The sequence below is a fragment of the Akebia trifoliata genome, chromosome 12 (genome assembly GCF_017979445.1).
Source record: "Akebia trifoliata isolate Shusen 1 chromosome 12, ASM1797944v1, whole genome shotgun sequence".
Taxonomy (NCBI): Eukaryota; Viridiplantae; Streptophyta; class Magnoliopsida; order Ranunculales; family Lardizabalaceae; genus Akebia; species Akebia trifoliata.
The window spans coordinates 33,093,749-33,219,463 of record NC_141386.1 but is presented as its reverse complement, the minus strand read 5'-3'; the positions used below and the strand labels follow the sequence as shown (position 1 = coordinate 33,219,463).

The 125,715-nt window shown below is 35.2% G+C and overlaps 11 protein-coding genes and 1 pseudogene across 15 annotated transcripts; 5 read left to right on the top strand and 7 right to left on the bottom strand.

Annotated features, from left to right (window-relative positions):
* Positions 1-2,627: 2,627 nt before the first annotated feature.
* Positions 2,628-11,057, bottom strand: LOC147389663 (shaggy-related protein kinase theta-like). Of its 2 annotated transcripts, none has more exons than XM_086417706.1 (13): positions 10,732-11,057; positions 8,848-9,102; positions 8,369-8,461; positions 7,654-7,713; positions 7,259-7,531; positions 7,042-7,116; positions 5,345-5,401; positions 5,127-5,267; positions 4,501-4,551; positions 4,314-4,409; positions 4,122-4,205; positions 3,186-3,288; positions 2,628-3,051 (listed from the first exon to the last, which is right to left on the bottom strand). In XM_086417706.1, exons 1-13 carry the CDS (start codon positions 10,789-10,791, stop codon positions 2,990-2,992), a joined length of 1,410 nt encoding a protein of 469 aa, XP_086273832.1. In that variant the 5' UTR covers positions 10,792-11,057; the 3' UTR covers positions 2,628-2,989. The 2 variants fall into 2 exon arrangements, with proteins under 2 accessions (XP_086273832.1, XP_086273833.1); XM_086417707.1 differs by having other exon boundaries at positions 8,848-9,097.
* Positions 11,058-14,559: 3,502 nt separating this feature from the next.
* On the bottom strand, positions 14,560-20,151 carry LOC147389662 (homeobox-leucine zipper protein ANTHOCYANINLESS 2-like). Its single transcript, XM_086419532.1, is given in 10 exon segments — positions 14,560-15,307; positions 15,310-15,451; positions 15,562-15,935; positions 16,021-16,198; positions 16,906-17,118; positions 17,207-17,308; positions 17,530-18,177; positions 18,284-18,401; positions 18,489-18,697; positions 18,807-20,151. Coding segments are annotated over 10 exon segments (2,301 nt in total). The 5' UTR covers positions 18,897-20,151; the 3' UTR covers positions 14,560-15,080.
* A 16,209-nt stretch (positions 20,152-36,360) lies between these two features.
* On the top strand, positions 36,361-38,687 carry LOC147389661 (large ribosomal subunit protein eL24-like). Its single transcript, XM_086419315.1, has 5 exons — positions 36,361-36,494; positions 37,751-37,826; positions 37,937-38,038; positions 38,136-38,284; positions 38,361-38,687. The coding sequence occupies exons 1-5, from the start codon at positions 36,484-36,486 to the stop codon at positions 38,515-38,517; spliced, it is 495 nt and encodes a 164-aa protein (XP_086275441.1). The 5' UTR covers positions 36,361-36,483; the 3' UTR covers positions 38,518-38,687.
* A 5,558-nt stretch (positions 38,688-44,245) lies between these two features.
* LOC147389660 (RHOMBOID-like protein 2) lies at positions 44,246-47,702 on the top strand. Its single transcript, XM_086419948.1, has 5 exons — positions 44,246-44,715; positions 46,204-46,367; positions 46,493-46,656; positions 46,978-47,228; positions 47,340-47,702. Exons 1-5 carry the CDS (start codon positions 44,429-44,431, stop codon positions 47,449-47,451), a joined length of 978 nt encoding a protein of 325 aa, XP_086276074.1. The 5' UTR covers positions 44,246-44,428; the 3' UTR covers positions 47,452-47,702.
* Positions 47,703-48,038: 336 nt separating this feature from the next.
* Positions 48,039-53,365, bottom strand: QUA3 (S-adenosyl-L-methionine-dependent methyltransferases superfamily protein). Its single transcript, XM_086419947.1, has 7 exons — positions 52,790-53,365; positions 50,179-50,382; positions 49,886-50,096; positions 49,520-49,781; positions 49,061-49,435; positions 48,764-48,859; positions 48,039-48,583 (listed from the first exon to the last, which is right to left on the bottom strand). The coding sequence occupies exons 1-7, from the start codon at positions 53,210-53,212 to the stop codon at positions 48,361-48,363; spliced, it is 1,794 nt and encodes a 597-aa protein (XP_086276073.1). The 5' UTR covers positions 53,213-53,365; the 3' UTR covers positions 48,039-48,360.
* A 1,026-nt stretch (positions 53,366-54,391) lies between these two features.
* Positions 54,392-60,434, bottom strand: LOC147389658 (PAS domain-containing protein tyrosine kinase family protein). 2 transcript variants are annotated; one of them, XR_015171060.1, is made up of 15 exons: positions 60,053-60,434; positions 58,255-58,669; positions 58,041-58,151; positions 57,846-57,950; positions 57,115-57,709; positions 56,775-56,815; positions 56,617-56,685; positions 56,432-56,532; positions 56,231-56,309; positions 56,024-56,122; positions 55,867-55,935; positions 55,460-55,509; positions 54,950-55,031; positions 54,777-54,855; positions 54,392-54,686 (listed from the first exon to the last, which is right to left on the bottom strand). XR_015171060.1 is itself a non-coding variant. In XM_086419945.1 (15 exons), the coding sequence occupies exons 1-15, from the start codon at positions 60,334-60,336 to the stop codon at positions 54,584-54,586; spliced, it is 2,298 nt and encodes a 765-aa protein (XP_086276071.1). In that variant the 5' UTR covers positions 60,337-60,434; the 3' UTR covers positions 54,392-54,583. The 2 variants fall into 2 exon arrangements, 1 of the variants encoding a protein (XP_086276071.1); XM_086419945.1 differs by having other exon boundaries at positions 54,777-54,871.
* Positions 60,435-63,405: 2,971 nt separating this feature from the next.
* Positions 63,406-66,373, bottom strand: LOC147389657 (cytochrome P450 87A3-like). The gene is made up of 9 exons (XM_086418547.1): positions 66,001-66,373; positions 65,231-65,555; positions 64,974-65,129; positions 64,610-64,861; positions 64,449-64,538; positions 64,263-64,341; positions 64,064-64,170; positions 63,861-63,988; positions 63,406-63,772 (listed from the first exon to the last, which is right to left on the bottom strand). The coding sequence occupies exons 1-9, from the start codon at positions 66,198-66,200 to the stop codon at positions 63,679-63,681; spliced, it is 1,431 nt and encodes a 476-aa protein (XP_086274673.1). The 5' UTR covers positions 66,201-66,373; the 3' UTR covers positions 63,406-63,678.
* A 6,323-nt stretch (positions 66,374-72,696) lies between these two features.
* Positions 72,697-80,097, bottom strand: LOC147389656 (GPI transamidase subunit PIG-U). Its single transcript, XM_086418548.1, has 14 exons — positions 79,769-80,097; positions 79,606-79,653; positions 79,414-79,474; positions 79,210-79,242; positions 78,891-79,015; positions 77,225-77,359; positions 76,416-76,492; positions 76,021-76,244; positions 75,201-75,257; positions 74,930-75,098; positions 74,163-74,220; positions 73,993-74,078; positions 73,795-73,851; positions 72,697-73,225 (listed from the first exon to the last, which is right to left on the bottom strand). The coding sequence occupies exons 1-14, from the start codon at positions 79,914-79,916 to the stop codon at positions 73,145-73,147; spliced, it is 1,359 nt and encodes a 452-aa protein (XP_086274674.1). The 5' UTR covers positions 79,917-80,097; the 3' UTR covers positions 72,697-73,144.
* A 7,727-nt stretch (positions 80,098-87,824) lies between these two features.
* On the top strand, positions 87,825-95,706 carry LOC147389655 (plant UBX domain-containing protein 8-like). Of its 2 annotated transcripts, none has more exons than XM_086418147.1 (11): positions 87,825-88,033; positions 90,820-90,881; positions 91,022-91,568; positions 91,661-91,744; positions 91,834-91,952; positions 92,059-92,299; positions 93,367-93,582; positions 93,664-93,828; positions 94,966-95,109; positions 95,213-95,269; positions 95,454-95,706. In XM_086418147.1, the coding sequence occupies exons 1-11, from the start codon at positions 87,950-87,952 to the stop codon at positions 95,559-95,561; spliced, it is 1,827 nt and encodes a 608-aa protein (XP_086274273.1). In that variant the 5' UTR covers positions 87,825-87,949; the 3' UTR covers positions 95,562-95,706. The 2 variants fall into 2 exon arrangements, with proteins under 2 accessions (XP_086274273.1, XP_086274272.1); XM_086418146.1 differs by having other exon boundaries at positions 87,826-88,033; positions 92,035-92,299.
* A 1,130-nt stretch (positions 95,707-96,836) lies between these two features.
* Positions 96,837-97,130, bottom strand: LOC147389654 (Bifunctional inhibitor/lipid-transfer protein/seed storage 2S albumin superfamily protein). The gene has a single exon (XM_086419784.1). It carries the CDS (start codon positions 97,128-97,130, stop codon positions 96,837-96,839), a length of 294 nt encoding a protein of 97 aa, XP_086275910.1.
* Positions 97,131-99,578: 2,448 nt separating this feature from the next.
* LOC147389653 (scarecrow-like protein 28) lies at positions 99,579-102,878 on the top strand. Its single transcript, XM_086419382.1, has 2 exons — positions 99,579-99,733; positions 100,151-102,878. The coding sequence occupies exon 2, from the start codon at positions 100,547-100,549 to the stop codon at positions 102,422-102,424; it is 1,878 nt and encodes a 625-aa protein (XP_086275508.1). The 5' UTR covers positions 99,579-99,733; positions 100,151-100,546; the 3' UTR covers positions 102,425-102,878.
* A 13,915-nt stretch (positions 102,879-116,793) lies between these two features.
* On the top strand, positions 116,794-122,445 carry LOC147389652 (E3 ubiquitin ligase BIG BROTHER-related-like; annotated as a pseudogene). The gene is made up of 8 exons (XR_015170658.1): positions 116,794-117,054; positions 117,954-118,197; positions 118,299-118,551; positions 120,187-120,224; positions 120,341-120,385; positions 120,730-120,854; positions 121,125-121,232; positions 122,164-122,445. The product of XR_015170658.1 is annotated as an E3 ubiquitin ligase BIG BROTHER-related-like (transcript).
* The last annotated feature ends 3,270 nt before the right edge of the window (positions 122,446-125,715 follow it).

The window sequence follows — 125,715 nt, the reverse complement described above, 5'->3', positions numbered from 1 at the left end:
TAAATAATTTCAAACTAAAAGAACCATCCTTGATTGATTTTCATCTAAAAATGAAGTAAAAAAATTAAAAAATTCTAACTTTTTACATACATTTTCAAAACCTTGAAAATGATTTCTTTTTCCTTCTCAAATTCTTTCTATCGGAATGAAGTCTCCTAAACTCGACTAGGATGCCGGGAATCCAATTATTTTGGATAAAAATGAAGAGTTCGAATGATTAGGAAAATTTTGACATTTCAATTATAAGAGACGTGTTGAGTGAGGTTCGAGGACTGATTAAAAATAAAAGTTTTATTAAATGGACTAGTAAGAGAACCCCTAAAACTTATGGACTAAATTAGAAGAAAAAAAAAATCCCTCCACCAGACTTCTTTAAGAAATTTTCCCAATAATTTATATACGAATTGGATTTAATTGACTCGAGAAATAATACATGATCTTATTCTTAACCGTGTAAACCCAAAATCCAATAATTGTTGTTTGTTATTTCTTGAGTTAATGGAGCCCGACTCTTTATGATTCGAGACAAACACCCCCTACTTATTGACCTAGATTGCTCATCCATCCATTGTTTTTTAACGATGATGAAGAAATATTTTCTTGACAAAAATTAATTTGATCCAAATGCGTACGAAAATAGATTTTCTTGCTTATTTCAAACTCAATTTTATTATGTTTTGCTTCTTCAAAGATGCTCACATAATTTTTAATTATGAATCTTATTAACAAATGAAATGGACAATTAATATGCATTTTTTCTTTTAAAAAGAAACCAAATATTTATTAATCAAGTTTGGGCACATTATTGTGTTATTTATATTATTTCACAATAGTGGATGTTATAATTGTTGCCCATAATAATAAAAATAACATAAGGTGTTGATAAAGATGTCCAAAGCTGATGTTGGATTAGTGGTCAACTATCACTTATGGTTGTAATCATGCATCATCCACAGTTCCCCCCCCCCCCCCCCCCCCCCCCCATTAGCATAGTGAGCTCCACATCAAAAGCTAGGTTTAAAACTTTTCAATCTACTTGATCTAAAACAGTTACCACCATCATCAACAAGTTTTGTTATTACCACACCAATTTTTCATTATCGTATATTGGTCTGATAATTAATTAAGAGAGCTTCTATTGCCACACCAACTTCTGGTCAAGGGAGTGGGAATAACCGCATTTGATTCACCCTCCACCCATTTTTTTCTTATTCAAACACAAAATCAACGAACGAAGAGAGAAAAAGAGACGTTGAGGGAGAGATAGGTGTGAGGGGAGGATGAAAAAACCATGCAAAACAACCATCTTACAAAATAAAGAATATCATTCTTCGAGATTGCATGGTATGAGGCCATCGATCCGAATCAATTTATCATCAATGTTGATTCTTACAAGACAAAACTTCTTATGGTATATAATACTCTATACAGCTCTTATTATATTTTTATAATCTCTTTAGATTATTATCATCAATTTTTCACTTTTTTTGATGTCTCAAGCTTATCCAAGACTTGTTGAAGGGAGAAACCTTGGGTCGAATCTTAAGATCATTCGTCTCCCACCTTATCATGTCAACATCCTCTCATTGCACCCCATTGGACCCTCCCTTGGCCTTTGCCTGGCTCGATGTACACGTCCACCTCGCTAAAGCCTTCTCTTTCAACCTCTCACGCATCAATAGAATCAAACATGAAAATCTCTCGTCCATGATCATCATCCTTTGAGACCCATCCACTATCATCTCATACTCATCTACAAGCACCATAGTGGAGTTGGTCGTGGTGGATCACCATCCGCACAAGCTTAGACATCTTTTTCCATCTTGTAAATGAACTCACCTCTGAGGTTGTAGTCTTAACCTTGTTTATTGAATTTTTAACCTCTCATCAACATTGTTGGACATGAAATTTTGCTGATAAAGTTTGCATCATCATCTTGTTTATAACAAAGTCCACGTTCATAAAGCCTAATGAGCTTAGATACAAGATCTTGTTAAGGAAGTCAGCCAAGTCAATTCATAGTTCTATAACTTGAAAATTCGACCGCGATATTCAACCACTCAAGCCAAGTCGAAAATTCATGAGTCAACTTAGATGAGTTAACTCGGGTGATACGTCTCAGTCTCGGACAAGTTTAAAACCATGTTTTCAGCTTAACAAGACAATTTGGTTACAACAAGTTTCACATCCGTCACCTTGAAATTCAACATTCAACCAAGTCAAGTTGACTTTGCCAAGTTTCAAATCGACTTCACCAGCTTTAAATATATGAGTTAATTGTCGTTAAGATAAAATAACCCTAACCCTTCTATTTAAACAGTCAATCATCGTTGGGATGTCATTGCATTTTATCACTAGGAAAATGTATATTTTTGACTGACTTAAATTTCTTTAAATCACTCTTACCATAAAAGTTTTCAATGAAAAGTATACTTTTGTGTTTTGGGCCAATCTAGAAATTATCTGAAAGAGAGACAAAAAGAAATTCATTATTTGGGTGACGTTTTCAGTTTCAACAAATCGAATCAAACAAACTGAACAACAAACCAAATGATACCAAAATTCATCCCTAGGTTTCCATTTATTCAATTTCCATCATAATGTGTACAAATTCTGATAAACAAGGGTGGAAGAAATGGAAAACTAAATACTCATAATAGAATATTAAAGGTGTATTACAACTATGAAAGTAAGGCGTAATAGATATAATGTCAGAACATCATACATCTATTGGAACAAATTACATTCCTTGTGTACCTTGTACTAGTGCTTGGAAATCCATCAGCAAAGTTCCACAGCAACCGGACTACTATCCAACATCGGCTATGAACTGTCCTTGTCACTCTTACCCAGCTTTATCAAATCCAATCTTCAAGGCTTGGCCGTGGGCTCTGGGGTATTGGGGAAAGCAAGCATTGCGTATAGAGAGGCTGTTTCACATCAGCTTTTTTTTTATTAACTAATGCCAGATTACAGACAGCTGATAAACTTATTTCTTGACAGGCTGAGGGATGAGACGCTGAAGCAGTTCGGGAGATGCGCCAGCCAGTTCTGTGAGAGGTTTGGCATGACCAAGTATCAAAATAATTGGGTTGGCTAACTTAAAACAAGAGAACTAGAATAAAAAATAAGAACAGAGATAGACTAAAAAAGATTGGGAAAAATAGGAGAGTAGATCACTTTACCTTGAGGCGTGAAATTGAATAGAGGGGGAAGGGGACGCCCATTAGGCAAGTGTGCATTTTGGTCTCTCAACTCATCAAAGAAGGGGTGCGTACATGCCTCCAACTGCAGGGGAACCAGAATGTTAGTTACAAAAATAAACACGACATCCATTTTTTTCTGAATGCTTCCTTGGCTTGTTTCAGCCACATAGAAAGATTTATATCAAGCAATTAGAGGCAAAATAATCTAATGGAACATTTGTTACGAAAGCATTACTAATGGAAGATTTGAAGAGAATACCCAAAGATGAGGTTTCTTCAACTGAATCAAATTTTATGAGATCAACTCAACTTTTTGACTTAGAATTGGGCTCAATTCCTGCATGCAAAACCTTGTGCATATATATTCTCTAAACCAAGTATTAGTAGATTTAACAATTGCAAGGCAGCATCTGAGACAGGTCAAAATATTATGTTGTGTTGTCGAACTTAAATTAAGAGCTGTTAAGGCAAACTCCCTGCATGGAAATCTCTTGGATTTTCCTTTTTTCCTATTTTTCTTAAAGAAGTGGAGATGCACCAGTTGTTAAGCAATTGATATAGCATACTGTTAATTGCTTTTTTACTTCTTCAATTTCCGGTTCTTCATAATATGTTTTTTAGTTATTGATTGCTTTTTAAGTTTTATAGTCACAAAACTTCCTTTTTAACTTTTACACCTTTACCTATATCCAGCATTCCATGCATGCACACACCCACAAGCCACACCAACACTCATGCTATCACCTTGAGACATGTTCACATGTGCGCACACACACATACATGTTCATACACACGCAGAAGGATAAAGTCTTAGCATTTTTATCAGAAGATAAACATGACAACAGCACTCTATCAAATACACGTATTCCTTAGACAGTACAAGAATTGAGAAAAGATAACTAGTTGAATTCTTACAGCGGTACAACGTAAATTTGGTGAATACTGGAGCAGTCTTGATACAAGATCAACAGCTTCAGGAGGCATTCTCTTGTTAAAAACCTGCAAAACTTGAAGGTTAATATTGTCTTCGACGGTTTATGAGATGATTGCAGTCAATATCAAGATAGATCAAATGAAAATAAACCCTCCGACAGATTTATTCCAGACCTTGTGCCATGGGTGACCTTTGATTTGAGGAAATTTGAACTCTGTGTTATTTGGATTCATGCACTTAATCTCTTCTCTGGTTGGAGTCCCCAAAATCTGATATGATGTTAGAAAAATCTCAATTAAGAGACAGCAGAATGTGAACTAAGAGCAGAAATAAAATGAACTATGCCAATTGCCAGTAAACCTTAATGACTTGCCCCAGCTGATCAACACCACTTTCTCCAGTAAATAGAGGCTGAACATCACACATCAAACATCAGAAGAACCCAAAGTTAGAATCCAATTGGTTTAGCGTCAATGATACTAAACCAAGCAAACCAAAACAAAGGTATAAAACTATATGTCGTGTATATTAATGCGAATATAGGTAGCTATTCTGCAATACTGCTTGATTCATCATCCAATCCATAATCTCAAAATGATTAAGGCATGAGCAAGGGAAAAAAAATGCTAACAATAGATAGCAGGAAAGAATGAACAAGAGGTAAATAGTACCCTTAAAACTACTAACTCTAGAGAATCAATAATGAAGTGAACAAAAGGTGCACACATAATACATTCCACATGCATATGGCATATGCTACCAAAATAAAACACTAAAGAAAAGCAAAAACATTATAATCAACATGTAACTCACAAAGATACAGTAAGAAGAAAATAAAGTGACCAATATCATGAATTGTGCATGCCATAACAGTACATGCCTTGTCCCCTGCATATCGGACTAAAAACTTCATGAAATTGTTTATCAACTGAAACTCGATAAATCCTTCACCCAATGTAATTTTGTAGTTCAGACAGCATATGTACCTGTCCTAGGAGCAGCTCAGCTAAGACACAACCAACGGACCACATATCGATCGCTGCTGTGTATTCCGTAGCATCAAAGATTAGTTCTGGAGCCCTATAAAACCTTGAGCAAATGTATGATATATTGGGTTCACCAGGCACCTACCATTAGGCAAATAAAATGTCAAACCTTAGCATATCATAGTAGCAGATTCAAAGTACAAGAAGAGATAACATACCAACATTTTTGCACTACCAAAATCACAAATCTTTAGCTGATGAGTGTGGGGATTGACCTGCAATATAAATCAAAAGCTTTCAACCAAAATTTCTTTGACCAAGATTCAGAAATAATGCCCAGAGGAAGTATTTGATGTAATGCCCATGCACAATTATTACCAGACATTAACTAAATGACCCTGCTTCAATCATTATCATGTTCACCTGAAACAATTGTCTGATAAAGATACTTTGGGATTGGGACCATTCATCTTCGAGGATTCAAATAACTGAGCCAAATGGAGTATCAAGGTGATATTTGTTAAGTTAAATCTTTGGAGAAATGTTTCAGTATTTGATATATTTTCAATAATTACTGAAAATAAATGTTTTCCAACAATCAATTGAATTCAATAATACCAAAAGAATCACAATAACTGTACTGGATGTAATATCAAGGTATGAAATTTTGACATAGAACTCTTCGAGATGTGTTTTGTTCAGAAAAATGTTTCTGTTAATGATATCTCTTTTTTAATGATCCATATAATCAAATCATAGCAAAAATATCAGAAGCATTTCAAAGCCAGCTCCGCGAATGTATCAAACACCACTGCAAACTGTCATAATAGAGCACAATAAAACAATACTTTCATTCTTTAAAACAGATTCAAAACAAAAGTACGGTGTACACACATCATCTGACATGCGACAGGGACAGACACATTGAGACCACCAAAAAAATTAAAAGAATAAAATGTTATAACATACCAAATAACATCTGCATTTGAAGATATGAAAAATAATATCAGGATCAAAGTAATCTGAAGTTGAGAGTAATATGAAGTTTCATTGTTCCAAGAATAGTTGCGGACCGTCATCAAATGTGTTTAGAGGTTAGTTATTTCAACAATGAAAATTGCTCACATTTATAATCTCTCTTTAAAACTCCATCCAACTTTGTGGGCCTAAAGTATTGTCTCTTCAAATCCACTGGTTTCCATCTCCATGAGTATTCCCAGGCATAATGGCTTCTCCCAGTTCAAAATCATGACAGCCATGATATCGATGACGAGGACACGTATAGATCCAGATGGTATCCAACATAATTATTCCAGCATTAAAGTGGAAGGCCATTCACAGCTCTGATTTGTAAGCCCCAATTAGAAGCTACATTGTCTTGAAAACAACTAGACCAGCAATCATAGAGGTTGAGCAAAATTCTAATGAGTATTGCTTCTGTTTAATTGTTGATTACTTATTACATTTTTTTTTATAAGTAAACAATTTCATTTTGATTACTTATTACTACTGAATGAAAAGTACAAAAAATAGCATTTTACTTGCTGAGAATGAAACCTAAACAAATTATGCCTATGTATAGTCTACATTCATTTAGAGTAGTGGAATAATCAACAAGAAGTGTCACTTAGCTAAGTGGTAAGACGTGCGGAGAGTTGTCCCCACGTCCTAGGTTCAAACCTCCTTGAACCCATACTTCTTATGCTAACCACTAACCATATTACTTGTCACTAACCACTAATCAAGCATTTACCTATCCAAAAGAGTAGTCGAATAATCAACTGAAAAAACTGGTCAAGAACATATGGTAAATCTAGCTTTTAAAATACTAACCCAGATAACTAAACAACCAATAATAACTTATTGAAGTACCAAAATATCAAAGACTGTGAACCAATATGGAACAACATCATACCAATAAATTTTGTGGTTTGATGTCACGATGGCATACACCAATAACACCATGTAAGTAAGCAAGAGCACGGCACATCTACAAAACAAAAACAAAATAACTTAGACCAATGTGGAAAAGCCCAGAAAATTGTACCTACAGTAAAATATAGTAAGCACTTTATAATCAGATTACAATAAAAAGAAAATAGTACAATCAAATGCATAATGTGACAGTTCACCTGGTAAGTATACAATTGTACATAGATAAGAGGCATATGTTGGTTCATCCTGCTATAGTGCCTCCCAACTCGGTAGACGGTCTCAGAGACATACTCCAGTACAAGGTTCAGGTACAGTTCATCTTTATCAGTAGTTGAAAAGAAAAAATGCTTTAGCTGAACGACATTAGGATGGTCAAGTAAACGCATAGTTTGGAGTTCTCTATTCTTGTATCTCTTATCCTGCAGAACCTTCTTTATAGCAACTGCTTCGCCTGTTTCTAGGCACTTGGCCTGCCATAAAAAATTAAAATTATTAAACAAATTTCCAAATGTCAAATGCAATGGCACGATATATAAAACATGTGATTGAACAAAAAGTTGTGTTGTACCACATACAAATGAGTTTTGTATACCTGAAATACAACACCAAATGAACCAGTGCCAACCACACGTTCTGCCATGTATGAGATTGTCTGCCATCAAATTAAAAATAATTGTGTTATTGGATAATTGAATTTTTACCCCTCAAAAATGAATTACAAAGAATCTTTTGGTTCAAGTTAACAGATTTGGAACCATAAACAAAAAATTCAGTCAGCAGGTTCAAATGGAAAGCCAATTAGCATGTGAAAAAAAATTTAAAGTTATGATTCCTGAAATTTTAAATTTAAGAGTGTGGGTGTGTGTGTGAAGGACGCCGAATCTTTCGGATAAGGCTTCAATGATGATGGTGGTGGTGGTGATGCGTGTGTGAGAGGGGGCCATATATATCAAGCAAAACGGACGGTTTACCAAAAGAAATATAACATGAGAACTAGCTGTCATGTCAAGTCACTATTTTTATTATCAGTATCATGTCAAGTTACTATGTAAAACTATATGAAACACAAGTTCAATGAGTTAAATCGAAGAAAGGAAATAGAACAAAATGAATTCTGCAACGTGATAATATGGCAAAAAGCAATCCATCACATTAACAATTCAGCAGCATGAGTGAGGTACAATGATGAAAGAATACAAGAACTATGCACTAAATTAGCTGTGGAAAGGAGAAAGACAAGGCAAATGACAGGCAACAGCAGCTATACCGCCAGTGAGAAACAAATTTAACCTAGAACAACAGATCACCTGCTTTGGCTGACCATTTAGACCACCTATTGTTGTTGCAATTATTTGACCCGTCTCTGTTCCATTACCGTTTACAATAGTCACTTCCATATCCTGTATGATCCAATATTACAATCAATTACACTATGATGGAGAAATGCTATAGGCAGTTATTGACCTTCAAATATCTACAAACCTAGTCCACCGCAACCAAAAAAGCACTTTTTTTCTTTTTTAAGTTTCTTAGGGAGGAAAAAAATTTAAAAACAAACCACCAAAATGTAGGTGTAATATAACTTTTCTTTGTGAAAAATGGTGTGGTTATATAAACTTTAAAAATAATAATTTCACTTGTGGTGGGGTTTTATAATAGGATGATCATTATCTGTAATCATTGAGTTTGGGGTCCAGTCATAATATAATAGTGTGCTAATATCACAGCCCTAAAATGAAAGGGAGCTTAAAGTAAATACATGATTAAATGGAAAACTAAATTGCACCTTATCATCATGGCTACCACCTTTATCATCTCTGATTTTCATTTCATGCATTTCTTTTGGAAGCTGATCATAACCAGGTTTTTCTGTTTTAGCAATCGAAGAAATACTGGATGTACTCGCATCAGTTTCCAGGGAGGTAGAATCCACGTGCTGCCCCAGGCCCCTAGTTGTTTTCTCCACAGAATGGGAGCCACCATTAACATCATGTTCTACTTCCTGATCAACCTTCACTCTTTTTGTGCCAGAATCCCTGCTCTGATACAAAACAAAACTAGAGCTTCTTTATAACACGTAAGGAAATCAAAGAGGTTAAATATATGTCATAGAAATTATCTAAAAAGAATTGTAGATTTGTAGTGTAGGTGCCTCTTGCTTATAAATCCTATCGGAAGATTTGTCGAATATTTCTTTGTTCAGAATGAAGTGTAAAGCAGTATTGTAGAAGGTGGGCCCAGACTAAGCACTCACCTTGCTATTAAACAGACAACCAAGTAAATAAGGAATAAGACTACGCATGCATGGAAGCTTGCAACTATACACATAACAATTAAGTTTGACAACATAAGCTTAAAAATTTTGTTAATTTATACTGAATTGGTCTTAAATCTAACAATTTCCTCTTGGTAATTATTATTTACTAGCATTGCAAACTGAAATATTAAGCTCGATACGGTCTTAATTAAATAAACTAAGTAAAATAGGAAAGAAAACACTCAAAAGTGTTCAAAACCCTGATAAAAAAATATATTCAAAACTCCAAATTAGGTTCTTATGGGCATCACACCAACTAGGTGCTTTAAAACTTTGATGGAAATTGTAAATAATATCGTGCAAGGACCTTAGAAATAAGGTTGGAAATCATATTGGCTAATGGTATTGAAGTAGACAACCAACACATAATTCAGTAAGTCTCTCACCATATAAGAGAACTGTTGTTCTATGTCTTTTATTCTGTCCTTTAGACAGGATCTAAATCTAACTACAGTTAGGATAAGTTCCCTATTAAGAACCCTATAAATAGAAAAATATGGGATGATTTTACATTAATTTGGTATTCATCTTCCAGGGTTTGAGAGAGAGAAGGATAGGGTATCAGAGCTTGGGTTTGGGATTAAAACTTGAATGTTTCTTCTTGTATAGTTCTCCTTGGATCTTATAGTGAAGAAGCATTGATCAACCCATCAATGTAGGCATCTTTGCTGAACCACATAAATCTTGGTGTCCTTTTGGTCTTGATTTACATTTCTTTTTTCTATCGTTGTTTTCACACCTATTTTTTCTACATGTATGTTAAAATGGGGCAATACAAGAAAAGTTCAAATAGACGTTATGATCATCTGAGAGGAACCTATGAGTAGCCATAATTGATGATGAAATATAAATATAATAATAATAATAATTAAATAAATAAAAGCAATTGCGATGAGTGAACCATGTGAAAGGGAGATCATCGACAATGAGAAGGAGCACTCTAAATTAAGGGCCTCGATCACCAGTTTTTATGCCAAATAAAGCAATCCAACATGCACTAAGATTTATGTTAAAAAAATGTTTCCTTTAATCCTTTTGCATGATCTTATAAGCTCAAAGTTATAAATATATATTATTCGAGATCCCAATTCTACTGTTTGCCATCTTAAGATATTTGTTTTAGGTTTCAAAGTGATCGACAAATGAAGATTTAGATAAACACATTCTAAGCTCAAAGTTACCTAGACCTCGATTTTAGGAGAAAATTTATCAAAGCCCTCATCAGATTAAAAGAAATTGAATATCAGTCAGAATCAGAAATCTCTCTCTAATAAGAAATCTAAAGCACAAAGATCAATATATATATTAAAGAATGAGATTTGGGGGAAAAAAAAAAGAAGAAGAAAAACTTACAGGATCAGAAACTGAAGATCGACCAGAGGCAATGCTCTTGAGCCGCCGCATCACATGCATGATGATCTACCTCCCACACAAACAACAAACCCTAATTCTTCTTCTTCTCTGCAACTCCAGAAAATTAGGAGCAAAAGAGAGGAATCTCTCTCTCTCTCTCTCACCCTTCGTTTGACAGAGAAACGAAAAGGGGAGAGAAATGGAATTTTAGAGAAACGCGAACCCTTTCCCGTCCACTACTGCTCTCTCTTTCTTTCTTTCTCTCTCTAACCCACCTATCTCTCTGTCAGGGCGCTCCCTTCTTTGTCCTCTCTCTTTCCTCTCGATTTTTTTTGGTCAAATCCCCCAATCATTCTTCTATTATCCGTACATCAGTCAAACACAAGGTTACAACCGTCGATTTATTATAATGTAAGATCTAACGGTATATAAATGAAATTACTTGGCATAAGAGAAGTGAAATTCCTAAATTACCCTTGTTTTAAAGAAGGTTTTCGGACAGAATTCAAATGGAACCGGAATATCCGTGAATTTGTCTGCTGGAGTTAGTTTTGCAGTTATTTAGCTCCGATTAGGCGCGTTGGAATCGGTCCTTTGATATCAAATCAAAGGCTTATTGTGTGTCTAATGAAGTAAGACCATAGGTTTAGTAACAAATCTCAGCCGTTAATTTGGGATACTAATACCATGATGTCATATGAGATGTGATAGAGACATCTTATCCTCTACTTAAATTAGGTAAAATGGTAGTAAGTCAACGAAAGCTCTATTTAGTAGACTAGGTAAGATTGGGTCGGGTTTAGCCCAAGTCCAAAACGACTTTCAATGAGTGGTTAGGGCCAGGTTTCAAGCCCAACCCTAATGGGCTTATATTGATTTTCAAATTCTTTAAAATATGAAATTCATTTTATGTTATTTCTATCAGAATAATGATTTAATCTTCATCCTAGTTGAAACATGATTTAGATGAAAGTAAATTTGTTATTTTCTTTTTCTTCACTATTTCGATAAGTTGGGGAAGCACATGGTGTAGGAATTTTACAATGATAGTGGAAGAAATTTCTTCGAGAAATTTTATTTTCAAATGGGATAATATTGTAAATACGAATTTGTAAATTGTTTGTGTGTGTTTTTTTTGTTCGGTAGGTTTTCGAGTTTTCGAATTTTCGAGACATCCATTCTTCTTTTTTTATTGTCAAAAAATGTGTCTAATATATATACATAATAAACAATTCAAGCTTAGAATAGAAGCAATTGTTGAGTGTATATTTTCTTTCACTCTCAAGTTTGCCATACCCCATTTAAGCCCCGTGAGCCTTTTATATTCATAGTTCTCCCCTTCTCCAACAAATCAATCTTTTGGAGTAGTTTGTTAATTAACATGATATCAGAGCACTAGGTTCTATAGGTCACGAATTCAAATTTTTGCACCCTTATGGGTGCGGGGAGTGTTGAGTGTACATTTTCCTCCACTCTCAAATATGTCATATCTCGCTTAAGCTAGTCTTTTGGAGTAGTTGGACTATTCATGTCATAACAATAGCAAGAAAAATGCAATCAAGCTATGGACATCAGACGATTGACAATTTAACCAAGCAATGGATTATAGGGGAGTCATGATATTTTTATTGAATAGCATTATAGATAATTAAAATATGTTCACCATTAAAAACAATGTCCGTTTTAAGTTGTCAAAGGAAATGGGATCACATCTTGGGTGAGTGATTGATTCATCCAATCAAACTCAGAATCGACGATTTTTATGGTATGAACTCAAATCTCAAAGATATTTCTATATAATTCTATGCAAATTCCAAGCAATATACCATCCTCTTTTATCTATTATAAGCCAAAACCTCAAAAGTGGAAAGTATACATTTTGACGGTTTCTCCAACCATTGGGATAGATACTTATGGTGTGGGAGGGGACAGAGATATTTTTCTTGATTTCATATAGCAAACAAAACCAATGATAGAGCCATCTTACCAAATAAAAATTGCCAAGAAGTCTACTAATATTGCAGCTTTTGTGGTACAATTAGCTGTAGTTGCATGGCCTTATGTCTCTCTTCCATATGGGGGTGTGGACCATCCTCACTATCACCCTCTGTTGGCATCTAAGGACAGTTGCATGTGAACCCTCCCAAGTACCTTGACTTCTTCGGGGTATAAGGAAAAAGGAAGAAACATAAATATTCAAAGTGATTTTACGGCTGAGTACTGTAGCCCCACGCACATATGATATGTCGTTTACTACAATATTTCGAAGAAGATAAATCACATTGTTGGCTCTAAGTTCTCTCTTTGATTCGTGTTGTTGTGCTGTGCTTGTCTGTTATCGAGGTGAAAGCGTGGATTTTAGTATGACTTTTCATTATAAGCCCCACAATTCTTACAGTTTGGTTTGATAACTTGGTAGGATATGGGTATGAGTATGAGAATGTAGAAAGATGTGATAGCATATCTTTGTATTACTCTTAAAAGTAATCAGAATAACACCCCCTTTATTCTTTGAGTTTAGAATAATGTTGAAGTGACCTCAAGATTGTACCTCATATCACATATCCCGATGTAAAAGTGTATGGGAACCATAGATGATTTCATTGAGATACGAATCAAAAAGCATCTATGATTACACACACTTTTATGTTAGAATGTGTGACATGAGGTACAATCTTGAGGTCACTCGAGCATGACTCTTACAAATATGAAAGGAACCTTATTTGTACCACATCGAGATAAATATTATATATACTATATAGCTGAGTTGAAAGAAATTAATATAAATATTAATAGAGCTCAAAGTTTAAAATCATCGTCGAAGACTGCGGAGGTGATTCTGAGTTACCTCTATCAATTCTACCCTACAACAGTGTTGAATGCTTCTTGCTCCCTCCGTCATCAAGTGGCACAGTGTGGTACTTGCCAAGAAGCCTCTGATTCTCTAGTTAGCTCATCAGAAGAAAAAATAGATAAATTCTCCAGCTTGCCCCAAGGGAAATAAGATAATTTTTCCTTCAATCTCTCTCCCCTTATAAGGTTTTCCCCATAATAGGAATTACCCTTCTTAATCCCTTCAAACTCGGGTTCTAGTCATGGAAAATCCATTATCCAAAAGAAAACTCCATTGAATTAGAATTACCTCGCGCTTGGATTCTTGGGATTTATCCTTTAAATTATTAACCCAGATGATAGACTGAGATATACTCATGCTTACCTTTACCCTACTCTATAGTTAGAACAGGAATCTAACTTTACCTTGACGTGAAACCGAGCAAGACAGGGCTGCTGATCTGATCTGAGTACCACTTACTTGGAGTAAAAGCCTTCATGATCTACTCTACTCTTTAACAGGATCTGGACACTTGTAAGGCTTAGATGTATTACGATTTTTATCCTCTACAAAGACTAATCTCATATTTTAGCTCAACAAAATTGTTTTTCCTCCATTATATTATATCAAAAGGTTAGCACATTATTTATTAGTGTGATTAGTACCTTCAATTTGTTGCGCGGGTCAGGCTATCAATAACTCTAGTCAGGATTTCATGTGAATGATTAATCATATATGAGTAACCAATAATTTCTAAATAGAACTAAGAATAAAATACTTGAGGGACCAATACTATAAAGATTGGATTGGATTTGGAAATCGGTGTCTTGATGCAATAAAATTTGGATCAAACCATCAATTGGGTTTTCTATTGGATTTCAATATTAAGATCCAGATCCAACCTCGCAAAAATTAGATGGATTTGGTTCAGACCAAATCTGACTTAGTATAGAATAAACTTTACATATTTAAATAAAATATATAATATCTTGAATAATTTCTCGCATTTTATAGTATTGGGACATGATTATCTAAAACCGAGATCCGATGGATTAGATTATCTATCAGATCATTGTTGTATCAGATCCATGACAAAAACTATATCTATCCCAATCCAGAGTCACGCAATTTTAAGTCTAATCTGATCCATTGACAGCTCCGAATTACAAGGGCTCGCAGCAGCAGCAGCAGCGGATCAACCCCTATGAAGCTACACCAAACAACACTACTGTATTTACAGAAATGCCACCCACTACAGCATTACAAACATCAAGTTTGAACCTAGCACAACAAAAGATTGACACTACTGGACCCTATGTAGAACCTCTTCTCATGACCTTGGAAGTCAATAACCGAACCACTGAACAAGGATTCTCCAAGCTCGGTTTGTTCTTGTCTTGGTCTGAACTGCTCCCGACCTAAAACCTTTTACGATTTATAAGTTAAATAAATAAAGAACGCCCATACATAACCAAAGAAAACCGGGCATTATTAACATATCCTGCACCCATAAAAACTAACTTTCATGGTGAAGGGCAGCTTTGATCTTCTGTATGGTGCATGATATGAGGTTGTTCACCGTCTCCACCGACTCCGCCGTGAGTTTGGCTGTAGGCATACTATTCATCAATATCTGAAACCCAACAGTCAACAAGGACCCACTACCAAACACCATCCCATTGCAATTGTTGTTGGGCCCACCAGATTGTGGACCATCGGGAAGAATAGCAAATCCAGAGGGAGAAGTGCCACACAAGCTGAATCACCACCACTCATAACAGTATCCAATGCTGCCATGTCAACTGGGGCGTACACCACGAGCGACCCTGATTCGTCGTTGAATGTCTCCTGCAGTATCAGTATGCTGCTCTCATTTGCGTTCATGTCCTGTGAGGCATTAACAAGGACATTTTACAAATTCTACATAAAACCAAATCTTAACACCAGCAACAAATACAGAAAATAAAGATAGGACATGACACAGGAATAGTACTCACGGTAGAGCGAAGAAGACAGACGCAGTTGCCCTGATCCTGGCCCTTATAAAAGTTGGCCATCTTCTGCATTGGCCCACCATTCGACAGTATGTCCCACTCACTTCTCAGTCGTTCATCTCGCAAGAAATCAAATAGCTTTTGTGGTGACACGGGCAGCCAGACAGATGTAGCAGCGCTCAACACCACACCGAGTGGCTCACCCGGGTCATCCACGCTCTCTCGACTCATCATCCTCACATCTTGATCCACATTTCTGGCACAAATCTTGTTCCATTTGTGCCCCTTAGAAGCACACACCCCAGCACAGAACTTAGCTGTCATGCGCTGCGCCAGCTTCAATACGCTCCGCCACCCTCCACTTGGGCCCATCGCCGCTATACCATATCATACCCCCCACAAATTAAACCCAATGCAAAAAAAAAATTTAATTAGAAAACCTGATTTAAAAATATGACATACCAGTTTGATCATCTGTGGGATTGGGAACAGTAGATATTAGAGTTGCAAGGCACTCACATTGCCTCTGAAGCGTAGCTACCCATCTTTGGGCTCCAAAACCCATACCGGCACTAATAAATGGCCGATAAATCTGGTGAATTGAGCTCTCATCATATTCTGCATGTTCAACCCATGTAACCTGCGTTTAAATCTTGTCGTTAGCGCACAAACAAGCATCCAAGTGTGCGTGTGTGAGGTGAACTTGGGTTGGAACCAGGTCATTCACAGTTAAGTGAGTTAAAAAAATATTGAAGAGACGGTCACATGTGGGAATAGAAGCATCAAATGTATATTTTATATAACCAAAGCAAAGATTATAAAAGGCCTATGTAATTGGAAATTGCTATGAAGTTAATGCCTTCGAGGTTCAGAAACAATAGTAGATGTGTCTATTAATGCTAAAAATGTTGGTAGAATAAAAAAAAAAAAATTGTGTTGGGAATTGAAGATTATTATAGTCGAAGTAGAGTTGAGGCACCATCAAAGGAAATAAAATAGTCTTTGTAATGATCACAACTGACAAAATTCTTAAAAGAATGAGCTTAAAGGCCTTGAAAGTACAAAAACCTGTGACCTTGACTTGATTTAGTTGAATTAAATACTCTCAATAAGCTCCAAAACTGTTGTTAAACTAAGCATACATGTATAAGAGTTAAAGGGGAGTGTTTTCTGCTAGACTTTGTATCTGGTTGGTCTTCTCAACATCCTTGTTTTTTTAATTAATGAAATTATACTTATCGAAAAAAAAGAGTGAAAAGGGGAGAATAGCAGAATACCCAATTCAAGAACGTTATCGATGTTTTGAAAGAAACACAAAATAAATTAAATAAAAGAGAAGCATATTACCTTGGAGTATCCATTAGGCATATCTTGCACTAAGCAGCCAGAAGGAAGCCTCCTATAACTCACAAATGGGGGTGTATTTAAAGTATCTCGATTGATGTTGATGGACACATCCACAACTGCCCACACCCCCTCGGCATGCTGTTTGCAGAAACGGATAAAATTGACGTCACGAATTGGGACCAGCGGAGAAAGAACTTGAAGCTCCGCATGCATCTGCAAATGAATTGGGGCTATGAATGCTAAGGTACTAACTGATAACACCAATGAGACTATCAATGTACAATTTTTTAAAAGAACTTACTGTCTGAAGTGCACCATTTCTTGTTCCATCTACACCGCTTGAGATCACTTCAGTTGTCAAGGATTGTGCAATCATACAAGGAAACATTTCCACCCATTGATTCTATTTGATTAACGAGGATGACAAACACATTCGGTTACTAGCAGAACAAATTCATTCAATTGTATAGACAAATTAGGTGGTAGAGGAACCCTAATAACTATATCACATTCCTCAAAATATCGATGCTTGTTTTATCTCCAAAATGGTACAAAATATATATTTTACCACTGAAACAAAATCCAAGTAACAAACATAAACAACTTCAGAGTTGAAAAGCTTACCGCATCCATTAATATCTCTACAAGAGCCAAGCTGTTGATAATTAACATGCCGGACTCCCTTGTTGCTTCTGTTACAAACCCATTCGGTTTCCTTCCAATGCAAGACGGAAACACCCGTATGTACTCTTCATGGTTCAATGTTTCCCTCCCTCCTTCCAAATTAGGGAGCCAAAGGGGCTCATCAGTTTGCGCAATCTTGACCAACTCGTCCATGGCAGCAAATGCAAGCTCCCAAAACATGGATCTCTCAAGGCCTTCCACACCAGTCGAGAATCGGCTTGGAGGCACCACGGGCAATGCACTCGAAACTCCACATCTGAAACCATTTCCGAGTGGTGGTGTTGCAGTCACATTGCTCAAATTACACAACCCATTGCTTCTGACTGCGGGTTCCATGGGCATCAGAGAGGGAATTGTGTTGGCCAAGGATGAGACCGGCATTCCCGAGAACTTCTCCGCGAGGGCACAGACTCGGTCTAACTCATCCTTCAAACGGGCATTCTCAATCCAAAGATTTCGCTCTTTTACAGGGCCACCACAATTGAAGCAAATAGGCCTTCTCATAGCCTCCCTCATCGACATATTCTCCACTCTAAGCTTCTCATTCTCATGTTTTAGTATTGAAATCTCTTGACGCCCCATTTGGGTCTGGTTTAAATAATCAAATTTTGAATTCTAATTACTTCAAGAAACAGACACCAAACATGAATAACAAACAAGTAAATTAACTAAAGAAGCTCAGATACCAATTTACCTTCATTTGAGTGCGTTTGTTCTGGAACCAGAACTTGATTTGTTTGTTCTCCAAGCAAAGCCTCCTACTCAGTTGCCGCCTTTGCTTCTCATCTGGGTGTGGGCAATCTTTGAAGAAGCTTTAGAACCCAATGAGCACAAAATCAGTAAGGTTGAACTGTTGAAGTCAAGAGAAAAAAAAATTGAATTATAAATTAAAAGCTTACCCTTCGAGTTCTTGGATTTGTCGTCGGGTGTGGCGATAATTTCTCTTCTTTCTTGGTGACCTATCGATGTCTTGATCGTCTCCTGATGGGTCGTCTCCCACCATGAAACCACTTGCAGTTCGGCTCTCATATTCGTCTTCATTAAGCCTACCAACTACTCCAGACTCGAAAATTTCCCCAATCTCGACTTGTCCATCCATGCTTGTTTGCTGCTTAAAATTTCGTTAAAAAACCAAAAATGAAGAGGATCCAAATTAGTTTAAGAAAAAAATACAACAACAAGAACATTGAAGAAATGAGAGAAAATAAGAGTCGAACAAGAGCAAGAGAAAGGGCTGAAGAGCTGAACATAGGTTTTGAGTGGGAGTGAGGGACGAGGCGTAGCTGAGAAATGGCTCCAGCAGACATGTTGTTGTCGAATAAACCCCTGACTCATACAAAAAAACTTCCTTTTAAACTCTCTCTCTCTCTCTCTCTCGCCTCTACAGACCCACGTAATGCAAAACCCATAGAACAAAGTCCCCAAAAGCACTAAAAAAGGATGAAAAAAAAACCAACTTTATTGTCTCCCTTGATGGAATCAACATAAAGCTTCCATGACCAAGAGTAGAAAAAGAAAGCTCAAACACGAGAAAACAGAGGTGGTCAACTCAACTCACCCTAACTTTTTCTTTGGTTTGGACGTTTGGTTTTGGAAAACTTCGAATCGAAAAGACCACATGACTTGTGCTTTTTTTAGGAAAAAAAATTGTACGACAGAAGTGAAAAAAGTAGACTTTTTAAAACCTTTTTGACTTTTTCTCTTTTAGAGATGTAGAGAAAAGTGTAGAAACAGAGCTGTAGATCCGTGGACCCCACTTTCTCTCTCATTGGACAAATGTCGGCGTTTGTACTGGAACGCAAAATTAAATTATTTACGAAAAAGGTCTCTGTACTGTGCAGATTTCACACTAAAGTCAACGGGGCACTCGCTTTTCGAACACTTTATTCAACAGGAAACCCTAATTCGTCTGCTGTTCCCACTTCCCATCACTCCAGTGATGCCGTGTAGACTCACCGTCACACGGTAGAGGATTCAAACCCTCATCCTCCTCCTCCCACGTCTCAACACGTGCCACGCAACTCGCAATCGATCCCGAGATTAAGGCCTAAAATATATCCTTTCTAAAATTTCTTTAAATTGTTGCTTGCGTTTCCCGAGTTGAGACGTGGGAGAAGAGTTTCTCCCAAATGCTCTTAACACATTTTCTGACGTGATAATATTAAAATCATAGATTTTTTTCTTTGAGATACATAAGGAAAATGATCTCTGATTCTATCATTGACACTTCAACAAACGTATAAAAAACGTTAAATTGTCATTAGTCAAAATAGAAATGAGATAAAACAAGAAAAAAATGACATATGTACACACACTATAGTTCGCATGTAACCGGTGCGAACATTCACTTTGGGGGTTAATGAGGTAAAAGAAAAAAAATAATAAAATTAGAGAGATATAATCAAATTCTAAGTTTAAAGGGATAAAAGAGAAAATATAATAAAATTAAAGTAATATTATTATAAATAAAAAAAAGAGGGGTGAAGGGAGAGAAGAAGAGTGGAAAGAAAAACTTTGAAGGGAAAGGTATAATTAGATGGGACATTTGTCCCTCACATAATTGTAACTGAATGAACGTTAATTCTTGTAAAATTGCAATAATGGTGGGTCCTACAATTGTGTTTTATCATATATATATATATATAAAAAATTATATTTGTAATCTGATATATAATAAATTAGACATTTATTCCATACATAATTATACATTGTATGCTGATGAGAAAAAAAAAAAAAAAGAGTCAGCTGATCAATGTATCTCCGTGAAAAAAATAACACATTATTAAAAAATAATCATTTTCATCAAATCCTACATTAAACAACTAATTGGAGCACAAACAACCATAAGGCCATAAAAATGAACTATAAGCCCAGGAAAAAAATGATTAATTTTTTATTTCCTTAAAAAAAAAGGTATTTAAAACATACAAAACATGTTTAAAATGAAAAAAGTCGTGTTTTAAAATTTAAAAAATGTTTTTTTTGTTAGATTGAACTTTTTTATTGTTTTAATCGTTAGAGGTACAAAATGCATTTTAAACAAAATTCTTTCAATTTCGAGAGAAAAAAATGAGTTTTTTTTGTTACTAAGGTCACAATGAATCTGTACGATACCAGATTAGTATCAAACCACTACCACCAAAATATTTACATTAAATTCTATGTTGGATTCGATCTGATTGGATCAATGAATCTTCAAATCGAATTTAATCTAATTAGAATTCCATACCATCTAGAATCGATCTAATCTAAGCATCATCAACTCTATTTTTTAATAAAATTGGATAAAAGGGTGATTTGAGGAGGAGGTGGAAGACATAGGATTTGAGGAAGAAACCCTGGGGCTGGGGCTGGGGCTGGGGGGGGGGGAGAGACAGAGAGAGATTCTTTTATTCCTGTTAAGCCCATTTAGAGGTTTGAGAGACGAGAGAAACTACAGAGGAGGAAAAAGATTCGTTTGGGGAGAACCTTTGAAGGAAATGAAAAGAATAAGAGGAGAAAGGAATTTAATCGATTTTGAAGGGAGAGACAAAATAGATATAAAGTTTTGGTGGTGAAGAGGATTTGATGAGTTGTAAGGCAACCATTCGACATAGATGTAGGTTTCAAGAAAGACGCAGTTGCAGAGGGTATGGCAATAGAGATGTAGTTGCAGAGAGCATGTGGATGGGTTGAGAGAAAGAGAAAAGCGTACCTGAGAGAGCAAGAATGAGGGTTTGATCTCTGGGAGAAGATGTTGAAGACGATGGCTTTCAGGGGAGAGAAGGGGGGGCATTTATAGAGAAAGACGAGGGGTTGAACCTTCAACTTCATAAATGTAGTGGGTCACACACCTGCGCTTTCTTTTAATTCGACTTAAATTACTCTCTACTCTTCTTTTAATTCTTCATAAATGTTGAACTCAAAAGGACGTTTTTATAAATCACCGGTTCGAATATTTATCGGATCAGTTTGAGGTTAATCCAAAATGGATTCGAAAATTTAACGGATCTTCAAACTTCGTTCCCAATCCGATCCAAAACACCAAATTCTAGATCGAACACTATTTTTTTGGATAGGATCGAATACCTAATAAAACCTAAGCCATTGTTAGCCATAATCTCGTCGATTTAAATGGTGCACGTGTACAATTCTCAAAACTCATGTCATGTCCCATTGACATTAGTCTACTCTAATAGGCTAATGAAAATTGAATTAAATGCCCTCGTATGCGATCTTGAAATTCTATCTACTTCATACTTCAAGTACAATATAAGATTATTGAAGAGGTAAAAGAAGTTTGAATTTTTGGATAGAAAAATCAAAGGTTTTTAAATTAAGGTTAAAGATGAAAGCCTTTATTTCATTTTCATTAATATATAATTTTGGATTAAAATTTTCATTGTAATGACAATTTTAATCTTGTTGTTATGTGCAAATTATAGAACCTTCTTGATTGTAAATATTAATATAAACAATTCTTTCTCACAAGAGCTAGTTAATGGGTGTTGCTAATATGTGCCATAAGAGCATCTCCAACAAAATCTTTAGAGACTTAAAAAGTGAAAGTGTGTGATAAGTTGCTCCAACATACTTCTTAAAGTGAAATTTTAATATAGTGTGTCCACTTTCACTCACTAAATGTGAGTATGCACACTAGATATTGTAATATATATAATTAAGAAATTAAGATTTTGAAAGTTTAAATTAAATGTAACTTTCTTTTCATCTGATCTTGTAAAATTAACATAATATAAAGAAGAAGGAAAGAAATCTAATGTGGTAAACATGTAATCTAGCTATTGTAAAAATAATATAAGATTTTGAAACTTTAAAAAGTAACTTTCTTTTCATCTCATGTTGGCAAACATAGAATAATATAAAAGATGGAGGATAAATAAAGAGATCTTGAGTTTATTAGAATTGATACCTAAAATCTTCATTAGCTAAAATAACTTTTGTTACTTTTTGACAAAAAATATTGTTTACTTTAGTTAGTATTTTTGGAGATACTCTAAGGAAATACAATAAGATGCGTACACCTTCAAGAAGTTTTTCACTTTCCAAAATGTCTTTAAAAAAAAAATTCCAATAAAAATACCCTCAAATTCTTATTTCCAAGGTGTATTTAATGCATCTTAACATGTGCTATAAGGGCACACGTTAAGATGTATTAAAGTGATTTGTATTTAAGGAACTGTACATGTTTAGGATTCAAATAAAGTTAAAACTGACTTGAGGATGAATCATAAATTATAAAAAATCCAAACCATAGTTGGATCCTAGTTTTGGCAATTCACATTTTTTTATAGAAATATGTATACTTGTTTCTTAAATTACCTTCCTTGTTATTATTGAAAATAACATTCACAAAAAATAGTGATCAACTAACCAAACTGATATTATTATCAAATTTGGATGAGTCATTGCGATGATGTACAGTGAAATCACTCTTTGATGTTTTTGAGACTGAGATAATCCGTTGGAGTTGTCTTGAACCTTGTTCGAAATACAACTTACAAGACAACAGCAATAGGCCAATAGCCTCATACTATTACAAAGTTGAGTGCTGATTTTATAACTCAACCTGACTGAGCGACTCAAAAACACATCAACATGGCATGGGCAAAGAACCATAGATTTTCCCCTCGAGATACACAATTGACCTGCCATCTGCAGCTATATATCCCGATAGTGCAAGTGTGTATCCCGAGCAAAAGAATCTACGGTTCTTTGCACATGACAGTCTACAAAAGTTATGGCGACATGCATGAAGCATGCTTGGTTTACTGGTTATATAGTTTATTTTAGATAAAGTAAGGCAACATTCAATGAAGAGTGGTAAATTTATCAAATTTACTATGCCCAATTATATATTAAATTATCTAAAACTAAATTTTGATTGTCTAGCACTTTCATACTGTAAAGGATTAATTCTGATAGTTGGGCTCTTTTTTGAATCAGGGTCATTGTGACTTTGCTCTGTCATGAGTAGTGGAGCAGATAGTTGGGTTATCTTGTGAGTCAGGGTCATTGTGACCTTGCTTTGTACTAACGGTAGAGTAGATAGTCGGGCTCTCTTGTGTGTCAGGGTCCACATGACCTTACTTTGTCCTAAGCGGCATAATAGATAGTTTGACTCAATTGTGAATCAAGTTCCTAATAACCTTGCTTTGTAGTAGAGTATGGTTATTCCTATCTATGAAAGGAAAATAGATGTTTTGTCATGCCATGGGTGGCAGAACACAAAAGTTTGAGATTTTATGACTAAGACAAGTCATGATAGGCAAAACATAGAATAGAATTTACTCATCATATAAGGCAATATAGACCTCACCTTTTCTTGAGAACAAAATCAAAGACTTCAAAGTTCAAAGTTAGAAGTTCTTCTATACAGAGTTAGCATAACATTTTGACACTTACATAATGTCAGTATATTGATTGTTTATGGTTAAAATGAGCAAATCATATATTGGGAGGGATTTCGATAAGTATTTCTTTTGCTCACCACAAGCAAAATAGATATTGAGAGGTGTTAGGTATGATAGAATAGATGTGATGCAGATTAAAACAAAGCAAATGAATTGAAGTAAGCACCTTGGTAAATGAAAAAAATACAAAAGGTTGCAAGCATCTTAGTAAATGAAAGAAAATACAGAAAGTGTTATAAAAAAAATTTCATTTCATTGGAATTACATGAGAAAGTCCTAATAAGGGTGTACAAAAAAAACTACGAGTTGTGTACAGGATCAGGATGGCTGGGATCTTAAAGGGGGAAAGCTGGTTTTTCTTGAGCAGGAAGACTGGAAGGGAGAGCTGATAAAACTGGTGCCAAAGTAGTAGCAGCAGGAGACCCCCCATCTACCTTTATCACTTCAACTATGGTAGCAACTTCTTCATTCTGCTCGGCAGGGACTAGAGGAAGGAGAATCCCAGAAGTGCAAGCATTCTACATCGCCAGCTGGAGCGGGTTGTTGTAAGGTAGGGGTAAGATATCCTCTTATTTTGAAGACGACACATCATATTGCTCCTCCTAGTACCTAGTCTTCTTTGCTTCATCTCGGATGAAGATGTATTTTTCCTTCAACTTTGCCAAAAGCTATTTGGTTTGCTTAGTGTCCTCAACAACCGGATTGCTCCTAGCTTGCTTGATGGCTCGACAGACTCTCTCCTCCTCCTTAGCTCGCAAGTCATATTTTTCTTGGAGAACAGTATATTGGCCATAGACGGTAGTAAGATCTTCTTGGTTGCCCCTCAGCTTTGCGTCCAGTCGGAGGATACGCTCTTTGAGCTCCAAAATTTTAAAATCTATCTGCTCGCATTTGACCTCCAAGTACTAATGCTCGACTGTCAAGTCTTGAAGACGTTTGAAGATTTGTTGGTTTATGTTTTGAAGTTCAATAGCCTAAGTCTAGGCAATGAGTCTTCTCATCTTTTCCTCTTGTAACCGAGCAACAAAAGCTTGCTCAGAAATAACATACTGCAATTTAAGGATCACTGCGACACCAAGAACAAGTGCTTGCATAAAAATATATGGAATATTAGCTCAATACATAAAAAAAGGAATATTAATATGGAGTAGGAAACAAAAGTTCATAACTGTACCTGAAATTGCCTTTGCGAAAATTTGGCAAGGAAAACTTCTAGGCTGACTTGCTCCATAGACTCCATATCCTTAGGGAGGATTATATTAGCGAACGGGGAACAACTTGGGGATCCCTGAGGGCAGCCATGTTGTTGACCATCATCCCAGATTCTAGAGGGAACGACGAGCGGAAAATCCCATTAGGGTTCCCCTATAGGACCCTATGTCGACCCTGCCAACGATGGTCAAGCCGTTCCAAAGGAATCTTGAGGTTGCAACCAATTGGTCCTGTGGGGAGCCCATCCTTATCGTCAAGAAGAATGACGAACCCCTTTGGGTCCCTCTTCCTCTTTTTCTTCTTCAACTGAGCAGACGAGGTTGTAGCCTGCTCAGAGGTTGACTTGTTGTCTCCTTCCACATTGTGTTGGGGGGAGGGGTTTGTTCGATAGTGTAGACACCCCATTTTTGCATCCACCTGACTTGGCGATTCGTCACCCGGTTTCCATGGATTCCTAATGATGAGTGCAAAGAACTCGAAAGCTTGTAACAAGCCTCCTTCCAATTTTCTCTGTCTTCTAATTTTATTTTCTTCTTTCTCCTTGTCACGCGACATAGAATTACGCATACTTAGGATTGATACACTTTCCACCCGAATTAGTAAGCACGTACGCTTAAGTTCGCTACACATTTAGATGACTTAGAGACCTCGTTATGTTAAGAAAATATGACATCGAGACTTAGAAACAATCACATTGGGACTGAAAGAAATCTAAAGTCAAAATTCGTAAAAATGGTCAAAATTTGATAAAATGATGAAAATACCTCTTATAAATTTCAAACTCCCGAAAAATCTCGAAAGTACCTCCATTGCATTCAGAACATAATTTCGAGTCTAACCAAACCCAAATCGATGAAATCGGAGAAATTTATGAAAAATTGTAAAATGACCGAAATACCCCTTGATGTCTAACTTGCACGTAAAGACCTTGACTCTTAGGAAAATCAAAATAAAACAACCAACTTGAAATTTTTTAAATCGAAACGTAAATTAAAATTCAAATGATCAACTTAAAAACGTTAAATCAATATTCAATCCAAAATTTAATCAACCCATCAACATTTAAATCAAAATCCAATCAATTGATCAACATTTAAATTAAAATCCAAATCAACCAATTAACATTCGAATTAAAATCCAATCGATCAACCTACCAAAAATAAAATCAACCAATCAAATTGAAATTAAAATTTAATTAACTCATTAAAATTCAAATTAAGGTTCAATCGACCAACCACAAGTAAATTAAAATTTAACTGAATAATCAAATAACTAATCGGATCAAAATTCCAACTCTTCAACCAATTGACGAATCTAACCAACATTGAGCTATGGGAGCGACATGAGTCACGAAGCATGGGAACATACTCTCATTCTCTTGTTATTTTTAAATCAATTAGAAAGAGAATGGTCTTTCTTTGGTTCAATCAAAGAAACAAACAAAAAAGTAAAAAAGAAATAAATAAATAAAAGACAGAGAAAGAATAAAAAAAATTTAAAGATTATGCTATAAAGGGAGAGAGCTCTCTCTCTTTTCTTTAGAAAAAGACTGACATCTTGTAAAAAAAAAAGAAAAAAAAGAAGAAAAATCTGACGTTTTGAAACAACCAAAGAAGAGAGAGTCTCACATTTTGGACAACAAGGAAAATATTAGAAAATAGTAAGAAAAGAGAAAGGAAAAAGACCCCATTAACTTCATCTTCTTCAGCCAAGGTATTAAGCCCATTTATTCTCTTTTTCTTCTCCATTAAATCTGCAACCCCACAACCCCTTTGTTGTCCCTTCTTCTTCTTCATTAAACCTGCAACCCCACAGTCCACAACAGCCCCTTTTGCTGTCCCCTCTTCTTCTCCATCAAACCTGTAACCCCATAGTCTACAACAGTCCCTTTGTTGTCATCTCTTCTTCTCCATTAAACTTGCAATCCCACAGTCCACAACAACCCCTTTGTTGTCCCAATTTACCTTTAGTTGTAACATTTACGAACAACCATCCTAACCTTCGTTTAGTAGTCCCTACAATTGCCCCAAACGCCCCCATTTACCTTTAGTTTTAGTATCTACAAACAACCATCCTAACCTTCGTTTAGCAGCCCTTACAACAGTCCCAAACGCCCCCATTTACCTTTAGTTTTAGCATCTACAAACAGCCCATTCTAACCTTCGAGTGGTAGCCCCTACAATAACCCCAAACTACACCCATTCACATTCATTTAGCAGCCCCTTTCATACCTCACACGTTCATCTTTTTCTTAGTCACGTTTTTCTACCCATTAGACCATTCCTTTGCTCTCCACGTCCTAGAATAACAGCCTTCTCAATCCCTTTCGTACTCATCATCTCAGCAAAAAATTGTCCACTTGGTCCAATAACTCACGTGCCTGAAGGAATGCATCGTAGCCACCGTTCAATAATAGAGGTAAGTTGGATTTTATTTTGTTCATCTTCTTATTATGGTTTCTCCTTCTTGCCTTGTTTTTATTTTGTGGATGATCATTCGACTTTCATTAGAGTGTTTCTAATGTTTTTTGTATATTCTATATTTTTGGATTAAAAAATAAAATTACATTTATGTGCGAATAGTTGACTTACTGATTTTTGTGCACATAAAAAGTTTTAAATCGAAATTTTTCAATAAAATTAGCACGTGAGTTGACTCACTGATTTTTGTGCGTATAAAAAACTTAAAATCAAACATTTTCAATAAAATGGGCATGTGAGTTGACTCCTTGATTTTTGTGTACATTGAAAGTTTAAAGTAAAATTTTCAATAAAATGGGCATGTGAGTTGACTCACTGATTTTATGTACATTGAAAACTTAAAGTCAAATTTTTCTATAAAATAGGCATATGAGTTAACCCACTGATTTTGTAGACATAAGGAGGTGAAAATTTACTTTTATTTTTTAAAATGTCATCAATGAGCCGACTCACTGATTTGTATGCACTTGGCATTACAATTGATCTCATTTTTTTCAAAGTGTGACCGAATCAATACACATTTTTTTGTGCCATGTAAGTCTTATCAATCGTGGGATTCTACTATGCGAAATTCGAAGAATTCGTGTAGCAAAAATACATTTTTTATAAAATCAAAGTTTGTTAATTTTGAGGATTTAAGTAACTTTGAATTTTTCATTGATTTGGTAACTTTCTTAAAATCATGATTTTCTATTTTTGAAAATTAATATTTGTAAATTGTTAATTTGGAAAATCCAATATTCATAACTTTCTATTTTGGAAAATCATTATTACAAATTTCTAATTTTGGACTTCTCAGATTTGGAAATTTTCTATTTTGGAAAGTTTTTTTTTAGTTTCCAACTTGGGAGCTTATCATATTTTCATAAACTTCCAATTTAGGAATTTCAAATTCTTAGTTTAGAAACTTCATGAATTACCAAATTAGAAATTCTATATTCACAATTTTCTAACTTAGAAACTAGGGGTGCACATTGGATTGGGTAAATCCGAGAACCGAACCAATCCGAAGCCTTTTGGATTGGATTGGTTCGGATTGAGCATGGTTTGGTTCGGGTGCATATTGTAAAAAAAAAATCTGATTGTTTTGGTTCGGTTCTGGATTAGGGGTATAATATAACCGAACCAATCCGAAAACCGAACTAATCCGAAGTATCTATTATAATATATAAATAAATATATATAGAGAGAGAGTTAACTCATCAAAATCTTCAATTTCATCTCCTCTCTTTTTTCTAACAAAAACTCATAAAAAAAATGTACACAAATATCTCTTTCAACACTCAAATGGATCTATCCATTTATGGAAAAACTTTCTCAAAGAGTTTGATTCCTTATTTTTTTACGAAAACCTTTATGCCGTGTTTGTTAGATGAAATATACTATACGAACTTAGACTTGGATTTGTTAATCTACCATTTATGAATTAGTTTCCTCACTAATCCATCCAAAATACCAATTTTAAAATTGTAATTTTTTTAGGCTCATTGAACTTCCTCTAATTTTCAAATTATAAAGATTTCAATCAAAATTTAATCATAAAATCATTTTCATTTTAAAAATATGTATTATTTATGATCTAATCGAAAGAGTTCATCTTTTGAAAGAAAAAATACTAATTTTTCTATTTTGAAAGTATGAGAACCGAGAACCGATCGGAACCAAGGTTGGTTTGGATTGGTACGGTTCTATAAGGTAATTGGATTGGTTCGGTTCCAAATTTGTAGAACCGATCATGTTTGGTTCGGTTCCAATTTTGCTAAAATCCGAACCAATCCGAACCATGTGCACCCCTATTAGAAACCTTCATAAATTCCTATTTCATAAATTCTCATTGACCATAGGATAGTTTTAGATCGTAGTAGAGATGGGTAGGTTTAGTGCCTGACCTCTTCCAAAACCTATCATCTGACCCCTTACCCATTTCTTTTATTCATAGACCAACCTGATCCATTTTGGAGTTATCTATAGTTCATAAACCTAAATTAGATGGCAACTCCTTATTCCTTAAAAATCCCCAATTTACCAATTGAACCCATATTCACTAGTTAGTGAAAAAAGCGTCGAGGCGATTTTAGATAAGTGCAAGCGTTGCCCCAACAATAGAGGCATATGTGGGAAGAGTGTTGGGGGATGCCTGTTCAGTGGGAACAACCTCGATCGAGTGAAGGCGCTTCTTTCTATTCTGCCATAATACTCCAAAAATAAGTTGGGAGGATGGTAAAGTCATCTAGGTTGATGTCCATATCAGTAGGAAGGGAATAAAAGGGAAGAAAATGTAGTCACGTGCAGAATAGTAGAAGAAGTTGATGTGTGAGGAAGGGAAGAAGAGGCAAACATGCCTGGAAGGAAAAATGAAGTTGACACATGAGAAAGGGAATAAGAGGTAGATACGTGTAGAAGGGAAGAAGAGACGAACACATGTGGGAAGAAAAAGAACCCAAGAGGGGAGGCTGGATGGGTGTAGGAGAATTACCTGATAGGGTTAGGTCAGAGAAGGTGTCAGAGGGCAGAACATAGTACTTTGAGCCCTTATCGATCAAATGGAGAGGAGGTTTGGTGAATTGAACGAGGGAGGCTTTTTCAACTTTTCTTTTCTTCTTGATCTCCTTGAATCTCTCCTCTGCACGTGAGCCTTCCTGGACTTGGTAGTAGCAAGGGCAAAGTGCTCTGAAATACACAAATAATGATTAGATAACCTTTTTAGAAATGATCTCTTAGCTAGTATGAAGATGTCATTACCTTGGAAGGTCTCAAGCACCCTGTACCCCTCCATTGGCACCCCTGCACCAAACTCCCACTCCCAAGAAATGATTAGGGGGTCAATGAACCAACCCTTCTCAGACCTAGGGAGATTCATCTGAGCATTACCCCCTGGCTTCGAAGACATGGAGTAATATTCTACACGACAGGAGACAGATTTTGGGTTGTACTTGGAGAGGAATTTGGAGGGTGAGATACCCATCCTCTGCACCACCTTCACCAATTTGTAGAAGTTACCAGGCATTTGCCCTCGAGTCCTATTGATGCTGTGGCGCCCCGCCGAACACTAACACAAATCCCCATGTCAGATCTCGAGGTACTAGGTGGCACCTCGAAATTTCGGCATGGTCTCCTCTTTTTATGTTAGCATTCCAAGGCGTTCAACCTACACCTGATAAACGACATACAATCCTGCATATAAGCAAACAAAATATAATACTAGCGGAAACCTATATACGTCTAATAACGTACGATAAATCAGAGTGTGGAAGGATAACAAAATACGTAATTATACAACTATTTCCTCACTCTAACAAAAGTCCTAACGCTCGATATAAAAAACTATAATACTCTTAGACGAATCTGACACCATTAGGGGCTATAACCCCAAAACTCACCAAGTGATGAACTCTGACTGTTTATCTAACCCACCAGATGATTCTCACTCGTGCTCTATACTTGCCTCGCCAAGCTTCGGATCTGAAATAAAAAATGAAGAAGGAAAGGGTGAGTAACAATGGTTACCCAGAAGGGAAACAAACAATTTCTGTCAATAACCTCTCCTAACATGAACGAATAAACATACTGAATCATTTAAAAATATGTAAAATTTTACATAAGAAACTACGATTAACTGGTACATATAGCTAGGGATGAGCAACTAACCATTTTAAAACCCACATTACATCGATCATCATTACTCGCTATAACATTCTCTTTTTATATAAATCTAATTGATCAAATGGAAATAGTAAACATGGATTTCATTTTATATATCAAAATAAGCAACAAATACATAATACACAATGGTGGAGTATTGGAATTAGAGAGTTGGGATTCACGACTAGATCGCTCCCAGTTGGAACATGATGTTACAATTCTTCTCTGGATTTTAGTTCTTGATTTTGTGGCTGGTCGCTGTTTACCACGCTTGGTTGATCATTTATCCAGCTCAGACTGGCCATTTGACGTGACCGTAAGCAATGGGTCTCTTTTCGATGTGTCAGAACGTTCGACTACTATAGATTGTTAGTGATCACTGACTAATCATCTTCGTTTATGCCTATCAGGCGTGCATGTGATTCCCAAATATACAAACCATTCGTATATAACCACATTTACATTACAAGTTCACTGATAAAGATAGAGAGGAATAACCTGGATTCCAGTTGTGACTCCACTCTCATACGCGTCCCATACCACGTATGAGCTTGGTGGTCTCTACCGTACATCATAGGATAGTACACCACTCCGGATGATACGACGCACTATCCCTTCAGGCATTCATAGACTCTTTAACAGCTTACAAAATAACTACATATATATATTATTTTCATTTTAAAACAAAAGAGAAATTAACAATACAAGGTTGAGAATGGATATCCAGTTTCCTACCATGCAAGTGTGCCCACCCGGCCTAAAATAAATAACATAACGGAAACGTAAACAGCGCCTCGCGTTAATAGAAATTTAAATAAACATGCAACCAACAATATTATCCCTTGATATCTGTTCACCAACCTACACACAACACAACAATGTAAAATGCAGACATCACCCCTCGAGTGTGACTCTGACATTTTATCGTTTCATACCATTTTTCCCTTTTTTCGATTTTTACAGTTTTCAATCTCTTCAATAAAATATTCATTTTCTACTATTCATCAACTCAATATGAGTTCATTGAATATTAAATCACATTTTCCAACTATAGAATTTATTTTTATAAATAATATTGAAAAAGAATACAAATTTTATATCAAAACGGGGTCCAAGCAGTGCACAAGACCCAATTGATGGAAATAACCCGTTAAAATGCCCTGCCCACATGTAATTTGTTAAAAATACAATTAAACATATCAAACATGCAATTTCTTACGTGAATTTTGAAATAATAAAATAATTCTATATTTTAGAAATATATCAAAATTTTTCCGATAAAATCCTAAATGCAATTTTCACAATCTACGATTACTAATAGAAATTGAGAATTCCTTACAATGTCTAAACAAAAGGATCGAAGCGTGTGCGCGAAAATCGAGGCGATTGACGTAGAAATCGAGACAGACCAAACTTCGAAAGCGATTGATTTTTGAAACAGGCTTGGTGGTTTCGAAGATCGCGATGTGGTCGTCCTTTCTCCCTTCTGCGGCGGAGGACGGTTTGACCCCGAAACGGATGAAATCCGAAGTCGAAGTTACGAAATCTTCGTATAAGAATACGGTTGATTTTTGACGATATCGGGTGAAATAGAAAGTGAAACGAAAAAAGGTTGGATGAATTTTGTAGATGTCGAGACTGCGGATATTTCTTCCTTCTGCGTCAGAAGTCAACGGTGAGCCGTTTGTGAGAGATCCGGAGATTTAAATTCTAAGAAAAACGAATTTTTTTTTAACGCGTTGGCTGGTTTTGAACGGCTGGGGAAGACAATGAATAAAAAAAATATTAAAAAATTTATTTATATAAAGTTTGGACGAAATCGGTATTTCGCCTATTATTTCGATCGACGATAACTTGATCATCCGGACTCCAAAACTGACAAATGAATACTCTATTTCGCCTAATTTTTCGTTCCGGATCTAATGGTATGGTCAATTTCTACAAATTATGTCTCTATCAAAAGTTTACATTTTTGGCCTGAGGTGACCCCTAAACTTGATGTCGTTTTCGTTTTTGACGATAATTCGACTTCCTGATCTCCAAAAATGAAAAATAAATAGTCTATGTTCAATAATTTTTGTTATAAACCCAATGGTATGATCGAATTTTAAAAATTCTTGCTCTAACAAAAAGTCACTATATTAGCCTGGTCCAACCCGATAATCGAGGATTTTGCAACTTTTATATTCGGACTCGCATTTAAGCATACTTACAGGTTAAAGTATGTTTTTTGATCATTTTGAATCCAATGGTGAGGTTAGATTCTATTAAAAATGATCAGAAACATCCTAAAATTTTACCCCTAAGTCCCACTTTCAAGATTTTATCAAAATTCCACTATTTATTTTTCTTCGAGATACGAATTGAAAATTCGGGGTTTTACAGATGCAGCTCAGGACCTCCCTGAGATAGGCAGACACTATAAAACATAGGCCAGCCACGATCTGACCTGCATATACCACTATCTTCCCAAGACGACGGTCGTTGAAGTCCTCACAGAATCTGATTTTACCTTCTTAGGGATGGAATAAGTTTTGCGAAGGGTGGCGATGGTGCAAACAATATTAGACATTGTAGAAAAGAAAGATTGAAGAAAGGATTGTTACCTCTAGAAAAATAAAAAATAAAAAGATTGTGTTGTAGACAAAAAAAGTTTGAGGGCTTCAAGATTCGAGAACAACAAAAACTAGATGATGAAATTAAGAAAATGACATTCAAATCCCTAAATTCCCTGTATTTATAGCAAAAAATTGTGAATAGTGAGGCACAATTAATTGGGACATGCGTCAAATCAGATGAGGGGTGGAGCCCAATCGATTGCATCATTCGAAAGATGAAATGGTAGTTTGTAATTATGAGGGGATTAGAAGCGAAATGATGCAACGATGGTAAGATAAGGATTTATTAACATTTAATGATGTTTGAATACTTGTTTTTCGAGACGACGATTGAAGATTAAAGTCATTTCTCAAGGGGTTAATTGTAGAGGGTTAATTCAGTAACACATCTGGACCCTACACGTGTCTATATATTAAACTAGTAGGAGGCCAAAACCAATTGATTTCCTCCCAAGTGGTACCTAGGGCACCCAGCTCATCAAATGGCATAACTCGAAAGTCAGCTCTATCGAGTACAAAAATCGAGCAGGGTAGACTTCTAAGTGAACTTCGAATCAACTCAGATTGCATATTTTCATGGAAGATCCCAAGAATCAAAAGAGTCGATAACGGAGTGTAGAGAATCTTTCGGTTCTCACTATCCTCTCCTAAAAGTAAGGAATCTCTACTGGAGATCCCTGAAGATCAGGGATCTCGAGGAGATTTCTCATTCGAAAAGATCTCTCAAAGATAGCTATAAATAAAAGATGAGACTCAGAAGATAGGAGTTCGAAAAATTAAAGAACCCATTACTGATTGACTAAACTATGGAACTGACTTTATCATCGGAGAGTTTTTGACAGGTACCACATCAATATCACCATTGCAGGTCAGAGGAGACATGAGATGAACAGAAGGAGGTAAGATGAAATCACCTCTACACATACCATGCTAACATACCAACTACTACAAAAGATCAAACTACGAATATAAGGTCACAAGGCTTAACTAGAGTAAGACATACTCGAGCGTGGAAGAAAATGAACATTCAACAAATACACTTGTAAAGATATGAAAAGTAGAAAAATTTACTCGATAGACCTAACTGTTGTCTTTTTATTACAAAAACTCCTTTGGAAGCAACTCCAAGGGAACTTACTTTATGAAGTTTGTTACCCATCAAACCTTACTTTATCACGTTTGTTATCCATCAAACCCTGGAGTAGGGATCCATGTCATAAATTCAAATGAATGAGATTAATTTGTTAATTAACATACCTTTGGAGTGGATCCTAGCCACATCAATTTGTGCTTCCAAAAACAAGATTTGATGCTATAAGGTTAGAAAGGAAAAAAAAAACCGTTTAATTTTAGTTTTTTAGCTTGGAGTTCGGTAGCCATTCATTTTCAACACCTTTGATCAAGTTCAAAAAAGGATTTTTTTTTTTTTTTTTTTTGAATATGAGTTTTTCCATGAAATCTAGACTGTTTTAGTGCTGGATTGCCAATTTGATAATCCATGTGGGCGCAACGACCCTTACTAAGATTGAAATCTTACTAAGTTAGTCATGCTAACTTGATTCATAAAGTATAAGTAAGGTTTGTTCAGTAAAAAAAAAAACTTGATAAAGTGAGGGAATTTTTGAAATTTTTTTGCAACAAATAAGTTTGTCAGGTAAATATCTCTAAAAACTAAATGTAATGTCCCCATTTTAAATAAAGATATAAAAGAGAATGTGTCAAGGGACACGTGGGGGATATATAATAGACTAATGATAAAATGACACGATAAATTGTAAGTAGTCTATACATGGTTGATCTGGCAAGTGCACAGAACTGTGGATTTTTTTCCTTGAGTATCCCGAAAGAAAAGATCTATGGTTCGGTGCAGTTGCCATGTTAACCGCATACATTTTAACGCATCATTTTATCACGATTCTATATAATAAGTTATTTATAGACGCAAACAATAGAGTTTCAACATGGTGGAAGCCATTTCTTAAAGAATAAAATGAATTTGGGTAAGAATTGTGAATTTCTACGCTCATCTATATCATGAGACTGGGACTCTTTAAAATTAGAGCAAGTGTAGGCACCCATGTTGCACTTAAATGATTTTTGCGTGTATATTGTATGGTTTCGGTTCAAAATTTTATTGATCGGTTCGGATCGGATGTGAATCATAAGGTAACGATTTCAGATTGGTAGCTATCCGGAACAGTGGTACTGAGCCAATCCATTGCCAGCCCTACACGCTATGTCCTTCCGTGGAATTTCCAAACACAACCCAAGTGGGCCTCTTTTAATTAAAAGGGTTTGGGCCGTCCATAGCCCGAAAATAGCCGGGTCTAGCTTTGATACCCAATCCCAGTCCATGGGAGCTGGTTAAGGCCTAGATGGACTTTTTTGGGAGCCCAATAGCAGAGGCGTGTTAGTGTCTGTGGGCTTGGCAATTCGCATGTATAACTCGGACTCCATAAATGGTTGTGAGATCTAGGGTTTCCAAGTAAGGATCAGAGACGGCGGAGCAGAGCAGCAGCAGCAACAACAACAATGGTTCTAAAGTGAGATTTTCTTGTTGCATCCTTACCGTTCTTGATTTAGATCTGGAAATATCCAATTCTGTTTATGTTACGTTCTGATTGAGTTTTAGGTTAGATTCTTATTAGGGTTGATGTTAGATGTGGTGTTGTACAGCTTGAAGTCACGATTGATTAATCTAGGGTTTGTTTCTTTGCTAATTATTTGGGGATCCATAGATCCGATTGGGTCTCACTATCTCTGTGAACTGTGAAGAAGTTTCCTGTGAGTTGTAAAAATATCATCTTTTAGATCTCAAAATCTCTGAACCACAAATATTGTGTCTCTTCTTTAGTTCAATGGGTCTCGATCATTCTATGATAGGTAAGGCCCTGTTTGGTAGAACTGCAAATCGCTTCAATTTGTTGTGCACCTCACAAATTCCCTCGAGTAATGCTGCACAAAATATATCTGCAAAAGAGTCTCATAGTTTTGCAGTAAAAAAAAATTGTGGTGCAATTCTTTGCTAATTTACTACAATTTACAAGGGCACTAAGCAGTGTAAAATAGTAATAAAAAAAAGGAAGGATTTATAGATAAAATTTATAGCTCTAAATAGAGTGAGATAGTGAAATAGGATTGATTTTGTCGACCCCAATATTTGGGATAAGCCATAGATGATGATAACAATGGTAAAAATGAACCCCGAGGGGGGTAGCTCAATGGAAATTTTGAATCCAATAAGCAGTGAGAGTCCGTAGGTTGTGTGTTCGATACCAATATGAGCAATATTTCCTCAGGGCCACCCGTGAGGGTGTTCCCTCACTTACCTGTGTGTGTGTGATGTGTGGGCATTGCACATGCCCAAGGGAGGGGTCCGTATGCCTTGGTTCCAGCCCTGGCTCATCCAGTCCCCCCCTAGTCGGATGTAAGTACGGACAACCCCCGTTATCAAAAAAATAAAAATAAAAATAAAAATGGTTAAAGTGACATCTTTGATATATGAGTATGAGTACAATTGGATTGTTATATAATGCTCTTGTAGCGTGTTGAATATTTATAATAAAAAAAAAAATGCCCATTTTTTAATGGGTAAGTTGGACTTGAACCCACAATGTCAAAGTTGGAAGCTAATCTCTGGATTTGATTTCATGAGCAGTGGTAAGTGATTAGATCAATGTACTTGCCATGTAATATACTTGCTACTGCCCATTGCACTTAGTATTAGATTAGTTTTTGTTGTAATTACAACTTCAATGGCTAAATCTTTGGATTCAGTATTGAATTGTTTACGTTTCAGGACTGAACTCTGCCGCTTCAGTGGTGCCAAGATATACCCTGGCAGGGGTATTAGATTTGTTCGAGCAGATTCTCAGGTACGATCATTGATTGTGTTTCGACACAATTCATTTGCTTGAGCCCCCCACCCCCACGCCATGCCACCCAACCATAGAAATTGAATAAATTTCTCTTTTGATTCATTTAGGTGTTCCTCTTCGCCAATTCAAAGTGCAAGAGGTACTTCCACAACCGACTGAAGCCATCAAAGCTTACATGGACAGCCATGTACAGGAAGCAACATAAGAAGGTTTTTTGTTTTCTCTATTGAAGTAGTAATGTTTGCTCTTGTTGGACTCGTGACTTGTTCGTGAATCATATTGTTGTATTTTGGTTGCATTTTGCAGGACATTGCAGCAGAGGCTGTAAAGAAGAGGCGTCGTGCAACTAAGAAGCCTTATTCGAGGTCCATAGTGGGTGCCACCTTGGAAGTGATCCAGAAGAAAAGAACTGAGAAGGCAGAAGTTCGAGATGCTGCCCGAGAGGCTGCACTCCGGTATGGTCCTTTCCATTTATAAAAGCACCCTCATCGTGTGTTATATTTGTTGACTAAATATCCTTGTGTTATGCAGTGAAATCAAGGAGAGGATAAAGAAAACAAAGGATGAAAAGAAGGCAAAGAAAGCAGAGGTAATGGCCAAGTCCCAAAAGAGTCAGAGTAAGGGTGGTATGTCCAAGGGTGCTGCACCAAAGGGCCCCAAACTTGGAGGTGGTGGTGGGAAGCGTTGATCCGCCTGCATGCTTCGTTTTTTCTTCCTGGTTTGAAAATATTAGACACTGAAAAATTTGGAGGATTATATTTTTGTAGGTTTTGTTGGGATTAATTTGCTTTGTTGGCTATGCTTGTGCTTTCGGTTGGATCTTTTGTTCTCACTATGAATGATAATAGTTTTCAGTCATGTTATGAGTTTTTAATTGATGTTATAAGTTAAAACAATAAGCAAAACTGGTCACCTTTTTACTGGCTTTGTTCGGTTAGGGCTGTCAATGAATCAGACACATTCCAAATTGGTAACTTTATATCTGGATTTTCATCCGATAAGAATCCGATTTAACAATCTATTGGAGCAGTTTTGGATCAATCCCTTATCTTCTTATATAGTATGTGAGAAAGTATGAAATTATATTATATATTTTGTTAAATATTTGTATTTTGCATGTCGATAACAGGGGTAAATTCTGCATCCTAATATGTGAGAAAGTATGAAAAATATTATATATGTTGAGGAAAATTACTTAAAAGGATCCTGGCAGAGGGATTTATTTATAAATAGCTCCTAAGTTTTGTGCTGTAGCTGAGTTGGACATTTATTAAATTTTTTATTTCTTAATGGTCCCTCGTTATTGTGCGAACTCACTGCCTTCTTATTTTCTGTAGAATGGTGAGTTTTTTTTTTTTTTATTTAGTGTCGAGTTCACCATTTTTATTGTTGAATTCACCACTATTTATTATCAAACTTGATTTTTTATTTATTGTCGAGTTCACCATTTTTTATTTAAAAAGTGGTGAATTCGACATTAGTAAAATCCTTCCATTTTTAATTTTTGAGTTTTTACTACTAAAATACATGGAAAGATTGATTAAAAACTTGAGATAACGACCTATTTAGATGATTTCAACCTAAAAAAACTATTCTTGATCCATTTTCATTCAAAAATTAAGAAAAAAAAATGTGAAAAACCCTTAGTTTTTACATGTCTCTTCAAAATATTTGAAAAATGCCTTCTTCCCTTTGAAATCCTTTCCGACAGAATGGGGTCTCCAAAACTCGATTAAGGTGTCAAAAATCTAATTTTATTCGTTTATTATAAAAACGATGAATTTGAACAGTTAAGACATTCAATCATTAAGAAAAAAAAAAATTTACTAAATGAACTATAAAGAGAATGTCCCAAACTTAGGGATTATTTAGAAAAAAATCCCTCCACCAATGTCCTTTAAGTAATTTTCCCTATTTTCTTACATATATGTATTCAAGGCTGCTCCTAGGAGCGTGGTAGTTACTTTCAGGGGCGGAGCCAGGATTTAACTCATGTAGGCGCAATGTAAGAGTGGAAGTTTTTTCGTGGGGGCAATGTAAGAGTGAAAACTGTTTTGTTAGGACAACTAAGAGTGTAAAACAAATTGGGAGAGTAATAGTTCATTACTCACCATTATTATCTATTGCAATAGTTCATTACTTTAAAGAAGGTTTGAAAATTCTTATGGGGGCAAGTGCCCCCTTGCCCCCACTCTAAATCTGCCCCTAGTTACTTTACTACCCTCCAAGTAGTGACACATGAGATTTTGTTTCTATCGTACCAAATAAGTTAAGGGTATTGTGAGAATTTTAGATTTAATTATTTTACTCTAATCTCTTTAAAATTTTATCCAAATCCTTTTCCATCCATTCAAGAATTTAAAAAACATGGTTATCTATCTCCCCGCACAACTACCAAGTTGACTAACTCGTGTGAATCATCCCGTATCAAACGAAACCTATTATTTTTATACAAAAAATTATAACAAATCATTGAACTTGGACGATTTTAAAAACAATATTTCTTTTTTATTTTCTTTTGAAACTCAGCATTTCATCTTCGATCCCTACTAATGTCGAGTTGACTAACCTACATTATCGCTTCTTGAATGAGATAAATTGTTTAACTCAATTTAAAATTATTCATTGAAAAATATTTATATTTAAGTAATTTAATTTTATGTGCGAGATTCAGGTAATAGCTAAGTTATAAAAATAAAAATAAAAAAATTACTAAAAAAAGATTAAATATTTTAATATTTTTTAAAAAAATACTATTTTTTCAAAAATTACCAAAAATAATTTAAGTTGATGGAGTCCAATGTTTTAATGTGGTTTTTTTTTTAAACATTATTTTACCTAAAATGCCCCTTGAAGGATTAAAACGCTGGTCTATATAATATTTTAATAACTTGCTTTAACACCCCATATGAGAATATCACATTAAAATGTTAGACAGTCCAATGCTTTAATAACTTTCTTTAATACCCTAAAGAATAATATTACATTAAAACGTCGGGCAGTCCAGCTAGTTACTAAAATGATGGACGGTCTAGCGACTTAAATTATTTTTGGTAATTTTTAAAAATTAGTTTTTTATATAAATATTTAATTCACTTTTTTATATAAATATTTTTCTCTCGGGATACATAATTGTACATCCCTATAAATATGTGCAGTTGTGTATCCCAAGGAAAAGAATCAATGATTTTAGCACATGTCACATTAGAGGGCGTGTGTTAGAGGGGGTGTCAGAAAATCATTATTCTTTTCTTAATGGGGGGGAGTTTTCTATTTAGGGATCTCTTTTTGTAATTCCAACCGGTCTTTAAAATAGAGAAAGCCTCTCTAAAATATTGTTCACCTCGAGTCATCATTCGCCATATTTTAATACCAATTTTATCCCTCTTTTTTTTTTTTTTTATTAATGTAAAAAAATGATCTTCTCTTTATCACGAATATATTTTAAATATAAATTTTGTCTCTTTCACTTTTCAACTTTTTCAAGTAAATTGATTTACAGAAAGAACCGTTTGGAGACCAAATTTGTTTGGTATCAATTTTAAAAAAAATTTAGAGACGTGGATTGGACGACGATTTTAAACTGACATTTTCCTTGCCAAAATTTTCAATTAAGAAGAATTTCACTTTGACAAGCGTAAACCAAACACCATGTATTATGAAGGAGTTTTAGTCAAAGGTTGATCGAATTAAGTAGGACACGTGGGCCATGATCTGACTATTTTAGGTGTGATGATCATATAAATGTAGGGAAAGTCTGTGATTGTTAGGTAGCGAACTGAAAGAGTAACTTGTAAGCAACACAAGTGTTTCAAGTTTCAACCAACCAAATCCACCTTCGCACAGCTTTCTTATTCCTCACCTACTCCACGTGTAACCACTGCAACGTCACACTATGAGTCCAATTGGTCCGTCTTAGTTGCTAAATAACACATTTTGCTTATAATAATTGACGTACAAATGAGTCAAATGAAATGTCGAATATTTTATGCAATGCTACAAAGACTACGTCGTGGTTTTGATTTAATATTCCACATTTTTAAACAAAATCAAACAGAGACTAGGAAAGTGGGAGCAAAGACAACCTGTTGTTTCCTTAAAAGAAAGCATTTCAAGTGAAGAAAAAAACGCCAATAATTCAGACTTGGGTTATAAATTAGTTCAAACGATAGGATTTGAAGATTGAACATTAAATGATTAAATAGATTTGGTAGCGCCGACAATGATCCAAAATATATCCAATGGCCGAATCAATCCAAACCAGTCTAATCTAGAAAAACATGAAAAATTGGATTTGGCTGTATCGCAATCTGCTCTAAAAAAAAATTCAACCCGAACATATTTTAATATTTTTTATTATTCATAATTTCATATAAATTCATGTAGATAACATGTTTTAGCCTTTTAGATTTCCCTCTATTTTTGTAGTTGAAAAGTGGATGTTTAAAATAATAAAAAAATTTATATCATCTTTTAATTTTTTAAATATTGATAATTTGAAAATAAGGCATGTGTTCGGATTAAATTAGGCCGGTTTAAACTTAAGCATGAAATGAAACAGGTTCGATTCAATTCACATATTCATTAATCCAAATGGACTAGGGACATGATTAAATTTTTTTGGACCTATATTGGAGTGATACTGATTCGATAACGAACCGATCCATTGGCAGACCACCAAAAGATTTTACTAACTAAGCTAGTTTTGTTGATCATATTATGGGACTTTCTCTAAGATTAAATTCAAAAACCAAATAAGACCCACATCTTACCTTTATATGATTTCTCAAAAAAGAAGCAATTAAGTACCATTTGTATGGAAGTCCCAAAAGAACAAAACATCAAATAAAAACAACCAAAAACTACCATTGAGTTTTGACTACTCTAAAGAGAATAATGTGAGGTGTTGATCACTAATACTTGTCTGCTATGTTCATCACGCCTATTTCGCCACATGGAAGCTTATGCTCGCCCAACAATGCATTGAATATGTGGCCCACTACTTGGTGAATTTGCTGATCATCAACCTTATAATGATCTCTAACCGTTCAAATTTGAGCATTTGTCATCATGGGTTTTGTCCAAAATCCTTTTCAAGGTTTATTATTTATTAATGAAGTAAGAAATATTCAACTTCAACAGCTAAGTAACACCCATGAGCCTAATTTCAAGTGCCAAGTGGTAATAATAGGTTTGGTCAATGCTAGAGCTGGACACCTCTAGTTTCTTCTTAATTTAAAATTTTTGATTATTAATTATTTGATTTGAAGCCGTGTGGATCTAACATACCTAAAACAAATCTTCCTACCTTTATTACACAACATCAAAACTAGATGTTTTGTTGTGAGGGGCTCTTACCTTAAAATGAAAAATTCCAAACTCAGATAAATTTGCAATTACACATACAACCTTAAATCCTTCACAAGTTAGGTTCAATCAATGGATAATGATTCTACGAAATTTTTTTATTAAATAATTGCAATTGTTTGATACATATATCATATTTCACATTTTTTTTTATTATTAATAATTTTTTTTTTTTTTTTCTTTTAAAACGAGATATCCAGATCTCTTAAAACACCTGACTAATCCTCAGGACATGTGCAGTTCCCTCCTCTTCCCCAAGAAACTATTAGTAATTTTTAAGATAAATCCACGAGGATAATCCTTAAAAGGGGATTTGAAACATTCACTTCTTAAGGCATTGTCATCTCGTACCCTTAGATGGCTAATAAATCTAATTTTAATGACATCAATAACTTGATAAAGTCAAATCGAAGTACAGTTTATGATATCATCATAGGTATACTATGATAATTCTTTTAATATCAAAAGAATTAAATTTGAATATAATGGTATACATCAAATCTTGACTTGCATATTTAAAGTAAATTTTTTTTTTTTTGAAGGTATTACATCTATGGGAGTGGATCCTTTGTAGTACTTTTCCTCTATAGTTCCTTGTAGTGAATTTTAAAGGTTGAAGGAGCACCACATCATAAAGATGCAAAAATTCAATCGTTAAGAATTGAAGTTCAAGGATCGTTCATTTTCAAAATCTTAGATCAGATTTGAAAAAATTATTCATGATCCTCAGATGCCTGAAGAGTTTGATTTTTCATTTTAACCTTTAATTTTTGTAGTATTTAATGCTCACTACAGAGGATCCCCTCCCTACATCTGCACCTTTGATAGCTTTATGAAAGACAAAAAAACAAATCCGAGGGTTGTTATTATCCAAGGAATGGGTTGCCTTAGTAATACTGAAAATGATAATAATAAGAATAATAACAATAAAATATCATATATTAAGGGTATAATGGTCATTTAACTTACTTTTATTTTTTGTCCGTTATGACTAGTTAAGTTTGAGGCAAACAAGCAACAAGGGACAAACTCTTCAATCGTTCTGAATTCTTCTCTTTCATCCGTTATATATATATTTAACTCCGTAAAGACTTCACCAATTACCTTACAAGCTACTCTTCTTCTTCTTCTCTAAATCATCACAAATCTATCAATCTTTGATTGTTTCTTGAAACATCAAAGTTCAGACAAACAGACAGACAGAGAGAAAGAGAAAGAGAGAGAGAGAGACTATGGCGGGTAATGATCTTGAGAATAGAGGAGGAGAAGCCAAGAACAGAGGGAATGGAAAGTACCCATCTTATGTTCATTATGAGGACAATTCGGAGAAAGGATGGACTTCATGGTTGATCCCCATGTTTGTGGTGGCCAACGTGGCTGTGTTTGTAACGGCTATGTACATCAATAACTGCCCCAAGAACATAGACAGATACCAAGACAAGTGTGTTGCCAAGTTCCTTCGCAGGTTTTCGTTTCAGCCCCTCAAAGAGAATCCCCTCTTTGGTCCATCTTCTTCCACGTAATGTTTCTTACCCATATCTCTGTTTCTCTTATTTCTTCTTGTTTTGATTTTTTTTTTTAAACTTAATTTATTGGTTTGTGTTCTTCTGTGTTAATTTGGCTTATTGGGTTTTGGTTTCTAAGATGTTTGGTGACATGGGTTTGTCTTAGTTGGGGATGTTCTTTCTTGTGAAATAGTTTCTATGCGATTTCCTGATGTAACTCTGTCTGATTTGATCTTCATTTTTTCGATCGGTGAGCGTGTTTTTTTTTAATAAGATCAGTAACTCGATGATGGCGGGAATTAGACCCATAGACTTTTCCAACTAAGCCATCTTCTCTGGTTTGATCTTATTTGGTCATGAAAATTGTATTTGATTGATGTTCTAGTTCCTATTAGGCCTATTTCTTTGAAGAAACATTGTGAAGTGAGGCTGAATTCATCCTGACCAGCCAAAATCGCCACGTAATTTAAGTTATTGGGACTCAAGTGATGATCTGAGGTTTTGATCTTTCAGTTTTGGAAGGAAAGAAGTCTCTTTCTTTTATTCTGATTGCATATGAACATAAAAGGCAACTCTAGTCTCTAGACAGCAAACATGGATGTGTTGTTAGCTTGAGAGGATATTCAATTTATTAGATTGTCTTTGCTGGTTCAATTGGGATACCCAAAGGTCAGAGGCCGATCTTCCTCTATGCTGTGTCCCAGCTATTTGGTTATATTTCGTCATTCAAATCTATCTCTAGTTATATTATCCGTTAAGGCATGTATAGCGTAAGTGGATTATCCTTCTTAGGTCTCTTCATGTTTTGTAAAGTGACGGAAATCCTTGGATCGATATAGTTGGTGGGTCAAAAGGTTCTTGGATTATTTGGTACGGGTCATGGATCGATAAAAAGCTTGTTTGTTGTAATAGAACCTTAAAACATATATGGTTCTCGTAAGTCATTTATGCAGAATCATGGTTTCTCAGAGTTAGAGGCCATTTAGGGATGTGTGATAAGATGTTTGGCTTGACAGAAAATGTGAATTACTGGTCTATGTACATATTGTGTCTATAAAGTATAGGATAAATGTTGCCTTTTACACACATTGGAGCATAGTTTGGTAAATTGGGGTTCTTTTTGTGGCTGGTCTCTAGTTGTCTCAAGCACATAGGTTTGTTGAACCTAGTCTAGATTCAGATTAGTCAAGCGTACACATGTGAAAAAAGAAAAAAAGAAAAGGTTTTGATTGACACCAGATCAATACAAATACATGGAGAGTCTCGAGCTTCTAAACTGCTACTCTAGGTGCTTGAATCAAGTTATTTGTTTATGAGAACTGTGAAGTTTTTTGTTGCATAATTTATTTTCTTTATGTGGAAAAAAGAACGAAAGAAAAGAATTCTGTTACTGAATATGTACTTTCTCTCATATCAACAAAATGGATTCTTTTGTTTCAATAAAAAATTAAATTAAATAAAACTCTTTTTTTTTTTTAATAGTTTTATTCCTATGTTCACAGATTGGAGAAATTGGGAGCTCTAGAGTGGAACAAAGTGGTCCATAGGGATCAAGGATGGAGGCTTATCACTAGTATGTGGTTACATGCCGGTGTTATTCATCTGCTAGTGAACATGTTGTGTCTGGTATTTGTTGGAATTCGCCTTGAACAACAATTTGGTTTTGGTAAGCCTAATTTTCATAATCTGCTTATCATTGTAGTTGGTTTGGGATTCATTCTTTTCTCTTCCGTCACTTATGCCATTAATATTTTAAGCGATTGTAATATTTTTCATGGTATGATGTTTCAGTGCTGATTGGGACAATCTACCTCTTGTCTGGATTTGGTGGGAGTGTCCTATCCACTCTTTTTATTAGACAAAATATCTCCGTTGGTGCCTCTGGTGCTCTGTTTGGACTTCTTGGAGCGATGCTCTCAGAGCTTTTTACAAACTGGACTATTTATACCAACAAGGCGAGTATTGCGTTTATGACATTTGTTTTCTTGCAAAATTTATGTACTTTTTTTTAGTAATACTAGTCTATTATTATGGTCATTATTGATATATTTAATGAAAGACGGCTTTTTCGGACATAATTGAATGAAGGAACACGATACGTTCACCTGACCCATAATTCTTTGGACAAGGTTTGATGATGATCATAAGCTTGTATATTTGTAAAAGTTGTTAAATGAAATACTGTTAATGACTTCTATAGAAGCCGTGATAATAGGGTGATTTGCATATATTCATGTGTTTTATTAACATCTTACCTTCCTTTCTTTCCCTTACAGGCTGCAGCACTAGTGACACTCTTGTTCATCACTGCCATCAACTTAGCCATTGGTATATTACCTCATGTCGATAATTTTGCCCATATTGGAGGATTCTTGACCGGTTTTCTTCTCGGCTTTATTTTGCTTCTCCGTCCCCAATTTGGGTGGATAGAGCGACATAATATTCCATCCAATGTTCGTGTCAAATCCAAATACACGTCACACCAATACATATTATGGGTTATTGCATTGATTTTACTGATTGCAGGGTAAGCTTTACCATCCCAAACATATATTACTAAGGTCATGTGTTATATGGTATACTAGTATATTCTAGCTTTGTGGAAATTTACGTCCATTACTTCTTGCAAACTTTGCAGATTTGCAGTGGGACTAGTGATGTTGTTTCGAGGAGAAAATGGGAATAAGCATTGCCATTGGTGTCATTACCTGAACTGTGTTCCCTCCTCAAGGTGGAAGTGTGAGAGTTGATTGATGTTTGTTGCTCCCATTTCTCTTCTTAAGTCTTCACGCCATCTGATCCTTTTTTTCCCGTTTGTTCAATTACTTTCACCTGTATACATGCATAGCTTTAAGAATTGATTTCTTTATTTATTCTATTTGGATCTCAAGAGTGTTGTTAAATTACTTCATACCAGATTTTTTCTTTATGTATTTGTTCAGAATTGGTCAGAACTCAACAGTGTTGTATTTGATGTGCTTTTTTTTCTTTGGTTACTAAATATGATGGAAATGGATATCCAATGTTCTAAACTAAAAGGTCTAAAATTCTGAATAAGAAAAAAGGTGAAGTCACACCTCCTTCATTTCTGTGGTAAATAAGAGATTCCTCCTTGGCTTCATAAATTTACAACCACCACCAATTTATTATCATTTAATAATTAACATGGATGAAGACTTTTCATTTAATTTTGACCAAAATATTGATAAGGACCTTCAAAAAAAAAAAAAGACTTAGATAATAAAGGGGTACTTTTGAACTTCAAGACAATGCGTTATCATATTTTCTCAAAGTCAAATATCAAGAGGGGCGAATCAAAATATATTGGATCATGAGAGGCATATCTAATTATCCATATAATAAAAGAGGTGAGTCAAGAAACAAATTGGATCCTTTGGATCTCCCTAGACCCTAGTGATCTTAGGAATGTTATTTGTAAGGATGCCCACTATGACAGGGTGTAATTTCTTCTCTAGAAATAAGAATAAATAAATATTAAGGAAAAGCAGCTCCTATACTAGGAAATAAAAACAAAACAAAACAAAAAAAAAAAGAAAGGCATGGGGGGAAAAAAACTGATGTTGTGGACAGTTTTTTCTTTAGCTTTGAAAAAAAGGGAAAAATCTTAAATCTATATTGTAAAGAACAGAAGTGCCAAGTTAATGGGAAGCTGATTCTAGCTTCCAAAAATTCTTGGTTGCTACAATAATTCTTTCATTCCCATTTGATTTTGATTCTTTTTCATGCACGATGGCCGTCCACCTTATTGCATGAGCAATCCGTCCCACTTTCTCAATGACTTCAGGAGAATCTCGAATGACAACTGTTCCTTCTGGACGCAACATACGATCAATCTCCACCATCAAATCAACGAGATTACATCTGCAACCGAAGTTCCAAAACTCTCAATAAATCATAACTTAATCAAAAGATTCATTAGAAATGAAATGAAATAATCCACATCTTTGAAATGTATTTCATCATGGCATTGTACATGGTTCAATACTTAATTGAAACACAAATGAGCAGTTTGTAAAGGTGGATGGTCATAAGTTAGATTACCTCCTCTTGCTCGAGCCAGGATATTTTATGAGCGAGTCGATGCTGGAAACATGAATGAGATCATAGGTTCGAGGATACGTGGAGAAAGGCTCGCACCTATCACAAGCAACCAAACCATTAGTGAACTGTTTTCTAGTTCTACGTGAATGGGTCTGAACATTAATCCATTTTATTAAATATAACAACATGGCTATAGCAAGAATGAAAAAGGTAATAGAAATGGCTCAAAAGTCAGCACATAAACATATTATATTTTTTGATAGGTCATAATCAGAATATATTGCAACAATAACTTACCAATCATGGGAGACACCAATAAGGCCTCTGTCATAAATCACACCAAGTGTTGATGGCTTGCGAGGAGGAACAACGTTCATCACCCAGACAGGATCAGACAACAATGCTGCTGCAAAGCCCCCAAAAAATGCGTTCATGTCCATAACGTTGCGTATAGCTGGAGTTCCAAGCTTCAAGTTGAGAAACTTCTTGTAGTATGCAACCCTTCTTTCCCAACGACGAGTGTCGGCTTCAAACACGTCAATCCCATTTTTCAAGAGTGTGGCTCTTGGAGGAGGTTTAGTTAGCCGCTCTGGCCAGTTTGGAATGGTTCCAACCGCATGTTCTCCCTTGAGAGCTGGAATCTTACTGATACAGTTCTTCAACTTGAAGTACCTGTAAAATGGTTGAATTAGACATACATTTCTAGGCACGAGGTTTGAGCCTTGGAGAAAAAGAATGGATTATCCAGAAGCTTACCATGCATGGCTTGGGTCATCTGATTCAGCGCACAATTCAAGCCCAAATTCATTTTGGTTGGGGAGACATGAATCTGTTGAGGGCTTTTTCCAGATGACAGTGTTCCCATCCACAACTATCAGCTCATAACACAAGGCTCTTGCAATAGCCTGAAGATCGGCCCATTCCTTGTCTTGTTTAGGCCACTGTACAGGGGGACCAGAGATAACAAGGTAACCCCCAGGTCGAAGTAACCGATCAACTTCAACAAAATATGTTCCATCTGCAAAGGTAAACTTTCTTATTGATCAGATAAAATGCCGCAAAGTTGAATATCAGAAGTGCATAATATTGCATAGAAAAACTTCTAAGAAAGAGGTAACTCACTGTAGGCAGTAAAGGGGATCAAACATCGAGAACAGTGCACCATGTCAAAGGCATGTGCAGGAAATGGCAGACGGCGAGTGCCAAGCATGGCAACAAATGCTGGTATTCCCCTTTCTAATGCAAACTGTATTTGTGCTTTGTGAGAATCTCTTGGAGCAAACGATAGGGTTAAGATGTCCTCCTTAAGAAGGTAACCCCCAAAGCTGGCAACCTGCATGAGAACAGATATATGTGATTTTTCAAGAAATTAATCACTAGTATAATCTCGAAGTTACACAGCAATACACTCATACCCCACATCCCATATCCAGAGCCGTCCTCAGAACCCCTCCACTTATAGGAATATACTGTCCAAGTTTTTCAATATATGATATGGCTCCTTCAGGAAACATTGTACCACCACCTGGGAAAATAAAATATGGGCCTTCTTCTTTCATCCAGCCCTGATGGCCTTTCCTTTCAGCAATTTTGTTGTGTGGCATGTTGCTGTGCCATATCTGCATACAAAAGGCCAAAACTTTAAGAATTAGTGATAAATTCGGTGTCGTATCAAATCTCAACATGGAGCATGTGTCATCATTCAAAAAATATGAAGAGGGAACAATTGTCTTCAACTTTTCGTTTTAGTTATTCATTTTGATAGATGAAAATTTAAGTGAAGGAGAAGCATGGGTACTCATGATACAGTGTCAGAGACACTGACACACAAAACTATACGCCTACACATCTGGACAGTTTAATCCATGTTTCAAGAAATAAACATATTAAAAAAAAAGAATAGTTCACGAAAAGTTTGTAATGTAGAAAGAATATTTAAATAAGCTTTGCATAAATGAAAAGCCTGATAACTATTGCATAAAAATATCAGAAAACAAAATGTTTGAATAAATTAAAATCTATTTTAAAAGGTGTTAGCATTTGTCTTCCATGTGGCTACAACATAGTGTCCAAGTCCAACACAGCGAACTCTTAACATGTGAGTGTCCTTGTTACATAGATGAAAATTATATGCAACTCCTGTAATAGATTGGGGAAAATTTTATGTTTGCACTTTTAATTAATAGCATAAAAACCCATAATTGTTGCATAATCACTTTTTCCTACTTAACAAAACTTCAAATCCATCACAAGCAACTCAATACCACTTACGTTGAAAATCAATGAACTGCCATGTATAAACTAGGCTAGGAGAGGTTTGATCAACCTAGTTATAGATGAAGTAATTCTTCATATTCAAGAACATGTACCTTAGAGCATGTTATTTGCAAATGGTGTAGCATTAGTTCATAAGACTAGAGGAAGTCGACACAAAACTAAAATCATGGAGAGGCGTTGGAGACCGAGAGCTTTAGAATAAACAGAACCAGTCCCGACTCCCGAGTACTTAAGAGTATAAATTTTTGTAAAACAATTGATAGTCTGGAACTAGCTTGAGGCGTCCACTTTCGTTATATGAGTCTATTATACATAAGGATGAAGAAAACGAGGAAGATGTTATCAATAGGATTAGAGTTGGATGGTTGAAGTGGAGTTGTGCTCTTGAAATGCTATGTGATTGGTGCATACTAATCAAATCAAAATGAAATTTTTATACAACAGTGGTAAGATCAACTATGCTTTATGGAACTGAACATTGGATGGACAAGAAGCATCATGTTGGTAATTGAAGGTAGCAAGGATGACAATGCTCAGATGGATGAATGAAAAGGCTAAAAAGATAAAACACTAATGAATTAATTCAAGAAAAAGTACCAGTAGCTCCAATAGACAATAAACTAAGAGTAAGTCGATTGACATGGTTTGGGCATGATCAATGAAGGCCAATTACATCTCATATTTTGAAAAATAGTCAAGTTGAATATTCTAAAAGAGTGAGAGAAAGAAAAAAAAGAAAAAGACGTGGATTGAGAGTGGTTATGAGCACACTTTCGATGACATAAGACATGGCACTGGATATAGCGGAATGTAGGAATATAATTTGTTTCTGCAGAATCTACATAAAAAATTTAGATAACTAAATAATGATTTTTTTTTTTTTAATAAAAGAATGTTCTATATTTATGCAAAATTATAATTAAATACCATTTTTCGATAACTTTCTCTACATAATATTAAGAGTAATGATAATCTGACACCCCCACGTGGCATACTCAAAATACTCTCCTGACGTGGGATGTGCCAAAACCATAGATTTTCTTTCATCGGGATACACTACTGCACAGATTTACAGGGATGTGCAGTTGTGTATCCCAAGGTATAAAGTATATGGATCTAGTACATGCCACGTTAGGAGAGTATGCCATGTGAGGGAGTTAGATTATCACGACTCTAATATTAAATGCTATAAAAAATTATTTATGAAACAAATCAATTCAACAATTTCTTTGCATATTTTAGTTATACAGACTCCAATATCTTGCATGCCCAACAATAGCAAAGAAATATATGCCTTTGGGTCTGATACATAATAAACCCCAGCGGTTTTTATATTTCTTCCTTGTGCCCAAGCATGTTTTCAATGAACCTCACCTTAAAGTGTGCCTCATGGCACAAGCTTCACAAGCCTTTAAAAACAGTGTCTTGGAGTATGCCACTATCAAAGCCATTGTTGTCTAGCATCTAAAAACTATTCCAACTTAAAAAAGGAAACCTCACACAACATTTCTCTGTCTTCAAGAGAAGTATTACTCCAATCATGGAGATCTGAATTCTGAAGTACAAAAATTGATAGATTCAGAACATATAAGCACACCAAGTTCGTAAAGTTAAAGAGCTATTGGTGTAATTTCAACAATTGAACACATAACATTAATCTGTAACTAAAATTCTGGATCAAAACTTCTAATCAGGAAATTGAGACACATCGATGCACGATCTTAAAGATCATGAACATCATAGAAATACCTTGTGCAAGCTCTCCGGCCACTGAACCGGGATCCGGTACCCACTTGGAGGCGGGATCAAGCACAGAGGCGTCTCCTCCGGTACCGGACAGTGCCGTTCCCGGTAAAAATTCATCTCTCGGCTGAGCTGACTGTTCTTTTGGGGATTCTCACAAGGCATGTGATCCACCGCTTCGGCAGGGCACGCTTCAATGGTCAGCTGTTGCCCGATCTCCACCATCGCCACCATTATCTGTCTCTGCCGCGGATCGGAGTTCGAGAGGACGAGGGCTTGGCGACCTCGGGCGGCTAGAGAGTCACCGAGTGGAGTGAAGACGAGGAGGAAGAAGAGGAGTACGGCACCGAAGAACGCAGCAGAGACGAGATCGAGGAGTCTCCATTGGCGATAACTTCGTTTCGAAGATGGGAGATTCAAGTGCCCCATTTTCTAGTTTTCAGATCGGATCAATTTCCCATTTTAGGTTAAAAATTCTAGGGTTTTTGGTTGGTGTAGATTCGAGATTCGAGAATCGAAATCTCTCTCACTCGAACAGTAGAGAAGGGAAGAAAAGAAGATGAAAGAGAGGGAGACTTGTTGAGTGAACGCAGACGTGGTGGGCAACAGAAGAAGTAAGGATTTGCTGTTAAAAATATAGGATGTTAAGCTGTTTAATGAATCAAAAAGGCCAACACGTGTCCCCCCAAAACGTGAAACTGGAGATGCTTGACTGCCTCACCATGTTTTCTTGGCACGTTAGAATTTTATCGATCACTTCATATTTGCTACATATCTACCCAGCCAATAATGAATTAACACCTGTCGATATGTCTTTGACTTATGGGGTTCTGTGACCACCGTCAAGTTAACTTTTTTTTTTATTATTTTATTTTATTTTATTGGGTGCGTTAGTTACAGACTTACAGTTTGAACAAATATCTTGGATTTGGTGGACTATGATGCCAAGAGTTAGGGCATCTTCCATTCTGATTTTGGGAATTTCTAAGTCAATCCAAGAATAATTGTATTCTGATGTGCTGTTCCATGGTAGGTAATCATGTTTATCTTAAGGGATGTAAAGGAAGTTGTGATAGCATAAGCAATCAAAATACATAAAATATTATATTTTCAATGTCATATTTTGATTATGTTACAAAATTTGATATTGGTTCATTGGAACCATATAAATCATAAGAATAATGATGATTACACGCAGTAAATCGCATACGGTCTGTACGCGGCAGATGTAGCAAGGGTTCTATAGATCCATTGATCTCTTTCTTTGTGTATCCCAAAAAAAAAAGATATATGATTCTCTACCCTTGCCATGCACAAACCGCGCATGATTTTCCACGTGCATTCATCATGACTCAGACCCTAATGAATTTATTTTTAAAGAAAATCCCAATTTTTTTGAAATACGTTTTCTTTAATAATTAGAGTGCCATGAACTAGGTGTGTCAATGTTCCAGTTCTGATTCCTTTGATTTTCCTCGATTTTGGTTCTCAAATCAATGAAACCAGAGTTGAACAGGGTCAAAATTCTTGGTTTCTATGGGTTTCTATCAATTTTGGTTCTCAATTGATTATATTCAAAATGTATTGGTACTAACCGATTCCCTTAAATAAAGGATAGAGAATTGTCTTTCAATTTGATTCCAATTAAATGGATACTAAGATCGATGTACAAACGTCAAAAGTTTCACAAATTTGTTTTTTAGTTTATGTTTTGCTCTAAAACCTTCTGCAAAAGCCATCTATTCTTCGATGTATTACTGAGGAACAATAAACTTTCTGCAAAAACAAGTCTACACACTCCTACGGCTCGGAGCTCCCGTGGGCTGGCGCTGCTCGGAGTTCTTGGATCAAATCAGTCATTCTCTGGATTAAGTCTTGGAATGAAGGCCGACTTTCGGGCACACTGCTTGTTTTCACCGTCACAACAGTTTAGTTTCAATTAGTTATTATAGTTTCACTGGATAACTGTGAGAAATTATTGGGATCTCATTACCTTTCCCAGCAATCCTGGATGATGTTTGAGAGACGAGGATCCATGCCTTCCGGTATATCTAACCTCCGATCCATGAATCCTACAATGCCAACAACCTAAATCAGGAAAGAAGAATGGTTAAGCCCAGCAATCTCGAAAGTTCATCTGAAACTTATGTGTTTGATTATGCATACCTGTAGGGAATTTAGGTTGGCCCATGGGATCGATTCGGTCACTAGTTCCCATAGTATTACACCAAAACTGAACACATCAGACCTATTTGAATAACAAGAAACATTGATATATTAGCAAATAATTGTGAACCCCTCCCCTCTATCCGAGATATGTGGTCTTCTGAATCAATCCTGATCATTCAACAGATGACCTCTAAAATGCTGACATAGGTTACACACCCGATAAATCATATGGGCAGTAAGACATCGACATCCTGATCTAGAGCCGTAGTTTTTCAAACAAGGTACAAAAATGAATCCAAATGATCTGGATTTTTGGGTTCTCAGGCTTTAGCCATACATGAGAAATCTCACCAATTGAACGGTCTGAACTGAGGAATTTGTGCATTACTCACATAGTAGGGTTGTTTAGGCTTAATAGAGACCAATTTAATTGGGGTGGTCCATCATATATTTCGCATAAAAGAAACCCATTTAGCTATTTATAGAAAATTCAGTTTAGGTGATCACTTTTCATTTGAAGGTTCGTTTCGGAGAACTTCGGGTGCCATCCATTGTGGCTGCATTAAAAAACATAAATCTTCCATGAGCACATATGGATAAAAGAACTTGCTCATTTACATAAACATCAAGATACATGTCAACATGGTAATAAATTGAACAGTTGTAATCAAGCAATTGAGACCATCTCAACCGAGACAGATCAAAACATTCAATGTTTTGGTCAATTAAATACCAAAGCAACTTTGGGTACTTTAGTCTGTTTATTGCCAAAAGAGAGGGTCTAATTAAGAGTAGTTGATAAAATCAATTTTTGTGATTTAGACAAAATCAAGACTATCTCGACCGAAACAATTCAAAACATTGGATGTTTTGGGTCAATATTTTGTTCTAGTCAGCAAAAAACAGATCCTTACTGTTCCTCTTCCAGATTTTGCCGTCAAGAAGGTTGCATTCTTCCATTTTGACAAGCCAAAGTCTCCAACCTGACAAAGAAGAAGCAGATGACTTATCTAAACCACAACTCATACTCCAATTACACAGTTTAAACAAATAATAAACCTCGCATTATACCTTGACAGTCCAGTTTCTGTCAACAAGTAGATTAGAAGATTTCAAATCTCTATGTACTATTGGTGGTTTTCTGAGATGCAAATAGTTCACACCTCTAGCCTGCAACACAAAGGTTTAAGAACTTTACCCAGACTTCTTTTGAGAGATTTCAAGAAGAAAATTGAATTCAGAAAGGAAAAGAAAACAAGAATTTGCAGAGATACGTACAACGTCAAGGGCCATCCTCAAACGGCGTCTGATGTCCAATGACTGACCATTTCGGTGTAGTGTTTTGAACAGACTACCCCTGCTCAATGTAAACAAAGTGGGACTACTGAGACACCAAATCCAGGAACCATTAAGAAGCATATATGTTATTTGTTCCATACTTCTAAGGTTATTTGAAAAAAAAAAACGCACTTATATTACCTAGGTAAGAACTCTGTCACCATAGCAAGTCGTTCGGGAGAATATACTGCTCCCATGAACAGTAATACATTTGGATGCCTCAATCTTTTCATTATAGTAATCTGAAAATGAAATTATGAAGTCAGATCACTTTTTAACTTTACAAAAACAATACAATTTAAGAGTTCAGCATTGGGTTTCTATACCTCCTTTTTGTAGTCCAGTAAAGTCTCTTCATGATAATCACTCGCAAAATAAACTTTTATGGCAACATCCTTATAATCAAGAAAAAATAATAATTATTAAATCATGAATTTTATGCATCCATATGGTTTTCTTCTATATATATGAAATTAACATGTACCGATCCATTCCAAACTCCTCGATGTACAACAGCATATGAACCTGACCAGTAGGAAAAAGAAAGAACCACCCAGTTAGAAACTGAACTGTCCTGCCTAGTTTTTCCTTCTCTAACCTTTGTGTAAGCCCTTCAATTTCCCCCCACGCCCAAATATTTAAAAGATAAATAAATGAACCATCATTATTTTGGAGAGATTCTACTGCCACCAATTTTTTCTAAGAGCATCCCAATTCATATGTAAATCACAAGAAATTAGCACACATCTTGGGGTGCCGTTAGTAAAAGTTGGTGGGGCAATAGAAGCACTCTTATTTTATATAGTTTTACCAAAGATTTTTACCTCGTCCAATCTCCTCCCCTACATATAGATCTTCCCATTGAATCTCAGTGTCATCAATTGGAATAGACTCATCATCCCCTTTTGATGATGAATATCCGTGGCTACTACCAGTGCTCTCGATTGAACTCAACAATGTTGGAGACATAGTAATCTTTGGACTTTTATGTACCGTAGCCTCCGCTTCTAAAGCTTCTTCTAAGTTCTCGGGATTAGCTAGTGGTTCCTCAACAACCTCTTCCAAAGTTAACCTCGTTTGTGGAATTCCAATTTTAGGAATTTCATAACACTTGTCACACTCCAGCCAAGAGGTGACAAATGGATTTCTGTTTGTCACAGAAGAATCCCCCTCCAACTTATGCTGATTCCTTGTCCCCTTTCCGTCCAAATTTTCATGTTTGACGACACCCATTTTCTCGATACCAACATAGTGGTGTTCCAAAGACATTCCCCTTGAGACTCTAGGGGGGTTCAAAGCACTCCCCATAGCATTGTTTGGGGAAATTCCAGCAAAACTGTGTGATTGAACACTTCTACTCTCTTCTTGGACTTGATTAACTCTTCCCCTGATATTTAACTTCCCTAATACCTTTTCTGCCTGCAATGAGATGGTTTATGAGATTAGACATGCATGATATTGGGCAGAAATTAAATGCACAATATGCTTAAAAACAAAAATACACTCTCCAGAGAATTAATATCCTCAGATAGTGTAAAGAGTAAGACCGCATTACAATTTTGGAGGGATGAACAAATCCAAGAATGGGTTCCGCTTTCTTGTGGTTGTTCCCTTCAGTAGTATTCTTTCCAATAGGAAATCTGAAAGTGGGCTTCAATCCCTGGAAAGATTTGCATATTTTGTTAAGAGGTCCCTCATTACTGAGAACAGGAAATTAAGTACAGAAACAACCAAAGAGACTTTAGCTTACCTTTTCTGCTTTGGCATCTTCGGTATCTGGTGATGGCTCTCCATTTCTTGAACTTGCACATGCACCACAAGAATCATCACCACCACGTCGACGTGAGAAAGCTTTGAGAGCCTGTTTTTTATAACCCCCAAAAGCATAACACTCATAAGTACTTCGATGTAGAGGAAAACACGAGAAAAAAAAAAAAAGAAAAAAAAAGTTAAGTAATAAGCACCAGATTGGAAACAGAAGATGAAATCTGTGGGACCGATACAATTTGGGGCTGTGGGTGCCATTGGATCCTTGTCATGTTAAGCTTTGGTTCTTTAGGCGGGACATCAGCATGAGAATGATACGTTCTTAGGTTTTCTGAGTTTGTAATACCAAAAGCAGCAGCCTCACTTGAGACAGTAATAACACCAACAAAGTCACCGTCCTCATACAATGGGCTTTTTGTTATTAACGCCATAAACAACTCACCGGACCTTTTCTTACAAGGAAACTGACCTGACCATGATTCACCAATACTCAACCTTTCCATGATTTTCTCAACGGAAGCACAGTTATGTTCCTCAATAAACAGATCTTCAAGTCGTCGTCCATATACTTCATGGTGCTTCCAACCATAGAGAGTTTCGGCTGAACGGTTCCTGAAACAGGGAAGACATCATTAGATATATAATCAATTTTGGAAGTCACCTAACTATTAGAAACTAGCCTTGGTATGAGTTCTGCCCAGTATTATACATATTTACAAGAACCTTTTAAAATTAATCTAAGATCTCAGGAAATGAGATGACCAAATGTAGGTATCAAGTCCCTCTAGTCTTGGCCATCCTGTTATATTTTTTTGCCTTTTATTCTGTTACCCGAATTTTTGAGGTAACGTTTTTTACCCAATTTGGTAATTATTTGTCCTAAGGACTAGTAGTGAAAAATTCTCAACTCTCATCCATGGATGTAGGCATTGTGAGCGATAGTCCCACATTGCCTGGGTATCATGACCTTGGGCTATATATAAACCTAAGGCAATCTTCACCTTACAAGCTGGTTATGTGAGGAAGAGTTAGGCCCATGGGCTTCTACATGGTATCAGAGCAGGTAACCACAAGGATGTAAGAGACACGTTACACGTGAGGGGGAGTGTGAGCAATAGTCCCACACTGCTTGGGTATCATGACCTTGGGCTATATATAAACCTAGGGAAATCCTCACCTTACAAGCTGGTTTTGTGAGGATGAGTTAGACCTATGGGCTTCGAAAGGCATAGTTTAACCTCATAAATATTTGCTTCTTGTGTTTCTTGTTTATTTCATCATTTACATCACTATATCTAGGGATCCACACTCATACATCCAAGTAAGCTAAGACGTCTGGAAATTAGATGACCACCTGTAATGATTTTGTCCCACATGACCAGCCAACCCACCATGGCCACAAATTGGAATCCTCATCATTAAATTTGGTGGAAATTAAGTTGATCACACATGAAATCAATTCGAAGAAATCAATCTCCACTTCATATTATGGTATAATTTACAACATGGAGTTTTCTCTTCATAGTGGAATCAGTGTCGATCTGTGGATGTACCGAACAACGTAAATCTCTTTTGTTCTTTCTGTGCTTGCATATTTGTTTATTTTTCTATATTATTTTCAGATAAATTTCTTTACACGTTAAACCGGTTCTTGAAATCTTAGATAAACCCCTGTACTTTTTTTCCATATAAATATACAGACAAGACAAGCAATAAATCCTAACTACTACAAATAAGCAAATTAAAACTTCAGTCTTGCTTATTACACTAACAAATATGATTTTTTTATTATTTTAAAGTTCTATCTTTTATGAAAATTAAACATTTTTGAGCTTTGTTTACTTATAACTGTTTCATTAAAAACCACTAAGATCATATCTCTATCTCTGTCTCTTATTATGATTATATATTAAAAGCAAAACAAGATCAATAGGTAATCAAGAAAATCACAAAAAAAGAAATAAATAAATAAAATGGATCATGTTGGTTACAAACCAGTAAACGATCTCTCCATCAGAAGCTCTGCAAACATAAACTGCGTTTCCCATCAATTGCAAAACTCTTCCGTAAGGACTCCTCGACGAGAAAACCCCAGGTAATCTTCCCCAACTTGAATTCAAACACTCCTCTCCTCCTCTCCTTCTCTGTTCTTCCTCTCTCTCCTTCACCATCATCTCGAACTGCTCTGTAAGCTTCGCGTGACTCGCCTCCAAGTCTTGAAACCGATTCAGTAGAACTGTGAACAGGTTCGTTCTCAACTCGTCTTCCTCTGCGGCCATTGAGTTGGTCTTCGTGTCGGATTTCGATCATCGATTGGGTGAGGTGCGTAATGCGCATTTCTTACGGGATGATCGTCTGCCCTCTCTCTCTCTTATGTTTTTTTCTTTCTAAAAAATTTGGACTTATCCTGAGTTCGTCAGGAAACTGCCACGTGTCGTATTGCCGCACCAAGAAGCCTTTTATGACCCACCACGTGTCCTAATCGAAATCCAGGAAGTTTGTGACCTGACGCACTTTAGTTCCGACTCTTGAGATTAGACTACAGACACCACGGTTGGTCCTCAATTCCGTAAAACTAGAAAGTAGGATTTGTTTATTTACATAAATGACCCTGACTTGATTAGATAGTTGCGACACAATATGTCTGGATTACACGTGTACTTTGTGATAGATATTTATGACCTTATAATACCTCTAGATTACATGTGTACTCTAATGGTTAACTATCTCGTGCGGCGGTGTTGTGCTGTAATCATACAACACCACTCAAGTTTTTCTTTTTCTTCACATCCACTGGCGGTCCTGACTCTCTTAGTCAACATTACTATCAAATGATATTTGTGAGAGATTTTTCGAGTCGGATACTTGATTTTTTGAAAATGGTTGGTTGGAGGACGTTAAACCAAAAAAAGCATTCTCAATTAAAATGCCAATCTATAAAGCGCTGATAAGAAGATGAAACAAATCCCAAGGATAAAAAGCTAGTTGGATCAATTGTGACAGGGATCACTCGCTCGAGTACAATACTACCTATGGAAGGAGATAAAACGCTTTCATTTAATATCACAATTGAAACTCCAATTCAAGAGCTTTATCGATATATTTTCAAGATAACTATGGAAGAGTTGTTGAACATTATTCGGACTCGTAGCTCTAAGATGACTGGCATGAATGTGTCGAAATGCTACTTCGTGTCAATACTTTTGCCCATATTGGAGGATTTTTTATTGGTTTCCTTCTTTGCTTTCGTGTGCCATACTCCGCCACTCAGTTTGGTGGTTGTCGATCGTACCCAACAAAAAACCACCAAAAATCTATTTTTGGCATCAACAAAAATCAGGATGCCAAACTCTCGGCTATTTTGTTTTAGAAAAATAGGGGAAAGTTTTTTTTTTTTTCTTCAAATAGTCTATAAATGCAAGATTCGTTAAATATAGGTTTTCTCTTCGATATAAACTAAAAAGAACTAACCATGATAAAGCTTAAAGACTTGATGATTCATCATACGATGAAACCAAAACAATAAGAGAAAAAACTTATAACTGCTATTAAGTTTGGACTTAATTTTTTCATTATTAATACATTAAGATTCTTCGACATCAAGCAAAGATGTGAGTTATATAATATAACTCTTAATCAAAAGTGACAATTAATCATCATCATTACTAAAGCATCATCTCAAGATTTGGGTTCGCTAAAATCAAATTTGTTCCTCCATTCCACTTGTCTAGAACCGAGTCTTCTTAAAAATGACAACTAATGATCAAATAAACTCCATAATTACAAATATAACACGTGGGAACCTGTAGATTTACTTGAAGGTATAGTTGTAGAAAACATTTTCAAAAGGAAAACGAATTCCTTGGGAAAGTTAAACAGATCACATTTTCAAAATTTTCTATATATGTATGAATGAATAATGAGATTATTATCAAACATTCAAGTAAGGAAAACATTTTTAAGATTGTAATACTGTTTTGTCAGAACAATTCCTTTTAATGTAACCGTAAGAAGTGCATCTATGACTGATTCATGTCATGTTATGCAATATGGCAGAAAACATATTTTGTTGTTTAAATGTTTGTGCTTGAATGAAGCCTTGAAACGAAAATGTGCAGTTTTCTTGTGAACTTAAACTAAAGAGTACTTTAGTTCCTCAATGTACTAGGCATAAACATTCACAATGAAAACATATACCAAAATATATTTTATAATTAACCAATGGCCCATGTCATAGGCATCCCAGCTGATCAAAGCACCCCCACCCCCCTTTTTTTGTCGCATGTTCATGTCGTCATTGACCAATTAGTCAACATGAACATGTCAACATAGACCAAAAAAATTATTTTGGAGGCTTGTCGACAAGCCAAAGTGTTGACATAGGTGGGGTGCTCTAATCATTGTAAAACTTAAGTTTTCAATAGTTCGTGGGAGCCCTTATTAATACGGTGGGCGCCCCTAACAGCAGTCATAACCAATTTTGTGTTACTGAAACATGTTCGCACTTGTCTTTTCTTGTGTCAACACGTTTGAGAAACGAATCGGGGTTTTCTTATTCCATTGAATTTGGCATTGATAGGACCACGTAAGTCTAATATGCTAATTATAGATTCAGTGTGTGAGCATATACATTAATTCTTTCATTCAATCATAGCATCTCGAGAGTTGACGATAACAAAAGAACATGGATAAAACTTGCAATTTGACTCTTTTAGGAGAAAATTAGTCTTGAGTTTCATGCCAGTGAATTATAGAAATTACATGTGAAATGACAGATTTATATTATCTGTTCCATTGTTTGTGTAAGGTTACCATTGAACGAGATACATTATATTTAGATTACTCTGTTGAACGTCCAACGAACAATTAAATGATTCTTTTAAATCAATTCAAAGCAACTTGTTCATTAACGACGACTAATTCTTTGCACTTGTTAGTTAGCCAAGGTCAGTCTTGAATTTTTGGTTTATAGGATTGAACAATAACTTGAAATTCATGGCACATTACAGATTAAATTTGAACCACTAAACATCAGCATAAATGGTTTGTGTGAATCTATTCAAAGAACTTAAATCGTGCAGCAACGCTACTTAGAGAGTATCAGTCGACCCTACACTAAAGGGAAAAAAAACATAAGTTTACGAAAATGGTGATCTTGGAGGATCACCTCCTTTATAATGTGGAGTTTTTGGAATCAGTAGCTGCACGGGTCATGATATTTTCAAGTAATAATGATTCAAGTTTCCTTCCGTATATTACAACAATCCCAAAAAGAAGTTCACACAAAATTCTGATATTCAAAACATTTACAGATTGTTACATGTAGATTATCATATTGATATGTTTGTTACATTGTCTGGATGTCATTGTTATCTTAGCTTTTTTCCCAAAACTCTCACATATCAAAAACAAAATGCACAAAACTTTGTATTCAACCCAGAGCGACAAACAACATGAACCTGGTTTTGATTTGAGAAGAAAAGTTTGTAATTGTTTCTCCCTTTTTTTTCTAAACTATCCATAGGTCCTGACAACTCTGAATGTTTTCTTTGTGTAGCTTGAGATTAGCATTCCTGTTTGTTGAAAGGTTTTAAGTATGAAATATGTTTCCATAACCTTCTTTATCTATGCTTCTTTGAAACCTTAATGTGAAAACCATTCGGAAACGACAAACCAGGAGTTCGGACTATATTTCCTCCCTTGATTGCTGTCCACCTGAAAAATTCAAATACAGTAAATATCAGTCTTTTTTTCTCTTTATTTCACTCTCCACCAATCTATCTATTTTAGGATGCTTTCTTACTTGTACTTTGTAACCAAACAATGGAGAAAGACTGATATCTGCACTTTGGTGAATTCTGTTCCGACGCAAAATCTCATGCCACCACCAAAAGCCATGAAATGTTTAGAGGCACCATTCAATTCCTTGCCCTGTAAGATACGCTCGTTTTTATAAGAAATTCAAACTTAGAAACCCGGAAGAACAGTAAATTATGGATCACCCACCTCCCATCTCCGTGGATTGAACGTAAGGGGATCTTCATACTTGGAAGGATTCAAGTGGACAGCCGGAGGACACACCATAATCCCCCAGTCTGCTGGAATTGTATATCCTGCATAAATCATGAATCATGCAAATTATTTATTAAATGTTGGAAGAACCAAATGCTATTGTTCTTAAAATCTAATTCAATCGAGAGTTTACCCTTTATTTGTACATCTCTTAATGCTTTTCTAAAAATGCACGGGACAATATTCGCCAGCCTAACTGTTTCATTAATAACCTGCAGTTTCAATGAAAATGGCAAGACTTTGTAAGATTGAACCAATCGAAGATAAGCTTAAGGTTCATTTTAGTGTCTAAAATGACATGTTAGATTGATTTAAGCACCTGAGATGTAAAAGTCATTGATTTGTATTCTTTCCATGTGAGTTTAGAATCCGCATTTTCCCTGTTTTTGAGAATTGCCTCGTGTTCTTCCTGATAAATGATGTCCATGTCAATTGGAATACAAGTGAAGAGAGTGAAAGAGAGAGGCAATCATCACGCACCGTTAATTCCTTTAGCACGTGAGGGTGGTCTGTGAGAAGCTTAATGGCCATAGTTATCGCCAATGAAGTCGTCTCAAAGCTGGCAAAGAGAAGCACAAACATTAAGTCTAGAGCGATACCCTCTGTAAGGATTGTTCCTTCTTTGTTTAGTTCTTCAAGGACGTAATCAAAGAAATCCCCTTGGTGCTTCTCGGGCATAGTCCGTCTCTCCTGTAGCATATCTTTCAACATTTTCATCGCTTTCTTCCGTCCCTAACCAATTTCAAGCAAGTCAAGACCAGTAATTCACATAAACCATTTAAACTAAGATCGAAAAATATGCACATTTGAGACATCGAAGACTAGAATAATAAATTTATATTACCTGTAAACATTTATGGTACGCAGTACCAGGAATGTCAAAGGGGAAAGAAATTAGTCCTTGTATGAATGCAACAAAATTCACTCTTAGATTCTCCGAGGACTTGGTTGGATCGTATTCGTAACTTATTAGCTTCTTTGCAGTCAAATCAAATATCATCTGTAAAGGTCAAAGAATCATAATAGTAAAAAAAAAAAAAAAACAGAACATTTTCTCGGAATTTTCAATTATGAGAACTAAGAGAGTCTGATTGAAATTACAGTTGCTGTGGCTTCTTTCAATTCAACAGTGTCTTGGCTTGCCCATAAGCCTAAATTCATGCTTGCTTTCTGTTCAACTTCAGGTAGAAGCTTTTCTTTCAGGCTTTCGGGACCGAAGAGATTCAAAACCAAGTTCTTTAGGTACTTGTACATGAAACCATGTAAGGAGCCCACGTTTTGTTGCCCGAAGATCTCCGTAAAAGTATCGGGGTACCAGCTTTGGAACAACTGTCCTTCTTGTTGGAAGACAAAATGATTAATTTCTGGATCGGTAGATATTATTATAGGCCGTCCAACTAAGCTTGTTCGAAACACTGGCCCATATCTGAAATCAATAGCTCACCATGTAAGAGACAAGAGATATCACTTGACATACTAGCAAACATCAAACCCAAGGTAAAACCACAAAATCAATAAAAATAAAAGAGCACACAAGATTTTTTTACACGGTTCAACAATGCCTACGTCACCATATGAGATGAGAGCGACTTGTTGACTTCAAGAAAGAAATTACAACCCAAGGTTTCTCCCTTATAAACCCTGAAACTTTAGTTTCCCCATTCGAATTCATTCTCCCTTAATCCTAAAACAAGTTACATTACATCTATACATATATTTCTCGAAAATCGAAACACTAAAATTTGCCCTTGCCCCAATTTGGTTATATCACCTTTACAACAATACTTTTATGAACCAATTAGATTCAAGATATCTATCACAACAATTCTTTTATGAATGAAAAAAAAATGCCTAGGCTATCACTATCTTACTTTTTCATTCGCGCTTTGATAAATGGAGGAATGTCTGACGATGTGTTGGGAGCGAAGAATTGAAGGCTTTCTCCGAGAAGAGGAAAGCCCATTGAACCAGGTGGGAGTTTTCCATTGCATTTGGGATTCCTCCACCTATAGACCCCATGTGTAATACATATGACAACTAATGCACCAATACATAAACCAAGTGACAACATCTCTGTCGCCTATATGTGTAACTACACCAAAAAAAAAAGGTTACTTAAAATGAATCAAGGATGGGAATGCTGAAAATGGAGTTTATATATAAGAGACAAGAAGAATTCGAAATATGGGGTTCAAATGGAGGAGGGGAAGGAAGAGAAGAATTGCTGGCATGAATCTCAAACAATAAAGAAAACTACTTAAATAGACAAACTTGGGTTTGTGCTTACATCTAGAATGAAAATATTATAAGTATGTTTCTTTGTTTTTATGTGGTTGGTTGCTCAAAAAGTTAGAAGTAGTTGAAGATAATAATAGAATAGAATAGCTAGAACACCCATTATCCTTGTCAACTGTTTGTATTAAAATGTGGGTAAGGTTTTATTAAGCTTAGCATGACCAAAGCCAATGAAGCTTACAAGATGCTTCTTGATTCTTTTAGTTGCTAGCCAGCTTTTTTGTTCTACATTACACATACCCCACTTTCTATGTATTTGTTAATTAATTCCAATATGCCTCTCTCTCTCTCTCTTGTCGGTTGTCTGTCTTTAAGATTAGAGTACACTAGAGGTCTTGAATGGCATTGCAGGGTCTGTAGTTCACAGAAGCAAATGTGGCCTTTTTTTAAGGGTAGGCAACACCTCTTCCCTAGATTTGAGCAGATAGAGGTTCCAAAGGATCTGACTAACCTAACTACATCAGGATCCAATCTTCAAAAACATCATTAAAAACTAGAATCTAATAAGTTTCACCAACTACTTGAGATCTTCCCAAATCTATGCTAAATACTCTAGTATCTATTTGATGGTCTTGACATTAGGAAATAATTAGACCCCTTCATAGATCCTTCTTATTTGTACCACATATCTAGTTATTTCATGTGGGTTCTTTTAGATATGCTTGCAACTACTGTATTTTTTTTTCTATTTTTCTGAGAGTAGGTACGGTAAGCTAGCTTTGGGTTAACCCATTTCGACGCATAGAGCACCACCCCCATCGAGCCACGGACTTGACCCCATGCAATGTAAGTAGGTTTGCTATCCATTATTATAAATCTTATTAGTAGTTTCATGGAAGGAGCTAAGAGAATGGAATTTATAGAGGGAATCCTAATCCCTAGCGCTTTGTCTGATTGTGGGATTTGTGCTTATTTTGACATTTTGTTAAGAAATGTAGGTTAGGCTTAAATATAGCTTTGGGATCCAAAAACTTAGAAGAAATAGCACTGCTTAACTAGTTTGACATTGTTTCCTGTTTGGTGAGTCTATCTGTTTCTTCATTTAGGTTCTATCAGACTTGTAGAGTTGTAGTAGTTAAACTTTAATAGGGCATATATATATATATATATATATATATAGAGAGAGAGAGAGAGAGTCCTAATGAATAAACAGGGTTGAGTACGCGGCTGATGTGTAAGGGCATAGAATCATACATCTTTTTCATTGAGATACATAAGAAAAAGATGTGCGGTTCTATGCCCTTACCATGTCAGCTGCATAACCAATCACATCCATTCATCATTATTTATATATATGACACGGATTGCTTAATTGACACGGATTGATTGACTGACTGGCAAGGACATGGGAAAGGTCTCCTTCAGGGGTGCACAACGAGGACAACTCATATTGGAAATCGAAGTTTATAATATATCAAACCTATTATATAATGTAGTTGTAAAGTCAAGGGTCTCTAGAAAGGTGTGAACTTATAAAGAAAAGAAGGGTGATTTGGACATACCACTCCACGTTTCTTGGTGAATATTTGAGATACCTTTTACATTTTCAAATTGATGACACACCCCTTGATGTTGGTCTTCTCTTGAAAAAATACAAATTGACCTAAATATCCTTATCTTTTATATCTAATCAAGTACCCATTATTTTTCCCCCAAATACAGTCATAGTCTATTTCTATTATAAACTAGTTTTAATCTAATTTAATCTTATTGTTTATCCATCGATTTCAATCTTGTCCTAACCCTTTGATAGAAATCCCTCAATTTTTTTTTATCGATTTTTTTTTGGAATCATAATATTTGAATCTCTTAGAGTACCTGATTAATCCTCGGAGCATGTGCAATCCCCTCCTCCAGCATGCACCAAGTAATTTCTATTATAAATTCTTGAGAGTGGCCCCTATGGGGGGAGTTGAACTCAAGACCTCCACTTCTTAAGGTGTGGTCTTGGCCATCTCACCAACCCTCGATGGGTTTTCATTATCTTCTATTTCTTCAAAAATTATATGTTAGTCTTGAGACTTAAGGTTAAAGTAGATACAATATTAGCATTGAAGATGAGGGTAAAAAGTGTTACTCAAGAGATTGAAGATAGAAGGTTATGGGAAGAAAGACCAAAAGCTTTTTTTTCCACTAAAGGTTGAAGACTAGTTCATTTAAATTATTTTCACTAATCAATTAGAGAGAGACTAAGGTCAAGGACTCAAGGGGCATCTCATAAATTTGAAAATATATGAGGTATATCAAATATTCACCAAAGTGGAGGGGTATGTTTAAATAACCCAAGAAAAGAAAAAAAGAAAGGGCATGAAGGCCTGTCATACATTTAGATCGATCGAGACTCGCTGTTAGAAGGTCCCATCAAGGAGATTTGCTAGGTAGAAATTGATCAAGGATGTGATGATCCTAGAAATCTTTTATTTTTCTTTTATTAACTAAAAGTTTATCCAAATCAAAAAAAAATATTCAAATTGAATTTTTTTTTTTTCCCCACTCTTTTGGGAAGGGATTGGTCCTTAGTGTGGCACGTCCTATCTCAATTTAGAACACACAATCAGAGGGAACAACCCATGTCGCTAGTTTTAGCGTTGAATCAACTCACTAAGGGCAAAGGAGATTGGTAATCTGATTGCAACATAACTTGCTGGAGTACACGATCCCAATTCGTATCATCAATCATATATTATAAGCTTTATTAACCATCTCTTTTAATATTAAGAGGATGATGAAATCTTGTGTTCGTGGGACCAAAGGTTCCTTTTGATGCAAAAACAACTTAATAAGGACAATTATGTGATCAAGCTCTATAGGTCAACAACACTTAACCTATAATCCTTATTCAACTACAAACTTTTGGTTGGACTCACACCGACCTTATATAATAATAATTTCTAAGAAAATTAAATTAATATAAAATGTACCTTTTAGACAAATCATACATCAACTATAGGCTTTTAATTTAATCCAATGAGCTTCTAAATTTAGTAAGACAGGTCAATATGCACTATTTAATGTACATTGAATTTTAGCTTACTTGAACATCACTTGATGACCCTCCCATAATATAAATTAATCCCAACAATTTAGGTAAGTTTTTAATAGATAAAATTACTTCTCTATGAAAGATTTAAAATAAAAAAATCCATAAACAACCTTTCTTTCTTCTTATGGTCATTTTCTTGGGTCCTTTCCAATTCTCGAGATTGGAGACCCTGAAGATGGGATTACATCCGTTTGATCTTTTTCTAAACTATGCCTTCTTGTTGATACAAGTGAAAATCATCAACGTGATATAGCATAAATCTTATTTTCAATTTTTATCTTTATTCAAATTGTATTAATCATCAAATGATATCCATGCTTATGTTGAAATTAGTAGTTGTCTTTCTCTTGATTTGCGGAAAGTCGTATTTTTTCTCTTATATATATAAGGTGGCGTACGGAGGTCCTAAAGAGAGCCAAACATTTTTTCAATGCATGGGTTAGAGATTTTGGAATGGGCTTATTTTTTATGACCTCACCAAAAATCAACCCATTCTGAAATTTCTAACCCTTATTTTGCAAAATGTTTAGCACAATGTTTGGCTCTCTTTAGGGTCTTCGAACGCTTCTCATATATATGGGTAGTGTTCAGCAAATGACGTTAGTGAGACAACGTCAGAAGACAAAATTTATTCTATATGACTTAAAAGTTTTGAATTGAACTGATTTTTTTGTGAGGGTAATCTCTATGGTAAGGAGATCATCTTCTGAAAAATAAAAATTCAATCTAAAACTTTTAACCCTATCAAATGTGATTTACAAATTAACAATAAAAAATAGACAGTCCACAATTCTAAATAACTTTTGACGGGGTTAGAAGTTCCAAATTGGGTTGATTTTTTGTGATCATCCTCATAGAAAATCAGCCAATTCCAAAACTTATAACCTTTATAGGACAAACTTTATCTATCGAACGGGGCCTATATCTATAGTGTGTGTGTAAAAATGTTTTATGGACCAAAGGATCATATAGAGCAAGATTCTTTTTTCACATTAGCCTAAATGACATCTCAGTCCTCTTAGATTAATGCCTAAGATTAGGCATTTTATTATAGGAAAAAAAAAATAGATAATCATAGAACTCACAAATTTGAAAGGAAAATTTGTGCACATAACCATAGATGTTTTTTCTTGAGATACGAGTGAAAAGCATCTATGATTATTTGCACACATCCACATCAACTCAATGTCTTACACAATGTCCTACACAGTCCCTCTAGGATGATTAAATTTAAAATGTATCTAATAATGGTGGACATTTTATTTTAATTTTTTTAGATATCTTAAAATTTGTGCTTCACATCCACGTAACACCCGATCATGTTTTTAGGTATCATGTGACATACTGTCCATATAATATGTGTTAGTGATTCTTAAATGAGAGAATAACTTAAAACTTAACTGCCACCAACTTGAAGAAAAAACTATATAGAAATTTTGAGTGATGCAAGTGATGTGGTCATCACTACTACTTGACTATGGAAAACAGGACCAAAGGTACCCACTTGCAAGAGCTCAGAAACCACCTTTTGCTGAAAAATTGTTTTCTCCAAAAATTGATTTTCCATAGAATGCACACTCCTACTCTGATAAATCACATTGTTCTAGAAAGCCATTTTCTTGCTGATTTCCCCACAAAATCATACAAACCCTAAGTGTTAAAAGATAAGGAAAAAAAAGGTTTAAGCGTAGATATTATGTTTGGTAGTGTGTGCATGTCCATGCAAGGTCAGACGATTTGGTTACGTTAAGCTCGAGCCCAATTAGAAAATTTGATTTTCCCTTTACATGGACCAATTACAAAACTTCAAGGTGTCATGGACTTACATCAGCTACATGTGTAAGATGTTAACGGGCAATTGGGATTAAGACATTAAAAACTAGGGTTTTAAATGTTGAAATAGTTCATTGTACTACTAAAAACCATCTTAAAATAAGATTTGATCTACTTTTAATTTGACTTAAGGCTATGTTTGAGTTGAGAGAAGTGGACAGAAGAGAAACTCATTAAGAGAAGAGAAGAAAAAAGAAGTCAATTTCTCTCCACCATGTTTGGATTGTAGGAGAGAACTAAGGATAATTTTGAAAATTTAAAATATCTTAAAAAAGATTTAGGGGTAGAGTTGAAATTATAAAATATTTTAGAAGACTTTCTCTCCATTTTTGGAGAGAAAGAAAACTCACCAAATTTTCTCTCTTCTGTCCAATTTTTTTCTCAAACAAGAGAAATGGAGAGAAACTCATTTATTTTCTCTTCTCTTCTCTCCATTTCTCTCAATCCAAACACTGCGTAAAAAGTTATACATTATTGGCTTAAACAACTTCCATCCACAGAAAGGACATGGAATCCATGAAGCTCAAGAGTTGACCAAGACCAAACAAGATAACTACCTACCCGTGACATGTTGTCTTTCTTCATCTAGGGCAAGTTGTGATAAACAAATAAATTGAATGGTGGTGTTGGCACCACTAAACAAGGAGAGAAGTGTTGTCTCGACAAAGCGGAATGGAGGAACAAGATTCGGATAAGATTTTGATGATGATAGATGTAAGCCCAAACCATCGATAACCCCAACTATGGGCAATTCTTTGGCGATTCACATAAGAATTGGTGTGGCATTAGCAAAAGTTGGTGTGGCTATAGCAGCTCTAATAAAATAATAGGAACTAAAAGAACAAAAACCAGGGGGGTAATTTTGGAATAAAAAGAGGGACAGATTTGAAAAATAAAATTTTCAGCAAATTATAATACATTTTTGGTGGTCTACCAAACAAGAAGTGGGCACCAAACACTTCCTATTGTCGGGCAGCCTAGGAAGTAATACTCTTAAACCCTTCCGGTCCCACAAACCCTGATACAAATGGGATCAGCCAATTGATTGGAACTTCAGATAGGATCGCTCAGATCAATCTGCGTACATACACAAAGGATTATGCAAAGAGTTGTGATTTTCTGACGCCCCACAACGGGGCATGGGCTAGAACTGTAGATCTTTTTCCTCATGATACACAACTGCGCATCTCCATTAGAGCAGTTGTGCATCCTGAGAAAAAAGATCAATGGTTCTAGCCCATGGCACATGAGGGGGCGCAGCGTATGTCAGAGGGGGTGTCAAAAAATTATTATTCTCATGCAAAATAGGGTGTCATTACCCTTTCAAATGTATATAAAAATTGGAGTAAAATGAAATGATAATTCAATTTAAAATGTTCATTCTACTAACAGAAAATTACGTTGGTAAAATCCTATCCAAAAGTGTCTTCGTATTCATGATCAACTTCACGCCCCTACTTACAAAGCACAAGACGTCCTTGGATTGAATTTCCTTGATTACAAAGCAACTGTTTCTCAAACTTGTCAGAAAATGAACAAATTCCAGAGCTCTATACCTATGGTTTCCTTCAACTAAGCCAAGCAAACAATGGAAAAACTCCCGTAAACCTTCAACTCTTTAACAAAATAGTGAATAATCGTGCAACACTCAGCCAAAAAAGACCATCTAATGGTTTGACAAACAATCACCACCCCAAAGTAGACCACAATAAAGTTTTCGTAGATGGTCGAAGATAGAATTACTCCATCGCCTTTGGTGTTTTGGGTTGTTATGTAGAATCCCAACAGAAGTGGAATGATGCTACCACAAAGGTTAATAAATGTGCCCCCCAAAATTGGCCACTTCAAGGTTGTGCAGTAGATTGTTTTCTTACCATTCTGTCATGATGCAGCATAGCACTCACACTCTCGACCACCAAAATAATCTGCACAAGAAACCAATTATGGGTTAAGTGGGTGAAGCATGTAAACACTTATCAAGCAATTCATATACATTAGCAAATAAAGCAAAAAAAACTGTTTTCATAATATTTTTCCAGATTCTAGATGTCCTACTTCTGAGTCTTCTGGCTTGTTGACTACGGGTAAAGTGGAGATATAATGAACTATAGATCCTTCCCTTCATGCCAAAGTACAAAATTTCTCATTCAATTTGTCACGTTGTATGCTTACTAATCTTCTTAATTGTTTCCAACTATAACAATTCCTTAGCTTCAATACTTACACATTTCTTTCCATGGTTGTCAACTATACTTGTCTCTACAATACATTTTGGTTTAAAATGATCCATCTCCAAAGATGGCCCTCTGTGGATTGTCATTCTTATTCAGAAAATGGGTATCATTCCTTGTCCAAAAAGCTCCAAGAAATATTTTCTTTTTCAGAACAAAAATCACAGTTCAAACAGGCTTGAAACCAAGAAAAGAAAATAAGAGGAAAGGTCACAAAATTAATTTTTAGCTATAAATTTTACAAATAAGAAAACGAGCCATACCTGCAAGCAAGCATAAGCCATGGCAGTTGCGTAGTAGAAGTTTGCATTGCCAGTACCCTGTGAATTTTATGAAGAAATATAGTTTAGGGCAATGTCCATCCATGTGGCGTTGTAGATGCATAAATGCCAACACTAGTGTGTTTGTGTGTGTGTGCGTGTGTATGTGAGAGAGAGAGAGAGAGAGAAAGAGAGAGGTACCCTCCATATCCACAAGTTGTGCATCACAGGGCTAAGGAGTGTGACTCCAACATATCCACAGAATAGAAAGAAAGAGAATTGCATATCTGCATGACATTATAAGTAGATGTGAAAAGATGTCAACCCATGTCAAAAAACAACAGAAACTACAGGCTTTACTGAAGCTTTACCTGCTAGTTCATTAACAAACCAGCCCAACAAAGCCAAGTATAAAGCAGAGTCACCAACCTAATCAAATTTGAATAAAACAAAGAGACGGAGTAAAAAAAGGATTACGCCCCACATTATTTAAGTGAATTTGGTTTAACAACAACAAAAGGGCAGCAGATCCCTAACAATAAGTAGAAAGAAGACAAATGCATGCAGTCATCTTTAGAACACACTTAGGGATGAGATTCCAGTTTAGGGTTGGCTTTTAAATTCTTTTTTATTTTCTTCTTTTAGGTAGCCCTGCTAACAGTGAAAAAGGGTTTCCCGGACCCAATATATGGCTCAAAATAGACTTGAATGGCAAGAAAGGATATTCTCCTGGACCCAATATTTGGGATAAGAAATAAAAGATGGTCAGATGGATTTTCCAAAAGATTGTACTTGTAAGGCTGGTTTTCAAATTAGAAAGTTCAATGTGGGTTAGTAGGAAGCTGTGCAACAAGGACACGGACATATGATACCAGTTGTCTGGCACTACACCTTTGAGAAGCCTGATACACTGTCTGGTTCATAGATAAGTATCATGATATTATATAAGCCATATCATATATACTAATCAGTATAGACTGTAAAAGAATGGTTAACTTGGTATAACATACATCTTAGTCTCTCACCAAACTTTTTAATTGGATATAGAAAGATATGGGCAATCTCTAATGAAACAAGTGCCGAACTCAATCCTCATAAAAGTGGAACATATATGCAAAAATAAACAGGGGAAACTTACCGAAGGATAAGATTTAAGCATTGATGAGATTGCCAAGTAAACAAAGGCAAGAAAGCATGGCCGGTGGTTCAGGCGTATGGCTAGTGGCGATATCATGAATATAATATTCACATGGAAAACTATTAGAAAGAAATCTCTGAAAAAGTCGAAAACTTCTGCAAAGAAGTACCTGCACTCAATCACCACATGGTTAAGAGCATAATTGCAACATTTAGAATGTCATACGAAATCTAAAATTTTCGACAAAATACAGATTTTATTCCCAGCATACCATAAGACGCCAATATTTGGGGACAGGTCTTCAACAGTAAGAATAAATCCATATGTTCTGCAAGAGAAGGCCGAGAAAAGAAAATAATCAAGACATCGTTAGATTACTGATCTATTTATAATAACTTCTAAAAGGGACCATCTCACTTGAAAGAAAGACATTCGTCCATAATCAAGACTTATAGAGTAGAGTGAATGAAAGAGTTGATTGGATGATGTGCACATTGGTCCCAGACACCGTACAGGTTGAAGCAAGGACTAAGTCAACACAACTTCAAGAAAGGTGTATGTTGTGCAAAATGATGAAAAATAAAGTAATTATCATTTTAGATTTAAGCAAACAATTGAGCACCTGTACTTTCGAGACATGTTATTTGTGCAACAAATTGAAAAAAATGAAACCATTAAAATCTTAAATGTGTTGACATCTATGGCAATGCGAAATGCAAGTTCAAGACATGCAATAAGGATAATAGGGAACAAGAATACCTACAGATATTGAGAATCAAAGGTGTGTTTTTCATAGTTATAGAAAAGTAGGAGAAATGTATAGAAGAAAGAATTTGAATTGTGGTTTTCCAGAAGTGAAGAATAATCGTAACTAACCCTAAATGATCTTAGTCAAGTAAGGATTCATGAAGCTATGAATCACTATAAAAATGCGTACTGTCCTAGGAACGATCATGCAACAAAACCCCCATAACAAAAGTTAATCCAGCAAGCCTTTGAAACATGCAATGGTAAATTTGACAGAAGGTGGCCTACACTGTCTATACTGCACTAACAAATGTTAAAAAGCACGTAATGCAAGATAAACTTACTTTTTAAACATTTCCGACAGGCCACCATACTGTTTAAGGGAGATGCTACATAGAACTAACACATATAATGACCAGATAAATGCCCACAACATGAAATGCACAACCGGTCTCCATGAGAAACGGTGAACTGCGGGGATTGGGTTGTTTCCATTTGAACTTGAATTTCTTTGCAGGAACAATTTCCCTGGAGGAACATCTGGACCATATCCTAATAAAAGAATCACCTGGAAACAAATAAAGCCAAAATTCCCAAACCAACAGAGAGATAAATATGAGGGAGCTGAGAAGGAAAAAGAAAAAAAAGAAATCATGGCAAATATTTGCTTGGAAGTTAGGTCCATATCTTACATAAAAAGACTTCTGAGTCCAAACAACTGAAAGAAAATGATGCATACCGGTATGATTAAGATAACAGGATAAAGAGACAAATGTGTTGCAATGACCCATCCAAAAGCTGCCAAAGGAGCTAAACCTGTAATACAGCAAAACATGAATATTCATAATCTCCAATATTTTTTTGCCAGTTTAAAATCAATTGTTTTTAGTAGGCGTAACAGTGGCATTTCTGTCGTAAATGCCAAATGAAGGTGCATAAGCATCTTCATAAAAAGATCCATTGTCAAATACAAAGTTGTCATGTATAACACTTCAAATAATATTTTTGCCAGTTTAAAATCAATTGTTTTTAGTAGGCACAACAGTGGCATTTCTGTCGTAAAGCTAATCCCCACGATCTACCTCAAGTCAGCCTTTCACAACATGCTTAAACTCTTGGAAGCTTTGCTCACTCAGGCTAATGTACAAATGAAGCACCATCCCTTATATAGGCTTGGGGAGGTGTAATGGACAGTATATATCGAATCACATGGTGTCAACCTAACGATTACAGAACACTCTATAATACCCTACAACTCTTTACACTCTAGAGCGTCCTAAAATATTTAGCTCCCTAAGTCTAGAATTCCCCTTAGAAACATCTAGATACATTGAAAGTCTTTCCTACCACATACACAATCAAACACTACCAGACCCCTTAGACTCTTATCCAAGTAGCCCGCAACATTTTAGCACTCCTTGGGCCTTTCTAGAAGATTCCAACTTCTCCACAACAAAATGGAAACATAACCTTTTAAATTGACCTATAACAATCACAAAACCAATATAGTACCATAGACATGCTAGAAAAAGGTTGCCAGCTTCTTACCCGAACATGCTCCATAGAGGGACAAAGCAACCATAAGGTTTTCAATGGGGGATGTGGACAGGCCCATACATGTCACTATTGTAAGAGGATTCCATAAGTATGTAAGAGCAGCAATATCTCCAGCAGAGAGTATGTCTGAAAAATTACATGAAAAGTACAATTCATCAGTTAATGAATAGAAAGAATAAATGCCGCAAACTTCAATGTAAGAAAATAAAATTAGCTCATTTGGGTGTAATGCGATTACTCATAAGAATAAGTTTACTGTAGAAAATAACATTGGAGTTAGGAAAGTAGGTGAGGTACAAAGTGTCAAATTAGCTAAGTTGGTAAGATGTGTGGAGTGTGTTCCCACGTCCAAGGTTCAAACCCCCCTGAACCCAACTTCACCATGTTAACTATTAACCCTTTACCTATTTATGAAAAGAAAAAATGTAGGTGAGGTATGATTAACTTCAAAATTTTCCATTTTCCAGCATGAAATTGTAGGATGTATACCTGTGGTAAAGGAAAAGTAGCAACCTTGTCCATAATGACCATAAAAGAGAAAAAGAAAAAAAAAACAAAAAAGACAAGATATGTGTTTGGATGCAACATAAATAGGCAATGCCTAACTCAGTAACTCCTTATTGTTACCTGTCAGTAGTGGTGAGAAATGAAAGTTAGTCATCCCAACTAACTTCAAATTTAGTTTTTTTTTTTTTTTTTTTTTTTTTTTTTCAATACGGTCGTTGTATTAGATATTTCACCAGCCATTTCAACAACCATAAATTTCAGGGTCCAATTCAAACAAGCTCCAAAATTAGCAATGAAAGTCAATAATTCCAACATCTACTCGCACCATTCATCATCCATTATCAAGGACAGATGGCACCACAGCATCCCAAAGGCTTTTCCTTTTTATGATTGCATTGATTACAAGGCCAACTGAGAGCATAGGAAAATTTATCTACTGGTCCACAATTCCTTGGATTTTCCACTACCAGAAAAGGCTAATGCCCCTCAGCCAATCCCAGCCTAAAATACCCTTTAGCCCATGGAAAAACCTGTTATTTCCCATGCCTCTCTATTTACAAAATGCCTCAAAATTGGAATAATGAACACCTACCCTAGAAACCAACTACCTAGACATGTCTCAATCACTTCCAATGTACCATAAAATGGTTCAGTTGCTAAGTATATTCTGGATAAGGGACTCGTAGATACAATTTAATCATTTTTGTTTCCTTGGACCAAATTAGAAACATAAGCCTATATTCCACTGGAACCATTTTTATATTATAGGTTTTTGGATATGAGTACTTAGCAATCCAAATGGAATTGGAACTGGAACTGATAGAACCCCTGAACTAGCACCTAAATATAGTACCAAGGACGTCAAGTTTCTTTAGAAACAGCTTTTCTTGTTATTGTTATTTTTCTTTTTTACATTACATATTTCAATTCAACAGACAGTTGTCGGATATTCTACTAAAACCGGAACCCATATAACAGTTGTAGAACAACCAAAAATTTAGTATATAATACGTTTGGTTTTGGGATCATTGATAACTAAACACCCTTATCTAACATGTGTCATAGATGGTGTATAGACACAAATATTTCAGAAATGGGTCACCCTTGAAACATAGCTTAGTGGAGAATTTTAAAGTAATTCGAAATTTACCTGAAGTTTCTAAAAGTTTTGCACGGTTTAGTGATTTCATGCTCTGGGTGTATGCGAACTGAAGCTTATGACCAGTTGCACGGATTAGCATTGCAGTGACAAAATCTGCAATCACAAACAACACACTGTGTACAAGAGGTGTTGACATTAACAATGTAACTAAACAAATTGTGATCGATAAGGTGAGTAAACACTAAGATGAAATGTGTGTTCAAGTCCGGCTTACCCATCAAATATAAATAGATATCGAAGGAAAGAAAAAAAAAAAAAAAAGATGAAATATAACAACAGAAAACAATAATTTAGATAAATTCGATACCTGAGTACAAGATGATTAGGTTGCACTTCAGCTCTGCATCACCAGTAAAAAGTAAAATGTTAAATTGATCGCATACTTACAATAAGTTAAATCAGATTTTAAAAAATAAATAAAGCAAACAACAAGACTCTCGATAAAATCAATCACATCGACTTCTATGGATTCTATACTTAAATGGGCATGAAAGTTAAGTTCATTTGCTACCTTTTAACCGTCAGGGGCCCGAGAAGAGACAGTAATAAAGGAGAACCATGGTACATAGATCCTGAACAAGATAAACCCAATCTCAATTTAATCCAAAACCAACAAAAAAAAAAGGAGAAATAACAGAGAATTGGACATAATTAGTTCAAACTACATTGGATTCCATAATGCCATTAAATCGAAGAGACGAACCTGCGTAAGGAGACATAGATGACTGCTTTAACCAATAACCTTCAGCCACTACAGAATAATGAAACAAGAAACCTTAAATCAAACCAAATTACAATTAACACATGAATGAAACACTGGAGATTGACAAAACCCTAAGATGGTTAATGTGAATGAGAAAAATTACAGCGACGAAGACTAGTGAGAGGTGTGGCTACTTCTGGGCGAGAACCCAGATTGAGATTCTTGGGGAAATATATGAGAACCAGTCTGAAGAAGAGAGATGTAATCGCCCAAACCCAGAACGATCTCATCTTCGCCATTTTTGTACCCATAAGAGAACAGCAAGAGCTCCAGAGAAGCTTGAAATTAAACAGTTAAAAGGGTTCCTTGATTGGGGATTAAGAGAAGGAATTAATCCAAAAGATGGATCAGATTAGAAACCCATTAACAGGAACTATTCGACGCCATTCTTGAGGAGATCGAGTTTGAAGTCTTGAACTTCCAAGTACCTACAGCTACACGTATCTCGAAATTTGAATTGTAGATAGTTTTATAGCCGTTGATTAATTCCCTCGTTTTTATTAGAGATTTGCTATTGACACTCCAACTTTTACTTGTTAGATCCAATTAAAATGGATTTTTCTAAAACGTGGGCAACTTATGTCCACATTCCAGTTTCGATACACTGTTCATTTTAATTTCCAAAACATGCATTTGGGGATGAATTCGTCACTTTATAATCAATGAATTGGCTGGTATATTTACAAAGCCGTAGATATTAAAAGTGACAAACTCATAAATTCGTAAATTTTAAAAATGACGGATGCGTGTTTTGCAAATTGAAATGAACAATGTACCCTAACTCGAAATTTTGTCATATTCAACGCATGAAATGGAGATTCACTTAAATTAAAAAGGAAATGATCGAATAAGTAAAAGTTGGGATGCCAATAGAGTCTCTCTCTCTCTCTCTCTCTCTCTCTCTCTCTCTCTCTCTCTCTCTCTCTCTCTCTCTCTCTATGATATTTATCTATTATATTTAAGAGTTTATACGAGCCTAAGAATGTGTTATAATGCTTTGTAATGTTGAGGTAATAACTTGAACAAAATTTATATAATGTTTGAATGGTGTATTTTAATCTTTAATTAGAGTGATAAATAATTTAAGAACTTGAGAGTGTAATGAGTAAAAGTTGTGATGCCAATTGCAACTCTCTTTTCTTATAAGTTGTGTTGTATGGAATCGGGATTTTGCATAACCTGGGCCTAGTGGTAAGCCAAGCGTTGATAAGCTTGTCAGGAAGGATAAGTCAAGTGTTTGAAACCTCACGAAGCAATGAATTTCTTGGGGCCACCCTCTAAGGTCCGGTTGACCTTGCACTCAACCAGTTGTACATAGGACTTTCTAAGGGGATGGATTGTGTGATTGTCAGATTAGTCTTAGGTGGTGTTTGTTTGCGTTATTTTGCAGTGTTTCTTACTGGAAAAAAAAAAATTCAACACTTTTTGTCAAAATAACGTGTTTGTTTACTCTATATTTTTAGCGCTTATCGTTGAAAATAAGAAAAAAATTCAGCACTATTTTGATGTTAAAAAAAAAAAGCGCTAAAGCGATAAGCACTTTACTTTTTTCGGCACGAACAAGTATGCCTTTTGTTTTTTGGGTACAGACAAGTATGTCCTTATACTTAGAAAGATATTACCTCTTATATCCCATGGATAGGTATATAAGCATCCCACAAATTAATAAACCCACCCATGGTCAAATTATTTTGTCTTATATGAGTTAAAAGTTTTGGAATGAGTTATCACCAAAAATCAGTCCATCCCGAAACTTCTAACCTTATCAAAACAAGTTCAAGAACTGTAAAATCGTCCAATTTTTTTTTTTTAACCATTTTTGACGTGGTTAGAAGTTTCGGAATGGGCTCATTTTTTGTGAGGATGGTCTCTAGACCATATAGATCATTCTCAACAAAAATTTGCTTATTCCAAAAACTTTAACTCGTATAAGATAAAAAAAAAAAAATTGGCTATGGTGTGGGTTGCCCTTAATACTGATAAAAAGCCCTCCCCTCCCCTCCCCTCCCCTTACACACACGCTTTTTGTAGAATATTAGAGATACCCCTATGTTTTAAAATTGATGACATGCCTCCATTGACCTCAATATTCTAAATAGAATAATAAGAAAAAAATTCAAATACCCTCATCTTCAACCTCATTAAGTTAAAAACCCATCTTTTTTAAGCTTTTCCAACCTCCATGGTCTATCCACTCAACTTTATCTTCAAATTGGTCAATTTCAAACTATAATCAACCATTTTTTAGAAAATTCTATATTTTTTCTACCCATAATCTTATTGTTTCCAATTTACCCAAAAATCATATTTTGTTTTTTTTATTCTCAGAATCAGACATCTTCAACCTATATGATGAAATCTATTCAACCTTATCTTCATCAATCATTTTCTACTTTGCCTTTTTCGTAGAAAACATAGATTTTTCTATCCAAAATTTTAATTTTATATACTTCCTCACAAATCGTATCTTGGTGTGAGATTTTAAGGTGGAAGAGTTCAAGTCAAAAGAATCTTAAAATTGATGATGAAGGTTAAAAAGTTTATCCATTGAGGTTAAAAGATACCTGGTTTTGAGAAGAAAATTTTGAAATTTTGACTAGATATTGAAGATAAGGGCATTTGAGTTTTTTTTTTTTTTTTCTTTTCTTTCTGTTAGTCTATTTAAAAGACTGAGGTCAAAGGAGGCATGTCATTAGCTTCAAAGCATAGGGGGTATCTCTAATATTTAGAAAAAAAAATAAGGGGGCATATCTAAATCACCTATATATATGAGATGGGGTTATATGGACTGAAGGACCATCCATCTCTATGGACCATATGTCAACATGGCACCCAAATACACCATCTGGTGCCACATGCATGAAGAGCATAAAATTTTATGAATTCTGAAAAAAAAAAAAAAAAATTGGAAAAAAAGATTTTTTTCACCATTGGATTTAAATTTTAAATCTAGAAGTTCAATGATCGTCAATTTTTAAACTCAAGATCCAACGTAAAATATACTTTTTTTGGAAGGATTTTTTCTTTTGCAAGCCTAATCCAAATGACAAACAAGAGGCTGAGTTGTAATTTGAATAAAAATGGTAGTCCACGTGACCCAAATGTGGACCTCAGTCCATGCAGCATTTTCCATGTATATATATATATAGGGTCCCGTTCAGCAACAAACATTTTGGCAAAACATTTTTCAAAACATGGGTTAGAGGTTTTGGAATGGGCTGATTTTTTGTGAGGATGATCTCTACGGTAAGGAGATCATCCTCACCAAAAACCAGCTCATTCCAAAACTTCTAGCCCCAGTTTACAAGTTGAAAAATCATGGACCGTCCATTTTTTGTAAATCATTTTCTATGGGGTTAGAAGTTTTGGAATGGGCTGATTTTTGGTGATGATGATCTCCTCACCGTAGAGATCATCCTCACCAAAAATCAGCCCATTCCAAAACCTCTAACTCATGTTTAGAAAAATGTTTTGCCAAAATGTTTGTTGCTGAACATTTCCCTATATATATATATATATATATTGGCAAAATATATATATATATATAGGGACCGGTTCGACGGACGTCTCAAAAAACGTTGAGAAACTGATGTTTCTCGGCCGTCAGATTTCAGTCAATCAACGGCGCGCATACTTCCGCACGTCATTTCATTTATTAAAAATGAAGTTTTCGAAATTTGCAAACACATCCCTCTGTTTTTACAAATTTCGAACGAACTCTCCTTCTCCCTTTCTACTCGGCAGAACGAGAGAGTTCAGTCGTTCTCTCTCTCTGTCTCCATCGAAATCTTGAGAGCCACCGAGAGCTCGCTCACTCACTTTCTCGATCGATCGATCGAGTCTCGATAGAAAACCAACCAAACCCCGAAAACCCTGTTTTCATCTTCGTCTCCACTGAACTCCCTCTCTCTCTCTCTCTCGCTCACTCTCTCTCGACTCGACAGAAAACCAATATTGTTATCTGAAATTTGATGTCCGCAGTTGGTGGTTGCTTCGCCTTTGTTATGTACTCTTCCACTACCTTTCCGTCAATTGGACTAATGGCCACAAAGGGCATAGAGAAGTTTTCTGGTTCCAAGAACCGAGCCAAGTAAGTTGCAAAGATTGCTCCTGTAGCACCTGTTCTCTTTACTTCATCAAATTGTTGTGATGTATCCGATTTTTTGCTTGATTTGCAAAAAACAATCTTTTTTGAAACATCTTTGGGATTTAAAGAATGAAAATCACATTTCTCCTTGCTTTTGTTACCATGTCCATAATAGAGGGGAACACCGGATACTAACAAGTTCTCAGGAAATATTGATTTTCCTTTAATGGTTGCAACACCTTCACCGAGAGTCACATAAGCAAAAAAATCTCTATCAATAGTGCCAGCACCGACGGTTGTGATCCAAGGAGCACCATTATTGATAGTATAAGCATCAGGGTCACTATTTCCAGCAGAACACGTCCCTTTCTCCATGGCTGCAAATGCTCCCATTGCAATTGGGTTCTTGTAAAATGGGGTTTCGGTCAATGCCAATGACAACGACATGAGATCCACACCGTCTTCTATGGCCTGATCCATTCCGGCTAATGTGTCAGTTGCTCTCAAGAGAGAGAGAGAGAGAGAGTGAGCGAGCTCTCGGTGGCTCTCAAGATTTCGATGGAGACAGAGAGAGAGAACGACTGAACTCTCTCGTTCTGTCGAGTAGAAAGGGAGAAGGAGAGTTCGTTCGAAATTTGTAAAAACAGAGGGATGTGTTTGCAAACTTCGAAAAATTTCGTTTTTAATAAATGAAATGACTTGTGGAAGTATGCGCGCCGTTGATTGACTGAAATCTGACGGCCGAGAAACATCAGTTTCTCAGACGTTTTTTAAGACGTCCGTCGAACCGGCCCCATATATATATATATAGGGAAATGTTTAGCAACAAACATTTTGGCAAAACATTTTTCAAAACATGAGTTAGAGATTTTGGAATGGGCTGATTTTTGGTGAGGATGATCTCTACGGTGAAGAGATCATCATCACCAAAAATCAGCCCATTCCAAAACCTCTAACCCCATAAATAATGGTTTACAAAAAATGGACGGTCCACGATTTTTCAACTTGTAACATGGGGCTAAAAGTTTTGGAATGGGCTGATTTTTTATGAGGATGATCTCCTCACCGTAGAGATCATCCTCACCAAATATCAGCCCATTCCAAAACCTCTAACCCATGTTTTGAAAAATATTTTGCTAAAATGTTTGTTGCTGAACGGGACCCATATATATATATGGGAAATGTTCAGCACCCTAAGTTTTACCACACACTTTAACAAACGTTTTTTGTCCTACATGGGTTAGAAGTTTTGTAATGAGCTGATTTTTGGTGAGGATGATCTCTATGATTAGAAGATCATCCTCCCCAAAAATCAGCCCATTCCGAAATGTTTAGCCCCATGTTTACACGTTAAAAAATCGTGGACCGTCCATTTTTTGTAAATCAATTTTGATGGGATTAGAAGTTTTGGAATGAGCTGATTTTTGGTGAGGATGATCTCCTCACCATAGAGATCATCCTCACCAAAAATCAGCTCATTCCGAAACTTCTAACCCATGTAAGACAAAACGCGTTTGTTAAAGTGTGTGGTAAAACTAAGGGTGGCGAACGGGACCCTATATATATATATATATATATATATATATATATATATATATATATATATATGGGTAGCGATCCATGGCCAACAGTTTGGCAAACATTTTGGCAAACACATTTCTCAAAACATGGGTTAGAGGTCTTGGAATGGGCTGATTTTTGGTGAGGATGATCTCTACGGTGAGGAGATCATCCTCACCAAAAATCAGCTCATTCCAAAACTTCTAACCTCATCAAAAATGGTTTACAAAAAATGGACGGTTCACGATTTTTCAACTTGTAAAATGGGGCTAGAAGTTTTGGAATGAGCTGATTTTTGGTGAGGATGATCTCCTCACCGTAGAGATCATCCTCACCAAAAATCAGCCCATTCCAAGACCTCTAACCCATGTTTTGAAAAAGTGTTTGCCAAAATGTTTGCCAAACTGTTGGCCACGGATAGGGACCCTATATATATATATATATATATATATATATATATATATTTTATGATATAATTAAGAGCTTTAATTTACATTGTATTTTTTTTTTTTGTAATGACGAGGGTGTTTGAACCTGTAGGCCCAACTAGCAATAGCCAGAGGCAAGACAACTAGCCTCTTAAAGTACCATATCTCACCCAAATCCCCCTAGATACACACAATACACCAATCTACACGTACCAGGTAAGTCGAGATAAATCTATGAGGGTGGCCAATAAGGGGGTTTGGACTCAAGACTATTAGGGAAATTAATGCGATCATATTATCAATGCATCTCATCACAAAAGGAAAGTAGTGATGGAAAATATATACATATAGAAATATCAATTGGGATATTTTATATTAGGAAGTATCAATAAATTAGAATAAGTATATTAGGCTAGTTTTCTTATCTTCATTAATGTAATCTTGATAAATATTATCTTGGGATTTATGTAATTATTCATCCAATAATTCTCAATAAAATTCAATTTTTTTCAAAAACCTTTCCCTTTTTGGAGGGAGACCCTGACCACCATGCAATTTAAATTGACATATTTTCAATGATAATATAACAATCAATGTAGTTGAGTTCGATACCCAGTATGAGTAGTATTTCCTTTGGGCCACCTATGAGGGCACACCCTCACTTACTTGGTGTGTGTGATGTGTGTGCGTTGCTCGTTCCCGGGGGAGGGACACATATGCCTTGGCTCTTTCGGCCCCAATAGTCGGACATAAGTTCAGACACCCACGTCATTAAAAATAAAAATAGAGTTATCCAACTATCCTTAACATTTTTAATAAAATATTTAGTATTATAACGATAATTTATTTATGAAAATTACATTAATTAAATCTTCAAATGGTTGAAGTATCCTTGTACCCTACATCTCAGGCTAAGAAATGCATGTTTTAACTAAAATAAACTTATATTATAACATAACAAAATAATCTCACGTCTAGGTTTTCTAAAACAAAAAAAAAAATGAGAACTTTACCATTATCCAACTCCCTTATTTCAAAATCTAAATTTCTTTTTTCATCTCTCTCTCTCTCTCTCTCTCTCTCTCTCTCTCTCTCTCTCTCTCTCTCTCGTGTTAAACCCTTATTCCCTCTTGTGAGGATAATTTTTTGTCCTTATAGCTTCGAGAATTGTTCTCCGATTTCACTTAGAGTTGACTTGTCTAAGTTGTTGAGTGAGATATTAGTCTTTGCAAAACAACATCTCCGATATTCAAATCAGAATCATATAAATAAAATTCATACCTGTCTTCTTTCCTTGTTATTGTTTTTATACTATAATTCCCTTGAGATCGTAATCATTGCAATTCTCTCAATTATTTTGCAGTTGCTAATTTCTTCCACCATTTGAACTCGTTTTAGTTGTTAACCTCTTCAACGAGACTCTAGATTTTAGATCATGCACATGCATACTTGCACGTGCCTTACCAGATTCTTTCGATTATTAATTCCTCTTTTGAGAATTTCTAATCCATGTGGCCTAATCTCATTGGATGAGAATTCTCCGTACTCACACCTCTCTCATTTCTCCCATTTTGAATTTCATCAAACTCATTCAACTCTCACCTCCCCTATCATATATGACGAGTATTGTCGTAGTTCTATTGAATTGCTTTCTCCCACCTTGAACATATTAAGCCTTCTCAACTTCATCACTTTTCACTATGAAAAGTATTTATGTAATTTTATCGAATCAAATCAAGAAATCAATCTTTTAAGTTGATTGAAAAAAAATAAAAGACAAACCAATAAGATTTGTCAAATCTTTTAATATTTATTTTCATTTTCCATCCACTTGCATCACACACATTTTGCTACTTCACATTAATCAAGGAAGAACAAACAATCTCATTCTCAATAGATAACAATGAAATTACTTAGCAATACTTCTTTTGGGATTTCATCAGCCTAAATGATTAAAATTACCTAAAGGCCCTCTAATTGCCTTACTCTCTTGATGTGTACATGACACGTGTGAGTCTGCTACTCACTATTCCTCAATTTCAATTCAAGCTATCTTATTTTCCAAGTTACGAAAGTATATATATATGTGTAACCTCTTCTATCAACCCAGAGTTCATCCAATCTACCTATCCGAGTTCGCTTGCAGAAGGGTTTCTAATAATATTCCGAAACCCAAAACCCAAAACCATAATCTGTAAGATTCGAAACAATGGCGAGACCTAATCAAGATGCAATCGAGACTTTCATCAGCATCACTGGCGCCTCTGAAGCGGTAGCTTTGCAGAAGCTTGAAGTACGTTTTCGAACCCAATTATGGGATTATCTTTCTTTGTTATTTCAACTCAATTAGGGTTTATTGATCTTCTGTTTGTTTATTTTTATTCTATTACCAGAAAATACAGTGATCGGTTTGTTATTATTATTATTTGTTTTGATCGGTAGTTTTTTATTATTATTATTATTTTGATCGGTAGTTTGGCTATTAGGGTTATGTTTTATTATATTTAGTCCTTCAATGGGATGCTTTTAGTTTGTTTGATAATTTCTGATTGATGGTCAATTATTGTTCAGCGTTTGGTGAAAGACCAATAATTGCGACTTTTATCTGAAATTGTCAAATTTTTTAATTTTTCATTCCTTAAATTTGTGTTATTTCTGGTTTGTTACGTTTATCTCGCATTTTTCACGGAATATCTGTAAATAAGTGGGAATTCTCTTGCTATAAACGGAGCAAAGACCAATTTTGGTTAATGTGGACGATATCCGTGTTTGGAATTTGAGGGTCTGAAATGGGTTTGTTTGTTGAGGGTCTGGTGGAAATTGAGTTAATTAATTTTGAGATTTTCGTTTAAAGCTATTGTTTTTAAAAATGGCTATTTGACGACAACAAGATTCTCGTGGGTAGGGCTGCAACTCGAACTGGTTGGGGACTTGCCCAAACCGCACTTGACAAATACCATGTGCCCATGCCCAACCCGACCTCGGGCATGTAATGCTCAACCTGTAAAGAAATATGGTATGGAAAAAATATAACTAAAGTTTGAAATGTGAATTGGTGAATGAGAAAGAAACAAAGATACTTAAAAATATTTTTAAATTATAATCATATTAAGTTTGGGTTCGAGCAATCCGATGTCTATGCCCTAACCAACCCGATTTGATTCGCTCAACATTTTTTTTGCCCAAACCCTAGCTAACTGTGCCCAAGGTCGGGTTGAACCCATCGAGTTCGGGTTTGGCCTGCCCAAGTTGCAGGCGTGCAGCCCTACTCGTGGCTGATAATTGAATGAATCCAACAATAATTTATTGGATAAGTTGTTACTTGTTAGAGCTATTCAAAATCAAGAGAAATGGAATATCATTGTGCGATGAAGTATATGCATGTGGGGTTTTGTTAACATCTTCCCTAAGGGCACATGTTAAGCTGCATTAAATACGCTTTGGAAATTGAATTTCCTACCAAAAATGTCCTTCAAAGTTTTTTTTATACCAAAAATACCCTAAAATGCGGAGTTCGACTTTGAAGAAACACTCTTCCTTACAAGACACGTGACATTTTGAATTTATTTCACGCCTACATTTCCACCAAAATTGGAAACACCTCCTTAAAAGTGCCACGTGTAATCCAAAGAAGATGGTCCCTTTGAAATTTTGAAGTGGGCTGGCTGCGTCAAAGTTTTTTCCCTCAAATGTGCAGCTTAATGTGTTCCCTTGGGGCACATGTTAACAAAAACCATACATGTGATACATCTATTAGGAATAATATTTCCTCTTTGAATTTAATAGTTGTTATTGTTGATATCATTTGGAGCACTACTGATGTCGGCCATACAATCATGGTTGCCCTGGGTTTCTTCACAAGGAAAGAGCATAAATGTATAAATTCTCTTCCAAAATTAAAAAAAATCTACTAATTCTTAGTTCTCTAATAACACAAAATATTTGTTCCCATGTAAGATTGGAATTCAATATGACATTTGTCTTCTGCATAGAGATCCTAGAGTGAACTGACCTTAATTATCGGAAGGGCTTGGAAATGGTTCTATGTTGAGAGTGGTGTCATCATCAAAAGCTAGAAATTGAACTATTTTATGAATGGAAGTGGAAGAGGGTGATTTTGAGGTGGGAGCAACATGTTGGGGAGAAGATTCCTGCTGTGAGGGAACTAACAAACAAGACCGTCGTAAGACTGTGAGACTACCAAGTAGGATACTCACTTAAAGCATTTTGACTGTCGTTATAAGTTAGAGAATTGTGTCCGAAAAGTAAAAATTGTACTTTAAGGCCTATTTAATGTGGAGAGCTGCTATTGGCTCCCCAACTTTTACTTATTAGACCCCAATTAAAAATAAAATAACAAAGTGAATGGTTGAGAATAAGTATAAGTTGGGTTGCCAATTGTAGCTCTCTATCTTTTTTTGTTAGATTTCTATCTTTAGGCTTATGATTTTATATGAGCCTAATCCTAATTGTAAACAACTGCTGAAATTGTTTGGATGAGTGTTGTAATGTTTTATTATCATGATTACTTACTTGAGCCAAATCTTTGTAATGTTTGAATAGTGTGTTTTTAATCTTTAATTGGGGTGTGGTAAATAATTTAAGAAATTGGAGTGTAATATGTAAGTTGGGGTGCTAATAAGTAAGTTGCGGTGCTAATAGCAGCTCTCTTAATGTATTAGTAATTTAGTTTCATTTGGGCCTGAAGAAATTTTAATAACGTCATGATTTAGTCAGAGAACAGACTCCTGCCTGTGGGACAATGCCTTTAAACTCTACTTTATAAGTTGAATATTTCTTGCGTGTGCTGTTCATCATTAAATACGAAGATTATAAGTTGATATTTGGTTCGGCTATCCATCATTAAATACGAAGATGCTCTTAGCATGTCCTGGTTCTTACAAAACCTAGTTTTTTCTTGGAAATATCTCCTATTCTGACACATCAAGCTTTAACCGGTAATTTTATGAACAGTTGTCTCAGTCATTTGTTTTAAGCTAGCCATTTGCTTCTTATTACCCATTAAAAAAAATATTCTTATCTGTTTCCTGATAAGCTTTACATCTGACCTGTAATCAGGACCATGGTGGTGATCTCAATGAAGCTGTGAATGCACATTTCACTGAAGGAGATAGAAACATGTGTGCAACTTTTCTTTAGTTTTTTTTTTCCTCTAAATTTCTTGAGTTTACATTGAGTAACACCTTGCATTTGTGAGAGTTTAATTATTATTTTTGTTTTTTACTAATGTTATGTCCCTATTCATGCTCCCATTGTCTAGCACAAACTCAACATCTATTCCAGCCCCTCAAGATGATTTCATGGTTATAGATGATGATCCAATTCAAGTGGAATCCATTGGACCTCCTTTACCGCTACTATCCAATGGTCAGAACTTGAATCCAGTCTCACTCCTTGACCCGAATTTTCGTGGAAGTTTCTTTGAAGGAAGAGGTGCTGCTGAGTTTACTAGTGGAGTGCCAAGGGTGACACATCCTAGAGAGGTGAGGGCGATCCCCATAGATTTCAAGGATGGGAACAGCCAATCTAGTCATTCTGGACCTGGGCCTACCACCGAGGATGTCTCTGGGTCTGCATTTGCACATGGTCCTGAAATTCATGCGAATGTCATAGTTGTTGATGAAGAGGATGAAGATATTCCAACTGATCCCAATGCCCATTCTTCTGGTCAGAATGATGGTTTTTCGGGTGGAATTCTTCATGAGAGACACCCTAGACCAAGTGCTGAAGTACATAATGTGCCTAACAACAATAATGATATAGAAGAAGAAATGATCCAAGCTGCCATCGAGGCTTCAAAGCGAGAGGTTGGACGTCGACATTGTGCTCAATTTCTTCAATTTGGTATTGTTGATGCTATGGATCCCTTGTATCTTGACCCATTTTCATTTTAATTTAGGACTCATCTGCTCCCCTCCTTCAGCAAAGGCAACCTTACTCAGAAGATACTGACCTTGCACATGCCGTCTCATTGTCCTTAAAGGTTTCTGAATCTTTCCATTTGTTTTAGTTTTTGGGTTTTCTTATTTTCTTATTTATTATTATTGCTTTTTTATCATGAACCGACTTCAGACTGCAGAGCAAGAGAAAGCAATGCGTGAGCAGGGTGGGTTGGTTGGAACAGCAGAAACGGGTGTTCTCCATTCATCTGATGTGGCAGAATTGGGAAAACTGACAACGGAAAACGAAAGGTATATATCTTTTGTTGCTGTTCAAGTCTATGATATATGTACAAAATCTTGATATTTTATTTATTTTTGGTTCCTGGTGAAGGCAAGGAATTGTTTCTTTTAGCAGGGGAACTTCAAGTCATTTGGAATTGGAGGCAGGAAGCACATCCGTCCATGATGAAGCTGAAGTTGTAGAAGTTGTAGAAGAGGAGCCATTAGTGAGGCAGAGATCGAGACGCATTTCTTTTGAATCTGTGGAGTCTGACAAAGATGCTGAAGAAATGGAAGATAGTCCACCATCAAGCCCTGGACCACGTGATATTGGTACTCATCCCCGACGTAACGGAGATGCTTTCCATTCTGATGAGGTATCATCCATCAATAAACAATACATCAGCAGTAATCTCAAGTCTCAACCTGCAATATCAAATCATAAATGATCAAGCTTAGTGAACTTATTGCTTTTTTATTATTTTTATTTTGTGGGAATTTTTTTTTATTAAGGTAAATGAAGGGAGGTCGAGAAGACCTACTGATAAAAGAAATAAAAACAAAAGTAACAATACATCCTCAATGAACAACTCTTTAAATTCTAAAAGGACTTCGTGCCAAAAGAACAGAAAGCCTATTTTTGGATTGAGAGAAGTGGAGAGAAGAGAAACTCAATTTCTTTCCACCATGTTTGGATTGACAGGAGAGAACTTGGGATAACTTTGGAATTTTAAAATATTTTATAAGAGATCTAGGGGCAGATTGGAATTATAAAATATTTTTAAAGGGTTTCTCTCCTCTTCTCTCCACTTTTGGAGAGAAAGAAAACTCACTTTTTTTTTTCTCTCCAATTCTTTTCTCTTCTCTCCCCACTTTAACATTCCACACAAGAGAAGTGGAGAGAAACTCATTTATTTTCTCTTCTCCTCTCCATTTCTTTCAATCCAAACACAACGTTAAAGATCCTGCAGTTCCTCCCCTTCTAGATTACCCAACAAATCGTGAAGATTGTTAGGTTCCAAAGAATCCTCGCTCTAGAAGAAAAAGTGTTGGACTGCCAGTTGCAACATAAGAAAAGAATAGAATGACAGAAACACCATGAGATATGAAATTGGGATAATGAGCCCAAATTTCCATCATGAAATCGGAATGGATAAGAATGTGTTTAACTGACTCACCCCATGCTTTACAAAGATAATGATAATTCAGAGAAGTTATTCTAGCTATTATTGGGTCCATGGTAAGAATTTTTCAACAGCACAGATCAAACAAAAAAGCCATCATTGATAAAATCATCCCATTCACTGACAAAAACAATCTCCATCCTCACCCGGTCTAATCCAGTTTTACTGCCTCCCATTTCAATTTTTTTTTTTAAATTAAAAGCAAGCAAGACTTGAATCCACTGCACTAATAATTGGTTTGGATTGATACTGTGATGAAGTGGGGTGGCATATCTTCAGAGGAACATGATGAAGCAGTTATGCTCGAGGCTGCACTTTTTGGTGGAATTCCTGAACATAATGCATATCATTTTGCATACCCCCGCCACCAGTTCATGCAAACTGGTTCAGATAGAAATACCGACCTATATCCTCGCCCGGCACCCCGTCCTCCATCACCTACTCTGGAAGCACAACGCTTACTACGAGAACAACAGGTACGTTCTTCATCAAGTAATCACTGTGGTATGATAATATTTTGTCTGAGGACACCATTGATGCCAGTTCTAAGCTTGCAGGACGACGAGTATCTAGCATCACTGCAAGCTGACAGAGAAAAAGAATTGAAGTCCATTGAGGAAGCTGAGATGCGTCGCTTAAAAGAACAAGCTGCCAGAGAAGCTGCTATTGAAGAAGAAAGACAGAAGGAAGAAGAATCTCGCAAAAAATTACTGGAGGAAGAGGTAATATCAATTGAAATTCTTGCATTATTGATTAATAGAGTTAGGATGAGGTATTACATAAAAATTAAAGAGTACAATTTTCAATTTTATTGATTTGTTCTATGTATTTCCTGCTACATAAAATTGACATACAATCTTGTGTATAAGAAACAATGCTCGAAACTAGTTCATTTATGTTCCTTATTTTGAAACATGAAGTTGCTCATTCATGAAATGTAAAACTAAAGACGTGCTTTCATGTCTTTATTTATATTTATCCACTGATTCCTGTTAGGAAAAAATGAAAGCGTTTTGCCCAATCAAATAAGCAGAGTAATTTAGTTTCAGATTTCATGAATCAACAACTCCATGTCTACCTTTCTCACTGTTTGAATCAATTCAAAGATGTATGCATTCTACTTGTGTTGGCATACACACGCACACACATATATGTAACATCGGAAAATCTCAGTGTTCTTTTAATGGATGCTAAGTTTTCAGGGGAATGGTGGCATTTTAATCTGTTCTTAGGATGATAAAATTGATGTATTTAACACATCTGTCTTTATGGCTGAGTACCTATTTTGCAAATTCATGAGGAATTTATGTAATAAGAGAAGCATTCGACAGAAAGAATGTGTGAATGATGACAACAACGGTACAAGTTTTGGTATTTTTTAGGTTATTCTTTAGTTTTAGTTGGTTTTGTAATTTGTTATGTTTATGAAATTTTATTTGAAAGGTATCTTTATGACATAATATTGATAGTATTAAAAAAAAGTATGTACTTGTTGATTGGTGTTGCATTGGGTCGAGCTAGAGGTCTGATGATAGGCTGAACAACTCTCCTCAGATTGATAGAAGATGGAATATCCATTGGACACAGTTACAATAAACAACACTTAAGAAAGTTGTGCCTAGGTACCACTGTTCAATGCTCACATCACTTCAAAAATGACCTTGATGCCTTTTTGCCCCAGATGTTTTTTCATAACCAGAGTTAAGGCAAGCTTAGCCTTAGTTTGCCAATTACACAATAGCCTTATTAATTTTCCTTGACAAGAATGGAAAACTCCTTTTTAAGACAAGTTACGTTTGAAATTATTTAGGCTATATTCCTGGCGTTTTGACAAGTTAGGAGATGTTTACTGATGACAGGAGATTGAGAGACAGTTGGCTGCAAAAGAAGCTCGTCTTCCTCAGCAACCGGCTTTAGATGATGACAATTCTGTAACGCTTCTTGTCCGGATGCCAGATGGAAGCCGTCGAGGTCGTCGCTTTCTGAACTCAAATAAGCTCCAGGTATATCTCTTCTTGAAGAGGACATCCTTTCGAAATATTCAGAAATTACTATTTCCATCTTTTTCTATAGTTAATCTGACTGTCACGTTGTTTTCCATTGCAGTCTCTATTTGACTTCATAGACGTTGGTAGAGGAGTTAAACCTGGCACCTATAGATTGGTAATTTTTCTTCTCCCTATCAACCTGCATTTTCTTAGTTACCAAGTAAATTTGAGCCGAAGTCTAGTTTTTCTTTGTAGTTTTGAATTATGGTAACTCAAGATATTTAATGTGAAATTGAGGTCGAAGTGAGGTGTGTAAACTTTCTCCTTATTTATAATTCTAACTGTTGCTCAATTGACAGGTGAGGCCGTACCCCCGACAGGCTTTCAGTGATGGTGAGAGCAGCCTATCTCTGAGTGAACTCGGCTTGACCAGCAAACAAGAAGCCTTGTTTCTAGAGTTTATTTAGCAATAATCTCTCATTTATTGCCCAGTTCCCTTGAAGTAGTTTAAATTCTCTTCATAAAAAAATCAACCTCAACTATAATCCTACAAAGCTTACCTTACCCGAAAAATTTGGTTGTTAGGTTTAAAGAGTATATGTTTTATTTTCAGTTTGTCGTATTTAGTTGGAATAGCCTCAGAAAAAAAAACAGAAATCTAGCTTCATAACCAATGAAGAAGGGATAATGAATTTAAAAGAGGAATGTCTCACTGCATCTGTGCTGTGATTTGTGAATTTTCATTTATGGATAGCAAAGAAGAGTCACGTGGTCTCAACGAATGGTGAACCTTACCTCCATGGTAGGATTATCACTCCAGACGAAAACCCTTTTTACTACATTTCTAGTTCTAGGTGACTTGTAAATCCGCCTCCCCTGATTTGAATCCAAGCGGGACATTTTATCGTGTCCGGAAAACTGACTTAACAGAGTGGAGTGGAATGGAATGACAAGATTTGTTTAGCCCTTTGGGTTAAAGCTAGAGTTTTCAACCCAGTCTGGCATGGGCTGGGTTTGGGCACCGAATTAGCGTGCCCAATTTAGGTAGGTAGGTATCAGGCTAGGCCCGATTACTTGTTAGGGTCGGACGGGGGCTTTGGAGCTAGGTCAGTTGGCTGGCTGGGCAGGCCCAGTCTGACCCTATAACTTATACATTACTAATATTAACCTGGCCCATTGGCAGGCCTAGATAAGGCTTTGTTTATTTATTTTGGGTAGCTTTCCCCCACTTTTCTGAACAGTGTCTGGGATGGGAAAGCACGTATTATCCATTAAGATTCAAGAAAGAGATTGTTAATGGGCCATGCTTCCATATATTGGTGATTGATTGTGATCAACTAATTATTAGAAGCTGGGCCCAATCTAGTAAATTAAGTCATAGATATTGGTCCAATCTGGCTATTGTAGTTTGTAAAAAATGTAAAACCACACGTGCACTGGAACCATATTAAAAGTGAAACACATCTCCTTTATTATAATAGTAATAGTAATACTCAAAGTCTCTGTTGATGGCACTAAAAAGAAAAAAAAAAAAAAAAAACTAAGAAAACTCATAATTTATTTGGAGATCGATCCGGACCCACGTCCCTTTCATGGACCTGTCATGAAAAAAAAATGTAAGAAAGTCAGTCAAATCGATAAACTGTTCTTATAAAGAGCCAAACTTGATCATGAGTAAAGACACGTGGCACACATGCTGGGAATCAGGAACAACAATTTGAGAGAGATGAGAAGTAAAGTAATCACAACTCACAAGTGATGGCTTGGAGATTGCATGCAGAAGGCATTTGAGCAGCAATCCTAAGAGTGCTGCATAGGCAACCTTGGTCGACATGTTGGAGTGCAGTGCAGCATTCAGAGCTTGGTGTGGAGGTTTGCTGCCCTGGCACCACAAAGGGTGCACATGTGGTTAGGCTGTTAATCTCCGACGCACACTGCTGGGATTGAACGGTCTCTGTTTGCATCGCTACGGCGATGAGTATGAGCAGCAATGCAACTGAGGACCACAGAGATGCACCACTCTTTAAGGTTGCCATGTCTACTCTCTTTTTTGTTGTTGTTGTTGTTGCTAAGCCTACTCTTCAATCACACTTGCTTCTGCTTTAGGAGAACTTCATAGCTCCTTTTATAGGGTTTTGAGATGGGTTTAGACGTAGTAAATCTTGCATGACTCACCTACACTGCTTCGAGTGTTCCCATCACACTTGTGTGAGCTTCCACAACCTCAACCAACCCACCATTAAATGGGTTTATGAGAAAGATCCGTTGGATCCAAATTATGCTTGATCCGTTAGATCCATAGTAACCTTGTTCGGATTTGGCAATAATTCATGGTCAGTTGGGTTACTTTGAATAAATTCAGGAAATTTTGGGAATTGTAAAAATGATGTTATTGGGAGCACATCATCTTCAACCACCCTATGTTGAGGTTGAAGGGTAAATTTTTTTAATATCTGATTTGGTGATTAATCGATTAATAAATCACCAAATCCATTAATACAATCTAAAAAAAAAATGTGGTGTTTTTTTTTTAATACCATCTCTTTACATAAACGTCTATTAATTACTTTCATTCCTTATGGATTTAAACAATAAATAAGTACTTTATACATAAATTTTCTAAGATTTTATTCTCAGAAGTTTGATTTGCTTGAAAATATATTATTGATATTAACTAACAAGTGAGGAATAACGGGTTAGGTATTGTTTTTTAATTTGAAAATAATTGTCTTTTTTATTGAGTACCCCATGGGTTTCAGGTATTTATAGCAACAAGCTCCCATCCATCTTTCTCTATCACGTTATTCCTTATTTCCTTCCCTATATTTGGAATAGGAGTTACTTCAAACCATCTAGATTTTTTTTTCTCTCAAAACTCAAATAATATAACGAGATTGCCCACCACCCCTATTTACATATGGTGCTATTTATCTCAGGTATTACACTATTCATCCATAATAATATCGTTCATTATTAAATATTATTTATTTATATTATCTATTTCTAATTAGGGGGTGCTAATGGGTACCCATTTAATTGGAATTGAAAACCTTGGTTCCCTTTTTATTGAATCCATTAGAGCCAGGTCTAAAATAGAGTCGAATCGATAGGAATCAGGACCATTAAGTTCTATCAGACGGGTATTCGAAATCAATTTATTTTGTCATTTCTTTTCATACTATAAATGATTTAAAGTATTTTTTTAATAATTAATGCATGTACGAAGTTCTCCAATTTTTTTTTATATAAACTATGAATTAGAGCTTAAACTGAGTTAACTCTTCAAAAAAATTATTACTTTTTAAAGAAGATAAAAGTTAATAATTTTGTAGATAATATGTTAAATTTTTGAAAGAAAAAAAAAATAATGATTTGAAGTACTTTTTTTTTCCTCATTTGATTCTTGAGAATCAGGATCGAAAACATATATATATATATATATATTATCGCTATGATTCTAAGTGCTTTACAAACCTAACTGGATCTAACCCATTGACACCCTTATTTCTAACATTGTTTACTCAAAACATTTCAATTGTTTAGATAAAATATGTGTTTTATTTATTTATTTTTAAGATGAGATGTTTTAAATGGATAAATAATATTTTTGTAAATTAAAATAACTTTTAAGGATAAGGAAGAGGAGTTCACTACATCATAATCTCTTTTTTGACCTGCTTATATGTGGAAGCGGATCCTCTGTAGCACACTTTAAATGGCGGGAAGAGAGAGAGAGATAAATGTTTTTAAGAAAAAATAATATCTCAGTCTCTTGTGATTATGACTTAGGTCTTCTTTTTTTTATTTTATTTTATTATTTTTTATAAATTAGGTTATCCTTGTAGACAACGGACCTAGCTTGTATTTGGGCTTTGCCTAGTCTATAGATGGTCTTGTCCAAGGATTAGTCTAGGGGATGTGCAACGCTCACACATCACACGCACCAGGTAAGTAAGGGTGTACTATTATAGGTGGCCCCTGAGGAATTAATACTCACACTGATTATCAAACTCAAGACCTACAGGGTCGCTACAGGAACCATGTGCTACAGAGGATCCGCTTCCCTTATATGTTATTTATTCCTTACATTTGAGGATAAGGAAGAAAAGACCATTGGAGATGCTCCTACAATTCCAAAAAAAGAACACTGTATCCGGAACCGGAACAGAACTGAGATCAATGTAAATCGGAGTTAGGTTTCAGATCTGGGTAATGGGTATATGTGGAACCGACCCGTTGAAGAATGAGATTATGCCTTATGAGACTCCGTAATTTGTCCCAAATAGTTAAATAAACGGATAACGGACAAGCACGTGAGGACTGAGGTTTAAGTGCCTTAGCGAATCGCAACGGACCACTCCAGAAATAAAATCGCAACGGACCACACCCAACGGAACATTTGACGTACACCCAAACGGTCATATTGACCAAGCATCCCTCGGTCATATTAACCACCACTCTTAACCGTACGATGTCCATCATATTAACCACCACTCTTAACCGTACGATGTCCATCAACCACTAATCGAAAATCTAGAGGAATTCTGAGTTACCCTTTTCCCCTTAGTATTATTTTGTTGCTTGGTGGGAATCAAATCAATCACAGAACCAGAAAGGCATGAGGAGGATGGCTATAGAGGTACTGAGAAGAAAGAAGAAGAGAACCCCAGTTTAAAAATAACATCCATTTAGGGTTTATGTTCTTTTGGTTGATGCGAATCGAAAAATCACTCACTTGGGTGATCTGTTTTTTCAGTCTTCTTTTTTTTTTTTTTTTTTCTTTTCTGTTTTTGAATTTGTTTAGATGGTTTTCACAATTGGGTTTTGCTTCATATATAGAATTAGCTATTTTGGGTTTATGTTCTTTTGGTTGCTGAGACTCAAGAAAGATCTCACCCAATTGTGAAAACTGGGGTTTTCAAAATTTTTTTTTTTTAAAAATGTTTGGAGGGTTTTCACAACTGGGTTTTGCTTCAAATACAGAATCGGCTATTATTATGGAGGCGTTACATTTTTCAAATGTTGATTTGGATCTGAAATTTCTTCTCTATTTCAGTTATAATTGTAAACAGGTATCTATCTGGATTTTCATGCGTGGTGTCACTTCTCAGGACTCAGGAGAATCAGTGCTTTCTTCCATGAATTTTTCGGTAAATTTTGGTTTCCAATGACCATTTTTATGCAGTAAGTATCATTTTGTTATTCATTTATTTTTTAAAATTCTTTGATTCTTTGTGGGTTCTTACTTGTTTCTCTTTCATCCTATTTATATTCCAAAAAATTAACCCCAATTTTATGAAAAAATACATTGCATTTCCATTAGTTTCCTTTATATTTATCGGGCTTGCACTTTAATCGTCAAATTACAACAAAAAACATAGATTCTTCAATCTAGAAAAAAAAGTAGGGTTAAAAGATAAAAAAACAAAAGAAAATTGGAAACATATAGAGGATGTTGGCTGGGTGTTCTACATTGTCTTCGCCAAGGCATAGCTTGAGGAGTGAAGGGTCTGCGCAGTTTCCGGTTTGCCATTTCCAATTGCCCTCAATGAGTACACAAAGATTGGATTTGCCTTGTAGTCTCCACCGAAAAGATGCCCCGCGCTCCCAGCTTATACGAGCAGTCAGCCTCTCAGTGGAGAAACCGATCGAAGCAAAGGGAAGTTGTTCAATTAGACAAAAAATATGTCTCTCCCCTTCCATTACTGCCACACAAACAACAATATCAGAAGGAAGGAGAGATGCCACAGAAGGATTTTGGGAGGAGGAGGAGAACTTGAAGTGGTTTTCCGAGCAGCGATCATTGGATGAATCTAGCATAAACAAAGCCAAGAGAAAAAGATGCAACAATAGTACTACAATGCCTAATGTTGATGAATTGGGGGTTAGTGAGAAGTTTTGGTTTCCGCAGACCGTTGAATTGCCACACTCGATGTCAGGAATCGCTATCCTTGATCCTCCCTCGACTGTGCCACTGTTGAGCAATCCTTGGGTGGAGTCTGTGGTGAATGAGATCACTGACAGAGGTGACAATGATCTCGGGAAAAGCCAAGGGCCTAAGAATGCAAAGTCAGGGCCAAGTACCTCTTCGGATAGTCGTGGCCTTACTTTAAGGCCAGACAAGAACTTCTCCGAGAATGAAATGGGCAATGGGGATGTGACACCGGAGTGTCAGGGATTCGAGCTTGTGAGCTTACTAGTGGCATGTGTGGAGTCAATCAGCTCGAACAATGTTTCAGCTATCACACATTTCCTCTCTAGGCTTGGGGAGCTCGCCTCTCCAGAGGGGACCCCAATTCACCGTGTCATAGCTTACTTCACAGAAGCATTGTCTCTACGAGTCGCAAGGCTCTGGCCACATATTTTCCATGTTGCCATCCCTCGGGAGATTGATAGGGCTGATGAAGAAATGGGCACTTCACTCTGGTTTCTAAATCACATGAGCCCAATTCCAAAGTTCCTCCATTTCACGTCAAATGAGATGTTATTAAGAGCATTTGAAGGAGAAAACAGGGTTCACATTATAGATTTCGGTGTTAAACAAGGGCTTCAATGGCCTAGTTTATTTCAGAGTTTGGCTTCTAGACCTAATCCTCCGAGCCATGTGAGAATCACAGGAATAGGCGAGTCCAGACAAGAGCTTCAAGAAACAGGAGAGAGACTAGAAGGATTTGCGGCGGCTTTGAATCTGCCTTTTAAATTCCATGCCGTGGTGGACAGGTTGGAGGACGTGAGGTTGTGGATGCTTCATGTGAAGGAGAATGAAAGTGTGGCTGTGAATTGTATTCTCCAGCTACACAAGATGCTTTATGATGAAAGTGGTGGTGTCTTGAGAGATTTTTTGGGTTTGATACGGAGCACGAAACCTACTATTGTTCTTATGGCAGAACAAGAAGCCAAGCATGACGATGCAAGTTTGGAAACAAGAGTTTCCAATTCCTTGAAATACTACTCCACCATCTTTGATTCGATTGATTCTAGCTTAGCGTTAGATAGCCCGGTAAGAATCAAAGTAGAGGAGATGTTTGTTAGGGAGATAAGGAACATAGTTGCATGTGAAGGAAGCGATAGGTTCGAAAGGCATGAGGTGTTCACCAAGTGGAGGAAGTTGATGGAGGATGGAGGGTTTAAATGTGTGGCGATTAGAGATAGGGAGATGGTTCAGAGCCAAATTCTTTTGAAGATGTACTCTTGTGAGAAGTTCGGTTTGGAGAAGCAAGGGAAAGATGGTGCCGGGCTTACTCTCACTTGGCAAGATCAGCCTCTATACACAGTTTCAGCATGGGCACCACCCCTCAATGTTACGGGCAAACTTATCTCAACCCCTTAAACAACATTCATACTCAGTTTTAGAGAAGCAAAATTAAATTCTTTGTAGGTAGATTAATGCCATTCTTTTATTCTTTGCTTGCAGTTAAGCTTTAGAGAGGTACCTATTTCAGTTCTTTCATCTTCCAATCATTAGTATTTAGTGTCCAATTTGTTGTTATTCTTCAATTCTTTTGTAATAGAAAGTGTAGAAACAATGTCAGATGGTCTTATTCTAATATGTAATTTGAAATTCTTCCTAGCTTGCTGGGGAATTTAGTATTTAGAGTCCATTTTGTTGTTATTCTTCGATTCTTTTGTAATAGAAAGTGTGGAAACAATGTCAGATGGTCTTATTCTAATATGTATTTTGAAATTCTTTCTAGCTTGTCTGGGAATTTGTATTTCATACATGTAATTGGAACCTGAATTATTGTCTAATCATGACATAGATGATGTTGTAAACTAATACAAAATGTCGAGTTCTCTATTCTTCATTAAAATTTGTTTTCCGAATGGGCTAGTGTTTTTTGAAGAAGAAAAACGTGTTATAGTATATTATGAGGAAACGGATAACTTCTCAAATAGCCTAGAGTCTCTTGTTGGGGTGATTTGCATTTCATACATATAATTTACATGTGATAGCATCATCTCCATGGAAGCTAGTTGTTCTGGCATTTTTCATCAAGTGCACTATAAGGGTGGGGTAGATGATGCGGCACTGTTGCGTGCAAATGAAAGCTTTTCACATTTTATTAAGTACCCTTTTCATCGCTTCTGGTTCCTAACAAGCTCTGTCTTTGTCCTCTCATTTGAGGTGGTCATCATATTAATCTCTGCAGTCGGTTAATGTTTCAGTTTAGTATTGAAGTCCTATAAGATTGGGTGATCTATAGATCACGACACATAAACCTGTGTAGCATATAGACTTTCTAATCCTCTTAATAAAATATTTTGATCCAAAAAGATTAGCCAGGGTCTGTTTGATAAGTGAGAGTTCACCGTGAGAGTTGGACATTCAAGTGTTCTACTCTCCGAAGTTCAACTTTTGAAAGTTAACAATGAAAGTTAATTATAACTTTTGTGTTTGGTTGCTTATAAGAATTCACCTGGGAGTTATATAGAGCTCCAACTCCAACATAAGAGGAAACTTTTTTTAAAAAATCCAACTTCCTACTTGAAGTTGAAGATAAATTATTTTTTCTTCTTTTTTTTTTTTAAATTTTAATTTTAATTATTTAATATTTTTATTTTTTAATTATTATTAGTTTTGCTCATAGTTACAAAAAATTAGTAATATAGGCATTTATTATATTATTATTTCATTAATATATTTTTATTAACTTTTGTTTTCTTATTACTATAATAAAATAATAATATAGGTTTTATTAATAGTAATTATTTTTTATTATCTTTTCTTTTCTCATTACTATAATAAAATAGTAATATAAATTTTATTATTATTATTTAGTTTTTAATTTTTATTATGATTTATTTTATAATAATATAGGTTTTATTATAATTATTTTTAATTTTATTATTGCTATTATTTAGTTTTTAATTTAATATTATTTATTTTAATTTCACATTATCATAATAATAAATAAAATGAAAAAAAGGGGATGAGAGCGAGAGTTGCCAACTTTCACCTCTTAGGGTGAAAGTTGAAATGCTTCAATTTTAGGAAGTTGGAGAGTTGATGAGTTAAGGTTTCCAAACACACAATCTTTGGCAACTTGCGAGAGTTGCTAACTCTCACGTTCAACTTTCACTTACCAAACACGCCCTCAATGTAAGCAAAGATGGATTGGCAAACAGTGGAACCAATGTTCATACTGACCCAATACTCGCAACAAAACGAAGAACAAGACCAAACTTATCCACCTTTCACAAATCACCACCTCATATATTTTTCGTAGCCTAAAACCCCATCAATTGTATCACCTTTTTTCTTCGATGGAATCACGATAGGTGGTTGAGGTATCGAGTCTTGGAGGTGAGTACAGTAGAGAGATGATTGGGCTGTGGACTTGGGCGAGATTGAGATGGGGCTTATTACCCACATTGAGAATGTTGCGTATGATGGGACATGTAAATGGGCTGGAGGACAACCAATGTGCTTAAGAATATGAGAAAGAGGGAAGAAGAGATTGATCTCTTTGTTGAATTTTAAGGTAGTTATGTTGAAAAAGTGTGGGCCTAGGACAGCCACGAACGGTCATATATGATGTACCCGATTAGAGTTGCATCCCAAAATGGTGTAATCACCGTTTTCAAAAATTCCTTTTATAACCCCTCAAATATGTCTTTTTTTTATACCCTTCTCACTCCTCAATCAATCTCTTTTTCTATTCAAATTTCTCTCCTTTTCAGTCAATCACTCTCATTTTTGTTCACTTAATTGGATTTTTTTGAAACACCATCATCATCATCTTCAAAAATCTCACCTGATTCTCAGGTTAATTTAATGAACCAAACATCATTTTCACATGCTCACTTTTGTACCTAATGCAGGGAATGTAGGCCACGTCCCCCCGATGTCTCAAAATTGCAAAGCGGATCGATTGGCTTTGTTCAATATCTCTAATGATTCCCCCTATTGTGAGAGAAGACCTGAATCATCGCCAAAGTTAAGTCTCTCTTGCAGAAGGTCGAAGAAGAATTTAAGCAAGTCTAGAATCTTTCAAATTGGGGTGTCTACAATAACTCCATAGTTTTTTCTGTTTACATCCTTCAACTTTTTATTTCTGGTCACACTGCTTCTTCTTTTTTAAATATATAAAAAATGAAATTAGCTCCCTTTTCATTCCCCCAATTATGAAATTGGAATGATTTCTTGGGATGAATGTTGTGAGTTCTCATTACATCTTTAAGATTTTTTTATTTCTAATGACATTATCGATTACTAAAATGCTCGATTGATAGTGAAATAATATAAGAATCTTTCATGATGTAGATTTGAATGGGATTGTTAAATCTTTAGTGACATGGATGATGGCTTTTGATGCAATCCTATGATCAATTTTACCTCAATAGATGATCATTAATCACAATTGTGTAGGCCCACAAAATCATTCCCATTTTATGGTAACTACTTGGGCATATTAGCTTAGTGAGAATAAGGGCACTGAGATGACATTATTAAAGGTGTTTGTTAGGTTGTTAAGGTGTGGGCCCAAGAAATGAGTGGTGGATGTTAAATGGTGGTAGACAAATAGGACCCAACACCAACCCCATATATCTGTATTTTCATGAGTTGATGATGGAATCTCTCCATGGTTGGCCTTGGGAACATTGAAATTCATAAAATTCTGTCCACACCCAACTTTATCAATTTCATTATTAGTTTTGTACTCCATTAGGGAACATTGAAATTCATAAAATTCTGTCCACACCCAACTTTATCAATTTCATTACAAACTGACCCTTCAATTCAATCCCACAATATTAAATACAAGAATTTTACTAGGATAAAAGTTGAAGATAAGGATTAGGTCATTTTTCATTGATATCCCGTGGTCAAGGCGGAAGGGTTAAGTCCAATCATGAGGTCACTTTACCATTATTCATCTTAAAATTAAATAATAAAAAAATTAGAAAAAAAAAATACAAAACCGTAATTTTATAGATTCTAATTTTAACAGGAAAATAACCTTGAAAAATGGAATCCTCAAAAAAAAAAAATGTTTGATTGTACCTTGGATGATAATTCAAAAAGAGATTAAAGCTTTTAGTTTTGAGTGCGGGGTTATCAAAATAATATCAAGAAATGGAAAAATCATTTTCATGAAGATTGGGATAGAAATTTCCCATTAAGAAGCAAAAAATCATTTTTCTAGAGAAAAAATGTTTTTCGTGTAAAATGCACAAACGTGGACCTACGTAACACATTTTTCTTTCTTTCAAACAGTCATATTTCTCTTGATTTTTCCTACAAAATCGTACAGACTCTAAATTTCAATAACCACAAGGTAAATCATTCTCCTAAAAAAAAGGGAGCACAGTGACAAAATTCTACGATTTTTTCCAAAAATCATGAAGTTTTTCAAAAAAAATTTTGATTTTTTCAAAAAGTCATGATTAATTATGATTTAATCCTGTTTTTTTAAATATTTTTTAAGTATTTTTTTTCATTTAATGTATAAAATACATATATTTTTTTTATACCTAAAGCAATATATATATATTTTTTTACTTTTTATTTTATCTGATGTTTTATTGACTTTATGCATTTTGGCCTACTTTCTCTTGCCGAATTATTCCCAAACCCCACACCTTTGTCACTATGAAAGGGAGTAGAGTTGTATATCAAATATTGTTTGATATACAAGATATAGATAGTATTTAAAGAAAATATATAATCCAATTTGCATACTTTCTCACATATATCTTATCAAGATAAGGTTGATCTAGAATCCATCGATAAATTATCAAATTTTGATTTTGATCAGATTCGTCCTTGTCAAAATCAAGGGCGGAGCCAGGATTTTGCTTATGTGGGGACAACCAAGAGTAGAAAAAGAAATTTGTGGGGACACTTAAGAGTGAAAAAAATAGTTGTGAGGGCAACTAAGAGTAAATTTTTTTTATGTGGGGGCAATAGTGACAGATTTCTTTATCTGCCACTAAAATTTGTTTCAATAGCACATTAATCTATAGAATTTGAAAACTCTTGTGGGGCAATTGAAACCTTCAACATAGATTCGAAATTACTTAGATTGGGATGGATTGGATTTTATGTCTGGTCCGATCCATCAACAGTTCCAATTGGGAGTCTTTGTATTGGACGATTAGATCAACCATGATACGGGTCTTAGAGATGCACATCATATCATTTTTTAATAATCTAATGCAGTCTGTCTTCTTAATAAAAAGCCTCTTGCATGAACAGTAGTTTTTGCCAAGAATTTAACATTGGAGGAGGAGTGAGGAATCAAAATCAAGATTAATACTTATATTTTATTATGTTTATCAACCCCTGAACTAATATTTAAATTACAAAAGATCCTTATAATACATGTGCGTTTTCACGTACCTCCTCACGTTTTGTCAATTTATTTTAAATTACATCTTACATTGTCAAGTAATTTTTTTATGTCAACGTGCTTGACGCCATTTTGTATTCAAACTTATAAGTACCCCCTCTAATTTTGTGAATATTTTAGATACCTCCTAATATTTAACAGTTAATTTTTTTTTATCAACAACTACTCTTATGTTTTAAAACTTATTACATGCCGCTCTACTCTGATGTGAATATTTAAGACATCTTGTCAAATTTTTATTATTATTTAACACTCCATCTACTTATATTGGAAGACAAATATTTCCCCATCTTTACATTTAAATTTAATATAATATAACACTATGAAGCAAATTTTGACAGAAACCAATAAAATTACAATTCCACGATCCAATAATTACGTTAGGTTAGTTTCTATAAAAATATCATATTACTTTCAAAATACCCTTAATTAATATTTAATTACAAAATACCCTTTATAATACACGTGGGATTGCACATGCCACCTATTAAACACTAAGTTTCTAAGAAAAGGGAAAGAAGATATAATCGAAGAAAGAGAAACAAAGATTTTAAGAATCAAATGAACTATTCATTACTGGTTGTTGGTCCATTTATTTATCATTTGAATGCATTGCTCATGGTAAAGGGTGACACATACTTTTTTTTTCACTATTTTTTTTTTGTTTGTTTATTATGCTTGATTTGAAATTGCTTTAACATGAAAACTACAATTGGAATAAATGATGCTTTATTATCTATGTACAAAAGTGAAGATTCCATTTTTCTATCTTAAGAAACTTTGGAGATTTTCTAACTATGGAAATTCAATTGAGTTTTATTTTGGCCATAAGCTATTGGATTAATTTGTGAAACTTTGTGATATGGAAGTTAGTAATTATTTATGTGTTCTTTGTCTTAAGCTTTCAAAAAAAAAAAAAAATACAATTTTTGTTCTTTTTTTTTTATTATAGAAATTTTCAATTATGTCCAGGAATTTTTCAAATTGATAGCATATCCGTCCGTCCAGTCTTATGTAACATATTAAACAAAAATGATTGAAATGCCCTCATCTTCAATTTCTTATAAAAAAATCCTTGATTTTTTTTTTTCCTTATAAAATAACTCATTTTCTTCAATCTGTAAGGTAAATTATTATAACTTAATCAATCCAACACCTTCAACCACTTACCAAAATCCTTTGATTTTTCTTCTGAAAAATCCATTGTACTTCTCGAAAAGAAATTATTATAAAGTGAAAAACAAAATAATGGAACTTAAATCCTTGGTTGACATATTACAACCTCACCTTTGAGGTCGTGTTTGCAATTCCAACTTACCCATCAAAAGATTCAAATAAAAGAATACTCTTAATTTTTCTTTTCAAACCAGTCATATTCATCCTTTTGGATAAAAAAAATGTTATTCAATTCAAGATAGGATTTTTGGAAAAATAGAAAATGATGGAATTTTAGGTTAAAAATCTCGTGTTTCTACAAAGGGTAAGAGATTAGGTTGAAAATGATAGATCGACGTCCCATGAGAACATAGTCACTAAAGCATTATTGTTCATCTGCCTCGATAAATGCTACTTAGATTCTAAAGCATTTTTCTCTCATACCAAAAGTATTTTGACAATCAAGACAAATCAGGCAATGATACAAACAATGATGCTTCGTCGGGGTGTTCTATTGAGGTCAACATAAGCTCACCATCTAACAAAGAGTGAACTCGTGTGGGTGATGATTTTTGTGGAGGACAAGGCTACTTTCCTATCTCCAAAAAAAATGTTGTATTCATAGAAAAAATAAATGTGTTTTGTTTGTTTGGAAGGATTCTCCTTAGGTTTCAAGAAATATATACCATGTGCTCTTGCCCATATCGAAAGTCAATCTTATTTTCATAGAGCAATTGACAATTAAATCCATTTTTTTCATTAATTATGTATCAATAAGATCAACAATACTAAGAAATTTAAGTTTAATTAGAGGAACAATCAGATATTGTCAACGACAATAGAAAAAAAAAATGCTTAAGAATGCTTTTAAGACGTTGTTGGCCTCAAGGCTTATAGAATTAATTCTTATATTGACAAGAGCTTGACCTTGCCTTTATTAAAGGAGCCAAATCCTCAATTGGGTTTTCAATTGTAAAATAGGCCCTAATAAATTGTACAATCATGTTAATTGAGAGTTATTAATATATTTGATGAGAAGAATAGGGCTTAGGTAAAAGTAGATTTAAAATTTGATTATGCAATATGTATCATCTTCTTTCTCTATTTTGATAAGTCCAACATGTCTTTTTCAAAAGTTCTAAAGGTCTCAGGCAAAAGTATCTAATATCCTCATTTTTGTTTGTTGTCGTTGTCAGGTCCTTTGATAAGCTTTATAATTAGGGCTATTGCCAATGGAAATAGCCAATATGTCATGTTTCATAGTCAAGAATGGATCCTATGTTTTGTCATCTTTTGGGGTAAGTTTTTCATGTAACATACATGTCTTCTTAGTTGTGGCCCTCGAGCATGAAATTCGATGCATTTAGGGTTTCCTCTTGGAATACCGTATGATAATGTTATTTGGGATTCTGCTATTGAGAGAGCAAAAAGGTACCTTGTATCATAGAATACTAGATTTTTTTCCTAAAAGACTTGTCAAAAGTGTCCTAGTTAATATCCCCATGATTATTACTCTATATCTTTAGCATTTCGAGAAGTGTAGAATTGAAGTTGGATAAGATACCTTTATATATTGACGAAGTGTAGACATGAGATGTTCATCATAGAATCTCAATATTACATTATTTGGAGTTGTCACCATTCTATTTTGGAAATGGGTGTGAAAGGGCACCCAAAATGATTTTATTATTGTAGTGACTCTCATATATAAAAAATGTATGGTCTACTTAATATATAAGTATGGGGGTTTAATTAGAAGATGGGAAAGGTGTTAGACATCTCATCATCTCTACTAAAGGTGGTTTACCTAGAAATTTAACCAATATATGATAAACTTAAAAAAATTAAAAAAAATACATGAAAATACATGTTTAAAGGTAGTGTCTGCAATATATGAAAATGTACAATTGAAGAGGACTTTGATGTCAATGTGAGACATTAGGAAAATCCTATGGAGAAAGATAACCCATATAGTTTACATTATTTTCATGAGTAAGAATGTTGGTTTGAATTCTTTAGAGAAACTTCATGATGTAGTTTCCTTAATGTATGTTCATAAGGTTAGAAATTTAGTGTTTCAACCCCAACAAGAAGGTGGCAATTTTATTCTCATTGCCAGGTATATGTTAGTGGGTGCATAAAGTATTATATAATGCATAAGATATATCATAAAGGAAATAAGGCCCCTACCATTTCGATCGAACCAAAATCCAACTTGCCGGAGGTGGAAGAGGGTGTGCATTACATTTTAAATACTTTCTAAAACATAAAAATAAATAGAAGATTAGGAGTAGAAGATGTAAGTACTTAAATAAAAGTTCTAATCTACACTCACATTATCCCTTAATGTTTTTGAATGATGTTGAGTATTGAAAGAAATAACTTGAAGATTGAGAGTTTTAATTAAAGGTAAAATGTTAAAGAATATGAGAGTTGTTAGTTGAGAGTTGAGAGATAAATAGAAATTCTTGAGTTGGGGGTTGACTTGAGAGAGGATTATAGAGGTAGTGTGGATTTTGGTAGAATTTTAAGTTGGGAAATGAGACTTGTGAGCATGAATTACTCATAGGAAATATGATTATTTATAAAGTTTATGAATTTTTTTTTTTTTTAGCAAAGTAGTCTAATCCTAAAAACAAAGAGAAATGATATGAAGTTTAGGTTATTTATTTTTGGATTTTTCATTTTTATGAGGGTAAATATGAAATTTGTAAAAATAAACTCTAAAAACATTTTTTGGTCTTTGATTTTTTGCTAAATAGAAGTGAAAGAATAAAAGTGTTTTTGGGAATGTGAGTATGAGAGTGACATGTGTAAAGGTGGAATGAGAGGTAAAAAAATAGACATTGGTTCATTTATAAATAACTTATAAAGTAAGGGTGGATATATATTTTTAAAATTGACTAATGGGATAGATTTATGCATGTATTTGAAGATTCCTACTTTTTGGGGGTAGGATTGGAAGTTCTCTTAACTTTAGAAATTTTTATCAAAGATCAAAATACATTTTTGGCCTGACCTTACTTTTTGAAGAGGACATTATTGGGATTTCTCAAGAGAGTTGACTCTCCAATTAGGTTGGAGCATTGGCCAACCAATGAAGAGCCTTATTAGATATTGAAATTGATGAGAAACCAATATGTGTCCTTTCTTGTGAAATGTGTAAGACCATGGGCATAGAATAAGCTTAGTATGAGCTTAGAATTAGATTTTGATTTTAGATTGGGGTTATGGGCTTGTATGATTTAGGTTTGAATATTTAGATTAGGCTTGAATGTCGACTTTGTATTAGACCAAGACATGGATAATAGCTTAAATAATAGATAATGAGTTTGGATTAGAAAGCGAGAATGAACTTTGGTTGACTTATGAATTTAGAGCAATGGATTAATGAAATGGGTATGAAATTAGATTGGATTGAAGATCAGGTTTAGGCATGTAAAACAATATGAGATGATGCATGTATACATGAATTAATGTGTCAAATGACAATTATTATGTAACATGAGCCTGTTGAAGGATTTTAAACTCTTAATTGAAATCAACTTTAAATTTTGAAAATTTGAATTTTTTCTAACGGATTCGTGCAAATTGGGGTGTCTACACAAAGAGGAAACTCAAATTTTTTATTTTAATGAATGATTATTTTCTCCACAAAAAAAGTAGAGAATTAAAATTTGAAAGTTTTAGATTCATGAATCTATAGTTCTTCTTGAATTTTAAAAAATAATGCTTGACTTCAAAGTGGATGGCATGTTCAAGAGAGGAAATTAGTCTAAGATTATTTATCAATAAAATCAAATATTTGACTAAATCCTTTTGTACTACCAAGGGAATTCTTAAAGATGGCTTTGGACCCTAAATTGGATTTCTCAAGTTTAATAGTAGCTTAGTTTAAGGGATTAGGTATGATTACCAAGTCTAGAACCTTTAAATTGGGGTGCCTATGATATGTCAGTAGTTTCTTCTGTTTACATCCTTCAATTTGCCATATTTTTATTTCTCGTCACATTGTTTTTTTTTTTTATGAATTTATGTCCCCTTTTCATTCTTCCAACTATCAAATTGGGGTGATTTTTTGGGATGAATGTTGAGATTTCTCATTACATCTTTGAGACCTATGTTGGAGAATTGTCATGAATTCAACCCGGATTCTTGATGATCTATTAACGACCCAAAGATTTGGACCATTTGGTTTGGATTTTAATCCGACCTATTTTTTTGCTCTTTGTAACCCTAAGTATATAAATGATATTTTTAGGATTTATTCTTAATGTGTAAGTAGTAGAGCCACCAGAGAGAGAGAGAGAGAGAGTGCAATTGGGTATAACAGGGGACTAGGGTTTTTTATGAATTTTGTAAAATCTCATTGAAGATAGTGGATTGATCATCGTTGCCCATGGAAATAGGTATCTTGCTGAACCACGTAAATCATGTCTTTTGTTCTCTATTTCGTTTTGCATTTAATTTCTTGCTCATTGCTTGTTTTATTTGTTGCACATTTTTGCACAACAACCTATTTATTTCTAGTGACATTATTTGATTATTAAGAAGTTCGATTAATTACAAAAGGAAATAACGAGCTTCCACGGTGTAGATTTGGATAAGAGGGTCAAATCATTAATGACATCGATAATGACTTTTGATGCAATCCTATGATCACGGTTACCTCGAGAGATGATCATTGATCACAATTGTGGAGGCCCACAACATCATTTGCAATCTTATCATCCAGGAGCACGAATGTCTAGTTTGTTGTCCCATTTTATTATAGCTACTTGGGCATATGAGGTTAGTGAGAATAATGACGCTGAGATGACATTAATAAAGATTGTTGTTTGCTTATAATGTGTGGGCCCAAGAAATGAGTGGTGGATGTTAAAAGGTTGTAGACAAATGGACCCAACACCAACCCATGTACTTCTATTTTCATAAATTGATGATGGGATCTCTCCATGGCCGGCCATGGGTCTGCTTAATGATAAAATAATTCAGAGGGATGATAATTATGTATTTTAAAATTCCAAAAATTCAGTTCACATCCAACTTTATCAATTTCATTATAAATTGACCCTTCAATTCAATCCCACAATATTAGTTACAAGAGTTTTAATAGGATGTAAGTCAAAGATAAGGGTAATTGAATCATTTTTCATTAACCTCTCATAGAAGGCCGTGATCAAGGGATATGTCATCAATTTATATAAGGAGATTTAGATGTACCCTTCCACGTTTTATTGAATATTTGAGATACCCGTGTTCTCAAACTGATGAAATACCCCTTGATCCTAGTCTTCTTTGATAGATTAATATAAAAAAATGACTCAAATGCACTTACCTTCAATCCCTAGTTGAAAACCTTTGAATATACTTCTCCAAACCAGCCATATTTTAACCTCTTGGATAAAAAATGTTACCTTCATTTTCAACCTCAAAGCAATATAAGATTTTTGAAAAAGTAGAAAATCACGGATTGTGGATAAAAAATCTAGGGTTTTCTACAAAGAGTTAACGGTTAAATTGAAAAATGACCGATTGAAAATAAGGTTAAATAAAAAAATGTATCATAAAGTTTGAAGGGCTTGAAGATGATTAGTGTGGGGGAAAAAATCGAATAGGAATTTGGGAAGTAGAAGACGACATAGGTTTTACTAGAAAATTTAGGATTTTCTATAAAGTGTTAACGTTAGGTAGAAAATAATGGATTAACAATAAGATTGAATAGATTAAAAGAAATCCACCATAAATGTTAAAAAACTTGAAGATGATTGATTTTGAAAAAAAAAAAAAAAAAAAAAGGATTTTTGACTAGATGTTGAACAGAGGGAATATGAGTCATTTCTGCTAATTTATGTCAGAAAAAAGTCAAAATACCAAGATCAAGGGGTCTGTCATCAGTTTGAAAACACAGGGCATCTCAAATATTCAACAAAACAATGGAGGTGTATGTTTAAATCATCCATTTATAAATGTAGGGATCTCAAAAATCGGAGAATATCTAAAAATTGACCCAAAAAATTAAAAGAAAATCCAAGACCCTAATTTTATAGATTCAAATGGTAATCTACAAAACTTAAGCCAACCGACATAATGAAATTGGGACCCACATTAGATGGGTCCCATTTAAGGAAGATTCCACATTTGTTTTTTTTGTTTTCTTTATCAAATGGACACCAGTGTCATAGCTGTGATTTTATTGAAATTCAATGGCTATGTTCATAAGTCAAGCAGTGGAAGTCTTATTCAAGCATAGTGGGACCATCCATGAAATGTATACGTGACCTTCGTAAGGGGTTGGCCCACCTTTTCCTCAAACAAACATCTTAATTTTAATTCCTATACATATGGCCTCCAAATACCTTTAGATGTGTCGTATGTGACATGAAGCGCTTCGGTCATCTTCTTTAATTATTTATCACTAAATGTGACACGTGGAAAGACACATGTACCAAAAAAATTTATTTATAATTTAAACTAGTGTAATGGTTTTATAACTTTACCTAACATGACGATTCAAAAACTCGACTGACGTGTGCCCCGTAAGAACCCTGATTTTTTTTCCGAGATACACGATTGGACATTCTCATAAAATGTGTGCAATTGTGTATATCAAGAGAAAAATCTATGATTCACGTCAATAAATTTTTTAAGTTACCCTTAAAATATTGATTAAAGAGTTGTGGTGAATGTACGAGATAAGGGTACAGAACTATAGATCATTTTCATATATATATATATATATAATAATTTTAAAAAGAGAAAATAACCATAAAAACCCATTTTTCGAAAGTAGGTCCCGGACATAATTGTTTAAGGAGGAGGTTTTGAAATTTCTTTTATTAAAATTTTTAAATCACCCTTCCAGGTAATTTGAAAAGTTTTAAAACTCAATTTGTTTTAGAGTTACCCCAATCCATTGTTTTGGTGAATATTTGAGATGACCTAAATTTAAGAATTTGAAGACGAGCTCATCAACCTTGGCCTTCTTTAATTAGTTAATGAAAAATGATAAATAAAACTCTTGATTTCTTTTTGTCTTTCTTTCCTAGGCTAATCAATCTCAACTGTTAAAAGATGATGATGTGATGATAGGTATGACAATGATGATTGTGGTGATATGATCATTATGATGACGATGACAATGACGAGGAATGACGATGATAATAATCATGACTATGATGACAATGGCAATGAATGATGATGATATGATGATGGTGGTGGAGATGATGATCACATCACTACCTCAATCAATATATCATCCAAGAGATTGATGATGATTGGTTGTGTAAAGTGATTTAAAGGGTATATTTTTTAAAAGTATTTTATTAGAATAATTCTTCTATTTGTCGTTGGGAGGAAGATGTGTGATAAAATGTGTCTTTTGTGATCCATATTTTTTTAGTAAATATTTAAAAAAATAAGTCTTCACGGTTATTTTTATTTTTTTTATATATCAAAATAACATTGATTATATTAAATTTAAATATAAAAATTAAGAGCACTTATGACCATTCAAATTGTGATATCGAACCACTTCTACTCCGCCTTCTTTCATTATAATAAATCGAATTAGGAACCGATCCACTAAGACTCTTGTTGGATAGGGTTCTAATTGGATTTCAATATTACGATCTCAAATCCGATCCGATAACAATTATATAATTGGGTCTAAATCTAATCACTCTGGTTTGATATAAAAATTGGAAATAACTTGGTGTATTTAAAATAAGTTGCATACTTTCTCACATTTATTAGGTGGAGTGGAAACATGGTTGATCCATAATCGATCGTGTAGGTTATCAAATCCGATGTTTGTCGGATTAATCCTTATTAGAATTTAGAAAACAAATCCCATGATCTAGATTGAAAGTTCCCAAATTCGAATAGACTGGATTTTGGGTCTGATCCCAAATGGGAATCTTTGGAATAGATCATCCAGGGGTCTTCGAGATGCACATTAAATCAGTTTTTAATAAAATTATAAATAAAGAGAGAGTGTATTGCCACACCAAATTTTGCTAAGAGTACCCCAATTAAAAATAATAAAAAAATGACTAAAGAATTAAAGGTTCTACAGTAACATATCTCTCTCTCTCTCATACATGCACGAACATAAACATGGTCAGTGGCTTAAAAGAAAAAGAAAAAAAAAAAAAAGGAACTTTTTTACTGAAGTAAAATAGAAGAAAAAGAGAGGTTAAAAGAGAAGATTGGATTCGAGGGGTGGTGCCTGGTAGTGGTCAGGTGGTGTCGTGATTATGAATCTACTGAGTTGTATTCTACACCTTTTCATTAGTCAAGGTGGTCCTACTTTTACTTTTCATCTCTAAACCCAACCTCTCTCACCAGTCTCCATATCAAATCACTCAAAACACCCACAGTTTCTTCACACTTGAGTCTCTGAGTCTGAAAAAAAGGACTTAACAAGACCCATTTCATCATCTTCCCTTAGGTACTACTTCCCATCTTCAATATCTATTTATATTTATATATATTTCTTGGTTCTACATGAACTATAGAGAAATTACTGGAAACCCCATTTTGATTTTGCTGTTAATTTTGAGTTATTCCTGCTTAATTTGCATGTTTGAGATCTATGTTCTTGATCACGGATGTGCTGTCTGCTGTGGTGTTATCTATTTTTGCCTAGTTTGTGTAGATTTCTTCATGGGTTTCTTGAATTATGTCCTGAATTTGTCTTTGAATCAATGTTTCAGATAGTCAGGGATGGTTTACAGAGTCAACTCTACTTGTGACCTGGTCTTTTTTTATTTTTTATATATTTATATTTTATTATATAGGAAAGAAGGTGAAGGAAGATATTGATGACAGGTCTGTGGTATGAAGGAAAAAAAACTTGTAGGAAGAAAAGAAAAAAAAAAGCTGATTATTAAAGTTGAAAGGTGCCTTTCCTAATGGATCATTTTTGGGTTTTTTTCAAATTATATTTTTATGTCTCTTAGATCTGTGGTCGATCCAATTTCTTCTTTTCATGTTTGGAACTATGTGATTTATCATGATTGAGCTTAGTAGGTTTTTTTTTTCCCCCGTAATTTTTGAAATACCTCTGTGGATATGTAAAATTATGATTTGAAATAGTGTCTGCAATCTGCATCAATTTTGGAGATAGATAAGGATGGTTACAAAGTAATCTCTAACTGTTAATGGGTCAATTTAAAAGACTAAGAAAACGAAGAAAACACGTAGAAATAGAGATCCAATTAAAAAATAATGTGATGAGGTGATAGATAAAATGTTAAATGGGTCACTTTCCTAATAAATGAATTTTGATTTTTCTTTTAATTTATTTTTATGACCTGTTGACGTTGACTGACTTTCAATTCTCTGAAGATACCTGGGAGAGGGAGAGGGAGAGGGGACTACTCTTCTCAATCCAGTAGAAGACGTTGAAGATAAGATCACACCCAGATTTACATAAGGAATTATCAGCACGAGGCTGATGTCTGAAACGATGGGGAATCAACAGGTGGATGTTCATTATGTACACGCCGCTGTCCCTGGCGTAGTCGAAGAGAATTTTGCCGGATTTCTTGAACAAGGCGATCTTTCTCTTGAAGAGGTTCTTCGAAATCAGGTCAGTATGACTTTAAGAAAGCACCTTTTAATTACCAAAAAAGTGATATTAATCTTCCTGATTAAAAGTTTCACGAATCTGTTTGATTTATTATGCTTTAGGAAATTGTGTACCAATCACTCCAAATAAACGGTGGGTTTGATTGGACTAAAGCTTCTACAAGTACTGATTCTAATCCCAACCACGAACGTAGTGGTAGTGAGAGAGTGGTTCAAGAAAAAGACGGAGAGCCGTTGCAGGTTGACAATGCCAAGTCACAGTTAGAGTCAGATGAGGCTTTAGCTAGAGCCTTGCAGGAGTTGGAGCACCAAGATGAGAATGAATCCCTTAGTGAAACTATTGGAACCGGATCTGGTATGTATAGATGATTCCCACAGAGCTATTCTATGATTTTGATGATATAATATCCGAAGCTTGCTTGATTATATTGCTAATGAGTTCATTTGGTGACTGACTTGTGGTTATTTTGCTTGATATGAAACTTGGGTTTCTATTGTTCGTCGTGTTCATGCTGCAATTGGAATCAATAGTGCTTTATTATCTATATACACATAGAGTGAGGATTCCTCTTTCCTATCTTGGAACATCTGGGGGTTTTTTGATTAGGGAAATTTAAATGTGTTTTAATTTGGGGCCATGAGCTATGAAATGAATTTGTGAAACGTTTTGTTATGGAAGTTAGTAATTATTTATTTGTTCATATCTTAAACTTCATTGCCAAGGTTGTGTTTCTTGCTTTAATAATCCAAATGAAACAAAGAGCGGCAAATGCTACTTATTTTTTAAAACTCTACTAAAACTGCACGTTAAGTTGCAACGTGACAAAGAAACTACATTACTAATTCACACCAAGATGGATAGTGGCCTAGACAACTTTAAATTCTTTTTATTTTGTTTCCTGTAGTTGTTATACGTTAATAATATTGATTTTAGATAACTTTTGTGCGTTGATGCTTTTGAATTATTTGAACCAGTATTTATGTAAATAAAAATTATCTTTGATATTATCACATTGGCTAATAGGCTACAGACATGTAGGCACACCTGATTTTTAATTTTTTCCGGTAAAGATGAGTTAGTGGTTAGCATAAGAAGTATGGCTTCAAGGGGGTTTGAACCTAGGACATGGGAACAACTCTCCACGCGTCTTACCACTTAGCTAAGTGGCACTTCTTAGGCACACCTGATTTTGCTTCATGGTCACCATGTCTGATTTTGCAGGGTCACCTGATTTTATACCAAAATTTTCATTTTATAGCTTAGTGTTACCAACCTCTGAAAAGTTAAAATAATTTTTTGCTACAATAGCACTTTTGAATTTTCACTATTTATTTATGACCCTTCCAAGTTTTTTCATTGCTGTTGTTAGAAATTAACAACATTCACATTCTCATTGAATTTATTAGATGCATAGGTCGATTTAATGTAATTATTTTCATACCCAAATCTGATCTCAATTTGATTTCCTGAAAATGGTATCAACTTCTCCGTGGCATCTTCTTAGCTATTTCATGCCTATAATGTATTATGCTTATCTAGATAAATAAAGAGTCGTGATTTTCTGATGCCCCCTGACATGGCATGGGCTAGAACCATAGATTTTTCCCTTGGGATACACAACTGTACATCCCCATAAATATGTGCAGTTGTGTATCCCGAGGAAAAGAATCTATGGTTCTAGCACATGCCACGTCAGGGGCGTGTGTCAGAGGGGGCATCAGAAAATCATTATTCATAAGTAAACTATGCATAAAATGTAGCCAGTGCAATATAAAAATATGGTGTTGTATCACACCATGCCATAATCAAATACTTGTGAAGAAATCCTGTTCTAAGATACATGTTAAGTCTTAAGTGCATCTTTTCTATGCAAAAAATAAAATAATTTATTTGAGCATCTATTGCAATTACTCATAGTTGGTATCCTCATGGTAGTGTGTCCTTTTGAATGGATTGTCATGAAATAACTTCCATAATTATCTTCTGCAGTTAACAGAGAAGTCAACTCTACGAACAATTCTGCCCAGGTAATCTATGTATATTATTTGTTTCTTTTCCTCTCTTTATTAAATTGTTTTCATGTTTAAGATTACTCTGCTGCATATCTGAACCAACCTAAGATTCTCTCTATGTTGAAACACAGGCTGTGACACAAGATAATGTTGACCCGGATAACATGACGTATGAGGTGAGTCTGTCCATGAAGGATAATCCAGTTTTGTTAAATCATGGCTTAGAACACAAGTCATGGCGACTATTAGGATAACACCTCACAGTTTGACTGTTTATTGCTTGTTATCAATAAACAGAGAAAAGCTTTATGGCCACGTGTGTTAGGTTACATTGTTCTGTAAACATTGCCTACTATTTCTACTTGTATAAGTAATACATGTATTTACCATCCTTTACTATTATCATATATTAAACTTAGAACTATCCTTGAATTTGTCTTCTTATTTTTACATGAAATCTCCTGCTTTCAATATGTTGTTCGGCATGCACAATTTGATTGTTACAATGTTCTCATGTCAGCAATTGCAATCGCTTGGAGAATCTATTGGCACTGAAAATAGAGGATTATCAGATGAGCTCATTTCCTACTTGACATCGTACAAGTATAAAACAGGATTTTTCTCAAAGAAGGACAAACATGAGGAGTAAGTCAATTTAAATATTTATGTTTCTATTCCAAAGAATTCATATGGTCAAACTAAAGTGGTGCAATTGTGCCCTATTTTCAAGGGCCTAAAACCTAGAGCTTTCCCGAGAATAGGCTCAAAACGTAAAAATTTGCTGTGTTTGCCAGGGCATGTAGTATACATCAAGCAGTTATCATTGAAGTATCTGTAATGTCCTATAATTTTATTATTGTTGTTGTTGTTGCTATTCTAATAGTCTTTCATACTTCTGATTCGGGGTGCATGCAGATGTGTGATCTGTTGTATGGCTTATAAAAACCGAGATGTCTTGACCCTTTGCCATGCCAACACCAATATCATTCAAAATGTATCGGAAAGTGGTTGAAGCTCAATAGGGTAATTCACTTTTCCTATTTGTGTCGTACTTGTTCAATTGTGATTTTCTAGTTGGTCTCCAAAATATTTAAATATATCGTTTGTGTCATCATGTGGGTTAGGTGTCTCAAAAACTATCATTTTATCGTACTCTTGGGCCCATGGAAGGTTCTAAAGCCCCTTGGGGAATCTTGGGAGTTCATGTCACCTCGAATTTGTGGGGATGTCTCTTTTGGAAAATCAGACAGTTTTCTGTATTGGGGTCTCACTGTTTTGAGATAAGCTGTCATTCTAGACTTACTCTGAATCATTTCCATTTGTATGTAATGCAAGCTCTCTGTCACCGCTGAATGTAGCCTTAGTGGTGAACCTATTTAATATATGTGGAAAAATCGAAATAGCAAAGACAACACAATCGCGCAAAACACAAAGATTTACACGGTTCGGCAGTTGCCTACATCCATGGAATAGAACAAGAACAATCACTATCTTCTCATAAGTTTTATAGCCCTAGAGATCTTTATTTATATACCTGAGAGTTACCAAAATATGTAGAACTTCTCAAAACAGGAACCTCCAAAAATAGAAAACCCCTTAGGAAAATATTTCACGATTGCCCTCTTCATAACCCCTTAAAAAATTGGGGGTGGGGGCAGAGCGGGCAGCGTGACCCCGCAGCTCTACGTAGCGTAACAGAATACAAGGTACTTACACAACAACATGTGCCTCATGTGTGATTGTTTTTCTCTTAAGTTCTTGTCATTTTGCATCTCCATCGTTTGCTCTTGAGATTTTCCATTGTACTCACTTCAAGTTGCTTGTGTTTGTGTATTAAAATCGAAGGGTATTTCCATATTTCTAAAAGTTGGCCAATTTGTTAAGAGGACTCTATTTGTTTATTTACTGTTAGTGGACATAAATTTAATCAAAGGGTTTTACTTTGTTGAATCAGGCATGCCCCATATGCAATGAGGAGGTGTTCGGATCCTGATCCACTAGAAAATTCTGATTCAAGGTAATGGGTTCTGCATTTCCATAAATACTTGATATGAACTTGATTTAGAATGTAAAACAAGTTAAGTTTCATTGCAGCTCCCAAATATTTTGTAAAGATGACATGTACTTTTGATATAATAAGAGTATATATATGTAGGTTGGATGACTTGCAAATTTTCCACAACTGATTACACTTAATCACCTATTATATAATAAAAGTATCTAACCATTTGATGTATGGTCGTTATTCTAATGGTTTGCCTAATTTTAGCTCAAATTCTAGCTGTAGATCAGACAAAACAATGGTGGTTTGATCAATGTTATGTTTGTGCTACAACCCCGTAGGAGCGTAGTGTATGACCCACGGTGAGTCAACTATGTCAATTGCTTGATCAACTAAGATGATGATGATGAGGCTGGTCACCTCCATACCCTTCAGATTCATGGTGGACCTGTTCTGGCAAAAATGTATCAATGGTTCTGTTTCTTGGCATATATGGATTGAGAATAGGTATCTTTCCCATTACCACCTAGGTGTGAGAGTTATTCTACCATACTTACACCACTAACTTGGTGCCATTTCTGAATATAACCACAACTGCATTTCATGTTTCCATGGATTTCGATGGCACACAGACTTTGCGCAACATTTTTAGCATCATCTGCAAAACAATATGATTCAATTGGTGCCAATGTTTTTGTCTTTAAGATGATATTTGTCATCACTGTCCAATGGGTTAATGTTGAATTCAAGTTTAAGATACAATGGAATCCAATTGCAAACCAAACAATCTACTAAATTAGGATTATTGCAGAAGATGCACTAAATCGATTTGACAGATGCTAAAACTTGAACACATAGAAAATTGGGTTTTTAACACACTAGTTCAAACTTCTAATGATTAGAAATTTTAAACTTTGATTCACAATAGATGAAGATTAAGCTTACTTTCCCATTCAGCTAGTCTTATATTTAAACACTTAATGAGCAAATCCTCCCAGGGCGGCCCCACTATAACCTAAAACCAATCTGGTTCGTTTCATCGTAATTAGTTGATGGTAGAGGTTTGATCAGTTGCCCATTTAAAAAATGGTACAATTTCTGTTTGACATCTGTTCATTGTGCCCACTCTCAAATCTTGCTTTGGCGCTTTGTGAGTTGATCCTTCTCCAGTCTCATTATCAAAATATGGGGATGGGTTGCAGACACTCTCGACAGCTACGATATTTTTTAGATTGACGCTCCTTTCCTACCCTCCATGCTTTCTGGGTCCCTAAGTTCATGAATAATGCAAGATTTTTTTCACTAAAAATCAATCACCTAAGAAATATGGGAAGATGGTCTGGTCCTTTCTCTAATGTGGACATTGATGCTGTCATGGGCTTAACTTTTTGCCCCAGAGAAAGCATCTATAGATACTTCTTTGGACCTCTACTGATGTCTTTCATACTCAATAGACCCCCATCAATTTATGATAGATCATTCTGTCATGGTTCACCACTCTTGCACTCTTTCGGCCTCAATTTAAACCTTTTGTTGGACCCCAACTGTCTCCCTCAATGGACCCTACCACCCAAGACCCATATTGATCATGGACAATGCTGTCATTGGTCATTACCCATTAGCCATGGACCAAAAATGCCACGTCACATTCAATGGCTCAATGACAATGATCCATGAATGTTTTATCCACCCCTTATGGATTTGCATTAAAAAAAAATCAGCACCATTGATGACTTTTAACTGTTTGATTTGAGCATTTTATGTGCCATGTGTTTCATCAAGTAGGCCTAGAGTTGGTGCAAAATAACTCCTGGGAGTACAGCACTTGCACTCTTAATGGAGTTGATATCCCACCAACTAGCAACAAGTCAACAACATCGTGAAATATCCTATTAAAAAAACTATAGGAGGAGAGAAAAAGACAACTCTTAACGGATGAGATCGAATCCCCACTTGAAAGTTGATGTGTGCACGAGTGTAATTGATATTATATAGTTTTGTTGTTTATTGGAGGTAATCTTACATTTTTTTTAATTGATTCATTTCTAATTTTGTTTCTATATACATATATTTGATTTGTATGTCTATGTTATATGGTACTCTAAAAGTATACCTCCTCCAACTCTGATGCATCTTCTTTGAGATATTTTTAGATTATCAATTTTAACTGGGTTTCCTCTTCTTAAGTGTTAATGCTAAACATATACGCAATACATGCTCCATCATGGTTTTGTTGAGTCAAAGTCTTTGAACTCTTAACATATCTCTCCATAATTCTAGTTTTATATTGATTTTCTCACTAATGATTAGTCTCATCAACTAAGACTACATCTCAAATGGGTCATGAGTTTGATACCCAAATCATCATTAATTTCTAAGGGGCTACTTGCGAAGGTGCACTCTCACTTATTTGGTGTGTGTGATGTGTGGGTATTGCACGTTCCTCGGGACTAGTCCTTGGACAGGACCATGGTTTATGGATTGGGCAAAGCTCAGATATGAGCCTGGTCTGCTATCTACAAGGATATTTGATTATTAAAAAAAAAAAAAACTACATCTCAAATTAAATGCATAGTTAATTTATCTATAGCGTATACCAAACAAATCACTTGCATTTATTTGAAAATAAATTTTAATAAATACAAGTTCAATAGATATCAGATGTGGTAAAAAAAATCATTACCAAATAGAAGATATTTTCTTTGTCCTAAATATTTTAACAACCAGTATGAAAAATAATTGTGATTTGACAAAATATTCCAAATTCAAAGTGTTTAATTTATTTGTCACTCAAACTTTGAATGCATCACTAATCTATAACGATGTACGACCTACCTTATTCCATAGTCATGTTGAAGTGACCTCAAGATTGTACCTCATATCACACATCCTGACATGAAAGCGTGCAAGAATCATAGAACATCTATGATTCCTGTACACTTTTACGTAAAGACGTGCAAGGTACAATCTTGAGGTCACTTCAGTATTATTTTATTCCATATTTGAAATTTTAGATATCTCTTAGTAAGATCTACTAACCCAGCCAATTAAATCATTTTCTTAACACAATGATCCTAAGTTACCAGCCTTTCATTGGTCATATATCCATGTGATGCACATTTGTGCTTGGGGGACATACATTTGTTGTGTATCCAATTAATCTATTAAATTTAATCATGATCTGTAGACTTTTTTTTTTTTGTTTTGATTTTTTTTTTTTTCGGGTAATGGGTGGCTGTCGTGATGCCCTAACTTCAAGGGTAGGACCCATTGAAATCGACCACGTTTATAGCGAGTATCCTTTTTGGTATGCGAGCTAGGCTTTGTCTATTCCTACGCAACATATTACGTTTGTTTTTTTGGAAAATATTGGAATGACACAGGGAATTTACTGTGATTCTCTCAAGTCTGACGTGGGATGTGCACATAACCATAGATGTGTTTCCTCACAATACAAGTAAAAATCATCTATGATGGTTATGTATGCATCTCCACGTCAGAATT

Bases quoted from the DNA above. Each gene is read 5' to 3' on its own strand.
- QUA3 (XM_086419947.1), bottom strand. From the start codon at position 53,212: ATGGGGCACTTGAATCTCCCATCTTCGAAACGAAGTTATCGCCAATGG. The intron at 50,097-50,178 runs GTATGAGTGTAT...GTTCTCATGCAG, and splicing joins CTCTGGATATGGGATGTGGG to GTTGCCAGCTTTGGGGGTTA. The intron at 48,584-48,763 runs GTAATCTAACTT...CTTCGGTTGCAG, and splicing joins CCTGGCTCGAGCAAGAGGAG to ATGTAATCTCGTTGATTTGA.
- LOC147389657 (XM_086418547.1), bottom strand. From the start codon at position 66,200: ATGTTGTCACTTGGTTTATGTATTGGTGCATTAGTTGTCATATGTATT. The intron at 64,862-64,973 runs GTAATATAAATT...GAAATTGGTTAG, and splicing joins CGTACCATAAATGTTTACAG to GGACGGAAGAAAGCGATGAA. The intron at 63,773-63,860 runs GTAAGAAAGCAT...TGAATTTTTCAG, and splicing joins TGTTTGGTTACAAAGTACAA to GTGGACAGCAATCAAGGGAG.
- LOC147389661 (XM_086419315.1), top strand. The intron at 38,039-38,135 runs GTTTTTTGTTTT...TGCATTTTGCAG, and splicing joins ACAGGAAGCAACATAAGAAG to GACATTGCAGCAGAGGCTGT. The intron at 38,285-38,360 runs GTATGGTCCTTT...TGTGTTATGCAG, and splicing joins GCCCGAGAGGCTGCACTCCG to TGAAATCAAGGAGAGGATAA.
- LOC147389656 (XM_086418548.1), bottom strand. From the start codon at position 79,916: ATGGGTACAAAAATGGCGAAGATGAGATCGTTCTGGGTTTGGGCGATT. The intron at 79,475-79,605 runs GTTCGTCTCTTC...TATCTTGTTCAG, and splicing joins ATCTATGTCTCCTTACGCAG to GATCTATGTACCATGGTTCT. The intron at 75,099-75,200 runs GTATGCTGGGAA...GATTGAGTGCAG, and splicing joins CCAAATATTGGCGTCTTATG to GTACTTCTTTGCAGAAGTTT.
- LOC147389663 (XM_086417706.1), bottom strand. From the start codon at position 10,791: ATGCATGTGATGCGGCGGCTCAAGAGCATTGCCTCTGGTCGATCTTCA. The intron at 4,206-4,313 runs GTCTGGAATAAA...CAAGTTTTGCAG, and splicing joins AAGGTCACCCATGGCACAAG to GTTTTTAACAAGAGAATGCC. The intron at 3,289-4,121 runs GTAAGAATTCAA...GTTCCCCTGCAG, and splicing joins CAAATTTACGTTGTACCGCT to TTGGAGGCATGTACGCACCC.
- LOC147389660 (XM_086419948.1), top strand. From the start codon at position 44,429: ATGGCGGGTAATGATCTTGAGAATAGAGGAGGAGAAGCCAAGAACAGA. The intron at 46,368-46,492 runs GTAAGCCTAATT...ATGATGTTTCAG, and splicing joins TGAACAACAATTTGGTTTTG to TGCTGATTGGGACAATCTAC. The intron at 46,657-46,977 runs GCGAGTATTGCG...TTTCCCTTACAG, and splicing joins GGACTATTTATACCAACAAG to GCTGCAGCACTAGTGACACT.
- LOC147389653 (XM_086419382.1), top strand. From the start codon at position 100,547: ATGTTGGCTGGGTGTTCTACATTGTCTTCGCCAAGGCATAGCTTGAGG.
- LOC147389654 (XM_086419784.1), bottom strand. From the start codon at position 97,130: ATGGCAACCTTAAAGAGTGGTGCATCTCTGTGGTCCTCAGTTGCATTG.
- LOC147389655 (XM_086418146.1), top strand. From the start codon at position 87,950: ATGGCGAGACCTAATCAAGATGCAATCGAGACTTTCATCAGCATCACT. The intron at 93,583-93,663 runs GTACGTTCTTCA...CTAAGCTTGCAG, and splicing joins GCTTACTACGAGAACAACAG to GACGACGAGTATCTAGCATC. The intron at 95,270-95,453 runs GTAATTTTTCTT...CTCAATTGACAG, and splicing joins AACCTGGCACCTATAGATTG to GTGAGGCCGTACCCCCGACA.
- LOC147389658 (XM_086419945.1), bottom strand. From the start codon at position 60,336: ATGGCCGCAGAGGAAGACGAGTTGAGAACGAACCTGTTCACAGTTCTA. The intron at 57,951-58,040 runs GTAAGCTAAAGT...AAATCTTTCCAG, and splicing joins AAGATGCCAAAGCAGAAAAG to GGATTGAAGCCCACTTTCAG. The intron at 55,032-55,459 runs GTGATCACCTAA...TTATTCAAATAG, and splicing joins AACGAACCTTCAAATGAAAA to GTCTGATGTGTTCAGTTTTG.